At 39.6% G+C, this 142,881-nt stretch overlaps 5 protein-coding genes, 1 non-coding gene and 1 pseudogene across 11 annotated transcripts; 4 read left to right on the top strand and 3 right to left on the bottom strand.

Moving 5' to 3' along the window:
* Positions 1-5,884: 5,884 nt before the first annotated feature.
* On the top strand, positions 5,885-6,424 carry LOC108435535 (claudin-4-like). The gene has a single exon (XM_017711438.2). It carries the CDS (start codon positions 5,885-5,887, stop codon positions 6,422-6,424), a length of 540 nt encoding a protein of 179 aa, XP_017566927.2.
* Positions 6,425-12,429: 6,005 nt separating this feature from the next.
* Positions 12,430-31,717, bottom strand: LOC108435576 (transmembrane protein 184C-like). The gene is made up of 10 exons (XM_017711515.2): positions 31,453-31,717; positions 31,131-31,261; positions 26,987-27,023; positions 26,431-26,636; positions 22,846-22,920; positions 22,386-22,479; positions 21,373-21,485; positions 14,832-14,931; positions 14,537-14,708; positions 12,430-13,196 (listed from the first exon to the last, which is right to left on the bottom strand). Exons 1-10 carry the CDS (start codon positions 31,567-31,569, stop codon positions 12,916-12,918), a joined length of 1,326 nt encoding a protein of 441 aa, XP_017567004.1. The 5' UTR covers positions 31,570-31,717; the 3' UTR covers positions 12,430-12,915.
* Positions 16,709-17,387, top strand: LOC119264001 (annotated as a pseudogene).
* A 1,308-nt stretch (positions 31,718-33,025) lies between the features above and the next one.
* ednrab (endothelin receptor type Ab) lies at positions 33,026-45,411 on the bottom strand. Of its 2 annotated transcripts, XR_005130694.1 has the most exons (9): positions 45,303-45,411; positions 41,674-42,234; positions 39,306-39,433; positions 38,063-38,261; positions 36,612-36,764; positions 36,325-36,458; positions 35,487-35,595; positions 35,013-35,143; positions 34,744-34,835 (listed from the first exon to the last, which is right to left on the bottom strand). XR_005130694.1 is itself a non-coding variant. In XM_017711513.2 (8 exons), exons 2-8 carry the CDS (start codon positions 42,169-42,171, stop codon positions 34,704-34,706), a joined length of 1,353 nt encoding a protein of 450 aa, XP_017567002.1. In that variant the 5' UTR covers positions 42,172-42,234; positions 45,303-45,411; the 3' UTR covers positions 33,026-34,703. The 2 variants fall into 2 exon arrangements, 1 of the variants encoding a protein (XP_017567002.1); XM_017711513.2 differs by lacking the exon at positions 35,013-35,143 and having other exon boundaries at positions 33,026-34,835.
* Positions 45,412-67,069: 21,658 nt separating this feature from the next.
* On the top strand, positions 67,070-75,613 carry ttc29 (tetratricopeptide repeat domain 29). 4 transcript variants are annotated; one of them, XM_017711453.2, is made up of 11 exons: positions 67,070-67,149; positions 67,344-67,463; positions 68,271-68,360; positions 69,561-69,784; positions 69,899-70,084; positions 70,804-71,016; positions 71,490-71,575; positions 71,658-71,749; positions 73,052-73,175; positions 74,114-74,336; positions 74,932-75,613. In XM_017711453.2, the coding sequence occupies exons 2-11, from the start codon at positions 67,366-67,368 to the stop codon at positions 74,943-74,945; spliced, it is 1,350 nt and encodes a 449-aa protein (XP_017566942.1). In that variant the 5' UTR covers positions 67,070-67,149; positions 67,344-67,365; the 3' UTR covers positions 74,946-75,613. The 4 variants fall into 4 exon arrangements, with proteins under 4 accessions (XP_017566942.1, XP_017566941.1, XP_017566940.1 ...); XM_017711452.2 differs by having other exon boundaries at positions 71,493-71,575; positions 74,114-75,613; XM_017711451.2 differs by having other exon boundaries at positions 74,114-75,613.
* A 1,269-nt stretch (positions 75,614-76,882) lies between these two features.
* Positions 76,883-123,210, top strand: calcrl2 (calcitonin receptor-like 2). 2 transcript variants are annotated; one of them, XM_017711512.2, is made up of 14 exons: positions 76,883-77,129; positions 101,578-101,637; positions 103,063-103,213; positions 106,989-107,096; positions 108,485-108,597; positions 109,677-109,768; positions 111,707-111,833; positions 112,699-112,731; positions 112,922-113,075; positions 113,388-113,448; positions 114,803-114,866; positions 117,411-117,629; positions 118,149-118,190; positions 122,023-123,210. In XM_017711512.2, the coding sequence occupies exons 2-14, from the start codon at positions 101,584-101,586 to the stop codon at positions 122,281-122,283; spliced, it is 1,479 nt and encodes a 492-aa protein (XP_017567001.1). In that variant the 5' UTR covers positions 76,883-77,129; positions 101,578-101,583; the 3' UTR covers positions 122,284-123,210. The 2 variants fall into 2 exon arrangements, with proteins under 2 accessions (XP_017567001.1, XP_017567000.1); XM_017711511.2 differs by having other exon boundaries at positions 76,885-77,129; positions 101,535-101,637; positions 122,023-123,209.
* A 4,713-nt stretch (positions 123,211-127,923) lies between these two features.
* Positions 127,924-127,995, bottom strand: trnaq-uug. Its single transcript has one exon. It is a non-coding gene; the product is annotated as a tRNA-Gln (tRNA).
* Between the last annotated feature and the right edge of the window lie 14,886 nt (positions 127,996-142,881).

The following is a 142,881-nucleotide window of genomic DNA, read 5'->3' as shown; positions in this document are numbered from 1 at the left end:
GTTTCTGTTGGTCCATTCATCATGACATTTCATAGAATGTTAAAGGGCAGCTGATTTTCTCAAATTATGTCAAAAAAAAAACAAAAATGGAGATATCTGTCTGTTTTGGACAGCAACAACTTAAAGGTCAGTTTAACTGAACACAACCTACAATTATGCTAAATAAAAAAGACTCCTAATCATGTGAAAATGCTAACTAAGCTGTTGACCAGATGCCACTGGCACATCATAAATATAAATCAGTTAAGTTAAGCATCGCAATCGTATGTTTGATCATACTCTTGAATTATTTTTCAGGAAAGCTTTTCAATGCAAACGGTTTAAGGCCTTGTTTTTGGTAAATATTTGCACAGCCAGTGTTGAAATTAAAGAAAACAAACTTTTTTTAATGAAACTGGTCTGTAGTTTACACCATGGCTGCTCTTGATGTTGTTAGTATGCTGGTAACAGTAGTGTTTTTAATCTTATATGATTATACTGCCCCCTTGTTCTGATGAATAAAACAACAGTGTTTAATGTATATTTCGCTTTATATGAAGTGTTAAGACCTTGTTCTTGTTTGCACAGCCAGCAATAAAACCTTGCACAACAATCAGTTTTTAAAATGTGATTGATATGGAATGACAGCATTGCTATAAATAATATCAATAGCACATGGTTACTGGCGGTATTTTTAATCTGAGTGGTCGCTGATGGGATTATGCTGCCCCCTACTGTGTACTTTTTTGTGTCCACTCATTGCTTTTACTACAGTCTCCATTCATTGCAAGGGCTCTACTTTAAGTTTTTAAAGAAATCTGCAGGGAAATTTTTCCACAACTCCAAAGTTCAGTCTTAGAAGTTGGTTGTATTTTCTGCTTCATGATCCAAGCAAACCCAGGCACATTTAATAAGGTTGAGGTCTGGACTTTGGGGGACCAGTCCATCGTTCAGTGAACACCAGCAGCTTCTTTGTTTGATTTGCAGGCTGGAGAATGTTCTCCTTTGCGCTACGTTGTCTTCTCAAAGTGGGAGGATGGACAAAAGTACCTGAGGATGTTTTCAGATCTGAAGCTTTAAGTGCTGTTTATCTGATGGGGACAGTTTTTGTGGTCTGCCAGGCCTTGCAGGGCTGTTTAGAGTCACATTTTCTCTGTAGCTTTTAATCAATGTTTTGAACTTCTGTTTTTTCACTTATTTTCCTTTTACTTTTACTTATGTGTGTAAAAATTACAGCATTAAAAAGCAAAACACATGCTCAGTTTGCTCTGTCTGTTCTTTAAGAAAACAGTTCTTTTCATCATTTACGCAGGACTGATATTGTTGATGTGTCTTCTTTTGTTTGATAGGTTGTGGACTTGTGTTTTGCAAGATGTATTTTTTTTATTGGTAATCATATTTGCATTTCACAAAAATGAGACAAGCAGGCTAACTTCAACCTAGCAGTTGACCTCAAATTAACTCTCTCTCTCTCTCTCTCTCTCTCTCTCTCTCATATATATATAAAGCAGAATTTAACACGTTATTTGTCTTCCATTTCCATTGCCGGTGAAAAGTCTTCAGTGTTTTGGTGCTGAATTTATTAGTCACATCTGAATACAAGCCAACATTTTGAACTTTAGGATATCAGGGCTGTATTACAGAAAGTTCTTATCTTTTTGTCTTAACTTAAGATCTGACAGCTCAAGATAAGATTTCTACAAATTCGTATTACAGAAGCAAATCTTATCTTAATTTAAGAATCTAATCTAATCTTAACGTTGGCTACCCTTACTGGTGTAAAGTAAGTCAAACAAATCTAAGGCGATAAATAGAGTTAAGCATGTTTTGTCAGCGCTTCGTGCTGTTTATCAGAGCATCGCCACTCTCCAGTTATTCCTCCTAATAAACACACAGGTTCAGCTCTGTCTCTTCATTATTTACTACCATCACTGTAATATTTATTCTTACGAGTTTTTATCAACAATAATACATGAAGGTAATAAGAGGGGACAGTGGAGATCGTGAAATGTAGCGTCACTATGCTACTTATAATGAACTGTGCTGCCTATCACTGCATAAAACAACAGAAACAGGCAGTTAAACAAATGTTAAGACACTCTGGGGTTGTCAAAGTTAAGAAAATATTTAGGATATTTTAGCAAACAATGTTTCTGTAGTACTGTTTTCTTATCTGGTAATAATATAAGATTAGAGCTGTCCTTCTTTAATGATTTCTGTCCTAAATTCAGTCTTAAGTGAAGTTGCAATGACAACAATGCAGATCTCAGACTTAAGAATAGTCTGTAATGCGGCCCCAGATGAATAACCATATTGAATAGCATACGTTATGTCGAACGCTGGGAAAGAGCTTGAGCTTCCAAAACGGAGGGGTTGGGGTCAAATTTTACCACTCCTCCCATCTTGTAATTTAACTGGACTAAATGTACTCCTGTGTAATATTGTGAATTTAATGTGAGAAATTCTGAATATTCTCTTTAAGCTTATGAACAACGGCTCATTTTGGGTTTTGTGTGGGCAAAACCAAAATGCATATTACCCAAATGAAACCCACACTGGACCTTTAGGTCATAAAGTGGTGCTGACTCAATTTGGGGCAAACCCACAGTGGCCCAGGTTGGGATTTGTGTGGGTGTGTCAAAGCGTGGGCTGCCCAGATAAAATCCACACTTGACCTACATGATAACGTGGTGCTGGCTCAGTTTGGGCAAACCCACTTGGGATTTGTATGGGTACACCAAAGTGCAGCCTGCCCACATACAACCCACAGTAGGCCTACAAAGAAAGAGTAGTGTTGGCCCAACATGGGCTAACCCATTGTGAAAGAAGAGAGACATTTGGATGGTTTAACAAAAGACAATATACGAAAGGAATATAATCAAAGTTAAGCATCTGTCTACATAAAAGAAGAATTCTCATTATGCACACATTGCAAATTAAACAAACAATCTGTGACAAATAAATTCAAACTAACTTAGGTCTTTGGTAAAGATATATATATATATATATATATATATATATATATATATATATATATATATATATGAAACATTTTAATTTAATATTATATACATTAATAAACACAGAGAGAACCTTCATTTGAGTCAGAATAAATATGCTGTCTGTATGATTATGCAGTCAAATCATATTGTTTACTAAAATGGAAAATGTGAAACAGTTCAACATTATTTGAGGACAGGATAACATTTCAAAATACTCAAAAACATTTAAAAATTCAAAAATCTGCTACCAGCAAACACACACACACACACACACCCACACAAACACACACACACACACACACACACACACACACACACACACACACACACCCACACAAACACACACACACACACACACACACACACACACACACACACACACACACACACACACACACATTGGCATTTTTTAATAATAACAGTTCAATACATGGAACTGACACCATGAACCTCAAACACCATTGTCTCTCATTCAAATCCAAACCCTGCATTTGCAAAAGAGGGCAGTAAAATGGGCCAATTCCAAAATCCTTAACTTTTAAACAATAGCAATGAAAAGGGCAGATTGTGTGCAGAAATGTATCATTCCAGACTGTGAAGGGGAGCACTTTTCATATCCTTCCTGAGGAAATGAGCTGTCAACAGGCATGACTGATGTTCATCCTTAAACGAGGCTGGAGTTGGCTTCCTACTCCCCAGCTTCTAATGTTCTGTTCCACCTTAAATTCTACAGCGTTTACAGGTGTAATTATGCCACCATTTAAGGTATAACGGAAAAGTTGCAAAACAAGCTGGTGAATAGGAATCCACCTTCACCTCCCATGTCTTCAACAAGATCCTGGACAACTTCAGTTAAGCATTGTTAGTTTGCTCACATTTCAATTCAGTTTCTCAAACCTTGCACAATATCAAGGAGAGACTGAAGGAGGGATAATCCCAACAGCAACTTAGGAGCAGAAGCCTGCCATCCTTTTTGAGGTTGACACCAGATCATCTGAAATTGAGTTTCAGAGTGAGAAACAGCTGTATAATTTTCGCCATGTTGTTTTTAAGATCGAAAGCAAGTAACTAGCATAGCTAAGTAAATAGTATGAGGACCTATCTTATTTACACGGAGGTTCGTTTTATCTTCCTGTCCAGGTTTCATTACATGTTGCTGCTCTGTGAGCCATCAAAGAACCTTACTGTAAGTTAGCCAAACTGTAAACTAGGAGCAGGGCTCATCTAAATATTCAAGACACCGCCAAAAAAACTGTTTGTTTGATTCTAGGGCCAAACCACTGGGCTGTAAATGGGCCTACATTTTACACCCCAACTAAAGTAATGTACTGTCTATGCAGATATCAGAAAACAATTTAAAATGTTTATATATGGTTATATATGTAAGCTTTTTGAGTGCTATATAGAACCAAATACAACACAATATCCTTCAATCTGAAGAACCATGCAGATGGATCTTTGAGTGTTCATGGTTCTATATAGAGCCATTGTTTTTAGTAAACAACCCTTAAAGAATCATCTTTTTAAAGAGTGTATTGATTACCTGCACCAGGAGGTTGTGAGTTTGAACCCCATAACTGTACTTTTAAGCTGAGCTAACTAGCATTTTAAGACTTCACAGTATATCTGTATAATTATACATGTTGTGCACCATTAGTTGCTTAGTTGTCAGCGATGTCTTTAGTATTTACAGCAATTTTCTTGGACAGTTTAATTAATTCATTCATTTTTTTAATTCATTAAGGTGTGCTGGAGGATTTTTTAAAACCTGTTATTTACATTTGACAGAGCACCACACGCCATTGCTCCTAACTTCTCCTAAGGCCTCTGCCCACCCTGCAGTTTCTCCTGATGCCTGTCCCCAAGGATGTCAGTTCAGGGCCGCTGGCTTCTAAACCTGATGATTCTGGGCCACCAGGGCTGTGGACCTGCCCATTTTTTGCTAATGAACCAGTGCTGCTCCTTTCCTGGAGGACACCATGATGCTGGTGCCCAACCTTACATGGTCACACAGTGTCTTGAAAGGCATTGCAGAACCACACTGCAGTCCAATGTACTGGAGGTGCTCAGCTCACCAGCGCCCCTCCAGCGTCCTACTTGGCCAGCCACCCATTTTCATATGTCTGTACCTTCACATGCTCCAGATCCAGCTCGCTCCTCAGTCCTTGATCCTGTGCCGACTTCCCAAGTTACTCCAGAGCTCCCTTTCTGCTACCTGAACATTTATAAAGTCTTGTTCCAGCAAACATCAGTACATTTTCTGGTAATTGGCTAAAGCAGCCAAGCAGCATGCCTACTCAAATTAGCCTTGATAAATGCTAATGTAGGTTTGTTGTCAGTAGTCATGCAGCCTTACGAATAATGTTACTAAATATTCACACAGAACCAAATGCTTTTTCTTTAGTACTTCTCAAATCCGGCCCTGATTTAGCCGCACACCAGATAGAAAGAGAAACAGTTGAGTCATTAACTTGATATAACTCGTTAATGTATCATTTAATTTATTTTGTGTATATTCCACATTTTGAGGAACACTACACGTCTGCTCATTTGGGGTGCTTAACATGCTTTCAAAAAAGCTCGAAGACCAGCTAATGGGCATTTTCACACGCTTTGGTTTCCTACAAGGTTTTTTAAAGAGGAAGTTCTTATCATACCACATCCCCTGTTTTAAATTAGTAGCGTTTTAGCTTTACCTGTGCTGGTCCTAGAAGGCCAATAATAGACTGGTTGATTCTCTCCGCCTCATTTCTGCACTGGAGTGTAAACCTGCTGTGGCATAACCACATCATACAGAGTGCAGATTGCAATCATCTGATCAAAAGAAGAAAAGTCTCACTGTCAGTTGATTATGGATTTCTCTGGGTTTTTTATCCTCAGGGTCAAAGCATCCACAAGACACCATGTCAAGGGGAAAGGAGATTGTGGCCATTGCCCTGGTTCTGATAGGCTGGATCTCTGCTGTTGTTGCCTGTGTTCTGCCTATGTGGAAGGTCTCATCTGTAACTGAAGCTGGTACTGGCAGAGCCCAAACAATCTTGGAGGGCCTCTGGATGAGCTGTGCTATGAAGAGCTCTGAAAAGATGCAGTGCACAGCCTACAATTCCACACAGACCATAACTTCAGACCTGCAGGCAGCCCGAGACATGACTGCCATCACCATCATCACGGCTCTACTGCCTTTGTCGCTCTCCTTCATGGGTGCAAAGTGCACCAACTGCATTAAGGACGAAACACTGCAGGCAAAAGTTCTGATTATCTCTGGGGTCTTCTTTGTTATTGCTGGTTGCCTGGTGATCATCCCTGTGTCCTGGATAAAGAACAGCATTGTCCAGGAAAGACCACCTAGAGTATCACTCTACTTTTGCTTTGCAGCTGCTGCCCTGCTCATCACTGGAGGAGTCCTGCTTTGCTGCACATGCCCCCCATGGAACATGAGGTAATATACATCAAGAAGCACCATGTCTGATATTATGACCTTCTTTTTTATAAAGTGAAGATGTTGCTGAGAGGGCTCTGCAAAGCTTTGCTTATTTGATTTGTGCTGTATTTGCTAAGGGTTTTAGATTTGTGTTTAAGGGTATATATTGGGCTGGGGATACTCCTGTCACCATTGCAGTCATATAAAGAGAATTCAGCTCAGGGGATGTTTCCTTATAGCTAGAAGCTAAAATATACACTGCTGAGACGTCCGGATACCTTCAGGAATTTAGTAACAGGCCTCCTCACACTGATTTTATCTCTTAGACATTTTATGTACAAGCTGAAGAAAGTGTTTTGCCCTCTCTGTAGGTTTGGGACCCCTAGATAACTTTTAAGCCTGAAGAAACTACCAGCCCTTGTGTGCACATGGTGACAAACAGTGGTTTCCTTTGAGGTTCCACAGAGATGCAGTTCATTTACAGAGAAGAAAAAAAAAACACACCCAGGGATCGGTAGGAGAATATAATCTCAGACTAGTTAAAAATATTGTGAACATTAATGTGAACATTGACTTGAGTAGAAATAAAACAGCACAGTATTTTGAAACTTCATTAATAAATCATGATTATATGAGGGTGTATTATGTCTGTTTAACTGTATGAGTAGCTGAAGTTTGGTAGGGATCTCATTTTATAACATATTTTAAAGTATGCGTTTTCAACGATCAGTGAGGACCAATAAGCAACAAAGAAAGAGAGAGTTAAAAGGAGCAAAACCATTGTAATACTGTAAGCAATGTTTAGTATAAGTTCATGCATATGGATTTCAACTGAAAAAAATGGCTAAACAAATAATTAAATGATTTACTAAATACAATTACAGGGACAATTTATGGAAAATAAGTATCATTTCATGGAAGAATGCAGAGACATGAAATGAACAAATGAAAGGAAAAGTATATAACAATTATGGTTTAATAAAGAAGCACTGGGGGGGCACATAAAGACAAAGTTGATAGTTGGTATAATACACATTTTTGACAATTAGTTAACTTATAATGTGATGTTGGTCACTTTTCTGAAATATGGAAAATAAGTCTTGAGTTATGACCTTGCACAACACAACATACAGTATGTAGCTCTAACTACCCCCTGATTGTTTGCACACATATGCACACATCTGCACTTTACATAAACATGTAGTTGTGTCTTATTACATCTCTATATTTTATATTATATATTCTTCTTCTCTTTTTATATTCATATGTTTTTCTAATGTATATATATACCTTTCATGGTAATGGGCAGCATATAAGCATTTCACTGTACATTGTATTGTCTATGCTTGTGTGTGCGTGACCAATTAAGGTTGACTTTATTCGATTTGTTAAATGGCAATCACTGGATAAAAAGATGGTAAAACCCTTCATTGTTATTGGTTCTCAACTTTTCTGCTTTTTGCATCTTCAGAGCCAGAGCATCCTCAAACAGCGACCTTTCAAAAAAATTGAAGATTGGTGGCTTGGCACTGGGTCTGATAGGATGGATCTTGGCTATTCTCACTTGTGCTCTGCCTATGTGGGTAGTCACATCTCAAACCTACTTCGAGGGCCTCTGGATGAGCTGCGTCATGCAGACTGGACAGTTCAAGTGTAACCTTGTTCAATCTTCAGGCCTTGAGAATGTTCGTAGCATAATGCTTGTCTCCATCGGCTTGGTTCTGCAGGCTTTAATAAACTTCATTAGGAACACAAGGGGTTATATTCATGTTGTATTGTGCATTAAAGTCAAGGCATCAAAGGCAAATGTCACTATCATCTCTGGGGTCTTGTTCATTATTGCTGGTATTGTACTGGTCATCCCTGTGTCCTTGACAAGTTACAACATCATCCAGGGCTCCTTCAAGTCCTCACGGAACACAGCTAAGACTCAGAGTGAACTTGGCGCAGCACTCTACACTGGCTTTGCAGCTGCTGCTCTGCTCATCATTGGAGGAGTCCTGCAGTGCTGCTCCTATTTCACATGGGAAAGAAAGTAAATATCTGTAAATATCTCTGTGCTCTATCAGCAGCTTATAGCTAGAAGGTCTATCTTTGAAATGCTTGAAAAGAAAAATGAAAATGTTTCTGAGACGGCTGGCTTTCTGTAAAGCTCAGTATTTGCTTAGTGCTATATTTGCTGTTTGCATCCATGAGATGCTTTAAGGGTGTATCTGTTAAGAACGGTTGCAGTGTGACGTATAAAAGCTGTCATCTGTGTAAAAAAGTGTGATTTAAAATAATTTCCTTGCATAAATTGCGCTGAATTATTTTCATTGTTCCATTTATATGCCTGTCTTTCTTTAAGTGTATCATTAAAATCATTTCTTGTGTATGGATAAATTGTGCTGTGCTATAATTAATACATCGCTCAGCAGTACATAGAGAAAAGTGAAACAGAAATATGTTAAAATATCTGATTTCTTTGCTGAGTCAACACATTTTGTTAATATGATTTCTAATAAACTGCTTGACTCCTTAAGTTGGTGTGGCTTCACTAAATGCCAGCAACTTGAAGTGTGTATCATTAGAGGTATAATCTGTGAAATACAGATATATGTGAAAATTCAAAACCCAGTTATGAGAAGTCAAATATAACACTTTGTCAGGCTGAAAGGGTAGTCGATCAGCTAACATGTTTGATCTCTCAAACTGGCTTCTTTAACTTTTCATGGAGCAACAAGGCAAATGTATTAGAAATCCTGGTCACTCAAAAAGACTTTGACAGTCTTCCTTTACTTTTGAGTTCCATTAGCCTGGAGTAAACGGAAAAGTAACTCTTGACTGTTTGCCTGCGTTTGGCCTGCGATGAAAGTTAATGAAAAATTAAGTGAAAATACTAAATAGTGTCATACTAAATGAAAATAAAAATAATGTAATTAATGAAGGGACATTAGCTGTCTTAATGTTCAGTTACATTACTTTGTCCTATCTTGGCAAATCTTATTAAATATGGTGTTCGTAAAAAGAATCACGCTGGTACTGGATGTTAAGAGAATTTACTAAACATTCTCGGCTGGCATGGCTCACACATGGACTGTTCTCAATATCACTTACTCTGGCTTGTTGTAGAACACATGTCCAAACTACAGGACCTCCTTGTGCTGAAATCAAGCGAGGACACAACATATTCCCTTAAAAACTCAATTAAAAGAATAAATTCTGTTATAGACTGATATATGAAACATGGGCAGCTACATACTTCAATAAATCATCATACAACCAGAAGTTGATAAGCACCAGAGGATGCTAAAGAAAAGAAAGTTAAATAAGAACATAGGGAGTGTAATGAACCACCAACCATCATGTGATTGCGTGGCACCAGTTGCCATTTACTGTAATAGTCTGTCAGGGTCAGTGTATCGATGGTGTCATGTAGCAGACTCAAACAGACCTACAATGTCCACTGCCAGCCTTTTCCATGGTCCAGAAGAATAGGTTAAAAGAGAGGGACGACTGAGGGCTTGGCACTCTTCAGCTAGCGGGTACTAGCCTTTCTTTGACAAGATCATCAATGTTAGGGCCCCAGTACAAATCACAGAAGTGTGGCTCTGTTCTTACGCATTGGTGGCTTTCATGACCTCTCATGCATTTCTGTAGGGACCACCAGACAGGAACCTCTGAAGACAAAGACCTTCTGCACACTAAGCTCATGTCATACACTACAATAACAGCACAGGTCTGGGTCCAGAACACAAGAGGTCAGCCACATACAACCTGTGCACACAGTGCAAGAAGATCAGGGCAGCCAACAGAAGCAGCAGCAATCTCATTGCAAGGTACGGTGGTCAGCACAGTGGACAGCAGGGCAGCGGACTTGTGTTCTGTGTCAGAGGTAGTAGGCGGTGACAATCATGAGCAACAATCAATTCTGTGATCCAGAGATATTGTAGTATGTAATCAAAACAAAGTAAATGAGTGGTCCATTAAGCTATTTGCATGCAAGCATGATTTGTCCCTTTTGTGGTCAGCAGTGTAGTTAAGGCCTAGTAGTCTGCATGGATTCGTGAAAACGCAGCACCCAGTCTATAATCTGACACACCTGTAAAAATTATAGTAGGCGGGTCTGGATCAAAAAATGGAAAAGGTGGGTCCGTTTATCAACAACTGTTTAGTGAAGCTCTCCTGAGCCTCTTCAGACCAAGCCCATCCAATCTCTGCTTGCAGGCATGCATTTAACTGCTCAACCACTGTGGCAAACTTAGGAATTAATTTATGGTATCATGATAGGAGCCCCAGGAAAGAATGGAACTGAACAGCATGAATTCCGTTTGCTGTTATTGTGTGGCCAAGAAAGTGCAGGCTGCGTTGCCTGAAACTGCATTTGTTTAGCTGCAGATCAGCATCTTTGAGACACTGAAGTAAAGCCTCCAGTGCTTGATTAGGTTCTTCCAGTGAACAACCCCAGACAATGATGTCATCAAAGTAGTTAGCCACATTTGGGCAGAGAGTAGATTTCCATTATGACTGCTTTATTTGGCTCATGCAGATGAACACATATATGGATCCCCTCTGACTTCGTTTGATCCACCATAATTGGATTGGTGTGCAAATCATTTGAACCATATTTTTTCATTCAAAATAGTACAGAGACAACACATCAAATATTGAAACTGAGACATTTTTATTGTTTTTTGAAAACTATGTGCCCATTTTGAATTTTTTGCCATCAATACATTTCAAAAAAGTTGTGACAGGGAAAAGCTGTGCAATGCTAAGCAAACACCTGGTGGGACATCTTGTATCTAATTAGGTTAATTGTCAACAGGTACATAACTAGGTATAAAAAGGATCATCCCAGAGAGGCTGTGAGTTGCAGAAGTGAAGATGGGGAGGGGATCACCACTCTGTGACAGACTGTGTGAGCAAATAGTGCAACAATTCAAGAATAAAGAGTTGCAACTTACAATAGCAAAGAGCTTGAGGATTTTATCTATGGTTAATAAAAGAATCAGAGAATCCAGAGAAACTTCTGTATGTGAAGGTTTCCAAAAAACAATATTTAAAGGCTGTGATGTCCGGGCCCTTAGCTGCATTAAAACAGATACTAATTCTGTAGTGGAAAACATTGCATGGGCTTCTGATAACCATCGCCTGAGAACACATTTCATCACTGCATCCACAAATGCAAGTTAAAACTCCATGTAAAGAAAGGAACCATGAAGGAAACAGGATTCAGAAATGTTGCCGCCCTCTTCAGGCCCAAGTTCATTTAACATGGACGGAGGCAAAGTGGAAAAGTGTCTTGTGGTCCAGTGAATCACAATTTTAAATTCTTTTTGAAAATAGTGGATGCCCAATTCTCCTGGCTAAAAAGGAGAAGGGGCCATTTGGTTTGTTGTCAGCACACAGCTCAAAAGCCAGCATTTATGATGGTTTGAGGGTGCCTTAGTGCATGCAGCATGGGTGACGCACATCTGTAAAGGCACCATTAATGCTACACGATATATGGATATGGAGCAACATATGCTGCCATCCAGATGACGTCTTTTTCAGCAAAGGCCTTGCTTACTTCAGCAAGACGATGCAATACCACATTTTGCACATATTACAACATGGCTCTATAATAAAAGAGTCCAGGGGCCAAATTTCTCCAGCCTGCAGTCCAGACATGTCACATACTGAAAACATTCAGTACATTATGAAAAGAAATATATGACAAATGAGACCCTCATCCCAAAACTGTTGAATTAACATAAAAAAGTGGTGTCAGGTCCGGCCGGTCTATAATTTAGAAAGAGTAAGAGTAATAGCACAGTGCGTGCTTTATTTTGAAATGTTGCAAAATCCACAGCAAAGGACTTAAACTTTACAAACAAATAAATAAATAAAAGTCTGATATATAATAAATTATATATATATATATATATATATATATATATATATATATAATAAATTATATATATATATATATATATATATATATATAATATTATATAATATATATATTATATATATATTAATATATATATATAAATATATTGTGATTCTCTGTATGATTATGCAGCCATGTGATACTGTTTATTGAAATACAAAATAGAAGTAAAACAGTACAGTATATTATGTATTATATAATTGTGGATACAGTATATTAGAATATAAGTGGTACCAACTCTACTCAGTCTGTTAGGAAACACACACACACACACACACACACACACACACACACACACACACACACACATACAATATCACATTTCAGAAATATCATGGCATATTTTTCAAAGCTTACAATAACCCTGTCATGTTATAACTCACAAAGCAAACATTATCACATAATACTGAACCTGCATTACTGCCAATTCAGCTGTTTCACAACTATTAATGTTCAAAAAAACAGCATTAAAAAAACACACACACACAAATATGCTCAGTTTGATGTATCCTTCACCTCTTTAACAATAAGTCTGATATTGTTTATGTGTAACTCAAACTTGCTGTTTTTGCATTTTCATTATGTGAGTGATCAGTGCTCTAAGACTTCACTCCTGTATTCTGACAGGTGGACGTGGGCACTGGGCAACTGTCACTCTTCCAGGAGGAGGGGTTAAAGCCGGCAGGGGCAGAGCGTGAGCGAGGCGTGTCTGTTTGTCCCAGTCCCTGGTACTGACCCTTTGGGGAGGCGGGGACAGAGAGGGGATCTACACCCAGGCGTTCATGAGATGACCCTGAGAGGAGGCCAGTGTGTTCGCCCTGAACGATGTCCGCTTCGGAACCAAAGAACAGTTTACGGGGACGTCCAAACACAGTACGACCTGCAGCAAAAACACACATACTTTAAAAACACCTTATACACACAATCAACAGATTTTAACTGCAACCAAGGTATGAAATACAGGGGGTCGTGAGGGAATACAGAATTCCTAATTAACCTCTTGGACCTCTTGAATGTCTTAAAATCAAAAATTCTGAGGGGGTTGCTGAAATCAAACTTATTGTGTTCTCCTTTAGGGAAACTTAGATGCTTAAGTATAAATTCAAGGAAACGTCATTGTTTAGCTGCTTCAGCCACAATCAGTGAGCTTCTGTCCTTGGTATTCCTAACTAACTAAAGACGCAGCACTGGTCAGCCTCAGGGTGGTGCTGTAGCGAATTGGTTCACCCATTTGGTTTTTATTGTCCTAGCAACTGTAACTATGCGTGGGATTCATCTGAAAAAAAATTTACAATATGCCTCAGTATATTTGTGAATCTGAAAACTTGATTTGGTGGAAAGAGTGAAATATTACTCATTTTTCAAACCAAAGAGAAAAGAGATGTTTAAGATCTCAATTAATGTGTGGAAAATTACACAGAACTAGAAAAAAGCTTTTCCAAAAGAAGAATCATTAAACCAAACATTTTGCTGCCATCGAAGCACTGCTATAGTGAGGGAGTTAGCAGCCAGCAAATACTGGAGTAGCCAACCAACATGGCACCCGCAGAATACCAGGGGGTATTTTGCACACTGACTACAACCTGACATTATATGTCCTGAATTACATATGAACATGCTTTTAAGGGCCTACCTTCTACACTTTCCAAGCACAAGAAACATAATTAAATTTAACAACACCATGAGCTGTATTACGTTTATGTCAAAAATGAAAGAGATTTTCATAAAACTAACTTGATACATTTTTGTTCTATGCAATTTCTTTCCACTGTCACTGAATTCTCTGAATTATGAGATTGTTTAGGAGCCAAAATATGTATTTTTCTATAGCTTTTGCAAGCTAGTACTGCTATGCTATGAAATGACAGACAAGTACATAAAATACCCCAAATAAACTAGCAAGATTTGTCAAGTGTGGCTGTTAAGTTGCATTGGTAGTAGTAAAGTACATTTTTGTGTAATTAAGGGTTAGGGTTACAGTAATTTCTGAAAACCCCATCTTTTTATCTTAAATCCAACTTAGACCCAGAGTTGCTAATATTGGCATGACACCAATTACAGAATGATACCCAACTTTTACCAGATGAATAACAATGTACAATGTACTCCAACCTACAACATGAATGAATGTATAGTCACTTAGAAATAGCCAAAACAAACTGCTTTAATTTTGATTTGGATGAGTGTGCATGATATGAAAAGAAGAAGGGAGATATGTACCCATGTTGCGAACTTGTTCTGAGATGTCAGCACGTATATCTGAGACATCCAACATGGCGAGGAAGGAGTCGAAACAGGAGCCTTCTTCATCCTCACGTACATACGGACGATAGCTGAAGCTGTAGTGATGCGCAATTGCAGCTAGGAACATCTCTATGCAGATAACAAAGTCCTACACACACACACACACACACACACACACACACACACACACACACACACACACACAGGACCATCAATACACTACAAGCACATGATACACTAATGTTGTGTTTCTCTAGTTTAATGTGTGTACCTGTAATCCTGTGGCAACAGCTTCCACACTTTCCCATTCCCATGTGTGCTTCTCAGAGATTACTCCAACCTTCACAAGAAAGGCAATGAGCACAGCCTGCCTGCAGAGGGCGATAGAGATACAATAATTATTTACAGTTTCCATCTTAGTGCATTTACACTTGGGCTTTTAGTGCAGGCTACTGAGGTATTTCACTACATCATATAAAAATACATCTATAAATACATGCCATTCATGCTAACTATATATAAGCACACTCACTGGTCACTTCGTCATAAAATCTGCCTTGTGCCTCCATGTTTTTGTACATTGTTTTGAATGTAATGAGATGACATTTCTCAAATTAGCATAAAAGGGGGGTTGTGGTGTGAAGAAGACAGCTGTACACTACTGTTCAAACTGTCCCAAAATGACAGAGAAATATGTAAAACATCAAGAATGTTATAATAACATGATCACGAATGACTCATATTTCAAAAGTGGAGATCTAATTTTATCTAATAAATAACTAAAACAGAAATTCACAAAATATCTTATTAATTAATAATGTCTTGCTATTCCAGAAACACAATATTGGATAATATTGTTCCTATAATATAAATTCATACTATTTAATCTGTACTGCATCTGTTATTATTGTATATACATCAACTAATTAAGGACAACTCATTCTAATCTTTTGAGCAGTATTGTATGTGTGAGCGTCAAGTTTACCGGGACAAATTCAAGTGTAATAATCCAAAACAGTGAGTAATATCACAGGTCATTCGTATTTGAAATCACAAAACAGGCTGGTCTAATTTTAATCTAATTGTAATCTAACTGTCTTTATCTATTTTCCCTTCTTGTTTACCTTCCTCATTGGCTCTGGCCATGTGTTTTCGCTTGTTTTGGTTTTCCCACTCTACCTTAGCCCTTGTGTGTAACTCCACCCTTTAATAGTTGCCTGAGCTCACTTGATCCTAGCTTCACCTGAGGCCTTCACCTAGCCTAAAGCCTCACCTGAGGCCTCCGCCCAGCCCAAGCCTCACCACAGGCCTCTGCCCCACCATGCTTGTGCTCAACTACACAGCACCACGCAGTGTCCTGGAGAGCACTCAACTCCAAATTGCAGCTCAGTGTTGTCAGTTGTAATAAACAGCTAACTTTGGCATCATGTAGCCTCTGAAGTGCTGTTGCACCAACTTTATTGCATACACGAGAAGCTGACGCTCACCAACTGTAGTACTTCTCAAATCAAGCAATAATTTAGCAGTACAACAAACGGAAAAAAACGGCACTATTTACACAAGTATTTTGCCCTATTCAGCTTCTGGCTTGTTGATCTGCCAATTAAATAATTCTATATATGTTGTGGTGGCTGCCATATGCTCCATTTAGACAGAGAGGGATCTTTGGGTGGTGTGTACAGTCTGCATCATATTTGTGCTAAATAAAGGAGCATTTTTCAGTCTAATTATGGCCTCTTCTGACTCTTCTTCTACACAATGTCATATTTTACAAGGAACATGTTTACATGTTTTAGTGTCTGCTTAATTGGGGTACTTAGTGTTTTTAAGAAGCTTGAAGACCAGTTAACGCATGGACACTTTGTCAAGCAGTGGTTTCTTCTAGTGCTCTGTAAAAAGGAAGTGACTCACTGTAGCACATCCATTGTGCTTTTAAGTTAGTAGTGTTTTAGCTTCACCTGTGCTGGTCCTAACAGACCAATGATAGACTGCCTCATTTCTCCACTGGAGTATTTCACTACTGTATGACCAAATCATACACAGTGTAGACTGCAATCATCTGATGAAAAGAAAGAAAACATATCATGTTGATCCCTCATTTCTCTGCTTTTTTTTTATCCTCAGGGCCAACAGCGTCCACAAGACACCATGTCAAGGGGAAAGGAGATTGTGGCCATTTCTCTGGCTCTGACAGGCTGAATTACTGCTGTTATTGCCTGTGTTCTGCCTATGTGGAAGGTCTCAGCTGTAAGTGATGCTGGTACTGGCAGAGCCCCAATCTGGGAGGGCCTCTGGATGATCTGTGTTGTGCAGAGCACTGGACAGATACAGTGTACGGTCTACAACTCCATGCAGGCTCTACCTTCAGACCTGCAGGTAGCCAGAGACATGAATGTCGTCGCCATCATCACAGCTCTGCTGCCTTTGACGCTCTCCTTTATGGGTGCAAACTGCACTGACTGTGTTAAGGACAAAGCAAATGTCATGATAATCTCTGGGGTCTTCTTCATTATTGCTGGTTGTCTGGTGCTCATTTCTACATCCTGGACAAGGAACACCACCATCCAGGATTCACGGCACAGTGATGTTGGAGCATCACTCCACTTTGACTTTGTAGCTGCTGTTCTGCTCATCACTGGAGGGCTCGTGCTACGTTGCACTGGCTTTCCATGAGATAGGAGGTAAAAGGATTTGACAGGAAGCAGTATGTTGAGCACTTAGATGCTCAGTATTTGTTTCGTGATGTATTTCCTGCAAGCTTTTAGAGTTGCATAATGTGCCATTCTGGATTTTCATTTTAGCCTATTTTAATGACTGTTCTAAAATATGTTTAATATGGACTTATAATTCAGGTCGGCTAGCCAGTGTGGTGATTTAAGCATACAGATCAGTGATTTTTTAATTTTTAAAATCATTATTATTATTATTGTTATTTTTCTGTCATGTTGATTCCTATGCGGAGGTGAGGGGACTTTAATCTGCTTAATAAGTGTCTTTTGTTCATCCGATTTCTATTGATTTCTACTAATTGCCACTAGTTTGATATGCTAAAATCAAACTAACAATGATGCACATGCCTGTTTTATCGCAGCTTCTAAACTAGCAAAAGCATTTAAGCTCGTAACAGCCATTTAAGTTTTTTTTTTTCCATTTTTCTGCACAACATTTTACATTAAAAAGCCTGTATAACTATGCTGTATTTATGTTTACTTAATTTACTTTATTTTAAACACATCACACAATGCCATATACTGCATATATGATTTTTACAAAAAAAAAAGTCACATATGCTGTTTTTATTTGTCAGGTCTCAAAAAACTTGTATTTATTTTTGGTTATAATAGTCATTATAAAATCTTTATAAGCCATTAGACTTACTAAAAGCCTAAAAGGCCCTACACATTCTCCTCTGCATATATTAAATCAATATTTTCAGATTGTGGACCAAGTAACCAAAACCCCAAAATTCTTATTTTTGCAAAAAAGCCTGCCTTAAAAAATATTCTTAGAGCTGTTAATGACTTTTCATGGCTCAAAATCTCATTTTCTTTAATGCAGCACTGTGCAGTGGACTTGGGAAACTTGAATCTGACTCTGAGGACACTTCTGTCACTAGTGCAGTACAACAAAAATAATTCAGCACAGTGGATGCTTCCTTATAGCTACAAACTGCTGAGCTGTCCTTTCTTCAGGAATCTTTCAGTATCAGCCATCCTCACACTGATTTCTCTTCTTAAGCTTTTTAGGCTCAAGTTAGGAGAGTGTTTGGCTATTTCTAAAAGTTTGGGGCCCCTTGACAACATGTTTTTAAAAAACGTGAAGTAAAGACAGCCCAGTGTGCTCATTTTGTCAACCAGTGGTTTTCTCTGGGGTTCCATGAGGCAGTACATCAACACATAAAAAACACCTAGAGGTGGGTAGACTGGTCTAAAATTGACGGTTGATGTGATATATATCATTGGCAGTATGGCAGGTCTGGCTTATTTAGTATAATGTGGTGTGCCTATTTCTAAACTTTTGGGGCCCCTTCACAACATGTTTTTAAAACTTTAAAGTAAAGACCAGCCCATGTGTGCATTTTCACAAACAGTGGTTTCCTTTGGGGTTTCAATGAAGAGGCAGTACATTTACAGCGAAAACACACACACACACACACACACACACACACACACACACACACACACACACACACACGTGGGTAGAAGAGTCTAATCCCACACTATTTTTAAAACTTTAAAATATTGTTACTTCAGAAAACAGTGGCTTAATTAGAAATAAAATAGCATAGAATCTTGTAAAGTGATTTAGAAATGATCAGATACAGTATTAGGCTGGATTATGCCTGGTTTACTGTATAAGTATCCTTTCTTCCTGTTAGCTGGAGTATAATTGGTACAGTAAGCACAAAACCACAAGCTGGTTTAGTATACTCAGGTTTCAACATGCACTTTCAGCTGAAACATTTTGGGTAAAACCTAATTAAACAATTAACAAATAAAGTTACAGGGTATCCGTTTATAGAACTTAAATATGATTTCAAAGGAAGGCATGCTATTTTATATATATAGAGATAGTGAATAAATAGGGAAGTTATGGATGTTTGTTTTTATGTTTATTTGAATTATGAATGACTATTCTAATGTATATTGTGATAAACTCACTGCTGAGGTTAATTGTTTAAAATACTGCCTAAAACTTTCACACAGTACTGTAAACTGTCCCTTCATTATGCTAGTTATGCTTTATTGTGCTGCCTGTCACTATAGCTTAAAAACGATAGAAACAGAAACGTAAATCAGAAGTCAGGACATCACTGGGGTTGTCTTAAAGTTAGGACGGCATTTAGGAAATTCTGTCTAGTTAGGGCAGGGTGTATACTGCCTTCCGCCCAATGACAGATGGGACCCCCCGTGACCCTGAGGGAGAAGCGGCTTAGAAAATGTGCGTGTCAACTTGGGGTGCTTCTGTAACACCATTCTCTTATCTGGAGGTAGGAACTTAGGAAATACTGTCCTGTAACGTCTAAATTAAGCAGTAACTGAAGTTGTCATTGTGACTATTCAGATAAGATTTCAGAGTTAGGATGTTTCTGTAATACGGCCCCAGATGAGATGTTGATGTGAAGTAATTTAGGGTTCTGTGAGAAGTTCATCTCCAGAGAAAGACCATAACACAACCCCTGTGCTTTTAATATATTAGTGGTTTTCTCAGTCGTGTTTCTCTCTGCCTTTCTGCCCACATAGACACAGTTCATAAATGACTGGATGCATGCTTCTGAAACCTTTTCTCCTTTTTTTTAACACCACTTTCCAATATGCTAACATTCTCACTCAAATAGTCAAATAGTTTGAGGAAACTGATTGCATGGCACCATTTAAGTTCAATAACTTGACCATAAATAATTCAGCTAAGTAGTACTAACAAAACACATTTCATTGCTGTATACATTTAAGTAAATAAAGTGAATTGTGCTGTTCATCTATGGTGTCGTAATACACTACACAGCCAAGAGTATGACTGATTTCAGACGTTTTATGCCCATTGCTAACAGGTGTATAAAATCAAGCACATAGCCTTGCATTCTCCATAAACAAACACTGGCAATAACGTTGGCCTTACTGCCAAGTGAAATTTACATCCTGCTAGAGCTGCCCTTGTCTACTATAAGCACTGTAATTGTGAGGAGCTTCATGAAAAGAGTTTCCATTGTCGAGCAGCTGCACACAAGCCTAAGATCACTATGTGCAATAACAAGCATCGGCTGGAGTGGTGTAAAGCACACCAACACTGGACACTGGAGCAGTGAAAATGTGTATTCTGAAGTGATGAACCACATTTCACTATCTGGCAGTCTGAATACAATCTAGGTTTGATGGATGCCAGGAGAACACTACCGGCACGTTAGACAATTTATGCTTCCTTTGGGGCAACGGTTCAGAGAAGACCCTTTCCTGCTCCATGGTGTGAAGATGTCCAACAAGCTCATATAGATGTGATGGTAAGGTATACATACGTTTGGCCATATAGTGTAGCAGTAACAACCCGTTCAACTCATCCACTAATTAGTGAAGCCTTCATGATGCAAGGAAGGCTCTCCAGACTGATTAGAATCCATAACCCCAAAAACCAGTCAAAAACAGTCCAAAGGCCAAAACACTAGAAAAATCCAAAACACTAGAAAAATCCAAAACCAGCAAAAACACCAAAGGGAGATGCAAAGCAGAGTCAAAGAGTACAGAAAAGGGTCAAAGCAATCCAAAACCATAAACAATGAGAAGGCAAGGCTTGGTATGTAGGTAAACTGACAATACTTCACACTGAGTGCATGTACTGAAGGTCCTTAAATAGTCAGGTGAAATGAGCTGCAGGTGAGGGGTCAGGGTGCAACGAGGGAGAATGTCAGTATTCAGGAGAGGCTGACCTCTGGTGGTGAGGACGAGTATTACACCTGACACGTGAGCTGAATTTAGCGTTAGGTCGGGAAAATGCTAAACTTTGTAGAGCTCTATAGAACACCAGGAACTGAGTTTAACACCTATAAAATAGGTAGGTGGACCTCACAAAATGGCCAGTGAGTGGAAGTAAACAGAAGGTTTTGCCAGTGAGTGGAAGTAAACAGGTTTTGCCAACAAAGTGAACACAGCTCAATGAATACATGCTGTCCATCAATTCAAATGGGCAAGTTAGCAGCTGACAAAAAAGAGCTGGTGACTCAAGCTGGTCCTGAACTGAAATCCAGTCATATTTTAAAGAAAAGCTCAAAAAGCACAAACAACCAACCACAACACGTGTGAAATGAGCATGTAACATACCAGAAGGAGGCAAACACCACCATTTTAACACAGAGGAATTTCCCAACAGGCCTCAGAGGGCTCAGCTCTTCTCTCAGAGTGCGGTAGAACAGCAGCAGACAGTACATGGCAAACTAAAACACACACACACACACACACACAAACACAGTATTGCATTACTTGTAAAGACCTTCTTCTCAAGTGATATTGAAACAAAATAACTGTAACTTTGTAAGTTGTAAGTTAAAGCTGAACAGATCATTGCTGCCTTCAAGTTCTGTAAGAAATATTGTAATTACAATACAAGTGCACATCAACGCCACCTCAGTGCTATAATCACTGGTAGGATTTTCTATAAGCAAGAACTTTTCAAGTAAAGTGTGTGTTATTGAAACAGTCATAGTAGCTGCTGATATTCGTACTGTGAACTTGTTGCATTCAATTATTTAGCAGTCACACATGAACACGGACGAATAAAGTCTTTTTACTATCAACCACGTACAAAAAACAAAGGTACGAGCATATCGCTGCTGTCGGAACAAAATGGTAAAACATGCTTTACTTTTAATGTAATGTCACTGGAACAAGACATTTTTCCAAGTAACTTTAGGTGATTGTTTTTTGTCCGTTCATCATGAAATTTACACACAATGTGAAAGGCAACAGAAATTTTCAAACTATGTCAAAAACTGAAAAAAATGGAGATGCGAGTTTTTGTTCCGACAGCAGCGATATGCTATGCAGATCAACGCTTCTAATAATAAAAAACACACTGAGCATACTCTATTTATCATTTAGTTCCTTTAACACAACTGTTTAATAATAGAAAAAAAAAAATGTGTTTTTATATATAAAGCAGTTAGACAGCTATGAGGCCCTGCACAAAAGAACTGCATATGTCCTGTTTTGACTCAAGGAGGAGAAAGTACAATAGGTCCATAGTAGGGAATCCAGCTAACTATTTATATGAAAGACATGCTTCATGAATAATTCACATTCACATGTGCAGACGCATAAAAAGGCAGAATGAGTACCAGCTGCGAGGCATTGTTGATGATGACGAGGTAAGTCCAGGCGTTACTGAAGCTGAAGTTTGCTTCATCATAGACACCACACAACTGACACACACTATAAAAAGAGAATAAACACTGTCACAAGTGTGTACATGACTTTCTGTACGTCCAGTGTGCACTAGTGCAACATGTATATGTGTACTGACAAAACTGGAATCAGCACATTTTTGCTCCAAACACACAATTAACAACTGGCAATCTGGCAACCTATTATTGGTTTTGTTCGGCCTGTTTTCTGGTGTATGATGTACATAGGCCAAAGCATGTATATGTGAATGCTGCTGCAACATGTATCAAAATGTTGTAGCATGATTGTACATTTTATTTAGATGGATGCAATGGATTTTTCATTCACTGCTGAGTGAATTAGCTAATCGATGCTAAATTACTAACTACGCCAACATGTAAGATCTTCTCTTACAGCGCTACGACTGTAGTGACAGGTCTGACAGCGGTGTACTGCAGAACTCCCAGCTTGCACCTGAATAGAAGAACCCTGTAGATAGAAAGAACATACAGGTCATTTCATGTGGCACTGCTGTAGGAGAACTGCTCTGTTCCTCACTGCATCTCATCTCATACACAAACTGAAAGCAACTTTTACCCCTGACCTCACATATCTGGCAGCTAAAACATCTACAGCAATCACAGCAGAGAATTACTTTGACGAGAACCAATCAGTCCTGAACTCTCATAATTTAGTCCTTTTATGGGTATGTTGTCTTGGAACCGTTACACTACACTTGTCTGTGGTAGAGCTTGAAATATCTGTCTAAACATAACAGGACTATTCGTACTGGGTCTGGTCAGGAGTTTCTCACAGCCTGTTTATTTTTCCTCCTTATTTTACTACCTTAAAGCTGTCCATTCAGGGATTTGGAGACCTCTATGGAACTGTGTGATTGCACAAAACATACAGGAGAACAATCTGTAATGTCGGCTCAGAGGAAGAAGGTTGTGTCTTCCCAGGATGTGAGTGAATTATTATTCCCAGGATGTGAGTGATTATCAATCATCATGTCTTCCTCACTATAATGTTGTATTTGAGACAGAAACTTTGAGATGGATATTCCTTTTGAGCCTGACAGTTTGACGTTAATATTAAAAAATGTATGACATGATCTGAAAAACTTTCACAAAATCTGACTCGACACCTCTGACTTTTTAATTATTATTTCAGGCTTTACAGGCCGACTTGCAGCAGAACACAGCCACCATATTTTTTCCTCCTGACTCAATAATGCTATATCTGTCTGATATAACCAAAAAATGTTCATAGCGCAGCCTCAAACAGTTTGTTATTATTTTTTCCCTCCGGTTTCCTCCAATTTAGCTGGTCAATTTCCTCTCAATAGTACTATCTCACACAATGCTAACAACCTAGGTGGGTAAAGGCTAGCATGTGAAGGCAGGCATTCAGGGATTCCCATGTTGGAATACTGGCTACTCCAGTGGCTACTCTAACTCACTTGCTATAGCAGCGCTCATGCAGCTTCAGTGGCAACAAAATGTTCGGTTTAACGATTCTTCTTTTGGAAATGCTCTCTTCTAGTTTGGTAATGCCGTCTTCCACACATTAATTGAGCATACATATCTCCTCTTTTTCCGTCGGTTTGAGAAATGAGTAACACCATTTCCACCTCTCTGAAAATTGGGAAATTGAGTTCTCAGATTTACAAAAATGCAGCAGCACATTGTAGAGTTTGTCAGAGGTGTTCTGGGAGTTGCTAGACTATCAACTGAGTGAACGAATATACTACAGCACCACCTTGAGGCAGACCAGTGCTGCAGCTCTAGGTAGTGTAAGAATATCAAGGACAAAAGCTTGCCGATTGTAGGCGAAGTGGCTAGGTGAAGAGATTGTATCTGAGGGTCTATTTTTCCTGTAACAAACAGCATAAAGTTTATTTTCAGGGACCCCCAGATTTTTGATTGTGAGACATTCTGGGGGTCCCAGAAACCTCCAGAATGTCCTGTATTTAATACCAGAGTGGAACCCTCAGGGCCTTCTAGACTTTTAAGGAATGGTCAAAGTTTTCTGTGAAATGGAACGCCGTCTGTGATTTGTCTATAACCCCGATTCCAATGAAGTTGGGACGTTGTGTAAAACATAAATAAAAACCGAATACGATGATTTGCAAATCCTTTTCAACCTATATTCAATTGAATACACTACAAAGACAAGATATTTAATGTTCAAATGGATAAACTTTATTTGTACTTTTTTGTAAATATTCACTCATTTTGAATTCCAAAAAAGTTGGGACAGGGGCGTGTTTACCACTGTGTTACATCAGCTTTCCTTTTAACAACACTCAATAAGCGTTTGGGAACTGAGGACACTAATTGTTGAAGCTTTGTAGGTGGAATTCTTTCCCATTCTTGCTTGATGTACAACTTCAGCTGCTCAACAGTCCGGGGTCTCCGTTGTCATATTTTGCGCTTCATAATGTGCCACACATTTTCAATGGGAGACGGGTCTGGACTGCAGGCAGGCCAGTCTAGTACCCGTACTCTTTTACTACGAAGTCACGCTGTTGTAACACGTGAACTTGCTGAAATAAGCAGGACATCCCTGAAAAAGACGCTGCTTGGATGGCAGCATATGTTGCTCCAAAACCTGTATGTACCTTTCAGCATTAATGGTGCCTTCACAGATGTGCAAGTTACCCCTGCCATGGGCACTAACACCCCCCCACACCATCAGAGATGCTGGCTTTTGAACTTTGTGCTGAAAACAATCCAGACAGTCCTTTTCCTCTTTGGCCCAGAGGACACGACGTGGGGACTCATCAGACCACAGGACACTTTTCCACTTTGCGTCAGTCCATCTCAGATGAGCTCGGGCCCAGAGAAGCCGGCGGCGTTTCTGGGTGGTGTTGATATGTGGCTTCGCTTTGCATGGCGGAGTTTTAACTTGCACTTGTAGATGGAGCGACGAACTGTGTTCACTGACAGTGGTTTTCTGAAGTGTTCCTGAGCCCATGTGATAATATCCGTTACAGAATGATATGGGTTTTTAATGCAGTGCTGCCTGAGGGATCGAAGGTCACGGGCATCCAATGTTAATTTTCTACCTTGCTGCTTACTTGCAGAGATTTCTCCAGATTCTCTGAATCTTTTGATGATATTATGGACTGTAGATGATGAAATCCCTAAATTCCTTGCAATTGCACGTTGAGAAAAGTTGCTCTTAAACTGTTGGACTATTTGCTCACGCAGTTGTTCACAAAGTGGATGCTAACTTTCAGGGATGCTCACTTTATACCCAATCATGACACTCACCTCTTTCTAATTAACCTGTTCACCTGTGGAATGTTCAAAACAGGTGTTTTTTTGAGCATTCCTCAACTTTCCCAGTCTTTTGTTGCCCCTGTCCCAACCTTATTGGAACGTGTTGCAGGCATCAAATTCAAAATGCGTGAACATTTGCAAAAAACAATAATAAAAAATAATAAAAGTTCATCCTTTTGAACATTAAATATATTGTCTTTGTAGTGTATTCAATTGAATATAGGTTGAAAAGGATTTGCAAATCATTGTATTCTGTTTTTATTTGTTTTACACAACGTCCCAACTTCATAGGAATTGGGGTTGTAGAACGTCCAAGAATGTTAATGTAAATCCCTGTTATCTTAGTGTTAACAATTTTTCTGTGTGAAATCTAATCTAAAAATATGCATAGATCTACACTAGCTTCTGACCTGATGCATAATGATGTGTAATGGCAGTAAAAGCGTATTTCACGCACTAGAGCACATGATTTTTGAACAGTGTTTTTATAAACCATGCATAAACAAATGCTGAGAACTACAGAGCTAATTCAGAAAGAAATTTATAAATAAATAAAATGTATAAATCTCCAGTTTTGTTTGGTCTCATTTGGCAGTGGACAGAATTTTTTCAGCAGGTTACAGTCAGGATTTGGCAGAATGTTCTAGGGTTCAGTTATAAACTTCTGGCTCAATTAAAGCTCTAGCATGTTTATTTGTGTGCATTTACTCACTCTCCCATGGCCCATGGTGGGCAGCAGCAGAAAGGGGGCAGTAGTGAGCGCTGCTCTTGCACCTCTAAAATAAGTGGCAGGCTCGGGTACTGTGTCTCCAAGAAGTTCAGCAGGAACATCAGGAAGTTGTAGATGACGTATGCTTCATAGCACTCACGACATGTGTCCACATAGATGGCTATGGTGGGATACTTCAGAGCAATCCACTGCAAGATATTGGAATTATATCAGTATTGCTGGACTACTATGCTAAAAAGTCTGTATTTTATTCATTTCACTACATTTCTAACCCTCTACAAATAGGTATGTTACATTTCAATGCTAATCCAGGAAATTTCAGTCCCAATTTCTAAATTTTATAAATATTTATCAAAATAGGCAGTTATGTACATGAAAAATACTGGATATCAGCATCATCCCAGATGAATTCAGATCATCCTGGTGCATCCCTACTACTTTTCATATGGCCTATAATGGTCTGCTTCAACATACTTCAAAAGTAGATGTATATGCAGAAACAAAAGAGTGAGGAAAAGTAGCTGACTAGGTTACTTACACTGTCTAAGCTGTAAATTGGCACCATCCATAATATTCTTAAAAGAAAAAGAAAACATAGATATGCATTATTTGACAGGAGTGCACATTATATAATTTCTTAACTGTTATTGCAATATTGGCCTTTGGTATACTGAGAGCTTATTCATGGGAATCTGAATTATTATGGAGAAAATTTATTCTGTACATTTCACAAAGCAAAAATTAAAATTAAAATCTTTAACATGCTGCTTCTGTTTGTTTAACCAGTTAAAATGGTAAATTATTCCAATCATTTTAGAAATATTATTATAGATATTTTAATGTGCTCGCTCAAGAAGCATGTTTCCGGATCATTAAAGCCCAAGCCCACATCAGAAAGATTTTGGATATAGTTATGCTCTTATGCTCAGGTGCATAGCTGAGTGTCTTCTGCATAGCTATGGAAGTTGACTCCATTATCATTGATGATGTGGCTGAGTGGCAGCATACATAATTTAAAAAAGGACTGGCCCAAGGATGGAGCCTTGTGGTACACCACAGCTAATGTCATGCTTTCTGGATACAAATTCAACAAAGGTAACAACAGATATGTGTGAAAGTTTTATATACACAACAAGTTTTCAATTCAGTGTAAAAGTAAATAGGGATCTACAGGGGCAAATGTAGCACTCAAAAAGGTCCAAAAAGGACCGTGAATCATACTTTAGTCTCGTTAGTATTCAGTCTGATGTAATTAACTACTTTTACCAAGGCTGTTTATGTACCATGAACTGATGTATAGCTTGACTGAAATTTTTCATAGATGATGTAATTTTTGAGAAGAAAAACATTAAGATGTTTATGTACCACTTCCTCTATTATTTTCTCCAATTAAGGACAGATCTAAAATGTTATTATGTATATTGTACGTCATTATTCATGATACAAGAGTTGCACATTCTAAAATGGTTCTTTGATGGTTCTTTAGTAAAGGTAGCGGTTCTATATAGAACCACGAAGACTCAAAGAACCATATGAATGCATAAGTAGTTCCTTACATGGTTAAACAGTTCTGATGTGTGATGGAAAACTAGATGTATATGGTTCTTTAAGGAACCCTTTTAAAAATGATTCTGTATAGCACGAAAAGGGGAGTTAATGAACCCATTTTCAGTGCTATATAGAACACTTTTTGCTAAGAGTGTATATTTAAAACTATGCTACAGAGGCCATCAAATACCTGTTTAAAAACAGTCCAATGCCCATGTAATGGACTTTATCTGAGAAATAACAGAATGGAGTTTGACTTAAATTTTAATAAAAGCTCCCTGGTCAGTAGACTGTTAGCCCTAATACACCACTAACCACAAAATGAATGCTAGATCAAATGTCAATTATTTTATTTAAAAAAAAAAGAATTCCTCACATTTTGCCGAGGTTTCTTTGGTGGTTTCAGGGTTAAATGTGTCAGTAATTTGTCCGGAGAAGTACTGTTGTCTCTCATTGTGCACTGCCTTGTTATACAAATCTGTGGAGGTTTCAGGATTTCATAGTGTACTGTCAGTTTAGTCTTATTTAGTCACTTATTTCTACAACAACCTCTTTAAAGTCCCTATGACAGTTCAGTTAATCAATCCACCATTAAATTAAACCCATGCAATGGCTGGAGCACAGCGAGTCAGGAACCAAACCCATGCTCTTCTGACTGTATTCTGCAAATCAATGAGCTATGATCTACTGATGAGCTACTGATCATGCAAAACCAAGGACATCAGGCAGGAAAGGAAGCTTCATTCGACTATTCAGATACGACCAAAGACACGGCCCATTCTGCTAATCAAAGCTGAATGACAACTCACAGCTGAAACTCTATACAGCTGGCGCTTTAAGTGTGATTGAATCTGAGACTCTGCTTCAGCTCGGAGCAAACAAACCGCCAGCAACCTTGAGCTCGAATGTGAAAGACGACATTAATGTTTCTTTTCAAAAAGGTCAAATACAACCATCTACTGCACACAGATACCATAAATACCTTCAGATTGACGGGACCCTTTAACAATGAAGAAGAACCCTTTAATCATGCAAAGGGTTCTTTGAGTGTTCATGCTTCTATATAAAACCATTTTCTCTAAGATGTTTTCTCTAAGATTCAAAGAACCCTTGAAGGACCTTCCTTTTTAAGTGTCTAGTTGTACACATGTGCCTTCAATCACTGTATTTTTTACTGTGCGCTGGGAACATCATGATCATCCTCAGATATTCCTGGCGGGTTCTTTTGGGTATTCTGATGGTCCATAAGTATTTGGACATATTATTATTTTAGCTGTTTACCACAGCACATTGGAGTTTATATTACCTTAATTACAAAAACACCTAAAGAATATAGCTTGAGGTGTAGACTTTCAGCTTAGTTTCATGGTATTTGCCTCCAAATCCAAACAGTGTCTGAATTACAAACATTTTCATACCTAGATGTCAGCTGTTCCATAAATAAAGATGGTAGATGATGTAATCCACTGAAAAGCCTCAAATAAATACAAAAAAATATCTTATAAGCCTATACAGTTCTGGAACAACGTTTTAGGGACAGATTAAAGATCAACTAGTACCTTAAATGATGGGAAGAGAAGAGAATGGAGAAGGTAAAGAACTGCTCATGATCCAAAGCATACCACCTCAGCTGTCAAGCATGGTGGAGGTAGTCTAGTGACATGGGTGTGTATGGCTGATGGTGGAGGTAGTGTAAAGGCATGGGTGTGTATGGCTGATGGTGGAGGCAGTGTAAAGGCACTGGTGTGTATGGCTGATGGTGGAGGTAGTGTAAAGGCACGGGTGCGTATGGCTGATGGTGGAGGTAGTGTAAAGGCATGGGTGTGTATGGCTGATGGTGGAGGTAGTGTAAAGGCATGGGTGTGTATGGCTGGTGGTGGAGGTAGTGTAGTGACATGGGTGTGTATGGCTGACGGTGGAGGTAGTGTAAAGGCATGGGTGTGTATGGCTGATGGTGGAGGTAGTGTAAAGGCATGGGTGTGTATGGCTGATGGTGGAGGTTGTGTAAAGGCATGGGTGTGTATGGCTGATGGTGGAGGTTGCGTAAAGGCATGGGTGCGTATGGCTGATGGTGGAGGTAGTGTAAAGGCATGGGTGTGTATGGCTGATGGTGGAGGTTGCGTAAAGGCATGGGTGCGTATGGCTGATGGTGGAGGTAGTGTAAAGGCACGGGTGCGTATGGCTGATGGTGGAGGTTGCGTAAAGGCATGGGTGCGTATGGCTGCCAATGGAGAACTTGTTCTCTTGTATATGATGTGACTGCTGACATAATGAGCAGGCTGAATTCTGTGGATAGGGCTATAGCCTCTGCTGATTCAGCCAAATAGACAGATGGACAGAGGGACAATGACCCAACACATACTGCACAAGCAATGCAAGATGATTCAAGGCAAAGAAGTGGAACGTTCCGCACCGAGCAAATCAGTTACCTGACCTCAAGTGAGGATACACTTACTGAAGGCAAAACTGAAGATGAAACTGAAGATATCTGAAGATTTCAGTCATCGACTGCAAACGATATGCAATCAAAAATGGGTGGCTATGTTTGAGAATGGCTGTAATTTCTACCCTGCTGACCTGATTTGGATGTAAATAACCGCAAATTAAAGCTAACAATGTGCATTTTGGGATCGTTTCAACTCCAATATGCTGCTGTAGACAGCTAAAATAACAATAACATCCAAATGTTCATGGATCTGACTGTCAAAATAATCCAGTGCAATCTTGAACATTGTTGCATTAGTAGTTCACTAATTATATAAGTTATAATATATTGCATATCACAGTAATACGGTATATTATAGCAGTAGCCTTTACTAACATACTGGTCAGCCCTATCTGAGGCAACACTGTGAAAGAAAAATTCTCTGGACTGTCTTCCTCACTATCATGTCTCTGTTGGGCAAACACATCACTCCAGCAGCTCCAGCGGGATCTAATTCCGTTCACAGCTGAGCCTCAGTTTACTCAGCCGATTCAGCACAGCCACCCACATCTACACACACCATGCCCAGTTTTCTAAACATAGGATGCTCATACTGTCTCTAGAACAGACTCCACTACCCAGAGGCACCTGCTGTGAGAAGAGAGCTGGTTCAGAAACATGAATGAACATGAATGTGTGAGAGCTGCACCTGATGATAGGCTTCTGTAGCTCAGGCTGTGTGTAGTGCACCAGGTGCTGGAGGATGCCCCACAGCGAGATGGGAATGGTCAGGAACACAAACACACCCGCGATGAACCACGCCTTAGTGTGTGTGCCAACCTGCAACACACACACACACACCCACACCCACACACACACACACACACACACACACACAGATCAATGACAGTAAACCAGAGAAATGAGGCTTCAGTGTTGCTCCCACAGCCACAGTGTGTATATTCAGGGTTCTGCTCGCGGGTTTCTCTCTAATAATCTGCATATTCACGACCCCCCGTTCTGAGACACACCTCCGCCCTGTGGAGCTCCCACGCGCCCAGGGGCAAGGCCACGGCCACGAGCAGCGCATACACGAGCACGACGAGCGGCCGGATCCAGCGTCGCCAGTTTCCGCACGCGCACGGCATCTTGTCCCGACGATGAAAACAGACGCGCGCGCGCGCACGCGTTACCGCCCTTCTCCGGTCATCCTGCGCGAGCGGTCCGCTTTTGCGCTGAAGCTCCGAGCGGAAGCGCTGCTGACGTATGGCGCGCGGAGAGCAGCGGAGGGGGGCGGGGCGCGAGCTCCGTGCGCGCTGGGGGAAACGGCGCGGGAGCGCGCGAGAATCTCCGCTCCGGTCACGGCAGATGAACAGACGGATTTAGGCGTTATGTAACACAGACGATCGCACACAGGAGTCCGTTCTTACTCGGTTCTACTGTGATTTGAATCTAGAGCCCGTGTTCAGGTGTTTTCTGTGCTCGTCTGTTTTGGCAGGGTCTCCTCTTTTCCTCCCGCTTTATTCTGTTCTTTTCTCTTTTAATCTATTTCATCTGTTTTTTATCTGTTTTAATCCGCTCGGTTCTGTCCCACTGTACCGTGTTCCTTTCAGTTCTAGGTAGAGAGAGGGGGCTGGTGTATAATAAAGGGGGGGGGGGGCGCACAGTGGAAGAGCATAAGAGCGAAAGTGAGAGACAGAAATAAGGAGTCAGTGAGAGAAACATGGAGAGAGAGAGAGAGAGAGAGAGAGAGAGAGAGAGAGAGAGAGAGAGAGAGAGAGAAATGAGTGAGAGAAACATGGAGACAGCGAGAGAGAGAAAAGGAGACAGAGACAGAGAGAGAGATGGAGAGAGAGAGAGGAATAAAGTGAGAAAACATGGAGATAGATAGAAAGAGCGAGAGGGGGGCAGATAGACAGTGAGGAGAGTAAGAGAGAGAGAGAGAGAGAGAGAGAGAGAGACAGTGAGGAGAGGGTGGTAGGCAGTAAGTGAGTGAAAGAGAGATGCAGACAGTCAGAGAGATAGAAATAAACAAAGTGAGGGGGGAAGAGACAGTGAGTGAGTGAGTGAGTGAGTGAGTGAGTGAGTGAGCAAGCGAGCGAGTGAGTCAAAGAAAAAGGCAGACAGAGAGAGATAGAGACAGAGAGAGACAGACAGAGAGAGACTGAGGAGAAGGAAGAGAGGCAGAAATTTAGTGAGTGAGTGATTTCGTGAGTGAGCGAAAGAGAGGCAGACAGTGAGTGAATGAGTGAAAGACAGTGACAGACAGACAGGGTGAGGAGAGAAAGGCAGACAGAGAGAGGGAGAGGGGGGGGGTGGTGATAGAGGCAGTGGGATTTAGCAGGGAGATAAGCATATAACTGCTAACATGTGTAACTACATGTGCTCAAAACCACGACTTTGATTAGTTATAACTACATGAAAGCTCTGCTCATGGTGGCTCTTTAACTGCACTCTTTATTCTCCACAGGAGGCTCACAGATGCCGGAACACAGTTTACTGCACACTAGATTAACTTTCCATTGCTCTAGTAGAAACACATACGCGCTGACAGTCGTGCATCTTAATATTCAGCACAGATCTCATTCATTAAAGACAAAACGCTTTACTCCAGCTTGTTTTAATAAAGAGCTTTAAATGAACCACCAGACACAGTAAAACACAGTACAATACTGACTGGCTAACAGTTTTTATGGATACAAGACACATATTTTCCTTTTAACAAGCATTACACAACACTGATGCAAAAACGAACAAAAAAATGAACAAACAATGATGGTATTTAACAGCAGTAGGTGTTGCACGGTACATTACAGAGTGGTGAGGACAGCTTACTGTAGTCCTATATTAACCCTAATATGCAGGCACATTGAAATGCCTGCAGGAGCCAAAACAACAGGCTTGCAACATGTAACACTATCGTATAGGATACCTGTAAACACCAACTCAAAAAATTGCCCAACACAAACATGAATAATGTAATATACATAGACAAATGTTGTGCATCATGTGTAGATTTTGGTCATTTGAATATATATTGTTGCTGTCAGGGAAAACCACGCGCGTCTCCAAATGGTAACTTCACCAATTGTTTTTAAATTTCAGGTTGATTACATTTTTGAGAGGTAAACAAACTATTCAAAGTCGGACGTCTGGTTCCTATCACTACCAAGTGTCTCTAGAATACATCATTTCACATAAAGTCACTCTGACTTTGTTTACATCTTCACAATTTAACAGAAATTTTGGAAATTAGGTGGAGTTCCCCTTCAATGTTTAGTGTAAGTTAATGCAACGAGATTGTATTCTAAGTCTTTTTTGAGCATTTTTGATCATTACATTTTCACATAATATAAAGGTCAGTTAGTGCTTTCAAATGATGTAAAAATAATAATAATTAATTAATAAATCAAAGGGAGATAGAAGACTTTGTCCCAAAGGTGATGATATGTCGTTTTTCTTCGTGGTTCACTGTTATGGTTATGCATTAGAACAAACGGAATTACATAGTTATATAGTTAATCACATTGTTAATAAAATAATGAATGGCATTTACATTATATACTTACAGGTGGCATTGAGAGCACTTCTGACTTTTTCCTTCATTCCATGTCAACATGGCAAAAAATATATGGAATGTTTTTACTTTGTTTCTGCAAAACAAAACGGCAGCAACTTTTCTTCAAATTTAAATCATATTCAAAACCTCAGATTCATTTTTTTTTTTCGATGGAACGTTTAATATCTGTACTTTGAACAGGATTTCCCTGCTTGTTTTAATGAGCTGTAAGTGAAAATAAGTGATACTGAGTTGCCCTTTGCTTTTGTTAGCGCTGACAGTAACTATGACATTACAAGAGTTAAAGTTATCTTTCCAAAGACCCCTTTAGGACTAAATTAATAAATACAAAAAACAATATTAATACAGCTGACAAAAATACAGTCATTTTCTATATGATTATAGTGTGAGTCAATGTTGATCAACGTCATCAATGAAGTGTGGTTTGTATTAACAGTCAGTGAAGATTTTAAGTGACAGACAATTAATCAAAGAAGCTCGGTAACCTTCAGAGAAAGGATGAAGGAAATGGTCAGAGTGGAACATCTGCTTTACAGTCACAGTGCAGTGCAGTCCAAAGACCCATTCCTTGTAGTGACCCATTCAGTGTCAGGCCATAGCTTCTTTACATAAACCTCACGCGTGTCCATAGCCAGTGCTCATCAGTGTAATCACTTTCTTTTGCAGCATTAGCAAAAAGGCATGTTATAAAATGTATCAGGATCAGTTGTAGCTGGCTTTGCGTAGTGCTGTGCGATCTGTAGGGACGTTATGGAGGTCAGGGTTTTTGTACAGGTTACTGGTTCCCGTGCTGCTCAACAGTGAACCCGAATAAAACCAACAGCACAAACATGACTGGGGGAGAGAGAGAGAGAGAGAGAGAGAGAGAGAGAGAGATTCAAAACGAGGAAAACTGCTGCTGCCCGCAGTGAACAGTTACTTTATATATTCATATATATATACTTTATATTTGTGCATAGATATGCGTACATTTATATTTACATTTATATATTTATTTACAAAACCTCGTACCTCCAAAATGGAAACTTGAAGTAAAAACTGTTCTCAACTTTAAATGGAAGTTAATGGAACATGATTTTCTTGTTTTCTTGGTTTTCTATAGGTCCCTTCTTCACAAAATTTTGCCATGCATGTTTTTGAATCTTGTAAAAAAAAAAAAAGTACAAGATGACAAAAATGGAGATATGAGGTTTTATTCTAACAGCAGTGATTTTTGAATCATCACTTCTGATGTTTATATATAAATCTATAAATATTTAATGTTCTTTCTAAACAAAACTGAACAGACAACATCCTTTCATCATAGTCAAACCATAATCAAATATCTCCTCTACCACGTTCAAAGAAATGTGGAATCAATTTAACAATTACATTTTCTACATGACTTCTTCACTTATTGAGCAATTAACTATGCATAATAATTACAAGTATTTAATAAGTGGAAAGAGGGTGAGAGATGAAGGAGTAAAGAAGCAGTATCTGTACCTTGAAGCAATTTTTGAACTTCTTGCTGACAAAACAGAGTATGATGGGATTAATGCAGGAGTTTATGGTTGCCAGATTGATGCCAAAGTAATCAAATACCAGCAGGAAACTAACACACACAAACACAGAGAGAGAGAGAGACACAGAGAGAGAGAGAGATACATTACATCAACACTGGGATTCATGGAAGAAATAAAACATTCCAAATTCATGGCACTTGGGGGAAATCCATTAATTGTTCACAGTAGTGGTGATAGGAACCAGACGGCCAAAAAGCTTAATGCCTCTAAAAGCTCCCTCACAGAAAGCTAGTACGTGAAACTGCTTGATGTCTAAGATGTTTTTATGACTTTTGAGATACAAATTTGACCTGAAATGTATTTTTTGACATTCGTGATGGAGACGTACATGCAGGGTGCTGTTATGAAAACAAATGTGCAAGAGAAAACATAGTTTTTCACATTTAGCACAATTTTACCATCACCAACATTACAGATAAATAACTCATGTATGTTCAGTGGTCATTTTAGTGTTGTAGACATCACTAGACATCATTTCAGTCCTATAGTCAAGCACCATGGATAAAAATAGAAATGTAGTAAAGAAGAGAAAGCCCTTTGGTTTCAAATGAGCTTTTAATAGAAGCAGCTGCCAACTGTCTTCTATTTTAAGTGGGTTTGGAGTCTAAGATTGTCTGTTCTTTGGTCAAAATGAAGGTATGTAGTAATAAACTGAATGATATAGATGTAGATTAGGCTGAAAATTGCTGAAGAATCTTATTAGTGTATGTGTGTGTGTGTGTGTGTGTGTGTGTGTGTGTGTGTGTGTATGCTCTTACTTGAGCAGATCACAGCGTCCAGTATCCTCTGCACTGTATACCATTTTCTTCAGAATGCGGCTCAGGTGCAGAGGGAACCAGCACAGAGCAAAGATCAGCACCAGAGAAAACACTACCTTCGCTACCTCACGCCTCTGCCAACACACACACACACACACAACTCATTTACAAATGATTCATCTCAATGCAGGAAATCCCTGAATCATCTCTAAGTTATTAACTTCTCTAAGTGATTCATTTCTTTGAGATATTTTAAAAAAAAGCTGAATCATCCCTGAAAGACTCACCTGTTTGAGGTGTTCACTCAAAGCAATTCTCAGGCTTCCTTTCCTGTGATTCAGCATCTCGCAGGTCATCAGCGTGTAGAAGAAGGCCGTACATAACAGCGGCATGCAGAAATAAAAGCCAAACAACCACCAGTCCTTTATATTTCTGTAAAACTGCGGAAACACACAAACACACACTTATGTAGGAATGGTGTATGGTTTTTAAGCAGTGGTTTCACCAAGCATTGCAATATTGTGCCTAGGTGAAGTCGGGGAGGATGTAGTGATTCTGGGGCTCCAGGCAAAAGACAATACGCTTTTTAAAATCCTTAAACAAGTGACACAATCATGTACACTGAAGAAAATGATATTATACTTAATTATAAATCTAATATTTCTTGTTTTGAGATCATTATTACATTATTTTACTTATTTCTAGACATTTTCTACTTGAAAAACTTTACTAGGTGAAATTGTCTCACTATATTGGCTGATCATTTTTCTTGCTGTCCAAAGTACTAGGAATAGTCTAAATTAACTCACTTCCATGGTGGTTTTAATGCCCGCGCTGTTAGGATTTGCTGTGATGTGGGGCTAATGGATGGTGGACCACTGTAGAAGCTAGACATGACAAAATCTGATGCACAGGTCTTAATCTCTATTCAGTGCAATTTGTTTAATGTGGTACTACTCACAATTGCAGTTGTTTGCAAAAGTTTGAGCACGTCGCCAAATGACATTTTTGGATTTTCAAAGTAAAAATAAATGAGCATGTTCTCTACAAGGAACACAATTATTTCTCAAGGAAATTTTAGTGTACAATCCATATTTATTTGCTGAGTTTCCTATATGTTTAATTCAGTGAATGAACAGTAAATGTGTCCTAAAGTTTTATTAAGCGCTTCTATAACCTAAGAACAGCATTAAAGACCCTGTAGTTAGTGAATAATAAGCATTAGTATGTAATGAGCCTAGGATTTAAAATGGATAAATAGGGTTTGAAAATGTAAATGCAAGCATAAAGCAGGTAAGGTAAAGTAAATAAAGTACACTGACAGTTTATACACTGAGGAATTTATCTGTCCAAGAATAGAGAGAGTGAGTGAGATGAATGGCCTACTCACATTGTTAGGTATTTCAGTCTTTAATATGCAAGGACTGTCTAGACGTGGATAGCTTACTTTGGTCAAAAGTCATAAGTAACACAGAATCTGCCAAACTCCATCAAATTTGAATACAGATTTGCATTTTTGGGAAGAAAAAAATGGATGTCTGTTTAACCGCTTAAGATTCCAGGCCTGTTTAATACAACGGCTTATTCTTCAGTGACTACAAGGACATCAATATAAATGAATGTAGTTATTCCTAGGTTATAGAAGTGTGTAATAAAATGCCGGCTTGTTAAGAGGTTGATTCATCACCTCCAGACAGATGCATTATGATGCCTCAGTGCAGATTTTTACAGTACTTACAATTATAAACGTTGTATCTGCTTTGAGCATGCAGGTATGCGCAGTCACATTGTTGCGCTCGAAACTGATTATGTCGAAGGCCATAGCTTCTGGAATGGCCAACAAAATGGACAGCAACCAGATACACACGATCTCCACTGCAGTTGAAGAAGGGATGCCCACACCCTGCACACGGTTCCACGAGGCCACAGCACGGTACCTGAACACACACACACACACACACACACACACACACATCAATAATACCATTCACACAGAACGTCTAAGGGCTTGGGTGTTCCTCTTTGCACATTTTTAGGACGAAAAAGCCTAAAATCAGGAAACCCAGAGGAAAAACAGGACTGACTGAAAGTGATCCAAGAAGAAAGTCTAGTCACAAAGGACAAAGTGGGTTTTACAAAAGCTCCATGAGTCATAATTTAAATGGAAGGGGGCAAAAACATTTTATTTTGGTTAGTGAGTTTAAGGTTAATGTGAGTTTTAGAAAATTTGTACTATGCATAGATTCTTATAAATATATCACGCATACAGGATAAAAGATTGTTGCATATAAAGTCCTACATAAGTATGAGGCTACCCTTTTGTTTAGAATGTCAAAACGTTATTTTATATAATTACTAATGATTTATTTCAAAATACCAAACTCTAAATATAATATCAAACTGATCAATATTTAAATGATCTATTCTTTACTTTTGTGCAAGTGCCACTTTAACTCTTACATCCTTCCAATATTAAACCAGCAAGTTACAGTTGTGTCCTTCCAGCAAAAACTGCTCTCAAAGCTGACAATGACATTGTGTTCCTCTTCAGAGAGACACTGATATTCACACAAGCAACTACTAGATATCTATATAATGGCTGTTTTTACTGGAAACTAAATAAAGGAGAAATGGTCTCTGACTTTTCGCACAGCACTGTACATATAATACTTTTGGGGCATATTGTTATATTATTATTATATATACACAACTTTGCATAACTGTTGCTAGGCTGTAAGTATATTAGCCTAGGTGGTTGCCAAAAGTGTTACTAAACTATTGCTTTAGTATTCCAGGTGGTTGCTAAATTGTTGCTAGGTCATTCCTATGCTGTCCTAAGTGGTTGCTAATGTTCTGCTAGACCTTTGCTATGATATCCAATGACATTGCTAAGTTGTTGCTAGACTGTTGCTATGGTATTCTAAGTTGTGGCTAAGGTGCTGCTAGACTGTTGCATTGGTGTGTTAGTCTGTGTGTTTTACCTGTCCACGCTCAGGGCGCACAGGTTGAGCACAGTTATCCCGACAGAAGCCTTTTGAAGGAATGGAAACAGCTTACACAGGAACAGGCCAAATGGCTGATCGGCAAATGGCCACTGCATCGCCAACAACTGCACAGAAGCACATCCACAAAATACACCTATTTAAAATTCTATCTCTGTTTCAGTGACATGTTATAACACCAGCACGTTCAGAGACACACTCTCAATCTCTATTCAAGTGGGAACATACTGTCATATGCCAAAGGTAACCCCTGGTCAAATTACATGTTTTGTTGATTTCTTAAGTGTACATATGTCCACCCCCCTCCAGAGAACACAGTTTTTCTCCTTTTCTTTTTTGCAATATTTTTTTATTTGCAGATTTTAATATGTAAAAATATTGCACACTCCACATTTGATGTTTTATTACTTTTTTTAATATACTAAATTCAGCGTATAAACAGTAATTGTGCATTAAAATGTGCAGAAGCGTGTTCTCTGGGGATGTGTTATCATTTTCACTTCAGAAATCAACAGAACGTGTCATTTTCCCAGGGCGCCCACAAGTTTGCATATGACTGTACTAGACTTGCAATAGAGGTGTCAAACTGAGTTCCATCTGGGCCACAGCTCTGCAGAGTTTATCAGTCTGCCTCAGCAAATAAACCTGATTCAGCATTCAGCTCATCATCATCTAATCAGGCCTTCATGAGTTGAACTGGGAGTTTTAGCAGAGGGAAAATGCTAATCTCTGTAGAACTATGGCCCAGAAAAAATAACAAGTTTCACATCCTTGACCTGGACAAACGAGGCTCCATTTAAGGAGCATGAACTGATGCGTATGTATGTGTTTGTGTGTGTGTGTTGGGGGGGGAGGGGGGTTATGTTGTGGTATGTGTCACAGTGTATGTGCTGAGTGGTGCATTGATAGATGTTCCAAAATAACAATGTCAGGCTGACCTACTACTGAGACAACGTCTTTATCAGTAGCAGTGAGTGATGGTTAAAAAGCACAGACAGTTAGAGAGGGTGATGTAATACCAGCTTTGCCTCATTAGGCCTTTCTGTCCCTTTATGTGCATAGTGAAGTTTGTCAGTACTCTTGAGTTTGTATCTGTCTGTGTGTGTGTGTGTGTGTGTGTGTGTGTGTGTGTGTGTGTGTGTGTGTGTCGATAGAATGTATAATTTGTTAACCTTTTGATATTGGCCTTGTAAAACTGATATTGCTGAAGGCTAAGGCTGCAACAAGTGTTTTAGACTCAAGGTATTATATATAGTCATGTCACATCATTAATTACCCACACACATCACTGTCGCGGTACAAAACTGTGCAAAAGATCAAAAACCACCCTTCATTATTTTGATTCCCAGTCAAGATGGTCAATAAGTACAAGTTAGCTCTTTGAGGAGAAGCAAGATAATCCACATGTATATAAAAACAAACAAACAAATAAATGAATAAAACTTTTTTTTTTCTTTTGAAAAACGGAAGTTCAAAAAAGGTTATCAGAGAAAGATTCAGAGAAAGGTGACCTCCTAACAACCACACGAGACCTGATAGACCACCACGTCTGTTATCATCAGATAAACAGCACTAAGGCATTCAACTTCGCGAGAGAGGAGAAAACTGAGCACCACTCTTGCTTCATTTCGAGAAGTCAGAGAAAGTATAAAGACCCATAACTTGGCGAAATGCCAAGTTTAGTGTTTTATCAGGACTGTAAAATGTGGGAAATTCACTCACATTTGTGAGCAAAGCCCTAATGAAGCAGGTTCAAATTAGACGCCAGAGTTTCAGGTTACCTTGCTTTTCAACTTGCTCTGTTAATCCAGGTTTGGATGCACAGGCTGTGATTAATCTTCATGTGTGTGAACATGAATGCATGGTGTTTTTGACAAACTGCCAGTGACTTGAAACATGGACTCACCGATATAATGAAAAAACAATCAAACTACCTGAATATGTAGAAAGAAAAACATTTACAATGGTAAAAAAGTGAAAAGGTTGTCTCCACAGCCATCAGTGCTACACGGAATTAAGCTTAATGTTAGCTGGATAAGCAAGAAATACTGCATGGTGAGACAGACCCCAGGATCCAGAATGCTAAATTTTAACGTATTATCCATCCAGTCATCAACAATACACAATTAGCCAGTTAAACATTTATATCATTTAGAAAACTTGTGGTGGTCAGTGTAATTAGCCTATAATTTAAGCTAGCAAGATGGGCGTCCAAAAAAATTCTGTTTAGGGCCCCCAAAACACTAGCTGGCCCTGATGTTTCAGCTTCCACTTCATGCCCTTTTCTTGCATAACTCTAACCTTGAGTCAGCTTGCTTGAATAATCATAAAATGCCACATATCCTACTTTATATACGATGATGGGGATATCGATGGCGATGTAGATGAGGTCCCCCAGGGCCAAGCTGGCGATGAGGGCGTTGGGCCCATTCCTCATGATCTTGTTCTGGCAGATGATGCTCAGAAGGGTGGCATTGCCCACCATGCCCACCACAAAGATAATGCAGGACAACACTGTGTTCACATACTTTAACACTGGTTTCATGGCCGTTTCCCGCGAGCAGGAGGGCGGCGGAGGAGACCGGGTGAGAGCTGAATCATTCCCAAGAGTGAAGGATGAAGAAGGGGAAGAGGAGTGTGAGGAGGCATGAAGAGTGTGTTCAGGCTTGTGGGTCATGTCCTCTGACCTCTCCAGCTCCAAGAGTAGGGGCAGGGGTGAGAGGGTAGCGTGGATGGCCGCGGGGTCTTTGGAGAACAGGAAGTCGTTGGAGGAGTTTGATTGGCAGTAGCCCCGGCTCATCAGCAGGCAGGATATGGCTGTTATTAACGCCGTGACCCAGGCCATGGTGGGACACCTCACATTAATGGCAGCCCAGGAGTGCCAGAGGAGATGTTTACCAAACTTCAGCTAGAAGAGAGTGAGAAAATCATGGTCAGTCAATCAAGTATAGGTCAATCAGGCAACTTTCCTCTGTTGTTATATTACAGTGAGCCTGTTGAGTTCAATCGCAGCTCAGATTATTAGATTTGATTTGAACATAATCATTATATTGAAAATATTCTTATATCTGAGAGAATTCTTCTAATATGTCAAAGTTTTCTAATTGGTCATGATCATTATTTCTGAAACTAAAACAAATTCTTCGAAAGTCTTTAACGAAGTTCCGTCCATTTTCTACATAATCACAGTCACATGCAAAAGCTTGAACCAACCCGGTCAAATTAGCCTACAAGTTTTGATTGTTCTGTAAGAGCAAGTTAGCACATCTTTTAAAGGAAACAAACTTAAAAACAAGCTTTTTTCTGCAAATGTTGAGATTAAAAAAATGTTTTTGAACAGGCAACATTTTTCCCCAAGGGGCTCAGCAAGTAAACAGTAAATATACATTCAACTCAAGAAAAGCCATATAATCAGTTATGATATAATCTTGAGATAAGCTGACCTCTCATTTGTAACGGTGCATGCTTAGCCCTTTAAATGTGTAAGAAATTGTTGTTTTAAAAAAGCTATGTAGTGCAGCGGCCCAATGATTCATTCTAGTATTAGGAGATTGTGAGTTTTCCATCGATGTGTGAATGTGCACATCTAGAAGCCCAAGAAGAGAAGATGCCCTGTGAGTCTGTGTAATAGAAAGAGCCTCAGCTAGTCAGGAAACAGATTGTAAATTGTAAATTGAGAAACTAGAAATGAGCAATTGGTGTAAAGCTGAGAATCAGTTGCCTTACAATTTGGTAAACAAAATGGCTATGTTTGTGGGCATCGTGACACCTGGTTCCTACCACCACCACTGTAAAGAAATCAGAGTCAGTAAGTGTGTCTACAATTAATCATTTCACACCAAACCATTCAAACCAATTTTGAACTGAATCATGAATTTTGGCGGAATTCCCCTTTAAGAATCCACAATGTGGGTTAATATGAACGTATTTTAAGCTTTTGACTATATTCCAGAAGATAGTCATCTTTTGGAACATGGTTCTTTTTTAGTTTAATGTTGAACGCAAACCCACAAATGATCTGTATCTCTGAGGCTAAAACAGATTACACACTATAAAACAATGTAAACATCGAGCTACACTGCAGACATTTTCACTCAGATTCCACGAGTTACAATCACAGCACACAGCAAAGTGAAAGAGTTCGCATTGGGTCAGCGGTGCAGAAACACCACATGGTTTCTCTTCAGAGGAAATAACAGTCATTTTGTAGCAGTTAGTGAGAGAGAGATGGGGAGATACGGAGTGGAAAGATGGACAATTAATAGAGGAATAAACATCGTTCTGCTTTAATCTGCGTCAGAGGGCGAGAGAGAGAAGAGAGAGAGAGGAGAAAACAGATAAGGAGAGGCTGGCAAAGAGAAAGAAAGAATTCCTACAGTAGTTTACTACTTCTGCAGTCGTTTACTATTTGTAGATGTAACATTATGTTCTACGTGTCTGAGCATTAACTCACTGACGAACTAGTATTTATTAGAAACAGTGTTGCCGAAGCACGTCAGGCAAAAATGTGTATTTCCATTTTTGCCATTATATAATTTGCAAACACCAGCTGTCCTTCACGCTGGGTGAAAGCTTCTTAAAGAACAGATGGACCGAAATGATTATAATTACTTGAAGAAACATTTTTGATGTTAACTTTAATTATGTTTTTTTTTCCTTCACCTGTTTGGAGATATGACGTTTTGTTCCAACAGCGACAATATTACACAAATATACACTCAGATTTTTCTGTTCCTATAACAAACCAAATTATGCAGATACATACATGAAATGGCGGGAATAAGGTTCAAATAAGTTTAACACTCACGATGCCTCGTATATCAAAAGTATGTTCAGTAAGAAATACTGCATTAACCATCTAAAAATGCTCTGGCTGTCTAACATATTTTGTATTTTTACTGAGTAACTTTACAAGTATTTAAGCAAAAGTAAGCATTTTTATCTATACAACCAACCTTCCACCTACAGAACTTTGGGTCACACTTTATTTGCATGATCTTTTATAGATGATCGACATGATGATCTACCAGAGATATTTATTTTACTTGCAAACTTTCTGGTGATACTCGGTTGATTGTCAACAACATTAATGTTAGGATTAGGTCTAGGAGTAGGTTTTGCCTTGAGTAAGTGAGGGAGGTTAGGGTTAGGTTTATGGATACGGTTAGATTTAATAGAAACTTTCACACACAACTTCAAGTTCGGTTGCATTTAATAGATATTTAGTGGAATGTTAGTTAAAGATAGACTGAGCATCGACTGTGGACCATCCAAATAAAGTGTTACCAAGCTTTGTTTCAGACACCTACCGATTGTGAACCGGCCTAAAGCAGACTGTATACAAATGTTACAGCTTACCCCATCGGCAGGTTCCACTCTATCAGATGGACTGAGTAAGGTAAAACTGATGCAGGTTCTTTAATACAGTTCTATGCTCCCTGAAATTTTCCAAATGAAATACACACAAATACAGTCATCAGAAAAAATATGATGACATGTGTAATATGTTGTTTTAATGAATAGATTGAAAATCAAACTATGTTGAGCTTTTACTGGGGGGGGGGGCTTAGTGTTAAAACTAACTCCGCCATGTGGAGGCTGTACTGTGAATTTACATACATGAAAATAGTGCTATGTTATAGCCATATGGTATTAATATATTACAGGCATGAATTCTGTGACTTACAGTCAATTCAGTAATTAAAACATATAGTGAATAAAGTTACATTTATGGTGCAAAAACAATGAATCTGGAGCAAAATCTATCCAACTCGATCAAAACTCACTGGCATGGTTGTTATGGGAATAAGAGAAGCTCTTTCTACTTAAATCTGTTTACATGTATAAACTATCTACGTTGCGTTCACTCTCCACTACATCCCGTACAAGTTACTCTTGTATACATCAATTAGCAAAAAGGTTTAAGATGACAAGTGATCCCAAACTTTTGAAGAGTTAGTCTTGTCTTTCACTCACCTTATAGAAGTTTCAGGCCAGCGTCTTTCGGCTATAGTGAATGAAATATGTCGCCCTTGGTCCACGCTGTGGAGCAAAATGTGCTTCTGTGTCTGTACACGAGTGTGTGTTGACAGTTGAAGCAGAAGTTAAACTGCATGACGCCCCTTATAGGACCCTCCCTCCCTCTCTCTCTCTCTCTCTCTCTCTCTCTCTCTTATCTGTGGGATGTGGTTTTCCTGGCATGTTCCTATTTCACATTTAACATACTGGAAGACCCCCCCACCCCCAACTACACAGACACACAATACTATACTCTAAGTCTCTTCATAACTGCGCTCTCCACAGTTAAATATGAACCAGAAACCGTTTAAAGCTCATTGCATTTCAAGTTCAGTACAACCGCACGCAGAGTAAAGTGAGACTTAATGCACATTTCATTAAGTCGAAAACCTTCAAGCTCACAGTAAAACACAACAAAGAATCTTTGAGACAGACAGATCTCACTTCACAAGAGATTAGATTAAGATTAGCTAATTAGTTAGTCATTTAGAAGTTGTGAGTGCTTTTTTGCTATGTTATTTACATGTAATTACACACGTAATTATATTGTAGTTATGCAATGTATTACATTTACATTCACATTACATGCTTTATCAACAACTTTGAGTCTGAACTTCTCACTTTTCAACATGAGGGAATGACAAGAACTTGACAAAAGGAATCTTTCTTCTGACAAAACAAGACAATAACATTCCATCAAATTAATTATGATAAAATAACTCTTTTTCAGTTTATATACTCAAATATAGCATTGATTGAAAGTGCACTTTGCCAAAACTGCTTATCTCAGTGAGCTATGAGTGAGAAATGATTACCATGAAACTACAAAGGCTTTTGCGATCGCTGGTGATAACAAAATTCTAAAGAACAGAGTACGCCAACCGGATGCGTTTGGTTGTTGAAAGACTCTAGATAGTTCTTTTCCTCTTCACTATGGTTCCTTTGGCTTGTCAGTTCTTTTTCTAAAGAATGGCAACTGCAAACCCTCCAATGTTCACATATGTCACGTCAATGTGTTCTGGCCTCAAGTGCTAAACTAGCCATTTTTATAAGGTGTTTTTTTCTTTTTCTCTGAAATCTCAGGTTTCTTATGAAATTCTCTGAACTTTTCTTCACATCTCCCTGCTCCTCTGTGAGCTACAGTGCCCGGACGCTTTCACAAACCCTGCTATCTATATTATTTATATTCGTATTCCTGTTTTTCCTTTAGTAATCCCCCATCCCTTCCGCAAGTTTAAAAGAACCAATTGATGAATGTTGCAAATATTAGAACAAGAACCAGCCAAAAGCATCCTGAATATTCACCAAGATCACTCAGCAGGCCGCGCATGAGGGTGGAGGTCAGCAGAAGGACACCCTGCCCAGAGGCTGTATTGGGAAGGTCCCTAGAGACGGAATGCTCTGACGGGAATCTATTTCAGCAGGCTGTGTACACTGGAATATGCCCGTGTACGTGCATGTTTACTGTAACTAATACAATGCAGTGTGTGTGTGTGTGTGTGTGTGTGTGTGTGTGTGTGTGTGTGTGTGTGTGTGTGTGTGTGTGAATATACTCATAATGGTAATTTGCACACATTGACACTTTATTACACATTTCAATTAGTATCAAGTTTTACAGAGGCTCTGAACATGGCTCAGCCAATCAGATTTCAGATTCTGAACTATTTCTAAACTTGATTTTACTCTTGCTGGTTAACATTTAGGCCCAATCTCATTTTACCCATTGCCCCTACCACTTAGCCCTTAGCCCTCTGTTTTGCACATTCATAGGGGTGTTCTGATTTTTGTTTAGATAAACAGGTAGAGCGAAGTGTCAGGGCTTCATGGCCCTCCAAACAGAGGTTTTTCAGAGATACACTCCAAACAGATTGTTATGAGAAAAAAGAAATACTGTCAAGATGGCTGCCCAAGCGACCAAAGCAAACCCACAAATGTATTTTCTTTATTAAAAATTACGATAACCATTGTATCATCTTAGTTTAATGTCGTTACAGTGTATTACGATCATTTTCTGCATCACAAACATAAAAAATCGTTAATAGCATGCTAATGTCTCGGAGACTTGCCAGCTAAATTTCTCATTCCGCCTTAAATAGTCCAGCAGTCCTGAAGCCTGAAGTGCCAGAATGTAAGTGCTGCTCCATTTAAGATGGAACAGAAAAATCTGAACAAGAAGCTGGAAAGTAGCTAACTTCAGCTTTATAGCACTGAGGAATTAGAGGTGGACGATACTAAACAATTATGCAACCACCCCCCCCAACCCCCCCAACCCCCCCCCCCCCCCCCCCCCCCCCCCCCCCCCCCAACCGTCTTTGAAAGCATATGATTCCCTAAATTGAACTAAAGCCCAGCAATAAGGTTGCTGAAAGTTACCCTCCTCTGCTGTCACTGCAGACTGGCAGGGTTGCCAACAGAGCAGCACTAATAGCCGTCAATAAACTAATGCCCTTTTTTATTTGAGGGATTTTCCATTTTGCAGGGAAAGATTTCAACCACTACCCCCAGTAACTTAGTTCCAAGGAGCAAGATGACTGGAAAACAAGAAATGGGTTTTAATTCAGTCAGCTTTCAGTCAAAAGAATTGCAAAATTCAAAATTAAATGCATTTCAAGTCAGTGAGCTTTATGATCTTTGGAAAATCTTCTTTAAAATATATTATAGAAATAATAGAAATGCACAGAACCCAAACTCAGGCATACAGAACACAAATGTTATTGGTAGAGCTTGTACTTTGCTTAGTTCAGTATCAGCATGTTCTCAGAATCTACTGCACACTCCAACATCTGCAGCAAAACTGTGGTCAACCTTTGATGCTCGACCTTGTCTCTAGAGAGCTGGAGAGAGAGAGAGTGAGAGAGAGAGAGTTATTAGCTAGTGAATCTGATTCACTGCCATTGTGGTTGAAAAGCGACAGCATGTTCTTATTTATTTTAAGATGAATATGCTTGTGGACCACACACATGGAGATGCACACATACACATACACACGCACACAAACACACACACACTGTTTGTTCCTTTCATTCTATTTACCATGGTACGTGGATGGATGCATGGATGAATGGAGGGCTGGATGATGGATACATTCTCAAACCTCTGCATAGTAACAATAATTCAACAGATTCTACAATGAATGAATCATGAGCACATTTCTTTCAGAGCGGATCAAACGTTGTCTTGTGCCCAGAGGCAAACTGCTGGGAGCAATTACTGTCATGACCTCATGAACCTTGACCTCTGGGCAGCATTATGATTGCCACCACCTTAAGTCCAAATCTTAAGATTCAAAATTTCGCTTTCCAACAGATATCTTCATTCATAAACATTCTTATGATTAGGAAAGCGCGCAAGGCTGTTAGACAAACAAGCATTGTCTTTATTTCAGATGGTTCATATCTATCCCCAAAGCGTTCTCACAGAACACGAGCAGTCCACTTTATTTGGATCTGTTTTGGAATCACAGACTAAAACTGACACATATCACTTCAGACCAGTCCTGTTTCATTAACTTCTACTAGTTTATTCTGTTTGCATGTATCTTTCTGGATCCACATCACTGCAATAAAGTTTTCATCTGTGAATGCTCCAGTTACAGACATCTGCCACTGATGGGCCAAACCTCAGAGTTAATAGGCCTGTAGCTCAGGGCTCTTAGGAAGCTAAGCAGCTGTTTCAACAGCTCAGCAAGACAGATGTTGATCCAATCAGCCGTATGTGGACACTTTTCAGTGGAAATCAATTTTAAAATGTTTGTAGTTGTGTCATGAATGAATTTCTACAATAATGAAATGATGCTCCTGTCTTGGACATTCATGCAGCAGACCGCAGCTATCACCACTGTGCCATCACAATACAGACCGCATTCATTACCGCTATTATATTTGATTGTGCAAATAAACACTAAACAACCAGCAACAAACAAAAGCTGCAGTTTTTTCTTCAACAACACTGAACATCATGTGCTTATACGGCATGTTTCACATATTAAGCGTTCCTTAATTGTATCCTTAATAACTAATTGTATCCTAAATAACCTTAATCCTAAATAAACATTAGTATAGTAATTATTATTAACGCTTGAAGAGTTTTAACTACATACAGTTAGAAAAAGGTTTGGGAAGGACAGAACAGACAACTATGTTCGAATCTTGTTCATAGACTTTCAATACAATCGTACCGCAGCAACTGTGCTGAGCTAGCTGGGCCTGAACACCTCAATGTGAAACCGGTTCCTGGACTTCCAGACTAGGAGATCTTAGCTACAGCTCAAGTCTGGACTGGCAAGACCACCTCCAACATTATGAACAACCCATCCAACCCTTCTCTTAGACTCTTCACTCTCCTGCCATTTGGCAGAAGGTAGAGCAGCATGCATTCCACCACTTCCAGACTCTGCAACAGCTTCTTCCCTGAGGCGATCAATATCCACTTGAACTAATCTAGACCCATTCCTACATCCACCATAGACTGACCGCACACTCCTTTACCATCATTGCACACCTGCACTTTCATTCTTTAATTATTTGAATGCTGTGGTATGACCTTAGTCTTTCTATACAGTTTACAGTTGACAATGTTTGCACTCACATGCTCCTTTGATGCCAATCCATGCGAACACAAAGCGATCAGCCACAACATTAAAGCCACTTCCTTGTTTCGACACTCATTGTCCATTTTATCAGCTCCACTTACTATATAGGAGCATTTTATATTTCTACAATTACGACCAGTAGTCCATCTTTTTCTCTGCATACTTTCTTAGCGCTCTTTCACCCTGTTCTTCTGGTGTTTACATTGTGTATTCTGTACTTTAGTAGAATTTATAAGTTTACATCAGGGTGTGCAGTCGTTTCATGCAAAGCCCCTCAGCTTTGGCATAACCGTCCAGTCACTGTTCAGAGTTTAAATCTAGACTAAAACCTACTTGTTTTGTCAAGCCTTTTGTAATTCATTTTTCTCATTAAATAAAAGATGCAGATCTGTGGGTTCATTTACAGAGTATTATGTTAAACCAAGAATGTTGGTGCTGTTTCACGCACTCACTCGAGTTTGTTGACAATGGAGCGGAGGGGTGCTGACATCACATAGAGCCCTGGTGTCTTTGCTACCTTTTGGCTCTACCTTTTTAGCAGGCTGTAATAGCCAGACCTGCTAGAATCACTGCTTGTACTTGGTCAACGTTATATATTGTTCTTAGTCACCCCAAACAGAACTAACCATATGTGTTCATGGATTTATGGCTTGTTTGGTTCCTTTCAAAGTTTCTTCCTATTGATGTTAGGAAGTTTTTCCTTGTCACTGTCACTCTTGGCTTGCTCACCAAGGCTTGGAATCAGTTTTCTGGGAAGTTGCTTTGCAAAAACAGCAGTTGTAAAAACAACTATATGAATAAATAAACTATGAATCAGTAATGAAGTCATATTTGGGATGGCTTTAAATGCAACAATTCTTTCAGCCAAATTGACATGGTGATGCGTGCAGTCAGGAGAGCTTATTTGTTTTCCATGCACTTCATTATGCCAACAGTTGGAAATGTTGTTGTACTACCCCAGAGGATATTACACATTTTATAGTAGTCTGTTGCGGTTTCTATTACAGTGATTTAATGCCAGTGAATAAACGTGAAATTGCTGTTTCCTTTGACAGAATGTGCTGGTCTCATAAAACTGCTATAGCTGCATGCTTTGTTCTGTAATCCCTGCAAGTTGGCTTTGTACATTTAGGCTAAATCATCCTAATAACCTTATAACCAGGATTAGAGTTATGAAGAAGTCTAGTCTTGAGGCAATTTGTCTAGTTTTATAGGGTCATTAAAAGAAAACCATTTTCAGTTTCATATTTTTTACTGTGGTAAAGAAGCAACCCATCAAACATAACCAAATTACTGCCTAGAACTATAGATGGAGATTACATATGACTCTTCATAGATTCCACATCTTCTGCCTCCCAAAGAATGAAGCCCTGTTAAGTGGCAAATGTCTACCCAACTTTTTTTTCCACATAAAAATCACTGCCCACCAACAGAAGGTGACAGTCTGGCTCTAAAAACAAATGGCGCAGTTGCTTCTGTTGTGGCCTGTTTGTAAACTAATGGGTTCCCAAAGCTTGGAAAGCTTGGCCATCAGTCAGACTGACAAACTATAGGGCTGCCAAACTGGTCAAGGAGCAACACTCGTTCATTTGGAATGGGAAGCCTCAACCAGCATTTTGGAAAATGTGTCAGTCGTACAGGTCTCCTGGTGATATAGGAATTCTGGAGAAGTTAGATAACAGTAAACAGCAATCTGAACTCTAAAGAAGGTCACTACTTTCACAGGCTGTAGAGTGCTAGTTGGTTTGTCTATATTTTACTGTATACAAACAGTAGCTAATGGAGTACAAAACCCTGCAATCCATGGATGAGAAAAATTCTCTAATGGTCAAAGGCTGCAGTAACTACAAGCTCAGACAAAAAGTGTTCTGCTGTTAACCATTTAAAAGTCTACCAGTTATTTGTAGTATTGCTCAAAGCAATGGCGAAGATCTATAAGACTCAAGGCTGTCCAAAGTGGGGTCTGAGGACCAACCATGAGGGTTGGTCATGGTTGGTCATGGTTGGTCATTTTGCCTCTGAATATAAAGGAAAAGCTGCATGCTTCACCATAAATAAAGACCTTGGATATTTGAAGAATACAACATTATGAAAGCGGGCAGCACGGTGGCATGGTGGGTAGCGCTGTCGCCTCACAGCAAGCAGGGCCTGGGTTCGATTCCCCGGCCGGGCGGTCCTCTCTGTGTGGAGTTTGCATGTTCTCCCTGTGTCTGCGTGGGTTTCCTCCGGGTTCTCCGGTTTCCTCCCACAGTCCAAAGACATGCAGTCAGGCCAATTGGACGTGCTAAATTGCCCCTAGGTGTGAGTGTGTGAGTGACTGTCTGTGTCTGTCTGTCTGTCTGCCCTGCGATGGACTGGCGACCTGTCCAGGGTGTATCATGCCTTCCGCCCGAAGACTGCTGGGATAGGCTCCAGCATCCCTCTGCGACCCTGACGGAGAAGCGGCTTAGATAATGGATGGATGGATGGAACATTATGAAAGCAAATACACTGACATTTCTCCACCTATAGTGGCGTAAGGTTAACGAGTTACTAGTCTTCATGTTCACTAGGGAGCTCTTCTTAGCGTTACACAGCAAAACTTTCATGCAACTAGTTGCATGCGATGAGTTGCCTGCAACATCGTTCCCATGAAACTTGGCAGTTACACAAAGCAATTCAAAAACAGCAAAACTGCAATGCATTCAGTTGTACCACTTGCACAGTTAGCCAAATTAGCAGATCATGTATTTTGATACGCTGTATCTTAGCCATCAACCACATGAAATTTACATATTTATATTTAAAATTTTTATCATCTTTGTATATTTTTTCTAGTCATTGCCATTCACTTTTTTCTACATATATATCACTGCAGTCTATATATCTGAGGGTATTAAACTGCATTTTATATCTTTTGTGTAGGTTAAGCAATTTCAATGGTGAAATCTTGAACTGTACCATAAGCCCTTCGAGCTTCGAGTACAGCTCGGCTTGACCCGCCATCCTTCAAGGTGCATGGAAGACAAGCGTCGAGAATGTTCTCTGTACTGGCACCCAGGTGGTGGAATGAACTCCCACTGGCTGTCCGAACAGCAGAGTCTCTTGCTGTCTTCAAACGCAGACTGAAGACTCGTCTCTTTACACAGCACTTAAATGAGCACCTAATTATAAGCTGCACTTATTTTATTGTTCTTCACTGTGTATTGTAGTTTATTGTATTGTAGTTTATTGTATTGTATCTTATTGTTATTGTATTGCATTGAATGGCAGTTCTGCGTTCAACTCCGTTTCTTTTTCTCTTGGTGTCTGCAGTGACATTGTTTCTAGCAGTATCTGAGCTCAGGACTGTCTTTTTCTCTAACCTATTGGTAACTAGCAAAGACACTTTCTCTAGATTGACAAAGCACTTCTTGTAAGTCGCTCTGGATAAGAGCGTCTGCTAAATGCTGTAAATGTAAATGTAAATGTTAAGCCTTTGAAAATGAATGCTTAAGTAGCCATTACAGGTATATAATTCATGTCTCACTCATCCTGTACTACAAGCACAACATTACAAGTTCATTACAGACTCCTTTTCAACCGTCCAATAAACCACAAAGATGAAAAATGCTGGAAAAGAGCTTTGAATGTTAAAAATACCTAAAAAGAATTGCCTGGTGAAGCAACCAGTACGGCACAGAACTCCTTACTGACACCTATCAGCATCATCACATATGTAGAACGACAGTCTACAGTTGTGTTATGAGTGTCAGTGTGGGAGTCAGAGGTTAATTACTGGTAACTGCTAGAAATGTTTATTATTGGATTCTGTGCAGTCAATAACTGGCATGGTTGTCATAACTAACTTAGTAACAGTTATCTGTTCAAGGAACACACGACAGCTACCAAACACATTCAGAGATCAAACGATTTCTGACTATAACTTGCAGTTGAAGCTGATGTTACTGAGAAAGAGTCAGACTGACAGCAGAGCAGCTTAGCGAATTATTTACTCAAGCACTGCAAAATGCAAACTTAAGTCATGTGGATGACCTATATTAGAATGATCAAAGCATTTGATGTACACTGATGCCAAAATACTGTTATACTTAGATGTGTATTTATACTTTTGGAAAAATAAACAGGGTAACTTTTGGCGACAGTGGTTGACAGCAAATAAAGTTTTTGACTCTCCCTTTCCAGCAGAAAGCGTGGCCTAATGTCATGCTGCTAATGCCCTGTCACTCAGGGAGTCCTGATGATTCTCCATGATTATTTTTTTCATTCAATATTCAGAAAACAAACCCGTCAGTACTGCATTTAATAACCTGTGGAGAAGTGACTTGCATAGCATTAGCAGCTTTAAACAATGAGCTTGCAATTCTTATTCCTTGTTCAGTGTGTTTGTCAACCTGTTGTCACATGATCTAAACACAGCATAAGCCTTGTGTGGTTCACGTTCCCTTATGATAAATTCGTTCAAACAAGCCTATGAAGTAATATGAGTTTTTGTCTCCCTGATAGGAAGAGCATAGTGGATCACTGATGGCAAAGTTGGCGGTCCACTGTCGTTTTGATCGGTATTTTATGGGCGGACCACCAGTGGTTAAGCAGAGTATTAGACAAAATTCCATTTATCATTGCTCCTTTTCTACTCACAGGCCAATTTACGGATTTTTGCTTCCTTCCTTTCTTTAGTCCTACTTTTCACATTAGTTTAATGTATAATTTTGATTTAGCTCAGTGTCAGCAACAACATCTTCTATAAAAGCATTTTGTATCAGGCCTAGTCATTATTTCTTTTTCTCTCAGTTGTTTGTTTCCCATACTTTATTTTCCAAAATAAAAGTCTCTGTGGATTTACAATCTGTTTGATGAGATTAAAAACCAGTTAGAGCTTGTATGCAGGACAGTAATCTGGGTGGTCTGAGGACAGACAAGCAGTAGCAAACATTCGGCGGGGTGCCGACCTTGTCAAGCCAGCAGACCGATATATCTTCGCTAGCTGGGCTCAGGAAAGTCTACATTCTGAAAGGAACACAAAAACAATGACAAATTATTTTCATACCTAGCATTATAAACATCACTTACTTCTCCTTTCTGTATCTAATAATCCTTGTTATGTTGTTTTTAAAAAATTGGACTTTTTAATGATCATTTCAGGTTTTACAGGGTGACTCACGGCAGCGCTCACACCATATTTTAGCATGTTTTTTTACCTCCTGACTCAGTAATGCTACTACTTTCAGTGTTAATAGCAAAATCCTACACAGTGCTGATGTAAAACAGCTTAGTTAGCCGGCTAAGTTATTTGTTGGCTTTGTTGAGTATAAGGTATCCACAGCTGGTATAACTCATTTTATCCAGTGTAGATCAACATCTCCTTAGCTAACATTAAGGTACAGCTCCATAAATGACACAGACTATTCCGAAATAGTTGGAATAAAACCTCATCCACTCAATGTCACAGCCAAAACTGAAAGACAAACTATGTTGAACAGTTTCAAAGAGTTCTTTTAGCTCAGATTACACCTTTTTTGTTGCATTCACAGCTGTTGTAAGGGAGGCACTTTCAGAGGCGCACACTCACGTCTGTTTTCTTTTCTTTTGCTTCAAAAGGGCTAAAAGCTGTACTGTGTGGCCGGAGAACTTGTAGAGAGGTGAATGACCACTCTGTCATGTAATCCAGGTTTCTGAAACACTAGAGGGCGCTCCTGAGAGAGTCCGAAATGAATGGGTTAATATGGAACATTTGAGGAAAATCATATTTTATAAATGCTCAAACTTTTTTAGTATAAAGTATGCATTCATTCTGTAAACACACAGAACAGCATCATATACGTTCATGACATCAGTGAATACTAACAGCCAATGAGCTGATCCGCTCGCCAACCAATCAGCACTCAGTGGCAGTAACCTTAGCGCCCTGCCGCCCCAAAACCTGCTTGCAGTAGAAAAAAAAGGAAATACATGGGTATGTTTTCTTTGAAATACATCCTGCTACTTTTTGAAATGAAAATTCAAATAAAGTTCTGGGCAAGTGATTAGACACTATTTTAACTTTTAGTTTTTTGCTCCATTTACTCTCATTCACTGAGGACTCACTCCCGGGCGCCCTCTGTAGTCCTGTTTTTGAGGTAACGAGAGAAAAAGGAAGAGGCCAGGCTTCTCAAAAAAACAGCTCTGACTTCCGCTGCTTGCTGTTATACTCTATTATAAATATCCACAATGTCAAATAATTAGGAGACTCTCAGGAAATTATATTCTAGGATCTGATGAAGAAGATATATGGAAAAAGTGTGCAGTGTAAAAACCTAAACCTAAACCGTGAGCCCAAACAACAGGTAACAGCTCTGACGATCTCAACATGTTTTAAAAAGTTTGAGGAATGAACTGAATCAGTTTTATTGAACGATCGTACAACATGTTCATATTTCTCCTGTACTTGAGTCTCAGTGTAAGAACCTGCAGTCTCTCAGCTTCTCCTGAGAAAGAAAAAAGCCCAACCACCTCAGTCACAAAGGATGACACAGTGAGGTCAGTAGCTAATGTGATCTGTGTGATCAAGTGGGGACTGCATCAACAGAAAAGCTTTCAGAGTAAACAACACTGCATAATCAGTGCTTAACCAAGCTCTTAAGTAAAGCCCGTCACTCTTCACGCCTGCAGGTGGCGGTGTAGACTAACACAATCAGTTCCACCAGAGATTCACTCTGACCTGCAGGTTGTTCCACATGGAAATCTGATATATGGCAATCTATGCACATCTATCATAAAGGCTCAGGTATATATTTAAAAATACATGTACATAAATGTAAGTATCAAATATTGGACAGGTGGGTGAAACACATATGTGCATTATTTGTGGATCATGTATAGCTGCCCAATCTGTGCGTCTGACGCTGTTGCCTCTTCTGCCTTGATCAGGTGCCACTGCTCACCAGCCTTCTGGACTGGCTTGACCACCATTGGGCTTCTTGCTGTGCAACCCTGTGCAGTCCTCACCCTCAGATGCTGCTGCTGCTGCTGCAAATCATAAACTAATCAAATTAACCACAGCCTGCCTGTTTTTCCCACTTCATACTATAATACTTTATACTAACAATGTCTGCTGTCCAGTGTCGACCAGAGGAGGATGGGTTCCCCTTCTGAGTCTTGGTTCCTCTCAAGGTTTCTTCCTCTTTAGGGAGTTTTTTCTTGCCACTGTCGCCCCTGGCTTGCTCATGGGGGCTTGGACCTGGATTTTCTTTCTTCTTTTCTCTTCTCTCTGTAACACTGATTATTCTGTAAAGCTGCTTTGTGACAACACCTGTTGTAAAAAGCTTCATGTAAATAAACTTTTCTTGCTTGCTTCCTTGCATGTCTGATGCAGGTTTTATGAAAGCAAACAAATCAGAATGAAATACAAAAAAGAAATGAATATAACATGAAGCTAATATATACAATAATACAGTTATATATTCCATCCATATATGAATATTGTTTTCTATCACATAGGTCTAAATATACATGTTGTACATTTTTGTATTATATGTATGGCTGTAATATACATCCCATGTTAGAAAAACACACATTACAGAATTTGGATGCATATTTAAACTTCACACATTGCCATATACCAGATTTCTATATGAGGGGGCTTCATCATGACCACCTTAAACTCATGAAGGGCTTATTAATGAGCTGATGAGCTGGTTCAGTGTGTTGGAAGCAGAGAAAACACTAAACTGTGTAAATGTGCAGGCAGTGAAACTCCAGTAGTGTCACTGAGATACAAAGACAGGTCTGTCCAGTTTTCTTTACTATTGATGAGACATTTTACATTTTAATTAATCAGTTAAGTCTATTATTATTATTATTATATAATCATCATCATCATCATCATTATTATTATTGTTGTTGTTGTTGTTGTTATTATTATCATATAGCATTAGTAGTAGTAGTGTGTGTGTGTGTGTGTGTGTGTGTGTGTGTGTGCGTGTGTGTGTGTGCGTGTGTGTGTGTGTGTGTGTGTGTGTGTGTGTGTGTGTGTGTGTGTGTGTGTGTTTATTTGCACAAATGAAATTCAGCCAGCGCAGAATCGGGCTTGGTTGTGACGCCATCATGAGACCACGCCCCATTATTACAGCCCTCATTCTCGTCGTAGTGGTTTACTTCGCCGCTGCTGCAGATCAAAAGGTCAGTTCCTTATTTCTTAATGTTGTAATATTGATATAAGTGATAGTTGTGTATAACAGCCGTATAATCATATACTGTCTGTAGGTAAATCGTGCTGAGAGACTCAGTGTGGTGGAGATGGCATTGTCTATTGGAGAAGTTGGGGCGATATGCAAATTGCAGTGGGTCCAGTAAAGGAAGAAGCTAGTCTTTAATGTACCTCATGACAAGCCTCTCGAAGCACTTCATGAGACTTCTTCGGCACAGGGATGATGATGGTGGATTTGAAGCACGTTGGAACGACTGCAGTGCTCAGAGAGATGTTGAATATGTCAGTGAGAACATCAGCCAGCTGTTCAGCGCATTCTCTGAGCGCTCTGCCTGGTATGCTGTCGGATCCTGGTGCTTTTCATGGGTTGACTCTGTGTAGAGTTATCTGCTCATCAGCAGTGGACAGACACAGTAGCTGTTCACTTGGAGGAGATGTGGTTTTCCTTACCATCATGCCGTTCTGTGCCTCAAACCGAGCACAGAAGTTATTAAGCATGTCTGGAAGGGAGGCATCACTGTCACAAGCAGGTGGAGGTGACTTGTAGTTGGTGATGGCCTGGATGACTGATTTCTCAGCTGTAGCAGGCTCTGGTGATGGTAGATGATGGTGCTGGTTGAAACAGTCATGATATTTAGTTTTGGTCGGGTTACTCGACAGACAGTAAACAAAAATAGCAAAAAAACACCATTTTGCTATTCCTGAAGTGGCTGCTGCAGCTACTCATCACGCCGCTGGAAGCTTTCAAACTTTTGTAGCAAACAGAGTGCAGAAAATCCATCATGGTACAAGTCCCAAACAGTGGTTTTATGTCTCAACAGATGAAAATCCAGCTGACAATGCCTCGAGAGGGAGATCAGTAAATGAATTGCTTTCATCTAATTGGTTAACTGGTCCCAGGTTTCTGTGGGAAAAGGAAATAGAAACCCCATTGGAGGTGGATCAAGATCTGCCAGTTGAAGATCCAGAAGTAAGAAAGGCACAAACTTTAGACAAAGACTACAGAACACTCAGGCCTGATAGACAGACTGTCTAAGTTTTCATCCAAGCAGTAGCACATCTCTTACGACGCATTAAGGGAGACAATTTAAATGCCCTCTCAACAGTAAGTGAGAAAGAGAATGCTGAGCGATTTATCATCAGAGATTTACAAAGTCAAGCATACTAAGAAGAGATAAAGATATTGAGCAAAAGTGCTCACCTACCAAGCCACAACAAATTGCACCATCTTGATGCATTTCTGGACACAGATGGTGAGCTCAAGGTGGGAGGAAGACTCAGTCACTCATCATTTCCTAACTCATTCAAGCACTGCACAGTCATTGCCAAGGAACATCATATTGCTGTTCTGATCATTGCTCACTACCATGCAACGGTAAAACATCATCGTAACGGCTTTACCATCAATGAAATCAGGTACAATCGTTATTGGATATCTGGAATAAGCAGAGCGGTTTCAACTTACATTCATCAAAGCTCAGAAAGTCCGTCAAAGGTCAAAGAACAAGTGATCTATCAAAAGAACGGACAGAACCCATGACACCATTCACACATTGTTTTGGTCCATTTTTGACTAAACAAGGCAGAAAACAACATAAAAGGTAAGGCTTGTTTTTACCATTTTCTGCTCACAAGCCATTCATATTGAGATGTTAGAAGACATGTCAACTGATGCATTCATAGATGGCTTGCGATGCTTTATTGCAATATGTCCAATGTGGTAGACATTTGGCACATGAAGAGATTTTGAAAAATTAACATGTTTATAATCACCAACATAAAAAGACACTAAACAAGCACTGAACTTTTTCTGTGTTTGCTGTATGTACACACACACACACACACACACACACACACACACACACACACACACACACACCTACCTTCTAAGCCGCTTTACCTTGTGGGTCGCGGGAGTGAGCTGGAGCCTATCCCAGCAGTCACCGGGCGGAATGCAGAATACACCCTGGACAGGTCACCAGTCCATCACAGGGCAGACAGACAGACAGACAGACAGACACATTCACTCACACCTAGGGGCAATGTAGCATGTCCATTTGGCCTGACTGCATGTCTTTGGACTGTGGGGGGAAACCGGGCTGCTGTATGTACATTTGCATGAAAAAGTTTCTTAACTCTTGGAACCACCTGGTGGTTATTAAACAATTAAAAATTAAATATTAAACAATTGTCACTGATATTACAGATTTGTTATGATAAAGTGTGCTTTTTGATAGAAATTAATTAATTCATCAATTAAACAATTGACTGTATTAAGAGTATCTTACATGAAATGTAAAATAATACATTTTTACTCTGATTTTTATCGCAGTAGTTCAATTTCCATGTTTATAATACAACAACTTAATATTTTTCTTACATAATAGTATCTGGAGGTATATTTTGTATTTTTTGGTGCATGTGTATAAAAGCTGTAATATCCATCCATCCATCCATTTTCCAAGCCGCTTTTCCGTCAGGGTCATGGGGGGGTGCTGGAGCTTATCCTAGCAGTGATCGGGCGGAAGGCAGGATACACCCTGGACAGGTCACCAGTCCATCGCAGGGCAGATAGACAGACACAGACAGTCACTCACACACTCACACCTAGGGGCAATTTAGCATGTCCAATTGGCCTGACTGCATGTCTTTGGACTGTGGGAGGAAACACACAGAGAGTTTGCACGTTCTCCCCGTGTCTGTGTGGGCTTTTGTAATAAGATTATTCTAATTAAGTTTCTTCAATAAATACAGTCAAAATAAATACATTTTTGGCAAAAAGAATGCCTTATTAAAGGGTAACACCAGTGACAAATTGACAAAAACTTTGCATTTTATAATAAAATGCTTTAAAACATGTTTGGAATTAAGCTCTTCTTTTTGCATGTAAGATAATGAGAGATGTCAATGGAAATATTAAGATTTTTAGTTTTGGGGTGGCAGATACTAACTTTCACTGTATTCACCTGAATTCCTACTTCAAATGGAAACCAATCCATTTGGAATAAAACAACTCCATTTCCAAAACGGTGGGGATGCTGTGCTAAATGTAGATGAAAAGAAAAGGCAATGATATGTAAAATTTGTATCCCCTTTGTTTAACTGAAAATAGCACAAAGACAATATATCAAATGTTGAAACTGAGAAATGTTATTGCTTTTTGAAAAATATATGCCTGTTTTGTTTGCCAGCAACATGTTACAAAAATAGTTGGGTTCTATAGAGAATGCATGGCTGAAAATCAAACCATTGCCTTTACTTAAGAAATGTGTACAAGAACGAACAGTCAAAGAACTTTTTCCCATTTTAATCTTTAAATGTGCTACTAGCTGTACTTCATGGGTATTGCCACTTGTATCCGAGTTATACTCTGTTGTAAATATCCACAATGTCAAACAAGTAGAAGACTCTCAGGAAATGACATTGTGATCTGATAAAGATGGTGAAGTGTAAAATTAGCCACCTGTCATATTTTTGTCCATTTTTATTTGTCCATTATTTTTTTTTCATGAGCCCTGTCGCTTTAATTTGACTCGGATGGCATATTAATTTATTACATTAACACAAATAATAATAAAATATTAAAAGGATACAATATTATTATCACAAAAGCACCATGTGGTGTAATAGCTTTCAACAGAAGCAGAATAAAGACTGACTTAAAGCTGCAAACCTAAACCATTTTGCTAAGCCCAATCACCTCAGTCACATAGGATGACACAGTGAGGTCAGTAGCTAATGTGATCTGTGTGATCAAGTGGGGACTGCATCAACAGAAAAGCTTTCAGAATAATCAACACTGCATGATCAGTGCTTAACCAAGTTCTTAAATAAAGCCCTCACTCTTTACGTCAGCACTAGGCTAAGACGATCCCTTCCACCAGAGATTCACTCTGACCTGCAGGTTGTTCCACATGGAAATCTGATATATGGCCATATAGCCACATTTATCATGAGGTATATATTTTAAAATATGTGTACATATATGTAGTGTACTTATGTGTAAATATCAAATATTGGGCAGGTGGGTGATCACATACATTAATTATTTGTGGATCATACATACAGGGTATGTCTGATAAATGTCTGATACACTTTTTAAAATTTTTTAAAGCAAATAACTCAAAATGAAACCCAAAAACATTTATAACATGAAGCTTCTTCAATTAGCTCTGGCCCAGAGATGGTGGCAGCGTTTCTTAATCCTGTTTATATATGGTTTGCATTTTATAGTTTTAACTTGCATTTGTGGCTGCAGCGGTGAACTGTTTTCATAGACAGTGTTTTTCAGAAATGTTCCTGAGCCCATGCAGTGATTTCCACTGCAGAATCATGTCTGATTTTATTGTAGTGCTGCCTGAGGGCCCAAAGATCGCAGCCAGCAAATACTGGTTGTTGGCCTTGTTTCTTGCATACAGAGATTTCTCCAGATTCTGTGAATCTTTTAATGTTATTATGTACCATAGAAGCGAAAGTTCTTTGCTATTTTACGATGAGAAATGTTGCTCAAGAATTGTTGCACTATTTGCCCATGCAGTCTTCCACAGAGTGGTGAGCCCCTCCCCATCTTTACCTCTGAAAGGCTCAGCCTTTGGGATGCTCTTTTTATATTCAATCATGTTACTGACCTGTTGCCAACTAACCACTAGGTGTTTTTTAGCATTGCTAACTTTACTAACCTTTTGCTGTCCCTGTCCCAACTTTTTTGAAACATGTTGGCATTAAATCCATTATGGGTACATATTTTTTTCAAAACAATAAAGTTTCTCAGTTTCAACATTTGAAATGAATTGAAAGGTTGAATTGTTTGTTACTACATGCAATTTTTAGTTAGATGAGCCATTTTTACAGTGTAAGTTTTTTTTCTGCATATTTTAAGTTAAGGTACCTTTATTTCAATGTGGTTTTTTTTCATTATTTGTATCTAAGTTGACTTCACACACAAAATACAGGTCAACAATATGATATTAAAAACAATATGTTAAATTTAGTGTGGCTTGATTGTTTTCCCCTTTTCTATCAACATATGCACATTTTAAATAAATGACAGACTGTTTACTCCATGTATAAGTCCATGTTTTATCCTATTCAGAATTACCTACATAAAAATGGATGGTTGCTAAGCACATGAAATTGTTTACATTTAAATTATTTGGACTTTTCAAGTCTCATTACTTTTTTGATGATTTCAGACATTCAAATGGCATCTTTGAGGGGAATCAACTTATTGCAATTTAGTTTAGGCTTTAAGTGATACATTCTCTCCATCCTACCTTCCCTTGGGTGTCTACTCGTTTTCTAGATTTTTGTACCTCATTCCAGTTAGTGCTGATTGAAAATCAGTGTTGAGGGAGCTGGCAAAGAGCCATTCCTTCTTCTGTTCTAAGCGGTATTGCCTACTGTCACATTTTCTTTGAAAGCTACAAAAATCCCTGCTGATTGAACCCAGGTCCTTGCTGTGAGGCGACAGCGCTACCCACTGAGCCACCAAATTTTGTTTGCAAAATGTGGCTAAAAATAAAATGCAATAATGTGAAAATTATTTAAACACTATATTTATTTGAGAATAGTATGTAGTGAAGGTGGACATGGAGATGGTTGGTGTGAAAGTAGAGGAGGCAGTGGGTAGGGCAAGATGGAGGCAGATGATCCGCTGTGGCGACCCCTAAAGGGAGCAGCCGAAAGAAGAAGAAGAATTATTTGAGAATAGTACAAAGAAAACATTTAAAATCTTCAAACAGAAACTGCATTGTTTTTTTGAAAATATATGAGCATTTTGAATATGATGCCAGCAACACGTATCAAAAAAGTTGGGATAGGAGCAGCAAAAGATGGGTAAATTTAAGTGATACTTTTTAAATCCCACAAACGGGGAAATTCCACCTCTGCATTTAACCCATCTGTGAAGTGAAACACCACATACACTAGGGGGCAGTGAGCACACTTGCCCGGAGCGGTGGGCAGCCCTATCCATGGCGCCCGAGGAGCAATTGGGGGTTATGTGTCTTGCTCAAGGACACCTCAGTCATGGACTGTCGGCACTGGGGATTAAACCAGCAACCTTCTGGTTACAGGGCCAGTTCCCTAACCTCCAGCCCACAACTGCCCCAATTTGTGTGATGCTAAAAAAAACCTGGTGGTTAATTAGCAACAGGTCAGTAACATGACCTGGGTATAGAAAGTACATCCACAAAAGCAAGAACTCTAGCACGCAAAGAAGAAACCATATTCAAACAAGATCCAGTAACGCCACTGACTTCTCTGTGCTCATTTAAGATAAAACTAAAGTGGAAAAGTGTCCTGTGGTCCAAGAAATCAAAATTTGAAGTTCTTTTTGGAAATCATAGATGTCATATCCTCTGAGCTAAAGACCATCCAGCTTGTGACCATCCGTGGTGGTTTGGGTGAGCATCAGTACACATGGCAGATTTGCACATCTGTGAAGGCTCGATTAATGCTGAACAATATGGATTTGGCAACATATGCTACCATACTGCTTCATAAATTGTAACAAAACTAGAAGAATGATGTTTGGCAAATCACTAATATAGCTGGCCAGCTAGCTTTCAGGTGTGCTACTCATATGAAGCTGATATTCCTTAAACTGTTAACGGCAGGTTGGCTAATTAACACCTGTATCCTGGTAGCCTAAAGACATTAAATGAGGTCTGTCAAGTCAGCTGTACATGTAAAAGGCTTGTTTTGCTTTTATAATGTTAGGATTGGGTTGCTAAGTTCTTAAGCTACAGGTTGGCCACAAGTTAAACATGACTTTAGCTACAAACACAAACTGCTTTGTGTATCTTGAGGGAGAACTAGCACAGAACATTTAGATGGTATAGATGAAGGAGAGCTCAGATGATCCTTCTGGAGGACACTTTCACAGGACGAAGCTTTCATTGCTCAGATAAAGGAGCAGACACTTCATGCAGAGTTCAAAGGATGGAGCAGTTTCTGGAGTGGTGGTGGGGCTAGGATGGTGGGAGTCAGATGCGGTCATCCACAGAATCTTCCTTTGCACCTCCTCACTGGACTGAAAACAGAAGAAAAAAACATTTCAGTATCTCAGTCTGAGCATCAGAAACTCGGGATCTCCTGTGTTCTCTGTAAAACCTGTTACTGTATTATATCACATGAATGATTCTGATAAAGTGTCCTCACCTCTCATGTTGCTTTAAGGCTTCTGGCTGCATTAATAAACTTGTCCATCCACCCACGGACAGTTTTCTGGAAGCTCTTCTTCTCCCTTTCTGGCTCTTTTTTTTTCCTCTTTCTTTTTCAGTTGTTGAATTTGTTTTTCCATCTTTTTCAGTCTTTTCTCCATCTGCTTCCTCCTTTTCTGATGTTGTCTCTCCCTCTCTTTCATAATTTCTCTCATTGTCGTCCAAACCTGCTCTCTCTCCACAAACTCCATTGTCCTGTTCCTCTGTTTCTCTAAGAACTCTAGCTCTATCTTCTTCTGTTGTTCCCACACTCTCTCTCTTTCTGCCTGTCTCTCCATCTCCCTTTCGTTATCTATTTCCCTTTCTCTCTTCTTTCTCTCCTTCAATCTTTCCTTTACCTTCTTCAGTCTGTCTGTCAGTCTCCCTATCTCTAGGAGAAGCTTGTCCTCTCTCCTAGAACTCAGAGTTTCAGTCTGGAAATCAGACGGAAATTGATTACTTTAATCAGGTTGACTGACAACTTCAGTCAGTTCATCATTAGGTTTGCAGTAGCTCAATACCTGACGATCACTGTGGCCTGACCAGTTATGGCATATAGAGTGGAGAGGTACAAATATTTAAAAAATATGACCCAGGTTTTGGGGGTAGAAGACAATTTACAGTCAGTGGTCAGGAGGTGTGAATTTAATCTATTATGTTAAAGGTGCAATGTGCAAGATTTAGTGGCATCTAGTGGTAATGCAGTAATGCAGATTGCAACTAAATACCCCTCCCTCACCCCTCCCTTTCCAAGGGTGTAGTAGAACCTACAGTTTTCACTTCTTTGACATGACGGAATCACACTTCCTTGCTTTTTCTTCTAAATACTCAGTATCCTCCATTTGTAAAAAAATTTGAGTTCTCAAACTTCTCACAACACCGAATGGTTATCCAGCACTGGCAGCAACCACTGATTATTCTTCTTTCTATGTCTTTCAACAGGTGCTACAGCACCACCAAATTCAAGCTGATGCTTGAAAAGACATTCTCTAGAACCGGTCTTTGGTTTGTCTGTTTTGAGCTACTACAGAATCAGAGTGGTGCAATATGGCGACCTCTGATAGAAGAGGACCTTCTCCCTATACAGACATGTCGTGCTATATTCCAAACTAACAGTAAGTCAACAATCATAGTTACAAATGATTATACTAATGAAAAAAATGGTTTTGTACAGTGTTTTGACTGTATCTCCCCAAATTTTACACACTGCACCTTTAAAACTGCTTAAAAATATATTAAACATAAACAGCACACACCGACTGGCCACTTCATTGAAACCACCTTCTTGTTTCTACGCTCAGTGTCCATTTTATCAGCTCCAATTCTGCTGGTACGAGTGGATCAGACACAGCAGTGCTGCGAGATGTTTTTAAACACGGTGTCCACTCACTGTCCACTCTATTAGACACTCCTATCTTGCTGGGCCACCTTGTAGATGTAAAGTCAGAGACAGTAGTTCATCTGTTGCTGAACTGTTTGTGTTATTCATCCTCTAGTCCTTCATCAGTGGTCACAGGACGCTGCCCACAGGACGCTGTTGGCTGGATATTTTTGGTTGGTGGACAATTCTCAGTCCAGCAGCGACACTGGGGGATTTAAAGACTCCAGCAGCACTGCTGTGTCTGATCCACTCATAAAAACATGCATTATAAACTACCGTCAAAGACTCGCTAAAGCTCGTGCTCTTGATCGCGTTCTCATGCCAGAGAGTGTTTATTGGACCTCGATGCTCTGCTGTGCGGTTGCCAGGGCGACGCGTGGTCATGTGGGCCACACAGACGTGAATACAAGTCTGCTAGTTTAAAAGATTCAGCCGTCGGACAAAGTTTGCGAAATATTTTTGATGTAAGTAGTTCTTCTGCTTTAAACATGTTAAAGGCTACTTGTTCAACTCTGTGAACGTTCACAGGATCTTTTACTCGAAGACGCTCATGTTAGGTTATATTAGCGGTCTTGCTAACTTGATTAAAAGTTACCCGTTTTCGTTCTGAGTGCTAAGATCTCCTCAGCTGTGCTGTTTGGCTCTCTTTGCCTCCCAGCTGAATCACTAATCGAGTCAGAATGGCCTCGGCTGTGCTGCCCAGGCAGAAAACTCGGTTTCTTCCGGCCATCGACCAGCGCGCCGCTCCCAACAACAACAAACTCCTTCACAAGAGCCGGTGAGAGCAAAGAGTGGGGGCTGGAGTCAAACACTGCCGTTTACTGGAGCAGCGTTTAAAACCGACAGCCATGTAGCCCATCTGCACTGCACAGCTTCAAAAGCTTCAGGTTTTTTTCGTGTAGCTCACTTTAACATCAGAAAAGAATACAGCCATATATTTACACTTCATTAAGTCCACCTCCTATACAATTACATCAAAACCTCCTTGTTTCTACACTCATTCTTCGTTTTGTAGTCCATCTGTTTCTCTGCATACTTTGTTAGCCCCCTTTCACCCCTTTTTGCAGTGATCAGGAGTTTTAAACACCTCATTGTCACCGCTGGACTGAGAATAGTCCACCAGACAAAACTATCCAGCCAACAGCGTCTTGTGGGCTGCATCCTCTGACCGCTGATTAAGGACTAGAGGATGACCAACACAATCTGTGCAGCAGCAGATGAGCTTCTGTCTCACTGAGGTGTTTAAAACTCCAGCAGCACTGCTGTGTCTGATCCACTCGTACCAGCACAACACACACTAACACACCACCACCACATCAGTGGCAATGCAGTGCTGAGAATGATCCACCAGCCGTATAGTACCTGCTCTGTGATGGTCCATGGGGGTCCTGACCACTGAAGAACAGGGTAAAGTATGCGGAGAAACAGATGGACTACAGTTTGTAATTGTAGATGTACAGAGTGGACAAAATGGGCGTAAACAAGGAAGCGCACTGAATGAAGTAGCCAGTCAGTGCATGTGTGAACAGTATTCTCTCTTTTTCTCAGTATTTGGTTCAACTTTCATTCCGTGTGTATTTTGTAGACTGAAGGAAAAATCCGAACTTCCCGACCCAGACTTCCCTGAAAACGAGAAAAGCCAAACCACCACAATCACAGAAGATGACATAGCGAGGTAAGTAGCTAATGTCATCTGTGTATATTAGGTTGGAATAGTTCCAAAAAACCTTCACGAATAACAGCACACAATGTGTTTCTTAGGCAATGCCCTTGTTCTTTGTGCCAACAGATGGTGCTGTGAGTTTAGTCAAATCACTTTCACCAGTGGATGTCTTGCTATGAGTGGAGTGAACTGTGCTGGTCATTTAGCTCATGTTTTTAGTACTATTCATCTTTTATTAATTATTTTGTAGAGGATGGCAGATGTTGGAATATGATAATACGTCATATACCGACCCCTTTAAATCCCAGGCTTATTACATACTAAGGCTTATTATTCAGTAACTGCTGGGACTTCAGTGGCTGACCTACTCTTAGATTATAGAAGTGCGTAATAACTTTGGGCCCTGGACATTTAAGGGGTTAATTTCCAGTCAAGCTACTAATTTTTTAACATCAGGATTTTTTTTCCTGATGTTAAAAAATTAGTAACTTTACTGGAAATCATATTTAACAGAAAATTTTAGGCCTCAACGATTAAATATAATATCAAAATGTATTATTTAGTGTGTCCACTATTTGCCTTTATTACAGCTTTCAGTTTTTCCCACCAATTCGTTTTTAGAATAAGTTAAAATCTTCTCAGCAGTGTGCTTGGGGTCTTCATGTTTCTGTAGCATGAATTTCCAGTGCATACGTATCAGCGTTTATGATGCATCACAATCTAGATGTTATTATATTTACACTGATCTTCTACCAGATCTGCTCTCTGTCACTTCTACCAGATCAACTAACCTCTGTCAGGTTTAGATGAATCAGTTTCTGTTCAAGTGCAAATGTTCTTTTTTTATCTATTTCCTTTTTCTCAGTAAAGGCTCCTTAACAGTTACACATCCTATCAGACTCATAGTGTTGCGTGTCTTTTCACAGTGGAAGGATGGACAGAAACACCTGTGGATTTTTTCAGATCTGAAGCAAGAGTGGAGCTTGATTTGCTCCTCTCTCTCAAAGATGAAAGCTTTAAGGTTTAAGCTGTTTATCTGATGGGGACAGTTTGTTCAGGTTGTACTTGTACTTAATGGCCAATTTTGACTGGAAATTAAATAAACAAAAGGGTGGTCTCTGACTTTTACACAGTAGTGTGGTCAGATGCTGTTTGATTTAACAGAAGTCCAGTGTTGACTTATTTCTTGAATCTATTTTTGCATCTCCTCAGGTTCCAGAAGCCTGTACATCAAAACCTTTGTGTGTCCATGTTGCGGGAGGGCTTTCATCGTTCCTTTGAAGAGTTCTTTTCTTTGCTCCAGCGCTGGAAGGCGTCCCGGCTGGTGGCTGGAGAAGACAGCGCACTGTGGCAGCAGCGTCCACTGGAGGAACAGCCACACAAACTAGAGACACTGAAGGAGCTCCTCACTCGTGCCGAGTCTGCGGAAAGATCTAGTAATGTTACAGCTAGTGAAGTTACAGTTAGTGATATTGTGATGTAATGGCAATGCAGATGACACCCCCCTCCTCTCTCTCTCTCTCTCTCTCTCTCTCTCTCTCTCTCTATAGATCAGTATGTGGAAGTGTATGAGAATTATTTGGCTCTGGCAAAGTTTTTCTCAGAGCCAGATGACAGGTGGCTCCAGCATCACTTCTACAAGCTCAGCCTTCTGTCTGCCCGCAAAGTTAAGATGGACTCTGGCAAGAGAGAAGCCGAGGCCAATGCACATATAGGCCAGCTGTACTTAGAGCAAGGTAGCACACATACATTCTTGCACTAAAGACAAAAACATCTATGGGCTGATTCCTGCATGTTTATGTATATACGGTGCTTTATTAGTAACTTATTTTGACCCTAAAAATGTAAAGGCATACAAACTATGTGAGTTCACAAGATACTAAGCTTGTCTAGATATTGCTTTGTGTGTCCATCCATTACTAATTACATGTAACGCCTACCAAGACCCAAAGGTAGATACTTTAAAAATGATGTGTTCGCTGTCACCTACTGTTTGTTCTGGATAGTGCCAGCATAGAGTAAAAGATATTCTCTCCTCTTCATCCATCCATCCATTTACCAAGCCGCTTCTCCATCAGGGTCGCGGGGTCTCTCCTCTACACTGACAGGGAAAAGTATATGTAAGGATCATTTGCAATCCAGAACATGTTTATACTGGCACTGTGTATTGCAAGTTAGTTTGCTCTTGCTTTTACTGAATACAGATGCAGAAAGTCTTAATAAAACTTTGTATCTCAACAATGACTTTACTTTAAAAAGAAAAAAGAACATTCTCAACTTCTAACTGAGATTTTATTCTGTTTTGGATCATTTATATTGACATTGTTCACACAATGTAATGAAAAAAATAGAACTGCAACTAAGTGGTTTTGATTATACCTTTTTGCATATACATTTATGTGTGTGTTTGTGTGTTTGTATATATATATATATATATATATATATATATATTCAGGTGATTTGGAATTGGCTCAGGAGCACTATGAGATGTTTCACCACCTGGCGGTGGGGCGATCATGGCAGGACGAGAGCGGATGTCCACTTCTTTCTCGTGCGTGCGAGGGGCTCTGGAGGGTCTACACACTGCAGGCACAGAGACATCTGCAGAATAAAGACTACAGTCCAGCCATTCAGATCCTTACCAAGGCCTATGATATGGCTAAACAGGGTAACCCAGCACACATCACACATTCTGAGTCAACACACACAAACATTTCCTACTTCTTTTGATCTCCAGTTAGATTTACAGTGACTTTAGGCAAGTGATAAATTAAGTACATGTTAAGAAATATTTGTGATTTTTAATCATATCAGTGTTGATGGGTATCACTGTTGGTCTGATTAAGCAGAAAATGCTGGATCAGATATGGGGGGCCACACACTCTAAGCATACACTCAAACTGTATGATGTGTTGTTGGGTAGTAGTGTATTTGAGTAGTTTGAGCATGTTGGAATACTTTTAGATGCTCTTCCCAGGGTGAAATGCTCCAATTTTTAAAAAAGGTTATTGTTCAGATTGGTATAAATATAGGCCGATATTCAAGGTTTCATTATCGGTATCAGAAAACAAAATCTATCACGCCATTTTTACAGCTTACTTTCTCTTTCTTTATCTATATATCTCCCTCTCTTTCCTTTAGCAGGTGATAAGAAAATAGAGGGAGAGGCAGCATATAGAGTGGCTCTGGCCTATCAGAGCTTGGGCGATCATAGAACTGCTAAACAGGTCAGTCACTTCACACATACGCACATATTAATACATGAACACACTTACATGTTCACTTACATTGTTTCTGTGTTTGTTTCAGTTTCTGAACACGTTTGTGGAGATCTCCACAGCTCTGGAGGACACAGCCAGTGTGGGAAGAGCATATAAAGCCATTGCCCAGTCTCTGGAGAGGTACTCGCACACACTCACACCACACACTCACTCACATAGAATGAGGCAATGCTGGTTATAACATACTTTTTAAAGTCAACCTGAAATTAAAATGGACAATTTTCACATTGTTAGTTCATTTCCATGCTTATATTAAAGGTTCATATCCTACATTGGTTGCATTTTCTCTTTTCGCCTGAGCTCTGCTGATAAAAAAGGAGAAACTATCCAATGTATGTGTCAGTTCCTGGTGCTTTTATACTGTGTTTTGTTTTGGCTTTTCTTGATGGGTTGATATCGCAGTGTAAAAGATCCTAATGGTTTAATAGGTGACCTAAAAGGTGTGTGCTGATACTAAACAACTATTGATTCTAAACAAATTTGACAGTTTTCTCATAGGATCTAAAAGAGTTCTATGGGAAATAAGTGGCCTTTAATGGTAACCAAAACAAGCAGATATTAATCCTAATGGTTCTAATAGTCTGTTTTCATAGAATATTAAAAAAATCATAATTATTTGTTACAGGATCATTTTCTATCCTTTCTTTATCTTAGAATTAATAAGGCTGTTGTTACATATATACTGTATGTTAGTAGCTCTGTCCTGATTGGCTGCCCTGTGTGTCTCATTCAAAAAGCAGTCCTGTCTCAATTTTTTTTTCTACATCATTTAAGCAAAGCAGATGCCCTTTACATTGCATCAGATTTTCATGATGAATGTACAGGTAGAGGTGGTCCAAAATCATTTGGATTAAAATCTCTTTACATCAACTTATATTAAAAGTAAAGAACATTTTTGCCTCCTCCTGAAAAGATTCCGTTTTGGACATAGACAATATGTGTCTGGTTTTCATGACCAAAACAATAAACTCATAACAAGCTGTTTGTACAGCTTTGTTTCCATGTGTGGACTAGATGCCATAGAGAGTGAATGGAACATTTTGAGACTTTAACAACATTGAAATAACACAACAGACTCTTTTGTGAGAAGTCATGGGCCATTTCCAAGCATAATCCTTTGTGTCATATCATTCAAAAGAGAAAATTCTTGCGGTGCTGCAGGAGACAACTAGCCCTGTAGACTAGAGTCCAGGTCTGACTTGATGTCATTTCAGTACCCCCGCTTGACAATCCAGTCAAATCCCAATGGATGAAATCATGTCCCACCTAATGATATCCGAGCTGAATAGGCTGTGTCACTCAGAAGTGCATCATGTCAAAGAAGAAAAAAGCATTCCAGTTTCTGATTCACGTTGACTTTAAAACTTATGTGAGCTTTCATGAAATGTAATGTTATTTCATGTGTATTTCTGTGTCTTGTAGTGAGGGTAAATTGAATGAGACCATCCAGTACCTGCAGAAATATGCTGAAATTTCTGAGGAAATCAATCAGGACCAGGGTCTACAGGATGCTTGCATGTGCCTTGGCTCCATACAGAGCTCTAGGGTAAGAAAAAAAAAGAGATAAAGTGTTAGGGATGAGCGGGAGTAACTTTTTATGTAACCATCGATTCAACTAGTCGATTCAAATAGTTACTTGAAAGTTGACTTTGTGTTCTGCCAAATAATAAGCTATAAGAAATTAACTAATTAAGATATAGTATAGTCTAAAATTGTGTTTAAAACAAGAAAATGATAGCCAGTATGGATTGATTCTTATGCCAGAGTGGGTAGCTGGGAGAATTCCCAGCAGGCTACTAGGTTTTTGAGCTGGTAACTGTGAGCTAATGCACAAACTCACTTATATAAGCACAGCAATTCTCAGACAAACTACACATATTACATCCAAGTGTTTATCTGTAGTAATTTAGGGGTTAAACCAGCGACCCCCAACTCAAGTGATGCAGCCCCTGTTTGCTGAATACAACTGAGCCTCGTACAGTGGATAACCTGTACACTAACATGTAACTGCTGAATTATTTAAGGTGGAACAGGAGTTAAAATGAGAAGCTAAAATCAGCCTTGAAACATCATATAGTGTATAAAATTTACAAATTTAGGCAGTGCACTAAAGACTTCATTACTTTTATTTGGAGAACCAATGCAGCAATTTTCATATATAAACCATGTGAAGATGGACAGCAGCAGCAAAAACAGCAAAAAAACAAAGTGGCACCTGAAAGACAAGAATGAAAAAGCTACTTAACCCCTTAAATCCCAGGCTTGTTACAACTAAGCCTTGTTATTTAGTGACCACAGGGACATCAGTGCATCGGCTTGAGCTATTCCTAGATAATAGAAGCGTGTAATAAAACTTTGACATTTTATTTTGCACAAAGTTAATGCAGTGAATTTGGGGTGCGCCTGGTCTAAAAACATGTCTCACTCCGGTCAGATGTATTACATCATGCAGAACTAGTTGTGTGTGTGTGTGTGTGTGTGTAGGGCGAGTATGTTAGTGCGTGTGAGTATTTTATCAGGGCCTATGCGATTGCATGTGACCTGGGCTCAGTGCCACTGCTGCAGAAAGCTCAAGTGAGCCTGGGCATCACGCGGGCACACAGCATGCTGCGGACGTACAGCTCCCTTGTGGCGAATAATGAGCCGCAGAGCCTCCTCACACTCATCCGCTGGAAGGAGACCCGAGAGGAGTTCCACAAGCCGCCATGTGCGTGTGTTACACACACATACCACACTCACACACACAAGACCTCTCTCAGCCAGTGGTAAAGCAGGCACACTGACACTTGTGTGTTTTGGTCTGATTTAGTAAATTCAGTACTGCAGCTGTCAGTAATGCATCTATAATGTGATTTTAAATGAAAACTTAAGAGCAGGGGATGGTGGGTCTCAGCTGGAGGCCTATACCCACCATGTAGATAAGAAGGAAATAAGCCAAATGAAACAAATGATGAGGGAAAAAAGTCACAGTTCTAAAAAGAACCATTATGGGCTCATGTTTGCTTCCCCTTGCTTAAAACTGGGGGTGCATATGTTCCACTTACTCCCTTGCTCATGAGTCAAAATAAAAATAGGGACCAGTTCCTGACTGCTACGTCAAATCCCATTTAACCCAACATAGTGAGAAGAGTTAAAGAGAGGGGTGGATTCAAGGGCCGCCTTTCAGACACAGGGTCAGTCTAAGCTCTTGACTAAAGAAACATTCGCAGTGGTCAATTTCTCTTTACAGCTCAGTTCCTTTCTAGACAAGTTTGGTTTGAGCTTAGAAAACCCTCAAACCAGCATTCTCCCTTTCTCCACAGACGAGAAGAAATGATGGGATCATAAAAGAAAAGAAATGGGAGAGGTGTGAGATAGAAGAAGAGGAGAGGGGGTGGGCTTGACTGAATTCTGGGTTCACAGTGAATAAACATCTTTCAAAGCAATGGATTCTAGCTTTTTTTTATTAAAACATCCTTGATGACTAATGAAACATTATTAATGAAACTTCCATCATCAGATAAATATGCTGTGGTAAATTAACCCTCATATCTAACAGCCTTATGTGTGTACACTGATTGTCTATTGTACTATTAAAAGCAACACTATATTGTTGCCTTAAGATTGGATTACTGTTATTCATTATTCAGCATGCACTGTGCTCACTGATGTTTTAAAGTAGTACAGACTTTTTTAACAGCAATAAGCGCAATTAAGTAATATTTTAATGGATTTGTATATTTACATGCATCTCAAATGGTGCCCTAATTGTATGTTATATAGGCCAGTACTCTGCTATATTTATGAGAAAACAAATCTACTTTTTACAGTGTTATTCATTCACATTTGGTCACTACTTGTTTTTTTTTTTGTTTTTTTTACTTCATTCTGTTCTGATGGTTTAACACATGGAAAGCTTCTTTGAAGCGTTGGTTTTGGGTTTCGCTAGAAGAAGATGACCAAAACCAGCATATCGTCACTGTCCAAATTGTTGACTTTACAGAAGAGGAGGAAAAATGTTCTTTACTTTCAATGTAAATTAATTTAAAATTAAAGGAGATTTTATTCCAAAACAGTGTGGAGCATTTCTATTGGTCGTTATGAAGTATTCACATAATGTACAGGACAGGTGCCATGCTCAAATGATGTGAAAAAATTTAAAAAAAAATGGAGACGAATGTTTTTCTTTGGACAGCGATGATATGTGTTTTGCTGCTGGTATGATGGTCAGTCAGTATGCCCATGCTGGGTGACCAGCCCAACCAGCATCAGACCAGCATAAGCCAGCTTAGGTCTGTGTTTTTTTTTCTGCACTCGGGTGTTCCTCAGTTCCGTTTTTAGTCATTCACATTTGGTCCTTATTGCTTTTTTGTGTTTAATTTCATTCTGTTCTGATGGTTCAGCGTCTGGACTACCCAGAAAAGGGCGGCCGAGTTGCTCAGGCCTCTCAATTTGGAGCTTCACATGAATAATGACCTCCATTAGACATTGATTTTTAATGCTGATGAAGATGCAGCTTACTAGGAATTTACACAGCAGATCTAAGGGAAATAACTGAGGAGTTCTTGGCCTCCCTGCTGGAAAGAAGAGCATAGACCAGTATTGCTGGTCACCAGCAAAACCAGCCCTGTGTTTTGGATGCTGGTGTGCTGGTCAGCAGCAATGAAAACTGATAAGCTAATTAACATCAAAGCCTGCGTAAGTTGTTTTTTGACATACTGGGTGTCCAGCCAAACCAGCACCAGAGCAATATAAACCAGTTTAAACCAGCTTAGACACGCATGAAATGCATGCTGGTCTTTGCTGTTTTTCAGCAGGGATGACCCTCTCTAGTCAAATGAACTCTTGGTGGCTAATTCTGCTGGAAGTATTGTTCCACTGAAGCAACCCGTGTGTGTCTTAGGCTTCCAACCCGTGATAATGTCACATTTGGAACGTATAACGAGACGTTTTTGCTCTCAGTTTTAGGTTTTAGTAGCTTTCCTGTAGGCATAGTGAGCTTAGAGCACTTAAATATTCTTCACCTAGATTTAACCTCGTCTCAATCGGTCATTAAATGATTAATAGGTTTGTTTAATTGGCCAGCAGGGGGCCACACTCTATCAGAATTGCTGTGTGCTCCCGAGCACTTTATTGCACGTTAACCTTAGCATAGAGGCTAACTAGAGTGAAACCTGAGAAACGAGTAAAGTATGTGCTGCTACGTCAAAGCGGGGGAACCTCAGGTAGAAAATGTATTAATCCCGAAGGACATTGAACTGTATGGAGACATTCATGAGAAATTGCCATTATTTTGAATTTAAAAACCGCCTCGGTGAAACTCGTATGTGTAACGTTACTCTGGCTTCAGCTGCAGCTTGGGGGAATGTCAATGCTGTGAAGTCTCATCTCTCAGTCAGCCAGCCCCCCTGCTGCTGGACCACCTTCTGCAGCTCTCACGCTCTGACCGCGGCACAGACCAACATGGGCAGGCGGAGAGATAACAGGAGAGGCTGCTGAACACCCTGACGGTTTTTTTACGGTATGTAGGCTGTCGAATTGTATCTCTTTTCTATGTGCGGGTCTTCGGAGATGTTTTTCGGATCTGTGCGAGCCGCGTTAGACCAGTGAATGTGGACATTGGACTTCTCCCCTAGACTGAAAGACTGGATAAGTTAGAGGTCTTATATATAAGATATGAATATTTCTACTGTTGAGGTTCTCAGGTTCTTTTGTGATGTGTGAGTGATGGATTGCAACGTGCACAGTGTAGAATGGGCTTTGTAAAAGGACCTTGTAGCCTAAGACTTGACTGTTCATTTACTTCAGTGTCTGACTGAAAGTAAAGGGAATGGCTCCGTGTAGTAAGTTCTATATAGACCTAGTTCATGCTAAGAAGAAAAATGGTTTCTTGCTTTTTGAAAATGCACCAAAAAGTGCTACAGTGTGAAGCTTGTATCAAGAGCAGAACCCTTTTTGGTCTTGTATAAAACCATTTTCAAAAGGACTGTACAGAGAACCACATACAACACATACTCCATCAATCAGAAGAACTTTTTCACCATGCAGGGATCCATCTAAGCATGAAATGGTTCTATATAGAACCATTCCCTTTACTAAAGAACCCTTGAAGAACCGTCTTTTTTACAGTGAAGTAATGGACGTCTGCATCCAAAACCGCAGACTACCACAATAAACAATATGCAAAATAGTGCATCACTATTAGAAGTGCGTTGTTAGTAGCAGTTACATGTGGTTTCCTTACAGGTACAGTAAAAACTAAAGAAGCACTAAGCGTGTCTTTGGTGAGACATCCCTTTAAGCTTCCTGCAGCAAATATTATTTTGGCCTGTGCCTTCACCTAAAAGGCTTTTTCTTAAAGAGGTTCTGACTTTAGTGCTGTTTCCACTAGAACACTTTCCTTTAGCTGAAAATTGGACTAGCTTTGAATCCTCCTGAAGCTCACCACTGAAGAAACATGAGTTTGACAGTGAAAGGACCAGCACTGAATTGTGACCACCTTTTGGTACAGCTCATGTCTACATATCGCTGTTGTCAGAAGAAAACCTTGTATCTCCAAATTAGTAACTTTACAGGAGAAGGAAAAAACATACTTCACTTTCAATGTAAGTCAATGGAACCAGAATTTTTCCCATGTCATTTTGGGTCATTTCTTTAAGGCTATTCATCATAAAATTTACAAACAATGTAAAGAGTAACAGATACTTTCAAATTATGTCAAAAAACTGAAAAATGCCAAAAATGGAGATACAAGGTTTTCTTCCAACAGCAACGATATGCGTGTGCTGGGGCAGTGAGAATGAATACCACACCTCACTTGATGACCTCAGCAAGCGTGGATAACTGTACAGTACTGACGGCTGTTTGACGTCCATTGGTGTCAAGGACATTGCGGAGAGAAACCACAGGTGTCCTGGGGCCCTTTGCCCAGGCTGTGCCGTGGGGACATACTGGTCCTGCCAGGCAGCTGTTTGGGGTATAAATAGGCGTTGTGTGCTGCCTGCTACTTCAGGGTGCTGACTTTCGCAAAGTTGCATAAGAGCCCCTCAGCACTGATCACTGACATGCATTCTTTCAGCCTTTTCAGTCCTTCCTGTCTTTCTGAGTCGTTTAATTTGGGCTTACCTATTTGGAATTGGACCAGCGATGGGTATTACAAAAAAACATGAGCTATTGGTTTATAACCCCAATTCCGATGAAGTTGGGACGTTGTATAAAACATAAATTGAAACAGAATATGATGATTTGCAATTCCTTTCCAGCCTATATTCAATTGAATACACTACAAAGACGAGATATTTAATGTTCAAACGGATAAACTTTATTGTTTTTTGCAAATGTTCACTCATTTTGAATTTGCTGCCTGCAACACGTTCCAAAGAAGTTGGGACAGGGGCAACAAAAGACTGGGAAAGTTGAGGAATGCTCAAAGAACACCTGTTTGGAACATTCCACAGGTGAACAGGTTAATTGGAAACAGGTGAGTGTCATGATTGGGTATAAAAGGAGCATCCCTGAAAGGCTCAGTCATTCACAAGCAAGGATGGGGCGAGGTTCACCACTTTGTGAACAACTGCGTGAGCAAATAGTCCAACAGTTTAAGAGCAACTTTTCTCAACATGCAATTGCAAGGAATTTAGGGATGTCATCATCTACAGTCCATAATATCATCAAAAGATTCAGAGAATCGGGAGAAATCTCTGCAAGTAAGCAGCAAGGCAGAAAACCAACATTGGATGCCCGTGACCTTCGATCCCTCAGGCGGCACTACATTAAAAACCAATATCATTCTGTAATGGATATTCCCACATGGGCTCAGGAACACTTCAGAAAACCACTGTCAGTGAACGCAGTTTGTCGCTCCATCTACAAGTGCAAGTTAAAACTCTGCCATGCAAAGTGAAAGCCATAAATCAACAACACCAAGAAACGCCGCCGGCTTCTCTGGGCCCGAGCTCATCTGAGATGGACTGACGCAACGTGGAAAAGTGTCCTGTGGTCTGATGAGTCCCCACGTCATGTCCTCTGGGCCAAAGAGGAAAAGGACTGTCCAGATTGTTATCAGTGCAAAGTTCAAAAGCCAGCATCTCTGATGGTGTGGGGGGGTGTTAGTGCCCATGGCATGGGTAACTTGCACATCTGTGAAGGCACCATTAATGCTGAAAGGTACATACAGTTTTTGGAGCAACATATGCTGCCATCCAAGCAGCGTCTTTTTCAGGGACGTCCTGCTTATTTCAGCAAGTTCACGTGTTACAACAGCGTGGCTTCATAATAAAAGAGTGTGGGTACTAGACTGGCCTGCCTGCAGTCCAGACCCGTCTCCCATTGAAAATGTGTGGCACATTATGAAGTGCAAAATATCACAATGCAGATCCCGGACTGTTGAGCAACTGAAGTTGTACATCAAGCGAGAATGGGAAAGAATTCCACCTTCAAAGCTTCAACAATTAGTGTCCTCAGTTCCCAAACGCTTACTGAGTGTTGTTAAAAGGAAAGGTGATGTAACACAGTGGTAAACATGCCCCTGTCCCAACTTCTTTGGAACGTGTTGCAGGCATCAAATTCAAAAAGATTGAATATTTGCAAAAAACAATAAAGTTATCCATTTGAACATTAAATATCTTGTCTTTGTAGTGTATTCAATTGAATATAGGTTGAAAAGGATTTGCAAATCATCGTATTCTGTTTTTATTTGTTTTACACAACGTCCCAACTTCATTGGAATTGGGGTTGTAGATGCTCATGAGTCAGAGGAGAATTGGCTGCTTCTCTGCCACAGCACACACAGAATATCTTATGGCACTTGTTACATAATGGCATTACAGCCAAAGATGGCAGGTTTGTGAAGGAGGTATGGTAGAATGAAACCTTTAGGGTTGTGCTTTAGAGTGCTGTGCTTTATTATGTAGTTGGTTAGTGCTGAGCTCAGCTGGACTCATATGTAATAACCAAATTAACATGGACTAATCAATAGGTATTATGAGAACAGGGTATGTCACTTCAGTGCCCAACATTATGTCAATATTTTTCATCATCATTAGAGAAATTACATTACACATTGCTTTTCTGAGCATTCCATGGACATCATCAGTACTTAAAGGCAACCAGCTCCATAGTTCATTACAAAAAGAGCATAATTAATCCTGTTTAACTGGATTTATTGCAGCGCAGTATGTGAACATTTTTGTGCTTTAGCCCTCTGGAATTACTGGTACCACTGCTAAAAATGCAAAAATGCTATAGAAAAAGTATCTTCATATTTTATGTAATGTGAACTTGCAATGAAAATATGAGAAAAACACAACATTTCAATGTGGTATAGGTCAATATGGGAATTATTAAAATATGAATTATGGTGTGGTTAGAATTAGATTCCAGCAGGCATGGCCTGACCAGGAGAGGTGGGTATTTAGGCATGGGTGTGACCACGAGAGTGTGCGGTATGTAGCTAAGGGTTATTTACTTTAGTATTTAATTTAATTAATTTATTTATTTATTAAGTTTTTATTAATTTCTATGTCCTAGTTACACATTGATCCCATCAGCACAAACGTTCTACTTGTTATGCTGTTCTGGTGGCGCATTTTGTTACCAGTTATGAATGAAATTACATGGAAATGTTTAACACAGATACTTTTAATTCACTTTCCATGTCATTAATGAGAGCCGTTTGGATCCACAACAATCGTTTTTTAAGGAATGCAGACACGTATTATTTTCCAGCTGTTGAAACTCCATCTCAAGCATTTCTAAATAGATGCATCAGCAGCAGATTTTAATCCCCACTTCAACACTACATGCAAAATTAAATCAATATTTTTAAGTAAAATATGTAAACAAATATGATTTTTGCATGATTTGCTCATTTACATGATAAAATAATGTATAATGATAAACCCTACTGTGTCAGCAATCAAGCCTTGAGAGGAGTACAGTTCTGCTTTAGTCCAGTATTGATCATCTCTGTCCTGGTCAGCCTACCCTAATCCGGACAGACACAGTCCTTGTGCAGAGAATATAGAGTACAGACAATGCATAAAGTGTGTGTTATTGATAGCCAGAAGTCTAATTCCTCACCTGGTAGACTTGATAAGCACAGATTTCAAAGCTAACAGCTAAACAGTGAAATGGGTATGAATAGTCTGTCTTTAGCTGTTAGGCTAAAACTGTTAAGCTTATTTATAAGGTAGAACTGTGTTTATACTGCAATGTAATCTGTGCTGCTGTGTGTAGTCTCGAACGCTGCTCTTGTCGTTTTGTATAAATCTCTGTTTATTAACCATGTTTCGTTTACTAACCAAGTCTTGTTATTTACCTTCTCATTTTCCTTCAGTTGGCGTCTGTTTGCTGTTTGGTTAATGAAGGTTTTCTGTGCTCTCTGACAGTCAATTGTGCTACATTCAGTTCACGTATCGCGCAATTCTAGTTATGCGGTTACGCGTAACTTTTTCATTGCTTTACTGTTGCTATGGATACTGGCTCCTCCACTGATGTGAAGCACACTTGGACCATCAGCAGCTGATTAGGTAGCATATTCTCTGTCACTGGAATTAAATTAAACCGCCGCTGGTCGTTGAGAGCGTTTCTAATCAGTGAAAGCCAGAGCACTGAGCAAAAGTAGGAAACCTTATGGGGTCGTTTTGAAGAGAGACATAAAAATGTGTGAGAAAGGTCAAGTGTGAGATTAAATCTAAATGCATGAGTCTCATGGCCAGTGCATGATAAGCCTTCACTGATATGATCCTTTGTATGACGTTTTGCTCCACAACCCACAACAGGAATGCAAATTCATTGCACAGAGAGATGATTTGCATTTCTCATATCTTTTTTATCATGGAAATTGAATTTTATTGTGATGCAGACTTTCAGTTGGTCCATGATCCAGTCTGTCAGACTCTTATGTGGGTTCTAATGTGAATTATAGTGAAAAAGTTTAGTTCCTTCGTCTTGCTTCTTTTGTCTCTCTGTAATCCCTGCTGGGGATGGTTCGCTTTATCACAGTGATGAATGGTGGGGTTATGATATCGAGGCACACAGCTTACGGTTTGGTTTAAATTAATGGTGCTGTTGGGATTTTAAACACTTTTGGAACTTCAGCAGTTCTTCAAGCTAATAAAAGTAGGCCTTTTGTGCCTTGTTTTGTGCTTTGGAATGAATTATTGATCGCTTTGCGGGACAGTATCCAAAAACTCTATGTACTACAAAGTATTCATTTATTTATTTGTCTTGTCTCTGGGAACATTGTCTCTCAGGAGACGTTTTTCTAAAGTGAAAACATTAAAAACGAAATCTGGATGAAAGATTTTCAGAGAATTCCAGGCCAGATGTATGTGTCTGGAGATTTATCCTCATCCCTCTTTTTTCCACTTTTATTGCTTTTTTGGACCTCCACCGGAAGAGAGGAATGGTTGTAAGGTTTTGTCACATCATGAGTAGTCAACTAAGTAGTGCTGCACAAAAGATGAGGTAGAACAGAGGCCTGTCAGTAATGAGCCATTATTACAGAATCACCTGACTGCAGTTATTTGAGATGATGGGGATTATTTAAGCTGACCACAGTCATTTTCCACAGCTGGTAATGTTTATTTGATCTCAAGCTTTGTCATGACCACTAAATGCACCAGAGGGTAAACTAGAATGTTATATTAATGTGACAGTTGTTATTATCTGAATCATACATTTGTAAAGACATTTCTTAAGTAGTGCTAAGTAGCAGTGTCCCTACTAATACTGGCTTGTATGCAAGCACAGTGAGTGTTAATATTGTTCAATAAAATGATGCAATATTTGTTCATTAGTTTTTAGACTATGGCTTTTTGAAAATGAAACTGGCAGATAGTATTTCTAATTTGGCTAATTTTGGAATTCTTGGCCGATGCTGGTATCTCATATTTTACACATAAATATTGGCCGATGCCAATATTTTACATGTACGCATCTTTACATCTTCGGCATGCAAAACTGCCTTCCGTGAAGGCCATCGTACATTGGACGTGCCGCATTGCGCACCGTCCAAAAATTCATTCGAAAACATTGTTTGTATGTAGGTACACACAACACCATTACTTCAAGACTCCAAACACTGTTCAATTCACAGCACACCACCTAACATTTTGGCATTACTACATTAAATGATCAAGTGCACAGAAAGACACAGTAGATCTTGGCTTGAAATTTACACAGAGAAAGTACCTAACATTACTATCCTAGCTTTTTCCAGCTTGTATCTTTCAGCTCAAAAGCAGCCAGTTTGTGAAGAGGTAGTAAACTGATTCTGAGCGTGATAAGTGATGCTGAACACTTTATGTCGTTGAATACAGTGGGGTAAAAAAGTATTTAGTCAGCCACTGATTGTGCAAGTTCTCCTACTTAGAAAGATGAGAGGGGTCTGTATTGTTCATCATAGGTACACTTCAACTATGAGAGATAATATGAGAAAAAAAAAATCCAGGAAATCACATTGTAGGATTTTTAAAGAATTTATTTGTAAATTATGGTGGAAAATAATTATTTGGCCACCCACAAACAAGCAAGATTTCTGGCTCTCACAGACCTGTAACTTCTTCTTTAAGAAGCTCTTCTGTCCTCCACACGTTACCTGTATTAATGTCACCTGTTTGACCTCGTTATCTGTATAAAAGACACCTGTCCACAGCCTCAAACAGTCAGACTCCAAACTCAACCATGTACAAGTCCAAAGAGCTGTTGAAGGACACCAGTAAGAAAATTGCAGACCTGCACCAGGCTGGGAAGAGTGAATCTACAATAGGCAAGCAGGTTGCTGTGAATAAATCAACTGTGGGAGCAATTGTAAGAAAATGGAACACATACAAGACCACTGATAATCTCCCTCGATCTGGGGTCCACGCAAGATCTCATCCCGTAATGATCATGAGAACGGTGGACAAAAATCCCAGAACTAAACAGAGGGACCTGATGAATGACCTGCAGAGAGCTGGGACCAAAGTAACAAAGGCTACCCTCAGTAACACACGACGCCGAGAGGGACTCAAATCCTGCAGTGCCAGGCGTGTCCCCCTACTTAAGCCAGTACATGTCCAGGCCCGTCTGAAGTTTGCCAGAGAGCATATGGATGATCCAGAAGAGGATTGGGAGAACATCACGTCGTCAGATGAAATCAAAATAGAACTTTTTGGTAAAAACTAAACTCGTCGTGTTTGGAGGAAGAAGAATGCTGAGGTGCATCCTAAGAACACCATACCTACTGTGAAGCATGGAGGTGGAAACATCAGGCTTTGGAGCTGTTTTTCTGCAAAAGGGACAGGACGACTGATCCGTGTAAAGGGAAGATTGAACGGGGCCATGTATCGTGAGATTTTACGGCAAAACCTCCTTCCATCAGTGAGAGCATTGAAGATGGAACGTGGCTGGGTCTTCCAGCATGACAATGATCCCAAACACACCGCTCGGGCAACGAAGGAGTGGCTCCGTAAAAAGCATTTCTAGGTCCTGGAGTGGCCTAGCCAGTCTCCAGACCTCAACCCCATAGAAAATTTGTGGAGGGAGTTGAAAGTCCATGTTGCCCAGCGATGGCCCCAAAACATCACTGCTCTAGAGGAGGTTTGCAGGAGGAATGGGCCAAAATACCAGCTATAGTGTGTGCAAACCTGGTGAAGACTTACAGGAAACGTTTGACCACTGTCATTGCCAACAAAGGTTATGTTACAAAGCATTGAGTTGAACTTCTGTTATTGACCAAATACTTATTTTCCTCCATAATTTACAAATAAATTCTTTAAAAATCCTACAATGTGATTTCCTGGATTTTTTTTCTCATTGTCTCTCATAGTTGAAGTGAACCTATGATGAAAATTACAGAGCTCTCTCATCTTTCTAAGTAGGAGAACTTGCACAATCAGTGGCTAACTAAATACTTTTTTGCCCCACTGTACAAGTAGAATGTAAAAATGAACTTGAATCTAGCTTTTAGCAGCTCCTCCTGCCAGTGTTTCAGTGGCATGTACATATCATTAGTACAGCAACTCAATGTTTAAAATGTTTTTTTTGTGGTTTTAATTTGAACCCAACACAAACTCAGCTTAATATTACTCTTTACCTCTGATAAGCTGATTCAGGCTATCAAAATCCTAATGGTATCATTTTCTGATAAGGACTTTAATTTAAAGCTTAATGTTTGACTTTTCCCATTTCACCTTAAATATTATAGCAATATACCTGCAGCACTATTTAAGGTGGAATGGCCAACTTCAGCTTCATAGTTTTTATGCTGGTAATGTTGCAAAACATCCTACCTGGAGTTTTTTGTATGGAGCTACCTATAAATGCTATATGGTAGGAAATTTTGCTGAGTAACTGCAGGTTTTGCTGGTGTGGATAGTGTTGTGGGAGTCATTTTAGCTGCACTGCTGGTGTGCAGCCAGTATCGCTTAAACGTTAACAATATTCGTCCAGCATACAATAAATGCACCATCAAATATCGGTTTGAAATAACCAACAAATCTAAGCATCATTTTGATGCCAATAATGTTTAAAAAAGCAAATATTGATACCAACATGATTCTGATATCATTGTGTATCCCTAATGAAGAGCTGTTTTGGAAAGGAACAGCCTGCATACAAACTACACAGAAAGCATTTTCCCCTCTCAATGCAATGAAAACAAACAGTGCATTCTGGAGATTTTTCTGTTATATAAAAGGGCTGCTTAAATGTCTGTTGTTTTGTTTCATGTTCATTTTGGTATCCTGTTTAAATGCCAGTGTGCAAAATCAACATCCTTGGCTTTAATTTAATGGGTCCACTGATCGTTGTACTTCAAATATGTAGCTGAGCCTGGTATCGGCTGTTTCTGTGATGCCCCTGCACAGCGTAGAGTAAAACAGGTTTTTAACCCATTAGATTTAGATTCCCTTCCGTGAGACCACAACAAAGGTAAAAGACTTGAGTCTTACAGTAAATAATGCTTCTTGTGATATGTGCAATCAGCCAATAGGCTTATTTTCTCATCATCCCCTGAATAATAGTTGCATTTGAGGCCAGAGGAACACATCATTGGAAAAATCCACACGTTTGTGTTCACCCGTAATGAATAGGCATAATGGTGGGCTGTTTGAGCCAAATTCTGTGCTCCTAAATCATAATTCTCGTCTCATTTAGAAAAAAAGAGCAATTGTGAGCGTTTTGGTTGTACTTGAGAACCCTTCCATGAGTAACATGGTGTAGCACCAGAGGCTTGAGGCTCATGTTGGACACATTGAGCTGATATTTGGCCCAAAGGAAACACACGAACTGGCATAAACTTTCACGCACAAAATATGAGCTTGTATTATTATTACAAGTCACCTAAGGAAGCAAAAAATGAATAATTCATTCATGCTGTATTTACATCAGTCACTTTAACACGTTCATGATCATTTATGGTATCTGATGGGGCTCAGTGATTAGTGGACTACATATTCAGTCTATGAACATAAGTTTATAAACTTTGAGCTCATTTGGAGGTGTTATGTGGACCAGGGGTCACAACTCCTGTACTGGAGGGCTGGTGTCCTGCACAGTTTGGTGGTTGACCTACTCACACACACTGACTAAACCTGACAGTTAACAGAGGAGTTGAATTAGGTGTGTATGTGCTGTGAAGTCGCTAAACTCTGCTGGACACTGGCCCTTAAGGTAAGAGTTAAGAGATGTGCATCCCTGAACTGGACTGTTGTTTGATGCTGACCACTAACGTGTGCGTGAGCAGCTGGACAGCTCTTTTGGTGAGCGTGTGTTGGCCATGCTTTCCACATCCACAAAGTGGGTCTCCAAGCACACTGGGCTATTTCTGGAGACCGTATTGGGAAAATAAGCAAACTCGTAATTACTCTCCCAGAAAACATCATCATGAAATCCATGAGCCAAATCAGCACACACAGTGCTCTCACACAGTTGAGTGAGTTATTTCCTTTGTAGCTGAGATCTTACCCAGATTACTTTACAAAGTAGGAAATATACAGACCGCCCCCGTCGTTAAAACTACCTCCTTGTATTTACACTCTGTGTCTATTTAATTAACTCCATTCACCAAATAGGAGCACTTTGTAGTTCTATAATTACAGACTATAGTCCATCTCTTTCTTTGCATACTTATATGTTAGCCCCCTTTTACCCTGTTCTTCAGTGGTCAGCACCCACACAGGACCACCACCACAGATCATGTATTATTAGGGTGGTGGGTCATTCTCAGCACTAATGACACTAATGATAATGAACTGGCTGGTTAGTGTATATCCTAAGGGTGCTGTGGTCTGTAGTTCAACACGTACAGTGCACTTTTATGATCTTTATGATGTTGATACCTTGCTTGTCTAATTGTGGGCTAGCCACTATGCTACTATCACACTAAGCACATGGTGATGTTATGTCTCTCTTACTTATTATTAATCATTCAGCATTAAATATAGCTACTTTTAATCAAAACACTTCACTTATCATGGTCAAAATATGGTCAAAGGAAGAAATGCACAGTTCACATCACACAATGACTGCTGTTTCAAACTTGGTTTGTTACTTTAGATCCAATACATTTTTTTTCCCTCCAATATCTGATGCAGTATTTTCTGCTGATATCCGGCTGATACCTGTTTGATACCAGTGAGATGCTCTGTTATGTACATTGTGCCTGTTCTGAAAATGTATACCATGTATTAGGGATCTAGCAATGTACTGTATCTGGCCTTAGTGTGTGCATATGTTCAAACCGAGGGGAGACATTTAACACAGCACATGTGAAATAGCAACAAAACACTTTTGGAGCAATGCTGAAACCAACTACATGCTTGGCAGAATGAAGAATGTGAATATTTATATTTTCAGGTAAAGTGGTAAAAAGGAAGCCCTTCTTCTTCTGTGAGTTCATAGCAATTCGATTTTTGAGTTTAGCCATTATTTGATTACCCAAGTGAATGTAAACGAGTTGAACAAATTACTGACAAAATCTGATTTTCTGCCATTATTGGATTATTAAATGTTTGTGAACACTCTCTCTGACTCTGTGACAGCTTCAAATACAGCTTCATACTCTCTTGATAAAAGAGGCTGTGCCATGTATTAGTTTATCATTGAAGTATGTTGAGTCTGTCATGTATCACTTACAAGCAGAACTCACTGATGCCATCAGTATCAGTAATATTATGTTACAATGGAGATGGTCATCGGTAGACTACTCTGGACTCTGCTAGCGGGAGAAATTTAGGTTATTCAACAACCCCCAAACGAAAACAACAAGAGCAAAGTGGAAGACTCCATTTCCTCTTGAAACAAGACGTAACATGGTAGTATGACAGCTGGAGGTGACGGACATGCAGAGTTTGAACATATAGCTGCTTTCATGGAATATCAGTTATGAAAATTGGAAAGTGGGTTCACCTTATTTTCATTTTCAGTCTGCAGTCACACGATTTTTCAGTTTAAAGTAGCACTGTCTAGTATTTTTTGCAAAAACTGAACAAAGTTTTATGGGGTTGTAGGAAAAAAAACAGAGAATGTGGTATGTGTGTGCTCCTGCAAATCAGCCTGTAAATCCTGAAATAATTATATAAAAAAAATTAGTGGGGGAATCAAATTATGCAGGAGATTTTACATCACACACAGGCTCAAAAAGAAGGTTTGGCTCAATCTTTAGTTTTGAAATGCAGAATCAACATTACGCTGATGCAGATATGATGACAGTAGTAGATAATTGCTGTACAAAGAAAAACACTGTCACTGTCCAAAGAAAACAAGTATCTCCAAAATACAAATTTTACAGGAGAACCTAGTATCTCCATAATAGTAACTTCACAGAAGAATTAAATATCTCCAAAATAGTAACTTTACAGATATAAATCAGAAGAAGTTTTATTGCCATTGTCAATGAACAGGATTCACAGACTAGGAATTTGCTTCGGCATGAAGGTGCAACATAAAAACAAGTAGTAATAGGCATGCAAAATTAAGTCCACATAAATAAATACTCTATGCAAATATAAAATATAGATAGAATGAATAAAAATAAAAATACAAAAGGCATGTACAACAGTACTATATACAACAGTGCACGTGGAGTAGTGCAATTCAAGTAAAGTGACCAAGGCAGGGTTATAAAGAGGTAAGTGACGTGATTATATATTGTTCTTGAGTCCAATGGCAGAGGGGAAGAAACTGTTCCTGTGGCGGGAGGTTCTGGTCCGAATGGACCGAAGCCTCCTGGCCGAGGGGAGTGGATCAAATAGTCCGTGTGCGGGGTGAGAAGGGTCTGCTATAATCCGATCCGCTCTCCCCACAGTCCTGGAGACGTACAGGTCTTGGAGAGATGGGAGGCTGCAGCCTATCACCTTCTCAGCGGAGCGCACAATGCGCTGCAGCCTTTGTCTGTCCCTGGCAGTGGCCCCGGTATACCACACTGTGATGGAGGAGCTGAGGATGGACTTGATGATGGCCGTGTAGAACTGTACCATCAGCTGGGCCGGCAGTTTGGCTTTCCTCAGCTGCCGCAGAAAGTACATCCTCTGCTGAGCCTTCTTGATGAGGCAACTGATGTTCAGCTCCCATTTGAGGTCCTGGGTGATGGTGGTGCCAAGGAACCGGTAACAGTCCACAGTGGTGATGGGGGTGTCTGTAAGGATAAGGGGGGCAGGGGGCTTGTGGCTTTCCTGAAGTCCACAGTCATCTCCACTGTCTTCTGGGCATTGAGCACCAAGTTGCTGTTGCTGCACCAGGTCACCAGCCGGTCCACCTCCTTCCTGTAGGCAGACTCATCACCGTCCGAGATGAGTCCAATGAGGGTGGTGTCGTCCGCAAACTTAATCAGTTTGACAGAGTCATGGATGGAGGTGCAGCAGTTGGTGTACAGAGAGAAGAGCAGAGGGGAAAGTACACAGCCCTGAGGAGATCCTGTGTTTAAAGTCTGCGTGTCCGAGACAATCTTCCCCAGCCATACTCGCTGACTGAGGTCCGTGAGGAAGTCTGTGATCCACCTGCAGGTGGAGTCGGGCACATGGAGCAGAGAGAGCTTGTCCTGGAGCAGAGTGCGAAGGATAGTATTGAATGCAGAGCTGAAGTCCACAAACAGGATCCTAGCGTAGGTTCTTGGGGAGTCCAGATGCTGCAGAATGAAGTGGAGGGCCAGGTTTATGGCATCATCTACGGACCTGTTGGCTCTGTAGGCAAACTGCAGGGGGTCCAGAAGGGGGTTGGTGATGGACTTGAGGTGGGATAAAACCAGACGTTCAAAAGGTCTTCATGACAATGGACGTCAGGGCCACAGGCCTGTAGTCATTAAGTCCTGTGGCGCGTGGTTTCTTGGGGACAGGGACAATGATGGAGGACTTGAAACAGGCTGGGACATGGTATGACTCCAGGGAAGAGTTGAAGATTCCCGTGAAGACTGGGGCCAGCTCATCAGCACAGTGTCTCAAGGTGGCAAAGGACACGGAGTCAGGGCCCGAAGCCTTGTGTGGATTTAGCCTCTTAAACAGCCTGTTCACATCCTCCTCCTGGACTGAGAGGGCAGAGGGGGCAGGTGGGCAATCCAAAGTGGTTGAGTGTATTGTGGTGTGGGGGGTGGAGGATGGGGGGTGTGAGTCCATGACTTCAATACGTGAATAGAAGTCGTTAAGGTCGATAGCCAGTTTGAAATCTTCTGAACAATGAGGTGCTCTGGGCCTATAGTTGGTGATCTCTTTCAGCCCCCTCCATACAGTGGCAGAGTCGTTAGCATAGAACCGCTGCTTCAGAAGAGCATTGTACTTGGATTTAGCCTTTAACACCTCCCTGCTAAATTCATACTTTGCACCTCTGTAGCTGACTCTGTCTCCCTCTCTGAAAGCAACCTCTTTCTGCTGGCGAAGCTGTCTGAGTTTTGGTGTGAACCAGGGTTTATCATTATTAAAAGTGATTCTGGAGCGTGATGGGATGATGCTCTCTTCACAGAAATGTATATATGACGTCACGGTATCTGTGTATTCATCTAAGCTGTCTGTAGAAGCCTTGAACATGTCCCAGACTGTGGTGTCCAAACACGTGCGTAGCTCCTCCACAGCTTCACTGGTCCACTTTTTATATGACCTCACGACAGGTTTAGAGAGCTTTAGTCTCTGTCTGTACGCAGGGATCAGGTGAACCATGACATGATCTGAGAGTCCTAAAGCCGCACGGGGCACAGCACGGTAAGCACCACTCACTGTAGTGTAACAGTGATCCAACGTGTTCCCCTCTCTGGTCGGGCATGTGACAAACTGTTTGTATTTCGGTAGTTCATGACTAAGTTTCCCTTTGTTAAAATCTCCGAGGATTATAACAAGGGAGTCCGGTAAAAACCGCTCCACGTTCATAATCTGGTCCGCCAGAGCACGCTCAGCTTCGTGCACATCGGCGCTCGGTGGAATGTAAATAGCGGCCAGAATAAATGAGGAAAACTCACGTGGAGAGTAGAACGGTTTACAGTTAATGAAAATGTATTCCAGAGAAGGAGAGCAGTGTTGGGAAATCACTGTCACATCGGAGCACCAGGCGTTGTTGATATAGAAACAGACTCCTCCACCTTTCGTTTTACCTCCGGCAAGTTCCCGTTGTCTGTCCGCGCGGAGGAGCTGGAATCCCTCAAGATGGAGAGCACAGTCTGGGGTCTGTGTGTTCAACCAGGTCTCGGTGAAGCACAACACACTAGAGGAGGAAAAGTCGCTATTTCTTCTCATCAGCAGCGCTATCTCGTCCATTTTATTGGAGAGTGAGCGGACGTTGGCGAGGAAAATCCCAGGTAGGGTCGTGCGCGTCTCCGAAGGCGCACGAGTACACCAGCTCGCTTCCCTCTTCGACGGCGTCTCACTTTTTGTTTATAAAGTGCACTAATAATGCAGCAGGCACTAGAAAAACTGGTGAAATGTCTGTAGGGGTTGTTGTTCTGATGTTTAGTAGCTCCTCGCGGGTGTAGGAACACGAAGACACACGAATAACGCACAAAAACAAACAAAACAAAGAGCACCCGAACGCCAGGGCAGCCGTACGTGGCGCCATCTTGGAAAAGTATCTTACAGGAGAAATAAGTGTCTCCATAACAGTAACTTTACAGAAGAAAGAAGTTCCTCCATAACAGTAACTTTACAGAAGAAAGAAGTTCCTCCATAATAGTAACTTTACAGAAGAAAGAAGTTCCTCCATAATAGTAACTTTACAGGAGAAAGAAGTTCCTCCATAATAGTAACTTTACAGGAGAAAGAAGTTCCTCCATAATAGTAACTTTACAGGAGAAAGAAGTAGCTCCATAACTTAACAGGAGAACCAAGAATCTCCAAAATAGTACCTTTACAGGAGAACCAAGTACCACCATAATAGTAACTTTACAGGAGAACCAAGTACCACCATAATAGTACCTTTACAGGAGAAACAAGTATCTCCATAATAGTACCTTTACAGGAGAACCAAGTACCACCATAATAGTACCTTTACAGGAGAAACAAGTATCTCCAAAATAGTACCTTTACAGGAGAACCAAGTACCGCCATAATAGTTACTTTACAGGAGAACCAAGTACTGCCATAATAGTTACTTTACAGGAGAACCAAGTACCGCCATAATAGTTACTTTACAGGAGAACCAAGTACCACCATAATAGTAACTTTACAGGAGAAACAAGCATCTCCATAATAGTAACATTATAGAAGACCAGAGTATCTCCAAACTAGTCACTGTACAAGACAGGAGAAATGTTATTCCAAGCAGTTTTGGAGCATTTCTGATGGATGATCTGTCATGCTACAATGATGCAGAAAAGTAAATTAGAAAAATTAGAAAAAAAAGAGATACATGTTTTCTATGTATGCATGTGCATTATATATATATATATATGCTTGAGACACAGGATATTTCAGACATGAGTCCTACATTAGTCACTGTTTACTCTTAAGTGTGTTGTTTATACAGCTGCTGGAGTCCTTCCCTTTAAGCACACATGGCAGGCTGAAATGAATATCTTTTAACTCAAATGAAAAAATACTTTGTAATCACCCTGAGCTGGCAGGTCACCATGTGTTTCCACCAGACTGAGTGAGCTTCTTATGAATTCTTCTCATGAATGATATTTCTCTCCTCATTGTGTATCATTTGGATGTAATATAAAGTGGGTGTTTATCATTCAGTGTGAATCACACAGGCTGTTGCCTTGGTTTCCAGAAAATTCCACTTTCATTATGGTAGAACTGGAATCAAGTCACTTGTTGAATAAGAATAGGAAAACATAAAGACTCCCGCACAAACCCACGCATGCGCATAGACACTCTTTCCTTTTTTTCTGTCTCACTCACACATACACACCTCTGCTTTCTCTTATTCTCACTCTTGGCTGAGCAGCTGCGGATGCTGAGGTATTTGTTGACTTTTGTATAGGTGTAACAATGGCTTATTTTTAACCTGAATGTTGCCAGGCAAGAAGGCCAGAAAACATGGGGCCCTTCTTCTCTTTTTCTTCTTCTTCTCCTTTATCCTTCCTGGCTTTAGAAGCTGCTGTTGCTCTTCAGAGTAAAAATAACCCCTTCTCGCCCCCTGTGTCTCAAAGCAAGTGGCACTAACACTGACGCAGACCAGAGGGAGGGGAAACAATAACGGCTATCACAGCACACAATCAGTGCTGACCTATAAGCCGGATATTATAAGGGTTATTTTTTCTTTAGTCTGTAAATAAACAATACTCATTTGATTAAAAAAAGAACAGCCACCCCAAGATAGTTTCATTATCCACAGTCTTTCGTATGTGGTAAACAGTAATATAACATTTTCTCATAATAAGTACAGTATTATACTGACTAGATCTGACATAACAGATTTGTGTGATTGAGCTGCCCATTGCATTCCTGGCAGCTTTAGATACAGTGGCACTTCACATGACTCAGAGAACATACTAGCCTAGCTTGATAGTATTGTGTGATAGGGGAATCCTAGCTAATTGTCTGCGACTAAATATATGACTATATATTAGTAGTAGTAGTAGTAGTAGTAATAATAATCATCATCATAATAATAATAATGCAACCATGTCATTTTTAATAGATTACAAGGCCTACCACAATATGTAGGAGTATATTTGGATACAATTGTTGTGTCTATTTACTGCAATCCTACTGCTTTACTGTTTCATAGAGTTGCTTTTAGATTTTACTTGTTTTTTTTAGAGCTATCAGTAATGGCTGCTTTCCCTTGAGGCAGGTGTTTCTCAGTTGTCTGTTGGAGACTAATTGCACTATTTTTATATACTTTTTTGTGTGTGTGTTCCTCAGATGAACCCAAGGCCTTTTAGAAATATCCCATTGTTTTCATATGAGCTAAATCTTTGGACCACTGCAGGATCCATTTGTATACTCACCAGGCTATTCGTTAAACACAAGCAAATTCTGGAGAACTGTGCAAGTCAGGGGTCTAAGCTTTGTTTACACTCAGTCTGCAATGTAAGCATTTTCTGCTGAGATTGATGTGGCATAAGCCATGCTCTGTTTACCATGGACAGAGCAGCTATCTGAATTGTGCCTTAAGTTTAAGGCAAGGCTGTCTTCAGCTTGGGATGTTTCCCATGTTGAAAGAGGGTCTCTGGTTCCAATCCCACGTTCTTGACCTTTGACCTCCCCTACTGTACAGCCCACGCAAGGCCTCCTGGGATGTGCCGAGGTCATGTGATCCTGCAACGTTTCCTTTCCTTGATGTCGACACAACTGACCCCAGCACGCAATGCTCACTGCACTCTAGCAGACAGGACACACATTGCTCACTCCAGCCCGCCGTGGTCGTGGTTTTTTGCTCTCTGGGGAAATTGTTAATGATGCTGAGGGTCCTATAAGCATTTCCAGAACCCTGAATGAACTGGATTGAATGATATATCACAGGCAAAATGAATGCTGGTCATGAATGAACTATCTGACTGATTTCTTTGCAATGATGTGGACAGCACATTTTAGGCCAAAGATCTTCTCAAAACTCATGTATTCATGAACATTTCTTGTCTTAACGTTCTGTGATGGAGCTTTTAGAGGTATTAAACACTAAGTGACTTTTTTAAATGACTGCTTATGTCTTGGCCATTCAAATTGGGAAAATGTGATAAAGTTCCTCTTTAAGCTATTACAATAGTAACATAAAAGGATATATAAATAAAAACATACATTTCATCTCCACAACTGTTCCTTGCTCCCTAATGTAAGCTAGATTGAAATGTGGCTAGCTACATTCTTTGCACATGCATGTTTCAGCAAAGTGGCTGAATCAGTCAGTCAGTCAGTCAGTGAAATGCCTTACAGAGAGATCACTACATAGAGAGGGATATTATAGTAGGGTTGCAGTTCATAATCCTCTAATTACAAAGACAAATGGGCATTTGAGAGGTCACTGGTGTAAAAAGACACAGACACTGGTCAGCAGAGATGTGGAAAAAAAGTGATCTGGTTAGATGAATCATCGTATTCACTACAAGTGGTGGTTCATGTGTGACATACACAAAGTACAGAGCTGAATGCTTGACACCTACAGGATGGGTCACGTTTTTGGGGGCATTTTCCTGGTATGGTTTGTGTCTACATGTGCTCTTAGAGGCTGTCACTGCAAACCAGTACAAGGTTATTCTGACTGATCACTTTATTCCTGTAATGAAACTATTCTGAGAAGAGCGGTCTCTTTCGGGATGACAATGCCTGCATTCACTGTATGCAGGCTCACCGAATGATTTAATAAGTATGATAATGTGATCACATCAGTATGAGTTTTTAGAGAGAAAAGTTAAACAGCACTCATCTCTCGTGTTTCGTTCCTTCAGTACAGTTCCAGAGACTTTTTAAATCCATGCCAAGGTACATTGAAGCTATTCTGGTGCCTTGTTGTGGTCCAGTGCCTTTGTTTGTCCTTTGTCAGCTGTCTGACATTAAATTTTAATAGTATAACAAAATAACAGTAATAACTGTAGACGTTTAAGAGTTAGAGGCCAGAGATTTGAAGTGCAACCAAGAAGCACATTTCCTCCTAATGAAAGGAGCAGTCGTTCTTGCTTAAATAGCATAATTTACCCCTGTGTCATGTCTCATGCAAACAGAAACAAGCATTGAAGCTTTGGTGCAAAGATGATTTATATATCATATTTTTTTAAATTAAGGTCTATGTCTTATTTTGGTCAAGTAGACCAGATTATCCACTGTGTCAAGCTTGAGGCTTGAACACAGCTTGCAAGACTGCCAGTTAGTTCTGATTGTGTTGTGCATGTGCGGCACATGGGTGTTTGGTAGCTTTTGATTGGTCTACCTTATCTACTGGGGCTTCACAACCTCAATGTCTTTACCTTTAATTTCCCCACTTTATACTTGGCAATAATGTAGAATATAATAAAAAAATTGCAGTCTTTCAGTTGCAAATTTGATGTCAAAACTATTAATCTTTCAGGCCTGAGCACAGCACATTACATAGTATGGAACGTACAGCTCTACAGGTCTAATTAACATGTTTCCAGCTAATCCATAGTCTCAGTCATGTTCACATAACAGTGTATTACCCTTCACCACACACAAATACTGGCCACCAAGTGCGGTGCTTCAGTATGTCACTGAAATCACTGACAGTCATAAAAATAAATAAATAAATAAATAAATAACTAAATAACACAAAAGCAGACATTTAGTCTGAAAAGCTGAATGCAGACAGTGCCACCGCAGAGGAAAACAGTTTGATGCAAATTTCTCCATTATGCCTGTTAGCCAGTTTGCCTGGCTGTCTGAATATAATAAGCAAAATTGCGAAAAGCTTTTAAGAGACCAATTACCAATGTTATTTTAAGGCCAAACCATGGTTGAGAGCTTAATGTCATTTTGTAGGATGACTGAGAGTCAATAGGATATTTTTGACTTTCAGTTGCTAACAGAATCGCTCTCAGCAGTGAAGGTCGAGTCTGAATACAGGCTGACAAAGAATTGTTCCTGTGACTTTATGTCCTTGGTGCTGCTGGAATAGCATTTCTATGCTTTAGAAATAATTGAAAGGAAAGAATGGCCTTTTAAAGATTGCAGCTATAGAAATAGAAGTCATTTTTTCATGGGCTTTTTGTTGATCAGTTCTGTAGTGCCTCGGCCTGCAGTTCATGGACATCTTGCAATATCCTCCTTTAGACAAAAACAAGCATGTTGTGCTTGTGTGTCATTGGGTCAGGCTAGAGTTCACTGACATTCTATGCAATGCAGAACAGCACTTTGTTTAATCTGGGGATTTTGTGAAGGTTAGCTTGACTTTAATGTTTAAAAAAAATCTGAAATCTTGTATGTTAAATCTCATTGACTCTAGTTCATTTTCTTGAAACCAATATGGATTAAGTGATATTTTCAAGTAATGAACAAGCTTACCCACTCAGCTGGTTAAACCATTTTTTGGCATGTTTTGACCTGTTTGGATGGAGCATCATGGTAAACCTTCTAAATGCTATTAGACTTGCTTGAGCAGGATTTCAGATCAGCAGATTTAACTGGCACTATAATTACAGCAGCCTTTTCTTTCTGCCACAAATTGTTTGGCAAATCTCCCTTTTGTGCATAGAAAGTAGGTCTAGCATCTAATCCAAATAAATAAGAATAATTTGACATGTAGAGATTTGAATTACATGTTTAAATTGATTTTATTGCATAAAATTTTCACTTTTAGTTCCATTTTTTTATTTAAAATGGATTTTTACAAGTTTACAGTTTATGTGAGAAAATGACATTTACTAGTATGAAATAATTTCTCACAAGTCAAAATGTACTGTTTACTAGTAGAAATTTTATTTAAATTCCTGAGATGAAGAAAAATGGGAAAAAAAAGGTTAAACTGCTGGCTGTAGTAATTCATGTCAGCATTTAATTTTTAATTTCAATAAAAATCCCACATCTTAAGCTTTAATTCATAGTAGGAAAAATTATTGCCACTATTATAATGAATTGAAAATAGACTTGTATTTTTCCTAATGAGAAATGAAATTTTGCATGCTAAAATAAAATTCCTACAATTAAAAGTTTTTTTAGATGTTATTAGCTTTTTGTACATGTATTTTTCTGGTATAAACTAAATTTTCTTTTACTCTTGCCTAGTGGTGATAACTTTATGCCTTGACTTTATAAACAGCGCTTAACATTTCTCACATTTTTGCATGCCATAGCTCTGCTTCCGCCGAGTTTTATGGATCTGGCCCTTAGTGTGTGAAGTTTGCATTCTTATAAGTTTTCACTGGAGATACAAGGCTAATGTACCTAACAAATAGAGTTTAATTCAGGCTGGCAATTTTGCTCTGAACTGGAATACAGGTTGGTACATTTTTTAAAAATAAAATGGTGCTTTTAATTATATGTCCACATGTACAGCAATTAGCCTCTTACAAACTGCATGCCTGAATCTTCACACTCTCAATTGTGACTCAAACCATGCCACGCAGTGTCATATAGACTTGCCTGGTTTCTGACACTGTGTGACATGCTGTTATCTATAAAAATAGACAATACTCCAGATAAAATTCAAGTTTCAAGATGGCCATATACATTCAGTTTCTTAGTGTAAACTGTGTGAAATTCAACCATGTGTTTAATACTATGAAAAAAAACATTAGTAGAACCCATCCATCCATCCATCCATCCATCCATGCATCCTCAACTGCTTATCTGAATCCGGGTCGCGGGGGCAGCAGCCTAAGCAAAGAGGCCCAGGCTTCCCTCTCCCCCGCCACCTCCTCCAGTTCTTCCGGAGGGATACCGAGGCGTTCCCAAGACAGTCGAGAGATATAATCCCCCCAACTTCCCTGGGGTTTCCTCCCCGTCAGACATGTCTGAAATACCTCCCTAGGGAGGCATCCAGAGGTCATCCTTACCAGATGCCTGAATCACCACAACTGGCTTCTCTCAACGTGAAGGAGCAGTGGTTGTACTCTGAGCCTCTCCGAATCGCTGAGCTTCTCACCCTATCTGTAAGGGACAGCTCTCTCTTCACCATGACGGACCGGTATAGGGTCCGCATTACTGCAGACGCTGCACCAATCCACCTGTCAACCTCTCGCTCCATCCTTCCGTCACTCGTCAACAAAATCCTAAAATATTTAAAATCCTCCCCTTGGGGCAAGAATTCACTCCCAACCTGGACAGAGCATTCCACCCTTTTCCGACTGAGAACCATGGTCTCAGATTTAGAGGTGCTGATTTTCATCCCAGCCACTTCACACTCAGCTGCAAACTGGTCCAGAGAGAGGTCCCGGCCTGATGACGCCAACAGGACCACATCATCCGCAAAAAGCAGATGTGAAATCCTGAGGCCACCATACTGGACACCCTCCACCACTTGGCTGTTCAGAGAAATTCTGTCCATGAAAGTTATGAACAGAATCGGTGACAATGGACAATCCAACCTTGACTGGGAACTTACTGCCGGCTATACAAACCAGGCTCCTGCTCTGTTTGTACAGGGACTGAATGACCCATAACAACGAGCCCCTCACCCCGTACTCCCAGAGCACGCCCCACAGGATCCCCCGAGGGACATGGTCGAATGCCTTCTCCAAATCCACAAAACACATGTAGACTGGTTGGGTGAACTCCCTCTTCTCCAGTACCCCTGCATAGGCCTTACCGGGGAGGCTGAGAAATGTGATCCCCCAATAGTTGGAACACACCCTCCGGTCTCCTTTCTTAAAAAGCGGGACCACCACCCCAGTCTGCCATTCCAAGGGGACTGCCCCAAATGTCCACGTGATGTTGCAGAGGCGTGTGAACATCCAGAGCCCTCAGGAATTCTGTGCGGATCTCATCCGACCCCGGTGCTCTGCCGCCGTTTTCCAACCACCTTGGCTACCTCAGCTTAGGATCATTGGTGGGATTGAGAAGATCCTTGAAGTATTCCTTCCACTGTTCAATGACGTCCCCTGTCGAAGTCAGCAGCCCCCCAGGCCCACTGTATACAGTGTTGGTTGGAAATTGCTTTCCTCTCCTGAGGTGCCTGATGGTTTCCCAGAACCTTTATGGTGACTGTCGATAATCTTTCTCCATGGCCTCACCAAACTCCTCCCACACCCGAGTTTTTGCCTCAGCAGCCGCCGAAGCCACGACCCGGTTGGCCCTGCGTTACCCATCTTTTGCCTCCAGAGTCCCACAAGCCAACCAGGCCCAATAGGACTCTTTCTTCAGCTTGACGGCTTCCCTTACCTGAGGTGTCCACCCACGGGTTCGGGCATTGCTGCCACGACAAGCACCTATGACCTTGTGGCCACAGCTCCAATCTGCTGCATCGACAATGGAGGCACAATAGAGGTTCAATTAGTTGAACCCATGAATTTGAATTTAGAAATTTAGTGCGTTTACATATAGCTCACCAGAAAATCACTAGAATCTTTCATGTATATACATTTATTTAATGAAATGTTTCTTAACAGAATGATCTGTTTGCCTAAAAAAGGTTGTAATTAGTTTTTTAAAGATGAACTGATAGCTTTTCTGAGATTATCTAGCTCTACACTTAGCTCTAACAAGCTTAGCCTCTGAGCTCAGTTAATTTTCTTGGCAGTAAAATCCTTTGAAAACATGCATTGAAAACATTCTTGACTGGTCTGAATACATCTATTGCTCCATACAACTCAGTGGAGGGCAGAGTGGTTTGATTATATTGCATGTGGAGGGCAGCATGTCAGGATAGCTTTGAGTAGTTGATAAATAACAGCATTGGCTCGCAGCATAACCAACGACAATTTCAGGTTCAAGACGATTTTCAATTTTCATCAAGATACAATTAAATTTTTGATGTTTACTGTGTTGAAACGTCTTAATTCTACAGAGCTCTGATTATGTAGTGCTGGATTGGTTCAGACTTTTGAATATTAATTTTCAAAATTTTTTGATGTTGTATTTAAATCATTATATTCTTACTATCTAAAAAATGCATCTAATTTCTGCAGGGTACTGATGTTCTCAGATGCCCCATTTCTTTGCCTCCTCTAGTGCACCATGGGAAAACACCCGTCCTTCCAGTTGTTGCTCCTTTCACTGCTGACCACTGAGGTGAGAAGTATGTCTGTATTTTATGTGTACACATGAAATACATTATAAAGGCTGTTACACATAGACACACACATATTATGCACTGCACTGTGTACAGTTTTTTAATCAATGCTACATTTAAGTAGCATTAATGCTACATTAAACTTACATAGTGTAGCTTTGATCTTTTCAGTAATATAATAGAACTTTTGAATGGCATCGTAAGTGCCTATATGTCTAAATACCCTCTAAAATGCTTAAAAGCATGGAGGTTCTGAATGCAACAGTTTAAAGCTCACTTTGTCTGCTAGATGGATCCTTATATGTCTTTGCAGTGAGGAAAACGTAATAATGACACAGCTACCATTTTTTGGTAAAGTTCAGAGAACTCTTAAGAGATAAACATATATGTATGGGGGGGTGCTAATGTATATGTTTTGTTTGGCACAAGCAGATTTTTGTAAATGCATAATGGGGATTGTGTGGGGTTTTTGGTTTGTTCCCTTGTATTTTTGTATTTGGTTTGTCAACTTGGGAGAAAACAACAAAATCTAAAGCAAGGACTGGAATATGTTATCAATGTTACCATCTTATTTTTATTGTGATTGCTGCTCCTGCTTTGAAAAAAAGAAAAAAAAAGAGATAAACATATCCATTTTAAGTGGGCTACTTTACGGAGCATGTGAGAAAGATAGGTTCTACATGATACCAAAATAGGTTCTCTATTATGAGGTCTGCTTGAATCATGAGAGTCCAAAAAGTAACGAAAACCAGCAGAATACTCCTGACTTTAAAACGTCCTTTTTGGAAATAATATATAATACGTATGGATATTTACATATTGTCACTGTTGGAACAAAATGTCTTATATCCAAATGAGTAACTTTACAAGAGAAGGAATAAGTTGAACAGAATAGTGTAGATACACTGTCTATGTCTACATCATATCTATGTCAATATGATGTGCACTTAACCCTCAGGGGTCAACGAACCCACCCATGCATCAAATTAAAAATTTTCTGTTATGTTATTCTGTCTTTGTGATAATGCATGCGGAAAGGCGGTTCAAACATCTCCTGAACCTGTAGCTTCTGCCCTTTTGATTTCATCTTATTGCGGCCAGTGGGCACTCAGGAAATCACTACGGACTTACCCATCATGTCAGAAAGCCTTCATACTTCATTCATTTGACATTGGAGACACATGCAAAATGGTGCAAAAGGTTTGTAGCTGCTGCAGCAGTTTTGGAAAGTAGCGGTGAAGATAGCGGAGCATTTGATATGAAACATATGGGTATTGTCTTACATGCAAGGCATATTTAAGAAATTGTACAAAAATTGAAACGAAGTGGCTGTTTGGTTCATATATAATGCATATGAATCATGTTTGACCAAACATCCTGATATAGTATAAAAGCAAACCAGTGTGTATATTTCTTTGCTGCAGGTATGTCAGGGTGAGGATATGACAGCTACAATGATGTCACTGGTGGAAGTGACTTCACCCCCCCCACTTATGAAGTCCAGACGGAGTATCCTGGCTGCTCAATTTGAGTGTTATCTCCGAATACTGCATGACCCACCACATACAGATTCAGGTCAGGAAACACGGACAAGCACACGCCACTGCTTCCTTCTCTCTCTTAGACTAACTGTCAGTCATGATTTGTTACTGTGTGCTATGAGCGTCCTGACCCATCACAGTCCTGGATGTTTTTCTGTCAACATATTGTAAGCCTCTACATCCACTGAAGAACATCAGAATAACTGAGACACTCACATGAGCATGCCAGGCCGACAGGGAGAGATAATACACCATAAAAGTTTCTCTCGCACACCACGAAGAGCATTTTGAACGTGCGCAAAATGTAGAGTGTGCTGCAAAGATCAAGCAGCAATTTTCTAACAGTGCGTCACCGGTTTGTATTTCACACAGATTTAAAGTCTATTTTCTGGTGTTTTCACGTGAGTTTAATGAAAAAATAAAGCAAAATAAAATTTGAACTCCAAAATCACCCCAATGTTGCTGAGCATATAGAAACGACCCAGTCATCAGTCATTCAGGCAGTTCTCCATACTAATTGAAAACAGTTACAAACATGTGCAAGTTATTATTATTATTATTATTATTATTGTATATAGGTACTTATACTACTTATATTTAGTTGATAACTTATTTTTAATACAAATGCAACATATTATTACATATAGACACTAAAATATTATTATTATCGGAAAAGAATCTCTTACCTCCAAAAAAGCTACAGAAGCTGGTAGAGCTGTGTGATGGTAGTGTTGTCATGTCCACATGAAACCATAGAGCTTTCAAAAATCTCCATGCTGGAGAGCATTTTCAGAAACCTCTGTTTTCAGTGAACAGAGGTTCAGTGAACGGGAGGCCAAGACGCAGAGAAAAAAAATGTTTTCTATCTTGTTGGATACATGTCGAAGGGCCAGTAGCCCCACCAGGGATTTTGGATCCCATTAAATAATAGCGTATTGGGTCCTGCCTCGATATGTGGCCACTGACAAAAGTAGCTAGGAACTTGCAGCACCTTGTAACTCTCATAATTCTGCCAAAATATTCAAGACAAACACATAACTGTGGTAAATATTTAGATGGCACACCTCACTAATGATGTTTGACAGCAGCAGCATAAAACTTAGTACTAGCTTAGTAGATGTAAAACAGACACTTGTTAACATAAAATCGCAAATATGATGCCATGTGTGACTCTTTACTACAAAAAAATAAACACAGCACCACACGAGTTTTGAAAAAACACTTGTACAAGTATACAATGTCTAAAAATTTATTGTGGAAAAATAATTAAATATTTAAAATAATAGGATTTATCGATGAAGAGGATAAAATCATTTTTCTTTTTTTCATAATAATAAAAAAATTCAATAGTGCCATGGTATGACATGTCATTCACAAAAAATGCCGCTCACCTCCTTCTTCAGTTGGGGGTGTGAGGATGGTACAGTATGAATAGCTTTAGACTAAGCTAACAGGATCATTTCCACCACTCAAGGACTATACCAGTTTTGTACATTGTAAGTAAATATTCTGTGTATGCTGATTAATAGTTTCATATTTGGGGGAAAAAAACTATTGTTCTAATCATTTTTAGGGCACTGTCAGACACAGGCTCTTGGATTCGCCCAAACTCTTCCCTGCCGGCATACGGCACCCCTGGGAAGGGACTTTAGTTTTACTAGAGAAGGTTAAATAATGTACTTTGCAGGGTATTTGACTGATTGATTCATACTACTAATACTGTACTAATATCTAAGGCTACATTCACATTACCAGGTTAAAGTGGATTTTTTGACCTAATGTGACTCAGATCTGATGTTTTCAGGGCTGTCTGGACACACAAATCTGATCCTTTCAAATCCAACCTGTGCCACAATCATATGTGGTCCTAGATCAGATTCATGTGCGCATGCGGGTCATTTCAGGATGCCAGTTTGTTCACATTAATGACAGATTTCAGTTACTTACCTAAACAAGTTTGAACCATCGCGTCAGAGAGATTGGATTTGAGCAAAAAATCTGATTTGTGTAATGAGGCTTGTAATGTGAACGTAATTTCACCAAATCACTTTAGCCAGACATGACTGAAAGGTCTTAGACCGCATTGTCACATCAGCGCTAGGATTAAAATTAAAAGCAGATTAAAACACCAAAAACTTTCAAGAAAGAGACATCCTCCTTGTAATTAGGTCTTCAGATGTGATGCAAATGTTGGTTCACTTGAGCTGTATTTCTAATTTTAGTATAAAGGAAATCGCATTGTCGGGTTTAGTTTCCTATTCACTGAAACGCAGAGGTGCCTTTGTCTGTTATTAGATTACATTTTATTACATGACTATTAAGTATTTTTAATGAAAGACCTGACATGGTGTTCAAAAGAGAGAGCAACCAGGCTGAGATCATTGTGAGAGAGAGCGCAGGAGTGAGGGGGAAGACTGTTCTCTCTCCTGAAAGAAAGGAAGTGAAGTTTATCTGTGTCACTCTTACCCAGTGCCTGGCTGTCTTTGAGTTTCTTCCCCGTCTGTGTGCGTCAGGCTTCCTTAGATTGTGTACGAGGCTGCAGTTTGAGGAAGCACATGCTCTCGCCTTTTGTTTTCTGCTACTTGACGCACTCCTCCGGTCTCCTTTTCTATGAAGCTAATATAAACAGTGCGTCCGTCATGCCAGCTCTTATGAGGTTCTCACTGGCACCAATTATTTTTCTTGCGATGTGGAAACTTAAAGGAACAGTTTGCCTAAACAGTTTTCCTCATATCCCAATTGCAGTTGATCACCTAAGATATTAAGTTTAGACTTTAGACTTGCAATGGAGCTGTAAGGCTAATGTGGCTAATAAGTAATAGAAGATTGTGGGCTCCAAGTAGGATTGTGGCTAAATCATTGAACATTGGCCTCAAACCGCGTTGAGTTGCCTTTTCCTGCCACTGTATAGCATTCTGCTGTCTCCAAGATGGAGAAGAAGTTGCAGAATTGCATATAGCCCCTTTTTTCCGTTCTTTGATCCATTTTTATAGATAACAATATTTTTAACAGCGTCTGGAACCACATAAGCAGTGTATTTCAAATTACTTCACATCACTACACAGCTTGGGGCAAATTGGTGATGATTTGGCCATGAGGTTTGATGCTAATGGGCAGAATCTGAGTTTTCATGATATATTTGCTACATTAGCTGTAGTCATCTGTCTCCTGAACCATTTCACCATGCACAGAACACTAATCATGAAGGGGTTCTAAGAGTAGACCATTTTCTGTACTAAAGAACTCTTGAAGAAGCAACTTTTTAAAAAGAGAAGCTGCTCAATAATACAACGCGTGTATTACAACACAACACATGCAAGGGTTCATCTGTTACTACTGCTACAATGTTATTGCAGTACAATAAAATAATTGTAATAATTTACATTACTTAAAATCATCTGTATTATTCATCTTCTTGTTTATTTTAGAATGGTCAGTGTTATGATACATGTTTTGCTGTAGCTGTTTTCACTTGTCCTTCTCATTTCGATTTTGCACAAAGAGCATTATGCTTTGAAAAAGCTCTTTTGCTCTAAATGGTTTTGATGATTTGTGTTGCTGCCCAGCAGTCTGAAGCTCTTGCAAGCAGTCTGGTCATTTGCACCACATTCTTTAGATTGTCATTTAGGTGCCTGCGCAGTCTCATGGGTTCCTGGTGTCTACCACACAAGAAGCCAGTCAGGAAGTGGCACGATTGACCTCACCTTGTCCCCTTTGAAAACAGTGGGACGAGTGGGTTTAGTTTATATTTACTGCCGATGACGTAGAGCTGTGAAGCTAAAGCCCTGTCTCACTGCTGCCGCCTTTAGGACCCTACTGTAACCGCACGTGGGACGGCTGGCTGTGTTGGGACGACACGTCTCCAGGCGTTACTGTGCAACAGTGTCCCGCCTACTTCACAGACTTCGATCCATCTGGTGAGCGACTTGAAAATTTTCAGCTTTTTCATTTCAGAATGTATCCATACAGTCGAATGCAAATGTCATGCACTGTTGATCTTTTTGTAAAAATAAGTTAACACATCTATTTTTAGCTAATTTTAGTGCACAATTTGTATTTATTTGAGTTCAACACATTGGGAAAAATAAAATGATTTTATACATATACATATTTATATATGTGTATATACACACATACACTGCTAGAAATAAAGGTCCTGTGCTGGTACGTTTTTTGTTCAACAAGGTAAAAACAATGTAAATGTTCCCTCAGCGGTACAGCAGTGGTTTTAGGGCCCAATTGTGCACCTTAAATAACTTTTTCCATGTGAAAAGTGTGTATTTGTATCTTTTCATAACCTAATATTTTAAAACAGAACAATAACAATAAAATAAAAAGCCAGGAGACGAGATGGGGTGTGTGGAGTCAGTACAGCTTAGAAAATTTAAAGGATTATGGTACAGTTATGTTCCCTGACTAAAGGTATTGAGAAGTTCCCCTGAGGGTACCACCCCAGTGACAAAACGGGTACTGCCCCAGAAACAGTTTACTACCTTTTTTCTGAGAGTGTATATACACACACATATAGTGGTGTCAGTGCAGGAGGTGATGTGGAAAACATTGCGCATTCATGGGTGAATGTGTTTTTTTATTGAACAACAACGGAGAAAGTCTTTCTGAAACAGCCAAGATAGCAGGAAGGTTACTTTTCACAGGTAAACTTTCTCCTGTTGGTTGGCACTAACACTGGACTAACTGTCCCACAGGAAAACACAGAATAGCACGCATAACACATGCACATCATCAAGCTAACAGCAACAACTCGCCACTGTGAATGGCCGCTCCTCCCGCTGTCCCATGGCAGTGTCACCGGTAACAGGACCCTCCAGTATATACATTTATAATATAAAATGTGCCATAACTTTCATACAGGCCACATTTTTTCTTTTCATTTCTGTTTCTTTTTTTTCAAAATTTGTTAAATTCTGCAAATAAACAGTAATTGTGTATTAAAACTCGCAGAAGTGTGTTCTCTGTAGAGGATGTTCAACAAAATCAACTAAATTGGCCAGAGGTGCCCAAACTTTTGCATACGACTGTAGGAACAGAGTTGATAGGTGCATAAATTAAATTTGAAATGTCTGATATTTGTGTTCATTTAACCCAGCAATGTGAATGTAGCAGTATTAAGAGTAAGTATTAGCATTAAGAATTAAGAGTGTTAGTGATCTACACGAACGTTTCAGAATGTTTTTAAGTCTTTAAAAGCTTAACGAAAACATACCACAGCAAGGTTTTTCAGCCTTGTCATGTGTTTGGTTATTGCTGCTGCAATCGTCTTCTTTGGTATTGACTGCTCTCCCAGAAATAGTGACCAAAGTGTGCAACTCAGATGGTCAGTGGTTCCATCACCCAGACAGCAACCGTCTGTGGACCAATTACACCCTGTGCACTGCGTACACCAGAAAAAAAGTTGAGGTAGGAGCATTTTATTGGTTTGTTAGCCAAAACATGGTGTTCAAAGTTAGCTTCTTTTTTTTTCTCGTCTTGCACTGGAGCAACGAGGTTAAGAAGTAAGCCCTGTTCAGACTACACACCTAAATCACGCCTCACTATTCACTGTGTTCAGTTAAGTAATATAATATCTGGTCTCTGACACTGTGTGACATACGCTACAGGCAAAGTTCAGACTTCATGATGGGTGCTACTACTTTTTTTATCTAGGCAACATGCCTGCCTTTGTCCTTTCTTGATGTTGTACAATCACTTTAGGTGCACTAGCCATTAGAATGATCAGAACATACACCAATACACAAAGCATGCTTCAGATACGAGTCAGGTACTTTCCTCCCATCAGTGCAATAAGTACACTGAAATAAGGGAAGATTACATGATTTGATGCTTGCAAAGAATTATTTTTGCAGCCTTCATGGAAATCTCCTCAGGGAAGGCTGTCACAATAGTGAAATTTTAGCTGGTGATTAATGATGATATGTATAATTGCGATTAAAAATGTAATTAACACAGTGTGAGTGGTAATCCAGGACCATTCCATGACCCTTGCTATTTCACACCAGGTTTTTTGTTTGCCTTGCATTTTCATGCAATACAAATGTCTGTATTATGTGTTTATTGCTTAAACAAACAATGTAGATGATATAATTAATGTTGTGACTGTTGCTAGCTCTCTCACCATGTGATGTATAGCTATATGAGGAGGGGAGATAACAAGATGCATATGGGTTCAAAACATTAGGGATTGTGTAGAGAGAATGATTGTGTCATATTATATCATAACACATTATAAACACTGCATCTCTTTATGGTTTCTGGTAGCGTGCAGTGCACGGCATGGGTCAAAATAGTTCCAAAGCGTATTTTTGCGTTCCACTGCTGTTGTAAATGGGTATATTGATTAAAGTAGGAGCATATTGAGCGTGACAGGTGTGACGCATTATGCGGTGCGGCTGCCACGTCTGGTGTGAAATGGGCTTGGGAGTTCTGCAGTTGCAGAAATTGGTGAATGAATTGTCTTTTTTCTTATCCTCTGTCCATAGGTTGCATTAACATCGTATTATCTGGCAGTGGTTGGTCACACACTCTCAGTGGTCTCTCTACTCATATCCATTTTTATCTTCTCCTACTTTAAGTGAGTAAAGAACACCAGATAAACATACATTACTTTGTTATTATACAGTGGCAAGAAAAAGTATGTGAACCCTGCAAAACGACCCGCATTTGTTTATAAAGTCGTGTTAAAATATGGCCTCATCTTCATCTAAGTTATACTAAGGAGCAATCTGTTTAACCTATAGCCGAAAAAAAGCAATGTTCTTGTCCATATTGAATGAATCATTCATTTACGGTGTAGTTTGGAAAAAGTATGTGAACCCCTGGGCTAATGACTTTAACAAGAACTAACTGGAGTTAAGAGTTGGTAAATCTGGAGACCAATCAGTGAAAGCAGACTGGAGGAGATTCTCACCGTTTTGAGATTGCTTTTTGCAAGAATCAACTGCTGATGTGAACCATACCTCTCAATAAACAGATCTCAGAAGACCTAGGACCAGTAATTGTTGATTTGCTTAAACATTTGCAAAGTAAGATATTCGTCAGTATACATTTAGACAAATTGTCTTTAAAAGGCACTGATTTAGCACTGAGTTTACTCTCCATATAAGTGGGTACCCAGCCAAGATCACTCCAAAGGCACAACTCAGAATGTTAAATAAAGTAAAAAAGAGACCTAAAGTAACAGTTAAAGGCTTGAAAGAATCATTGGGACTGGTTAACAATTCTGTTTATGAGTCTTTTTTATATGAAAAACATTGAACAGACATTGAGTAGGACACCACGGAGGAAGCTGCTGCTCTCCAAAAAAAAATAGCTGCACCCCTAAAGCACGTTGACACGACTAAACACTACTTGGAAAATGTTCTGTGGACTGATAAAACTAAGGTTAAGTTGTTGAAGAACATACAGCACTACATGTGGCATGAAATGGGCACTGCATACCAACATGAAAACGTCATCCCAGCAGTAGAGTGTGGTGCAGGGAGCATCTTGATTTTGGGCTGGTTTTGTGGCCTCTGGACCTGGACCAAATTCCATAATTTATGGAAAAATTAATTCCGAAGTTTATCAAGGTATCCTACAGAATCATGTCAGATTAGCTGTGAAGCTCAGTAGAAGCTTGGTAATGCAGCAGGACAGTGACCCTACACATTGAAGTAAAACTACAGACCTCAACCCAGTGGAGATGCTGTGGAATAACCTCAAAAGAGCCATTCACACCAGACATCCCAAAAAATATGGCTGAGCTGAAGCAATTCTGTGATGAAGGCCTTCTGTAAGGATGGCCCAGTATTCCTCTTGAGCATTGTGCAGGTCTGATCAATGGCTACTGGTTTGACCACTTATTAAATCCCAGGACTCGCTTACTTTTTCCACCAACACTGTGAATGTGTACTTGACTTGCACAGTTATGCCATGGCAGTGGTGTAGTATGTGCTGGTATGAGGGTATTAGACAGAGTATACCCAGCCAAAAGCGCTTCTCTGGTTAGAAACTGATGACTGTTGATGGGGCAGAGGACGACTAACACAAATTATGCATGAACAAACAAGCTACAGTCTCTAAGTGTATACCAGCAAAACAGAGCTACAAAGGAAGGTTTTTGATAAAGTGGTCACTGAGAAGAATAAAGAGCTGTGCTTTGTTTTAAACCAGGTCAAATGAAGTAAATGAAAGCTTTATCTCTCTTACACTATGGGTCTGTTTTGAGGGTTCTGTTCTAGCAGCTTATAAAAGGATTATGAGTGTTTATAACAGCTTATGTATGCCGACATTTTCAACCCCTTACAGAAAAATTGCACATATCTTACATGTGAAGTGTGCAAAAACAACACTTTTACCAGTGATCATACATTTTTCACATGGGAATGCATATTTTTCATTATCACATTTTTTCATGTGTGATTTACATTTTTAACATGTATATTGTGCAAAAAACAGTGAAACTCATGACTTTTTTGTAGGGGTATATATTGTGACCATGTTCTGAGTATTTAGTGTATTTTTTGTTTAGGTGTTTAAGCTGCCAGAGGATTTCCCTCCATAAGAACATGTTTATGTCCTTCCTCCTAAACTCTGTGCTGATGATTATCTGGTTCTCCAAGGTCATCCTAAAGGAGAAAGAGGATGCTTACTACTTGGTGAGCTCACAACTATTTTTATTACTGAGATAACGCTCCTGTGTTTTATTTTTCTTTTGCTGTTATTTTTTTTCACTGCTCCTATAATCTAGTCTAATGCACAGTACATGTTGTGCTGTACTGATAGACACCATCGCGTCAGTTTTTAGAAAGCCCAGCCATCTCATGTGTTAAACCTTCGTATATGTGGTATAGAATTCAGATTGTAGATCTGTCTTGTTACCGTTAATAATTGTCTGTCTATCTATCTATCTATCTATCTATCTATCTATCTAGTTCAGATGTAGAGATTGTATGTTTTGGTTGAATTTGCAGTACTGTATTTTAGCTGATTTCAGATTAATATTTTGTTGATTTTCTTATTGAAAAAAAAGTGAACGCATCCTCTGCAGTGGAACACTTAAAAAATTAAGGCAATAAGGCAATATAGTATGTCATGACAACGAGAAAGTTTCTGATAATTATGGCATGGTTATTTATTGTTATGACATACTCAGTCATAATTATGAGATCACAAGTCAAATTTTGGAGAATATTTCTCCATAGTATGAGATCTCATTATCATAAAAGAGTAAGTCATAATTATAAGGTACAAAATCACAATTATGACATATTCTCTCATTATTTTCTCATAATTGAGATAGTAAGTTGTAATTATAATATATTATCTCATTATTTTGAGATAGCAAGTTATAATTATGACATACTAAGTAGTAAATATTATATATTATCTCATTATTATGACATAGTGAGATACTATGCTATTGCAATGGCAGAAATGGGCTTCATAAAGGCATGTGTAGTATGACGGTTATAGGCTTGCATTCCTGTTATATAGTCATATATTTCAAATATTTATTCACAGGATTCAGAAGCTGCTCCGTGGCATGTGTCAGAGGTGAGTTCTGGATCGGCACATTTTCTTTTCTGAGGTGAAAGGATCAAAATGGTGGTACATGGCAGGTGACAGTGGGATACAGATGCAGCTAGATAGATATTAGGTTTAAAACCTCTTTAAAGAACATTAGTATGTTCTCTGTGTTCCTTGTATTGATGTTCTATATCTGTGCTGAATGTACATTTATCAGATTGGCTGTAAGCTCTTGTCCAGTCTGATTCATTACACATCCTGCTCGAACTACTTCTGGATGCTGTGTGAGGGGATTTACCTGCACACACTCATCATTGTGGCCGTGTTTGTTGGGGAGCAGCAGCTGGGCTGGTACTACCTGCTCGGCTGGGGTGAGGAACAAAATCTATCTGATTAATGTAATAGTCTGATTTCAGTTTGATTACTGCTTTATGGGCTTGGGGAGGTGAGGAGTTAAACCCTGCTGATTCAAGCACTGCTGGCTTGAGTCCAATAATACAATACCGCAAAAGCTGTTTATTTTACTGATACGGCTTCTGTTTAAAACTGATTGATGTCATTTGAATTCAGTTTTTCTCTTTCCATTACCTCCTCTCTCCTGTTCCCATTGGATTATACTGTAAGACTTATTATACTGTATACTTCAAAATAGAATCATATTAATGCATCATTTTCTATTACAGGATTCCCAATTATACCAGCCGTGATTCATGCCGTGGCTCGACTGTTGTTCCATGACGACAAGTAAATAAACAGTTCCACTTTTTTTTTTTTTTTTTTTTTTTTTGTGTTTGCGTTTTTTACATAAGGACGTTTTGACTATTTTACGACTTTGACCACTACATTGCCACTACATTGAGTAAAAAATTACCTTATAAGAGCATTTGTTTGCTGAGTGCAGCTGTCATAAGTGGAGATCCATACCCAGTCTTTATTTAATGTGTGTATCACAGTCATAGATAATCTACAGAGCAGTAACTTGCACTGGACATATGCATTCTTTTTATTTTAAATATGTCTATTTATAGCTCTGCTTAGTGTCCTATAAGTACAGTATAGGTTTTGAGGATTGCATACAACGTGCAGAAGAACATTTACTAATGTTGGCTGTGCTTCAGACCCCCCCCCCACAAGCGGATGAATCTAATGATTGCGAGCGTGTTGAAAGACTGAAAAAACTTCCACAAAATCACACCTGACTCCTAACTTATTATTTATTTATTATTGTTTGCACCTAATTTACAGCTAGCTCAAATTATTATTGTTTTACAGGATGACTCGCAGCAGCACATGCACACCTGATTTTTGCATGTTTTTTTTTTTTTGTTCTGACTCAGTAAAAAGTACTTTTTTTCAGTTTCAGCGGTAAAATCTTTAGCAATACAGGATGGTCCAGTATTAATGTACCATAAAAATTATAATACATATCTCAGGTCATTCTTAAGATAATTAAATCTCTGAAAACATCTTACTTTTTTAATATTAGAGGTATTCAGTTTTAGAAAGAGCGTGTCGAAAAGTCTATTTCCGAACACTTTGCCAAAAAGAAGTCTGAGCACTGATGATGGTCTAGAAGATGGCAGAAGTAAGAACAAAGTCAAATACACTGTCATTTTGGAAACCTCCTCACTTCATTTTAAGATGGCAATGGATTCTAACTGTGCTTCATATTGTTCTTTTGTTCTTATGCAGCTGTGTAATTGGACATTTTCTTTTATGCATTGTTCTAAGTGCCCTGGCTGGGGTGTTGGAGTGAGGATGTTGTGTGATTTAATGATAACATACACCAACTTATATGCCAAAAGACAATAAAACAATCATTGACATTAGGGATGCATTGATAGCAATGCTGGTATCGGGTGTCGGGTAAAGTTCACCAATGCCAACGTTCTGATACCCGTTGATACCATGTGCTGTAAGCTGAGTGTACACTGCTACACTGTTTTACTGTTTATTTCAGTCTTGAAAATGTTTTAAAAAGCGTTGAATTTACAGTTAATAATTCTGCAGCAGTATGTGGTTTTTACATTTTTTTGTGTGTTTTTATTTTTTATTTCAAATTTACATTTCAAATATGAAATGTGTGCTTGTTTCTCAGGTGCTGGATAGTGAACAGTACTCTGCTTTACATCGTCCATGGCCCCATCCAGGTTGCCTTAGTGGTGAGTTCCCTTACCTCTTCAGGTGTCTGGGGATTTCGGCTGCCCGAATAATGGAGGCAAGCTGGGATTTGACCCAACATGCTTCAAAATGCCACTTTTTTGACTTAAAGCAGCTTATTTTTAAAAAAAATCTCCAGTCTTCACTCCCTAACTGAGCAGACAACTGACCTATAGTCACAATTTATTAATTAAAAATGAATAAATTATAGATGTGTCCAGAATGATGAATTGGGGTGTTTCCCAAAAGCATAGTTGGAATGTACCTAGTTGGAAACGTGCTCTTGTGATGCATTTCCCAAAACTTTAGTTGAAAATATCAAGGTTACTATGTTGGTAAGTTACATAGTACAAACCATCGTTAAGCAACCAAGGTGTTTTCCAAAACCATCATTTGACTAAATGTTCGCAAACACTGGCTGTGTTTGAAACAGCATACTGTGTACTGCATACCGCATCAGTATATACTGCATACTGCATACGTCTCTTCATCAGTGTATGCTGTGTACTATCCAATATACCACAAAAACCATGTACTGTACTATTGTAAAGGGGTGCGACTAGACTGCCAACATAAAGGACTGAGCTATTCAGACCATTTTAAGACTCGTCCCATTTTCCTCAGCCCTTGAATCACTGTTTAGCAACTGTTGCTAGCTGCTTTTCAGCATGTGCATTTATATTTTGGTGAAGAGATGGCCCTGCGTGACTTTAAAAATACACTACATACCAAATGAGAAGATGCTGTTTTTACCCGTCTCCAAAGCTAAAAAAAGCTTTAAAAAACATCAGTGCATGGGTTCTTCTGCATGGTAAACCTGTGATTTCTGAACGCATCTGTTTCCTACGTTTGTTAAAAGGTATTATATTTTCATTATTCTTTTTATTACATTTGTAGTTGGTAATATGAGCTATTTTGACTGAATCATAGTACAGACTCTATATAGGATCCTGAAAAGCTGATGGTGAATGGGTTGTTCAGCTGAGACCAACTTCAGTAAGTTACTGTTTTAACCGAGTTATCAATGCTGTGAGTTGATTTTATTAAGTAGACTGAGTCTATTAAGACACAGAGGTGGTGTGTATATTGTGTTATGGTTGTTGCGAGTAGACACCCAAACAAACCAAATCCTGAAGGTCAAATTTGAACCTGAATCCTGTTTTGCAGCATTAACACAATATTGTGGTTTAACCCATTGAGCTACAGACACAATGTTTATGCTGCATTTCTGGACATTATTTTGAATACAATAAAAATGACATTATTTAAATTTGAAACAATATTTTTGGATGTAGGACTTTTTTTTAAAGTTAAAGTATATTAAGTTATTTAACCAAGAATAAAACAGATGTAGCCCAACCAATGGCTACTAAACATAAGTAGCCATAACCTAGACTGACATAGGTATTTTGTTTAATATTACTTTTCATGGACTTTATTAAAGTGTAATTTTCACTTTTTACATAAGTTACACTTACTATCTACAGAAATTAGGCTACTGTTCAGTGGAATTTTGGTAGCTTAAAATTCCATTAAAAATGCAAGTCAATCCACTGAAGTTCAAACTAAGATGCTTCCGACTAAAGTGGTCCGACAGAGCTGCCATGGTTTTATTGGTTAGTTTAACGTTCAAAGTTCTTCTGTGCTACGTTCAGAGGTGACTCGTGTTCTCATTCATCAAACACACCCTAGAGCCGTTCAAGATACATACAAAGATGAATGTTAATAGATAAATATAGTATATTATTCATCATTATGTTCATGTCTTGCTCATATAATTGTTGAAATACTGAATAAAACATCTAAAAATACCTTTCAGTGAGTTGTTTGTAATATTTAATTAACCACACTGTATTAGTCATTATTGTATATAAAATAACCAAAATTATTAATGTGGCAAATCATTCCTCACTTTAAAATGGTAGTGTAGACACACTTATTTAAGCAGTTCTTGAGATTTGAGATTAGAGATTAAATACATGAGTGTTTAATAAACATGTTTAGTGTTCAGTTGAGGGACAGGTGAAATCAGGGGCGGAGTTACAAAACCAAAACACGAACACATGGACAGGACTGGGAGGGGCCAACCGTGACACTATGATGCAGGTCTTGGCTCAACTATACACTGATTGATTCACCAAGTGTACAAACTGTACCAAATCCATACTAAAAGCAATGCATATATAAAAATGTTTAATAATTCACTAATATATAATCACTGTCCAGCAAAAAGACTTTTTTGCTTAATGCAATAAGTCTAGGTACCCTTTGCATTTTGTTAAAATTCCATAATGAATGAAATAAAAACCATCTTATTACACTTCAGCTTCCATTGAAAGTTTGTTTTTTGTTCTTCTGCTTAATATCTTAATATCTTAATATGGGAGATATGTAGTTTTATACCAACAGCAGTGATATGTGTGGTGATACACTTTTGTACCTATAATATTTAGCTTAATTTAGATTAATTGTGTGTTTAGCTTTTTTATTATTGAGAAGTTACTTATTAGCCACATGTCTGTCTCTCTCTGTTCCGCTCCCTGCAGGTAAACCTGTTTTTTCTTCTGAATATAGTGCGTGTGTTGGTCACTAAGCTGAAAGTGACGCACAAGTCAGAGTCTAGTGTCTACATGAAGGCTGTGCGAGCCACTCTCATCCTGGTGCCACTAATGGGAGCTCATTTCATCTTGGTGCCGATGCAGCCCAAGGACAGGCTGCCTCTGGCCATCTACGAGTTTGTCATGAACATATGTACGAATTTTCAGGTAGGCAAAGAAATAAGAAGCTCAAACCTTCATCATATAAATTGTAGAAGAAAAAAAAACATCCAGGAGTCAATTAGTCATAATATTTGTTCATTTATTTCAATAAAATTGATTCTTTCTTCTTTTCTTTTCACTCATCTTCTCATTTTTCTTCTCTTCAGTTTTCTTTCTCATCCTTTTTATTACAAATGTTTTTGATTCCAAGTCTTTCATGTTTTTGTAGGGTGTGGGAAACATTTCTTTAATGGATTCCTGCTTTAGCTGGATTTGTCATTTTAATATGTTCATCTTTAAGAAATGATAAAACATGTAAGGCACTTTCATCACATAAATCAAGCCTCATGTTGGCCTACAGTGCTCAGTCAAAGGGGAAATAGATTTTTTTTTTGTTTAATTCTTAAAAGCTGTCTCTCAGCCTTCTTGTTGTGCGATTTGTCTTGTTCTTGTTTTGAAAAAGCAAAATTGAAAAATCATAAAACAGCATTCCTAACATGTTCTCATCTGTTCCTCACTCTGTAGGGGCTTCTGGTCGCCATCATATTCTGCTTCGGCAATGGAGAGGTATGTGCTAATGCCTCCATATGCAGTGCTTAAAATGTACAGCTGAACTGAGAAACACTGTAGTAAATATGTCAAAAAGACCACTGTACATTCATACAGCAGCAAAATGCAGATTTAGTGAAAATATTATTTCAATTATTACTAACATCAGGTGTTTAAGGAGTTATCTTGTGACACACGTCTTTCAAGAAAACCGAGTGTAAAAGCTGCACCAAACCCATACTAAAACTAAGACCTTTGAATTTACCAACATGTTTATGGTCTTGTAAAGGCAAAGTGCAATGTCCACAAAGGTCCAGACTAATGACATGTAATACTTATTGTCAACATGTCAAATTGTAAATTTTACTTTACATATTGGTAACAAGGACATACTTTTACTTTCTACATACGTCACTTTTCTGAAGCTCAACTTTAATGAAGAACCAGCATTCATGATGCACAGATACTGGCCCAATAACTGATTTGTCATTGATTCCATTACTTAGATACAGTCACTCTAAAATGGAAAGTTGTCACTGCAAAACTTGATACACGTCAAGTTTTCTTTAATAAAAGAACTGAATGCGCTACATACAGGCAGTGATTATGAATGATCACATTACTGGCAAACTTGTTGATTAAGGAGGTGAAAGAAGTGGTTTCATGGCAAATATGAAATGTGAGGCAGCATATCAGAATAAGAGCCCCTTCAAACCATGCATGACAAAGTATGTCAGAATAAAAGCCTTTCGCAGGAGGCCTTTCCTAATTCTGTTCCTAATTCATAACCAGCTTTGTCAGCAAATGATTATTTTAGACTTTAAACTCTTCAATTGTAACAGCACATTATATGAGGTATACAGATTTTAAACTGAAGAATATGTTGAAGCAGTACTTGGTATCGGCCGATGTCCTGATTTCAGGTATTGAATTCTACATTGGGAGAGTTAAATCGGTGCATCCCTACATTGTGTGGAGAATCTTCAGCCTGGTAAATGTGATAGAGTGAGGGAATGAATTAAAGCCAGGTTCATTAAGAGCTTTGCATCTATAAATTGTTCCTTTTGTGCTAAAATATATTTCCTATTAGCATCTTAGTATCTAAATACTATTCCTGCTAGCAAATCTTCAGATATCTTGATGTTATATTTTTGCCATTTTGGCCACTTCTGCCTCCTCCCATTTAATTTTCTCAGTTATTTATCTTAATGTCTTCCTGGCTTTTATTCACATTCATGCCAATACGCATGCAAACATGCACTGTTTTGGATGGCCATGTTCCAGAGTTTATTTGCTTTTTTGGTGCTTTTGTTTTACAAATTTGTTTCCGTATGCTGGCAAACTCTCTGCACTGTGTCTGCTGACATTACAACATACAGTACAGTAAAAACAACAGAGGAAAAGAAAAGCACAAAAGAGAATTATGACAAAGTATACACACCATATAGTCCCTTTCACAGAAGACATATGAAAACGTTTGCGGGGAGGGGGGGGGGGGGGGGGTCAGATCACTTAAAGTTTAAGAGGATGCAGTGAGAGGATGAAATACTGAACCTGATCAGAGAAGCAAAATAAATAGGCTGTCTCTTCCTCCCTTTGTTGAGATCAGAGCATTGTTTGAACTGTCTTGGATATTTTCATGTGTTTCTATTATCTTTTTCTATCCGTTTCTAACAGTCTAGTGGCTCTAGAGTCCTCAAGAACAGCGCTTCTTTCTAGTCTTGGGAGATGAAGGCCGTTTTGCTGTAAATTTGCTTTGCATTGTGTAAATATTTAAATGTAGTTATGTAATTGTTTACTATATATTTATGTAATGAATAGCCTTTATTTGTTTTTGACAGATTAGAGTGTGCATTTCTGACATTTTAACTTTGTTTTTATGTCAAGAAATGATCAAAAACAGGGCAAATAATGTAAATGATGTGCTTTTTTCTGCAGAAAAAGGACTGTACACATCATAATACACAAGTAATAACAATAATATGCACTTAATACTCATTTTGCCCACACTTAACTGCAGCTTCCTTTTTTTTTGTTTAAAGAAATCTGCAGGTATTTTTCCACACCTCCAAAGTTCTTAGAAGTTGGGATGGCACTTCTCAGATCAGGAATAATGGGGCGCTTTCACACCTGCCTTGTTAGGTGTGGACTAAGCAAATATTTTCTTTGGTTTGGTTTGTTTGACACCTCATCTATACCTCCGTGCATACCAAGCAACTGAACCACTGCCTGCCAAAAATCACAGGTCTTGTTTCACAGGTGAATTCTGGATCAGTTTGCTGCTGGTGGGAACGCCTTTTTATTATGATCCATGCCAAACAACAGGATATTCAAACATGCCGTCCACACAATCTACCTGTTTTCAGTTTTGGTTCTTTATAGATGTTGCTGCAAAAATTGCAGTTGACAAATAAAAGCATTTGATTTTGCCACTGATCTGTGGACAGGTTGAGACAGGCAACGTAGATTCATCTAACTATAACTGAGCTGAGACATTTTTTAATCTCAGCACTCTTCCTAGCAGCTAAAGCAGCATTAACAAACTACAGCCAGCCTTCCTCAGTTCAGGGTTTCTGTTTCAGGCAAGTGTCAACAAAAAGACTTCTAGTCTGGATTTCATGCTGTTCAAAAGTCCGAACTATAATTTTTTCTTGAAAATGTTTTGAGCACAACTACATGTTTCTCAGTAGAATTGCAGGGATGTTTTGCTGATTATTTGTGGAAGCAACAACATTTTTTTAACTGTTTCACAGTGATAAATACTTTTTCATGCACACCATTCAACTGCATATGTTGTCTTATTGACTGGCCCTGAATAAACACTTTTGTTAATACCATAAAAGTTGTAAATCTTAAACAATTGCGGAGCTAAATGAATCACTGTAGATGAGTTTGTGTGGTTGTGCCAGGCGTTGCATGTATATCCATGACCCCCACCAGGTGTAACAGTCCAAAAGAACTCTGTGAGATGTAGGAATTAAGATTTATAGGTTCTCAAATAAAAAAAGCTCACCATCTTTAGACATAGAAATTTCATGATGCTTGTCCTGATTGTTTATTTAGATGGCTGGAAAATTGATTAAGAACAATTGACAGCACGACGTCTCTACTTAAATTCAGCACAATGGGTAGGATTATACATTTTACCAATAATATAACTGGGCTGTACATCTGGATCTTTGTACTATTATAGGTCAGTGAAAAATAGTTTTTTTATGGAGGCACTAATGGAGGCAAATGTAAAAGAGCCAGACTGCATGTATTTATGCACTTTAGCTGCTGCAGGTTTAAACCATTCAAACCAAATGGAAAAATGCAGAGTCACAAAAACCCAAACTCTGTTGTGAAAACAGCCCAAATCACATAAATGATAGAGGAGATCAAAGTTTACTTTCTTTAAGATCTAAATTATTTTAAGAGGCAACAATGAGAGATAGAATGCAAAGTGAGACCAAAGTCCTATAGCTGTTCTGTAACTTCCTATATTCATATATCTGTCAACTTATGACTGGGGGCAGTCGTGGGCTGGAGGTTAGGGAACCAGCCTTGTGACCGGAAGGTCATCGGTTTGATCCCCAGAGCCGACAGCCCTTGACTGAGGTGTCCTTGAGCAAGACATCCCCCAACTGCTCCCCGGGTGCTGCGGATTGGGCTGCCCACCGCTCCAGGCAAGTGTGTGTGGTGTTTCACTTCAGGGATGGGTTAAATGTGGAGGTGAAATTTCCCCATTGTGGGACTAATAAGGGTCACTTAACCTTAATTTTACTGTTTCTGGCAACTCAACACTTCAGGAAACTGTTTATGAACATGACTCATGTAATTACTAATGCTAAACCGTGTCTTCTTCCAGGTGCAGTCAGCTCTAAGACGTAAGTCTATACAGTACAGGGCTCAGTGGCGGAGACGCCTGGTCACCACCGACTCTCACTGCACCTACCACACTCAGTCCTCCATCACCGAGACCAGCAGGGTCATCATCAGCCTGGATAACACCCCGCCAAACTCAGAGGACGACAAAACACGCACCACCACACACTCAGTCAACGGCCAGAGCAACGGCAAACACTGCTCCAACGGAGACCAAGCGCCGCTGGAGACATCTGACATCTGACACTGTAGTGGAGATACAGAGACAGTGGTACAGTGGCAGACACTGAAGGTCTGGTTTAGTTGCTCTTAAAGAAATACTTCACCAAAAAACGCAAGCAGCAATTGAAAAGTTGCTCGTGTTCATTTGATATTAGCGTCATCAGCATTGAGTAGGCTTAGTTTGGAGGAAGAAAAATCTCATTTACACAGTTTGGTCAGCCAAGGCATGTTTGATCTATCAGCTTGATCAGTTTTACACAAGTGGCAACAGAAGCTCACACCTACCAGTTAGCATTAGTAGAAGTGGGATATCGCCTGTAACACCATGACTGTGATTCAGTCTAATGTTCTGTTGCTTTTAGATGCCATTTTTAAACTGCTTTTCCAACCCCAAACAAGTCTTGGCTGCTTGACTGCATTTGATGTAAGAGAGAAATTGTGAGCATTTTATTTTTTTGATAACTTTAAATGGCATGGCCTCCTCATCCATGTCACAAGCACTGTAATTTAGCAAGTATAGAGCGTAGAAAGCAAGTTGTTGACGTCGTCTACTGGTGTTAGTCATTTGGGGAGTTGACAGTACTGCCTCAGTTCTTTGTAGCACATACAGTCTCTCGTGTAGTAACACAGTCTCTCTTTTTAATTGACCAAAACAAAAAAGCACTGCCTGTAAAATGTTTGAGGACACCTTGCCTTCTTTTGAGTTTTAGATTTTCTAGCTGTTACTTTTCAATTCTGTAACAAAATACCCGAAACATTTTTTTATTCATATAAAATGGCTTTTTCTTTGTGCTTTAGGCATGAAGTACAGTGCAAAAATCAGAGCTATTAAATTTGCAGTCAAAATGAACATTAAGTATGAGTTAAATATATGAATTATTAATATATATGTTTAGCAAAACATTGCACAGAAACCTCAACAACTAAATAGAATATATAATCAATACATTTTAATATATGGAATACAAACACGCACACATACACATTTTCTAAGCCGCTTATCATGCTGGGTCACGGGGGGAGCTGTAGCCTATCCCAGCAGTCAGTGCGCGGTAGGCATATATACACTGCTCAAAAAAATAAAGGGAACACTCAAATAAGACATCCTAGATCTGAATGAATGAAATATTCTCATTGAATACTTCTGTACAAAGTTGAATGTGCGGACAACAAAATCACACAAAACTCCTGGACAGTCTGTGGTGCAACGTGCCGTTGGTGGATGGAGCGAGACATGATGTCCCAGATGTGCTCAATCGGATTCAGGTCTGGGGAACAGGCGGGCCAGTCCATAGCTTCAATGCCTTCATCTTGCAGGAACTGCTGACACACTCCAGCCACATGAGGTCTAGCATTGTCCTGCATTAGGAGGAACCCAGTGCGCCAGTGGTGAATTTGCCAATCCTGGTGTTCTCTGACAAATGGCAAGCGTCCTGCACGGTGTTGGGCTGTGAGCACAACCCCCATCTGTGGACGTCGGGCCCTCATACCGTCCTCATGGAGTCGGTTTCTAACCGTTTGTGCAGACACATGCACATTTGTGGCCTGCTGGAGGTCATTTTGCAGGGCTCTGGCACTGCTCCTCCTGCTCCTCCTTGCACAAAGGCAGAGGTAGCGGTCCTGCTACTGGGCTGTTGCCCTCCTACAGTCTCCTCCACATCTCCTGGTGTACTGGCCTGTCTCCTGGTAGCGCCTCCAGGCTCTGGACGCTACGCTGACAGACACAGCAAACCTTCTTGCCACAGCTCGCATTGATGTGCCATCCTGGATAAGCTGCACTACCTGAGCCACTTGTGTGGGTTGTAGAGTCCATCTCATGCTACCACGAGTGTGAAAGCACCACCAACATTCAAAATTGACCAAAACATAAGCCAGAAAGCAGAAAGGTACTGAGAAGTGGTCTGTGGTCCCCACCTGCAGAACCACTACTTTATTGAGTGTGTCTTGCTAATTGCCAATAATTTCCACCTGTTGTCTGTTCCATTTGCACAACAGCTGTGAAATTGATTGTCAATCACTGTTGCTTCCTAAGTGGACAGTTTGATTTCACAGAAGTTTGATTTACTTGGAGTTATATTGTGTTGTTTAAGTGTTCCCTTTATTTTTTTTAGCAGTGTATATATATATATGGAATATTTCTCACACCTCCAAAGTTCTTGCTTGATTTTTGAACTCTGCTTTTGAAAACCCATTTTCAAACTTTTTTTTTTCACTTTTCTCTTTCTTATTCTTTTTGATTATTATATACCTCATCTCCTCAGAAGTATCTCCTTTAGCCATTTCAGATGCACATGAGAAAGAACTTTTTAATATGTTTTATATAAATGTTAGGGGAACATAATGTTAGTGACAGCTTTTTGGAACAGATTTTCTTGGGAGGACAGAGCTGTAATTGTTAGGTTTTAAGATCATAAGGATGGAAGACGTGGTAGAGTGCTCAGAAATAAAGAGTGAACATATTAAATACTGATAGATATGATACAAGACTTGGGAGGTTTTTCTGTAATTTTCTATTAAATATGTGACACTGAAAAAAGAATACCATATTTCATGGTTGTTTTGGCTGGAAATAAAAAGAACAAAAGGGAGGTCTCTGAATTTTGCATAACCCTGTATTTTTTTTTTCAGCACTCAACTTCTTCGAAGTATCTACTTTGATATGAAGAGCAGGATTTGTTAGAATAATGATTTGACATTTGACATTGATTTTTTTCTTTTCCAAACTGTTGTCAGAAGCACAGATTGGCGTCGTACTGTCCCAAAGGTGGTTTAAGCAGCTGAAAGGTTTGAGGGCTGACATCACAACAAGGAGGTAAAATGTGTGGAGCAGCACTGTCACAAAAAGTTAAACATATCTTAAAACATTAAAACATTTTGTGAAAACTAAAGATCCCAAAACAGGACGTGTCTTAGCCTCATACAATATGTATCTGTATACAAGCATGGTTAAAAATTCAGTACTGCCGACACGTTCGGCTGGATCCTCTGGTGAATAACTCGAGAACAGGTCAGTTAGTTGTAGGAAAATGAAAACATAAACAAGCTCATTCTCCAGAAACTAAACTGTTGTTATTAGGTTGGATTTCCACAGTAGGTTTATTTTATATTTATACCACAGTGATCAGAACAATCGGTGCTGCTTTGCTATTAACGAGCCCTCATAAATCACAGTTTAAAAAGGGAAATTTCACAGTTTTGAAATGTATTTGTACTATCTGAATCGTTCTGTCTGATAGGCCCGGACTGACAAAGAGTAACAATGAACGGAAGTGAAAATAATGGATTGTTTTTATGAGCACCGAAAACATTTCAAGTATGTAATTTGTATAATAAATATGTATTTCTTACATATGTGTATAAACACGTTTTGTTGTAAATAGTTCAAATAAGCACTTTGAGTGTTTTTCACTGACTGTCTTCTCTCATTGTTTGGGAAGGCTTTTTATGTTTTATGTTTTTTTTTTGTGGCTCTTGGAGAAATTATAAAAAAATAAAAAATAAAAAAACAACAAAAACATTCCTTTCGAACTGCTAAGCAACTTGTGAATAATTATGATTTCATTGTTTGTGTGATGATTGTTATAAGGAGCACAATAAAAGTTATTGCACTGGATGTTTGAAGATCTCTGTTGGTCATGATGTAATGTAGCAGTTCTGAAGATCAGTCTACTGGGGTAATTGTAACATGCTATATGATGTACTGTTCAATCATTAATATTGTCAGATTAATAACATATAAGTTATAATAGCAATAATATCTTACATAATGTAGATTGAAATACCACAAGGCGAAGGTTTTTTGGGTACTACAACTTACTGAATCATAAATAACACACTTTCTATGTACAGTCATTCCAAGTGATCTTGCTAAAACTTGACCACCACTTTTGACATATTAGGCATTCTTTATGTTTCTTTTATTAGAACTTCATCCTCAATACGCAGTTTTCATTTTTCAGTTCTGTACAGGCTAAAATGAAGTTGTAGAGCCGTAACATCTAAACAGAATCATGTTGAACATCTTCAACAAAACTGGTTTTACGTGAATGAATGGAAACGTTTGAGAGGTATATACTTATCAAAAAGGGTTCTAGATAGTACAGAAAAGATATTTGGTTTGTAACAAGTGGAAGTCTGTAGAACCAATTTTTGGGATCATTCTTTGAGGGTCTATATATCATGGGGAAGAACCACTCAAGCAGTCTAATGGGTCTTTAAGTTCTATACACAGTCAGGTCTATAAAGATTTGGATGTTGACAAAGTTACTGTTTTAGCTTTCTAGGGCAGCATATTGAAAATAAGTTCCAAGTGCAGACTTTCAGCTGTAATTAGACAATATTTACATCCAAATTGCATGAACGATGTAGAAATTACAACTATTCTCATGCACAGCTCACCCCACCCCTCCATCTTTAGGGGCTCAAAAGTAAAAGGACAAACAAAAGTAATTGGACAAACCCTGACGTTGCTCTGCTAGGCCTTTACTCCAGGTGTGTTTAGTTCCTCCTTGTTTTTGGGCCGTGTTTACCTGCAGCTTTGCCTTCAGTAAATGACCTGCATTCTCAAATATGGATCGGGGTCGAGTGACTGACTTGGCGTTCAGGGCTTTCCAGTTCTGTGCCTTAAAAAAGTCTTGCGTTGCTTTCAAATTATGCTTTGGGTCACAGTTCACCTGCACTGTGAAGCGCTGTCCATCATTATAGCCCTACTGAACTAACAGTTTGTATGTGATGTTAAATACACAGTCAAACTTTGATTCCATTCCTGTTTCTGTGAACAAAACCACTTTACACTAATGCGTTTTCTGAGTAAGGCCTATGTGCCTTTTCCTGTGTATTAACAACAATTTTTCAGCTTGTTATATTAAATGAATTCTGCTTTTATAAAGTGTGGCCACAAAGGAAAGATACCAAACCTAAATAAATAAGAAATAATGTGTTTAGAAAGAAGATAATATTTATATATATATATATACATATACATACACTTACAGTTAATATTCTATTAATTTTATTTATTCAAATATTAACTTTTCTCAGTAAATAAACACAAACAACATAAATAAATAAATTTTGAATATGTATCTTGGGCATACATTTTATATATATATATATATATATATATATATATATATATATATATATATATATATGTATATATATATATATATTTATTTTATTTATTTATTTTTTTTCAAGATTTACCAAGGACAGAAAGTGTATTTTGGTCGTTTGTTTAAGGGCTCTCGAGAAAACTTGATGTTTCTGTAAGAGAATGGAAATGAAAAGAGTATTTCCTTCTAAAGCCATTTGAATCCCTTCCTCTGTTGTTACCATGTTTTTACCTTATGGGCGACCTGCTGGTTCTCACAGTCTCTGTTATAGCTCCCTCTGGTACCTTTGGAATGAGTTAGAGTGGAATTTGTGATCCAGAACTAACATCAGCTATATGCAATCAAATCCTCACAGCAATGTTACAACATCTAGTGTAGCCTTCTTAGAAGAGTAGAAGCTGTTTCTGCAGCAAAGGGAGGACCAACCTCCTGCTAATACCCAACCTGAGCAGGGTGTCTAGATCCTTTCGGTCATACAGTGCAGGGTTCCTCGCTTGTTCTTCATCAGATCCATCACAGCTCTTGGTGTGAAGCTTCTGAAAAGGACGAGGTCCCACCGAGATTTGAACTCGGATCGCTGGATTCAAAGTCCAGAGTGCTAACCATTACACCATGGGACCGGCGTTTAGCCAGCCTCCAATCTGCGGGCACAAACCTTCTGTTTTACAGCGCAGCTGCACATTTTTCTGTGATATTTAGATAAAATGTTTAAATCCTTGAAAATGATACAGCGATTCGGTTTACTATTTGGTCTGGTAACCAAATACGCGGTGACGAAGCTGAAATTGGCTTCGTGTTTGAATTTTCCGTTCCACCTTAACTCTTGCAGCAGTTGCACGCGGACGAGATATGGATAGAGTCGCTAACCGGCACCATTTAAGGTGGAACGGAAAATTCGAAGACGAAGCCGTCGAATAACAAGCCTCGTTTTGCGCTGTTTTAGTTCCTCACTTGTAAATGTTGTCATGAAAAGCCAGGCACGCTAACACCATGCACTGACCCACACTGAGGTCATTAATAAACAACAATGAATATTAACTCAGAACAACCTGGTTGTTGTTGACATTTTGCCACACAACCTCGCCATTTAAACTTCCTACATTAGCCTATTGCGCTTGTCGCCACCTAGTGGCCGCGTGCTGCAGTACAGCGTTAATACGTAATTCTCCCATTAAACGCGCACTTCTATCTTTCAATAAATAAATAAACTCATGAATAGAAACATCAGTAACATTTTCGATTATCATGTAATAAATAATTCTACAGAGTCTTCGTCAGATCTATGAAATAAACATGTATTTTTGCATTTTTGAAGTTATTTAATTATATATTACGTTATACATTGGCTTTATTTATTAACGTGGCTCTGCATCCTGCATGATAGGTTGCAGTAATGGAAGCATTGCTTTGTGCACTCTCACAAGAGAAATACATATACAGTGGAATTGCAGCAATGTCACACGGTGGAGTCTGACCTGCTGCAGGACTCATCCATATTTCAAGCATTTTGTCACTTGCTACAGGCCAAGCTAACCTGAAAATGCTGCATGAATGCTGACGACACTTCCCCAGTTAGCCACACACATGCATAATAAAACAAAAAGACATAATCAACAACCTCAAACACACACACATTTTTCAAGCTGCTTCTCCCTCAGGGTCGCGGGGGGGGGGGGGGGGGGTGCTGGAGCCTATCCCAGCGGTCATCGGGCGGAAGGCCAACCTCAAACAGCAACTCAATAATTAAAGTCAATATGCAATTCATCTGAAATAACAGAGCCCCTCATATGAACTTGCATAATTCATTTACATTGAATCAGTGTTGTCCTATCTGGAGCTTTCAGGGTGAATTGACTTGATTGCTTGTTTTCCCTCATTTATATTTTTTATCTTTTCAGCTTTTTGAAAAAAAAAAGTAATCATTTCAACATGTAACACATTCTGAGAAAAGAAGTCAACATTATAAATCAAACATCCAAGGAAATGCCATTACTACAACATAAGTCGGATTGACTTAAGATAATACAGACTGTAGTTGATGCTGCTGTTGCTGCTGACCTACAAGCCTTTCCTGATGTGAGTTGAGTCAGAATACTTCACTTTAAGCAGGCCGTTCACTGTCTACAGAGGTCATGAGGTCAATGCTGATTTACAGTCAACACTGATCTCACCGCATCTGTTATTCATCATAATGTAAAAAAGGAAAAACTCACTGTGGATCACCTCTGAGATCTACAATGCAATAGATTTACTGTCCTAAATGCATAAGAGCCTCATGATGGCTGATGAGATGAGCCGCATGAGATCAAGACAGCCAACACCAGCAAGCTGCTTCATACAGAAAGACAGGGCTCACCAGACGTTTACCCAAAAGCCTTAGTGATCATTTCTACAGCTTTCATCGTGGAAACAAAGACTGGACTCAGTTCAGTTCATTGTTCAGAGAAGTGGAGAAAGAACAAGAAGGAAACGAGGCCAAATAAGTTCCACCCAATTAGGCCTCTGTGGTTATTTAATTTGCTTGGAAAAAATGACTTACATTTGAAACACACATCTCTTTTCCCAAAGGGAGGGCCGATTTCATCTGCTGTCCAGGAGATATTGTCATCTGGAAATTGAGGTTAGGCTATATGTAGATGGATGTAATGGAGACACTCTCTATTTAAAAATCCTGACCTTTAACTCAGCATTCTCTGGGATGGCCACAGCACTGCCCAGTTAACTGCTAATACACCTGAGTACATTTGAATATGGGCTGAGTCGGCTGCCTGGAGGAGACAAAGCAGTAAAATGACTGCCGCTTACTGAAGCTCAAGAAGAGGAATTCGAATGACTGCCGATTACAACTGTTCAGGTGTTAATCAAGTCGTTCAGGGTGGTTTGGAGTGAAATGGTTCATTGTAGAGAAACTCAGATTTCTTTACATGGTGCTGATGGGAGCCAGCAGTCACAACGTTTACAACACAAATACAGGCATTTTGGTTTTACACAGTTCACAATTAACCAGAACTGGGATCTCCCTGTGGGCACTACTGAGGCGCCGCTGTCGGAGAAGAGCAGGTATGTTCACTGCAGATGTGGCGTTGGTCAGTTTGGTAAGAGTGCTCCTTTAAAGGGCCAAATCGCACAGTCTGTGTATCCACATCTGGAAACCAAGCTAACTGTTTTTGTGACGTCATGAAAAACAAGACATTTACATACACCAACCTACTCAGCCACCAAATTAGCACCCGCCCCTACACGCTGAAGGTTTAATAGTGCTTTTGTGTTTGTTTGTTTGTTTGTTGGGGGTCAGCGCCAAAAAAACAGGCTGTTAAACTGAAAGGTGTGAAGAGAAGTTGGGGAAAGGTTTCTGACTGATTTTTGGCGCCTCAGAGGGAGAAACAGAAATAAAACGCAGGATAATAAAGGCCCTGAGCTTTCTTATTCCTTTACTAATAACCACAGAAAGGCAACACCTTCTGTTGCCACTAGATGGCGCTTTTTGATTTTACATTGATTTTACATTGGCTGAACGCAGCGCCAGCAACAAGCTGCCCAGCGACTCAGACCCAGACAGGCTGGTCCACTAACGGTGTTTCACACGAGCATCACAACACACCCAAAGCACACCTTCCGAGTGCAGCCTGTAAACGTCTGTGAAGTCATTATTTTCTATTTATGAAATGCTCTTGACCTTCTCAACCAAATAATAAAAATTCAAATTATTTACATTTACGCCATTTGGCTGACGCTCTGGATCGACTTACAATTGTTTTACACAGGTAGTGTTAGGAGTCTTGCCCAAGGACTCTTATAGGTACAGTGTAGGGTGCTTACCCAGGCGGGGGATTGAACCCTGGTCTACAGCGTAGAAGGCAGAGGTGTTAACCACCACACTAACCAACCACAAATTATTGCTTCATATATTTAAATGACTTCAAAGCCTTCAGTGTAAATTTAACACTTGCAAGTGCAAATTTAACACTTCTGTTAAAGGCTAAATTAAAGGCTTAGGACTATTTTCACCAGGGTGTCTGAATAACAGGGTTACAGTGACTGACATGGTTGAACACAGCGATCATATTCTCCATTAAGATGATATTGATGCTGTAAAAACAACTGCGAAGTATAAAACAAAGAGCAGAAAAAGTTGAGAAATTGTAGGACTGAGAATTTGGCCTAAAGTAAGCAGCATTCAGGAGTAGTGAACCAGTAGTCATGGTACATGTTAATTACTAATAACCATATAGTTTGCATAAAAAAATTCTCTATATATTTATGTTCTTTTTTGCTAACAGGGCTGACTGCTGTAGCTTTACTCATGCAGCCAAATTAACCTGTGTGAACACTGAGGAAACACAATGAGAACACTGACCTGCCTCTGGGTCACTCTGCATAAAACAAGGTGATGCAGCTTCCTGTATATATTCATGATCAACGTAACATTCCGTTTTTCACAGGTTCGTAAAATGTGGGACGTGGTAAAATGACTTTTAAACATTAAACATTAACATTACGTTCTTTGAAAATGAACCAGATAACATTGCAGTGATAGTGTTACTGAAAGATCTTAACGAATAGATTTGCTAGAGAAGCTGCGGCAGCCCAAAATCTCCGTTTTAAAGGTGGATCATTTACATGCTCGTTTTAATGTTTTAGTTAAAGTACAGAATCCTTCACATTGGGCCCAGTAACCGCATGCACAGCTGGCAAATTCACACCAACCATCCTCTCTCACTTCCTGTGTTTTTTGAAAACGGTTGTTGTTGGCAGTGAAAGACATTTAATACGAAAGAGGATTTGCTTTATTTGCACAAAGGCTTCAAGGCTTATGATCATCAAGACCTCATCCAACTTAAGGATGTGTGTTTGTGCTCTTTTGAGCTCTTCTGAGCTGAGTTTTGCTATGGTTCTGCTTTCCTTCACAGAGTTTGGGTCAGTGTGAGCTGGCCCTGCCTCGGTCAGAACACAGAAAGCGCCCTATAGGCTGATCCAGTTCACCCAGCGCTGTGACGTGATAGGTTGATTCAGCACACCCATGTGAAGTGAGTGAAGCGACGGGTCAGTGCAGGACCACTGCTGTATAAGTCTGTCAGTAATCTGTAATTCTGCATGCTCCTGCCCTGTAATTTGTATGTTCATGGTTATTTATAGTATTTATTAATGTGTTTTTGTGCAGCCATTCGTCTCCGTGGCAAGCCGCTAATCCCACTCTGTCTAATTTAGGTTGAGATACTTACTAGAGCTAATCTCAACTTTTGCCTAATTGGGACACACTAGACCCCCCACTAAGATGGATTTCTAGTCCACTCAGCTTTAGTACTCTTTGTATGTGTGTGTGTTGTGTATAGACTGATGCTGGTCACCCAGACTGAAAGCGTGATGTCCTGATGTAACCTGCCTCTTTATCCAGAAGCCTAATTCCAACCTTAAGCCTTGTTCTCAGGCCTGCTACCTTACATTATGCTAACCACCCAAATCACTGTTCTCCCTCACATTTTTATTTAGTCCTTCAAAGTGCTCATTAGAAATCTCAAAAGCTAGAATTTTCTCTTTCCTCTTACAAATCAGTTGAGTTGCTGTGTATTTGAATCTATTCTTTCTATTAAAACATCCAAACAAATGCATGTCAATGTAAAATTGAAACTGCCCACAGCTATGCTAATGTATTTTGCAAGCACTACTACTGACGATTAACAGCCACATCAACAATATTACAGTTTTCAGTATTTAACGCGTCACTCTTTGCCTTTATTACAGCTTCCATTCTTTTCAGGAGACTCACTTTCAGGTTTTCAAAGAAATCTGCAGAGATATTTTTAAACACCTCCAAAGCCTTAGAAGTTGTCATTTTCTGCATCTCACGACCAAAGTAGTCCCAAATACATTCAGTAATGAAGTCTGGACTCTGCGCGGACAGTCCACTGTTCTAAGAACCCGGCAAGTCAGGAGTAATTATTTTCAACAAAGCAGTTTGATATAAAATGTTGTAATAAGAATAAGAAACAAAAGCGAAGCAGCACATGAAATCATGTCATGAACACACCTGGTGCCTAAGATATTGTTTTATGAGAGTTCTGAGATAATATGTTTGCCTAAAATATTATTTTAAAGATAATGGTGTCGAGGTGCATGCAGGCAAAACAATACCCCCCTATGTTACCGTGATCAACGTTCCATGTAAAATCAGAAGACACGTGTAGGTTCATTGGTGGGTTTGTATAGTAAATAAAGTGGTTATATTTTGTGTTGTAGACCTCTGGTTCCTATCAACCCCACTGTAAAGAAATCGGAGTTGGTAAGTTTCTCTACAATGAACCATTTCACATCAAACCACTCTGATTTCGTTCGCTCAGTGACTGAATTATGCAAAACATTTGAAAAATCAATGGAATTCCCCTTTAACAAGCCGTTCTATGGGGGAACCGGTGAGTTTTTCACCAAATAGGATTTCTCAGTAAGCTGGATATTTTCATCCAAACTGAGGGATATCCAACATAAATGGTTCTTAGTTCTTCTCTTGTTTGATAGACTTGACTTTGGGCGTATGTTACGTGGCTGGCTAAGCAAATCCTGCTTTGTGAAAGTGTTCCTGTTCTAATAAAGAGTGGGTTTTTTGCATTTGCCTTCCATCAGCCATGCCAAGGTAGGAAAACAACTGGTTATAATGATGTGACATGCTGATGATAACTTGATATTTAGAGCTTCCTCTCTCCTGGCTTATTATATAATCTTTAAATGGGCATTCTCCTAGATGCCTCTGTAGAGCCTTACTTAGAACAAGTGACGTTTACTGTCCTTTTCACTCAATGTCTTTTTAAAAGCTATTTCAATAATTCACTTCCCACTGAAAACGTACCATCAAACAAGTCCTTCAAAGAACCCATTCTTTTTGAGGGATCATTTCATCCAGACCTTTTTAGCCAGCCTGTAATTCCACCCATAACCTTTTCCAGAGCGTTCTTCATAACGCCAGCAAGGCCCACCCTAAATCCACCAATTAGACTTCCAAAAAACCCCCTTGCATTCCAGCGTTGACAGTTGGCTTAGGCATGTGACAAGACAAACACGTCCAGAGGACGGATCAGGAGCAAAAATCCCAAAGATCACAAGGACGTTTGAATTAGCTATAGCGGCTAGCCTGACTGGACAACTACACTACAGATGACACTGTAGGCTATTTATGTGCACTTAAATCCAAGCAAACCCTTCTTCCTTTAAAACACATAAGCCTTTGGTCTAAAAATCACCCCCAGCAGCAGCAGCCTATGGGCAAACAAATAAATTCCCCTGGCCGGCGTTTTGGTACAGTGTGCCGACTGTCTGCGCAGAATCCGAGTACTGTCCAGCTGAATGCAATGCAAACAGACCGGCATTACTGGTCCCAGTGTGGCTTCAGTTTCTGGCGGAGCAGTATGTCTGACATTTTCGACAACATCTTCAACATTCTCCGGCCACATGCAGCAGACCATGGCCACGTCCAGCCGTTTGGCCTTGTAGTCTCCAGCCATGGAGCAGTCACATGCGTTAATGTCACAGCATCACCTAAATACTATCACTGGTCAGTTTAAAATCCAGGATTCTGCATTGTCCAGGACAGAATTAGGTAATTATTTAATTAACAGACAAATGAATTGATGGGTGCAAATATAGAGTATTTTACTACAGTTTCAAGTCTCCACCAATCAGATTTTAGAACTAGGACTATCTTTTTTAACATTGCGATATTAGCCTCCAGAATCTGTTATTGCTGGTGAAAACAAAAGCATGATTCGATATTAGTGATTTCTTATTTGTAGCTAGGGCTGGGTATCAAAAATTAGAGCCCAAAAGGCACAGATTAAAAACAAAATGCAAAACTCTAAAAATAAATGTAAAAATACTTTGGATGAAAACCACATCACAAACGATTATTAGAATGTTTTTTTAAAGAAAAAGAAGAAAATAAAAGAGAAAATAAACTATTATGCACATTCACAGAGGCCCAAGTTCTGGCTGTGTTTTGCAAAAGTGCATACCCATTAAAGACAAACAGTTCCTTGTGCAGTAAATACTTTAACCTACTTTAAAGTCACCAAGTCAAGAAATACATCAAATCTGGTGAAACATTTGCACAAAAATGGGAAAGTGCATGAAGACCAGCACAAGTCTATCATCACTAGAGAACTTGGGCAAAACACACCCCAACCATAAATATCACAGGGAAGTATGTATATTTATGGTTAGCAGTGATTACAGTCTTTTCTGACTGTTTAAACCCTGGTTCTGGTTTAGGTAGAGTAACTAGCTGGAGGGGTGTTTTTTCCTCCTGTGACAAGTCAACAGAAACCAGACAGTTGCGGATGTAAAGACAATGGCGGATAAACAAAGCAGTGGTCTAAAAACACAGAATACAGGCAACCAGAATAACAACGCTCAGTAGGTTTCAGGGAAACCTTGTAAAGAAGCTAACTAGAGCCTGGGCTTATATACTAACTGCTCATGTCATATGACAACACACACAGGTGAAACCAGTTAGTATTCTGGGGAATGTGAGCGCTGATAGGAGCACAAGCGAGAGTCAGAGTCACATGAGCTTCCTTTGAACTATGGGCAATGGAGTCTCTGTCGGAGTCTGAGTCTGAGTGAGGCTGCTCAGTCACATGATCTCCCATGGGATTCTGGGATGTGAAGTCCGTCTCTTTTTGAGAGCTTGCCGGATGTGTGACACCTCCATTGCATGACTATATTTAGTGGTTAAGTCTTTATCAGATTCTACAGTCAGTTATTACCAAAAGGGCCAAAAAGAGGGGAGGATAATAATAGTAATCACAATAGTTATCATTTTTTCATACACACATTGTTTGACACAACTGGAAAAAAGTACCCCAAAAAGTAGTTTTGGTATTGGTATTGATTCCAAGGTATCAGATTGGTATGAAAAATTCCAATAAACCCCAGCCTCACAGCCCTAATCACTGAAACAGGCAGAGAGAAATTTCAGGTTCTAAATTTTCAATTCATCCTACGTTCGTGTACATGAGTAGAAGGGACATTTGATATGTTCACTTACTAATGAATGTTAAAAATAAAATGCAGCACCATAACAAATCTCTCCTGAAATAGCACTCAGTCACACAGTGTGATGTGATATTAGCTGTGTAGTTCCTCCTGTTGGCTAAGAGAGTGTTTAAGCAGTTTCAGCAGGATAGCTTACATTTGGACGCTTATCTTAAGTGAAGTACTTCTACTAAAAATAAATTACTGTAAAGTTTAGCAGCTTTTAAAGAAAAATGAGAAGATCTGTACTGGCCGATATTCAAGAAATCAGAAAAGAAAATGTGGTATTGTGCCATCTCTGGTGCACATCACCAATTTGTTCACAGAGTTTAAATAACATGTCAATAGAGGCTATTTTGCTGAAAACTTATATTTAAATAGTATAACAAACTAAAAATACCAGAGATAGTCCAGTGTTTCATTCATCACAGCGTGACCCCTTGGCAGGCAGCTTTTTGCAGGTAGCGCTGAGAAGCTGAGCTGTTTTCTCTGAGGAGCTTGCAGCGTGGTGGTCCACTGACAGCTCTATAGGCTGCTTTGCTGTGTGGATGATCTGCTGTCACACTTCATCTCTTATCTCTGTTTCAGCTCTCCCCGAGAACTGCAGCCTTCTGGTGCTGGACAAGAGACCTGCTGTTAACCACACACAGACTGCAGAGATGTGGTAGGACGTACGTGACATTCAGTGAGAAGAGGGAGAGTGGAGAAAGGGAGTGAAGAGAGAGAGAGGGGAAGTGAGAGAGTGAGAGGTAAGATAAAGGCTGTGTCTGAAACTGAAGGCAGCGGCCTCAGAAGCTAGCATACTTAACTTATCATAATCAAAATAAAAAGTATTTGGACGCCAACCAGTTTCACTGCCCTCCCCTGTGCGCGTGCTGGTGTTTTCTGCTATTTTTCCTGATTGCATTTGGTGCTGACCCACAGGATTGTGGGACATGTAAGGCAGCTAAGGGTACATCTATGCTTCCTTCAGAAAATGTCCAAACGAAGAAACCTCAGCATTTCTTACAAACATTTGATTCAGACATGACTATGTGTCTCAGTGCCTCAGAGTACTGTCTGAGAAAGGCACAGCCATGAAGTGAGAGGACGAGACAGAGAGAGAGAGAGAGACAGAGAGAGAGAGAGAGAGAGAGGGAGAGAGAGAGATGGAGCAAAGACAGAGAGAGAGAGAGAGAGAGAGATGGAGCAAAGACAGAGAGGGAGTGGTAGAAAGAGAATAGAGAGAGGGACTGAGAGATGGAGCAAGTAGAGGGAGTGAGAGACTAAAAAGAGTAGGAGCGGGAATAGAGAAAGAGAGGGGAAATGGGAGAGATGGAGCGAGAAGAGAGAGATGCTCTGATAAAAAGTGAGATCTGAATGAAAGAGATGTAATGAAAAGAGAGAGGGAGGTGAAGCAAGAAGAAAGACTAAAAAGAGAGAGGGAGAGAGCTGGAAGAAAAGAGAGAGAGGGCGTGAGAGGGTGAGGCACTGAGAAGAAAGAGTGGGACTGATGTGAGAGAGAGAGAGAGAGAGAGAGAGAGAAAGGGGGCTGAGAAGAGGGAGAGAGATACAAAGAGAGTAGAGAGAGAGTTAATCTGAATATAGTGTTAATGGCGCTCTGGTGTTATGTAAGACACCACGCACACAGGTAGGTCGGATTCTAAGGCTGAGCTGCTTCTGATAGGCCCTGGTGCCATAAATAGCACAGCACAGTCAAACATTGACTCGTCTGGAGGTGAGGGGGCAGCCTCCGTCCCGAGAGAAAGAGCCAGAGACGCAGAGTGTTTTCACAGAGCTCTTCACCATGCCCCTTTTTAAAAATAGACATAGAGTCCACATTGCATCATGGGCCTGGCAAGCTCAGCTCAGCGCTTTAAACAGAGATGGCCGACAGGTGGTGACAGGAATGGGACCTTAGTGTTTAAAGGAATAGCTTGGCAAAAATCTAGTTATGTTTAATAATCCCCTCACCCTAAATGTAGTCAAGACATGTTTGGTGTCTTTGGTTTTACACTGCAGCTGCAAGGCTATTATAGCTAAGTAGTGCAAGTTTAGACCACACCAATTATTAGAGCTGTGAATTGATCCCAAAACCAGTCAATGTTCTGATTCCAGGCATTCAGGAATCGAGATCATGTGTCCTAGTGCTCTGCTGTAATCACAGGGAATAAGCCATAAATAATACATAGGCCATAAAGTTTTCTGTTTTAAACTGTCCATTTTAAACTATTCAAACCTTATAACTGAGTGAATTTACCATGAACACTACATTTCCCATAATGCCAAATTGCCATTTCTTTGAACGTTTCCATGAAGTCAGGCACCTGTTTTTTATACAGAGCTAGTATATGCAATTATGGAGCTAGCATAGGCATATGTGGACAAGTATTTACCATCCATGGAGCAGCAAGAGTAATGAATAAAAGAATAAATGCTTATTTTAAGACTAACCTGCAGCTCAGCTTGTACCAAAAACGCACATTAAATCAAAGGCGTCTGTTAACAACTTTTGTTACCTTGTGGAATTAAATTTAATAGTAATAAAAGTGAAGTCATAATTTTAAATAAAAAAAAATACATGCTAATGATCTTATTTATGCATCAGTAGTTCATTCTAGCTAGAAATAAATATAACTAAATGAAAAATAAATGAACTTTCTTACGTGATGAGAGCAGGCAGAGCATAAACAGGGAGCAGGAGTGAGAGGAGAAGCAGAGCAGGATGACAACATTTTCTGGTTATTCTTTAAAAAATAGTTTTTCATGTGGCTTGTTCTGCCCACAGTCATATGACTGGCAAGCAAAGAGGCTGGGCTGTGCCACCCTTAATTCTGCCTGAGTACAACCAGTAGTCTGGCAATGACCTTGTCATGTAATCAAACTGACAACTCGTGTCCCTGATGTCAAGATCCAGGAGCACTACTGTCTGCTGGCTCTATCGCCAGTAGATTGCGAGTTTGAACCCCTGCATTGACACAACCATCTGTGGTCACTGCCGTGGGCTGGTTAAAATGGCCCTCCCTCTCTCTCAATGCGAGCCAATTCAGGTGTCTGTTAGCTAAAGTAAACCAATCGGATAGTTAGTATTCTCTTCCAAACACGTTGATCTGTACAATTATACAGCAGTTTGGGTGATTTCACATAACTCTGAGCAATGTGCCAGCCTTCGCCCCCAAGCTAGCATCTTGGGATATCGGGGAGACCTAGTTGAAAGTGGCCATGACTAATTAAAGCTGAATCAAGATGTGGTTTGAGCAGGTTTGGTGAAGTGTTAAGCAAGTACTTGTGGAGACAGTTTGGGAGACTATTGACGTCCAGTGTTTGTTAGCAACATTAGCATTGTAGCTCCAGCTCAGAAGCAAAATTTAGAAGCACAAACACAGGCTGCTTGACTGCATTTGGGTGAAGTGGAAAATGATATAAATTTCATTTTTCACTGAATTATAGCTTTAATATTGTGTCAGATCTCCTTGTCTATGTATGAACCTCTGGAATCAAACAGTTCTACTTATTAGCAGCTATGAATTAGCATCAGGGTTAGTGCAGACTGCATACCTAAATCACTGCAGTCTTGCCTCAGACTTGCTTATGTGAAATCTAACGCTGTTATCTTTAAAAATGGACAAAATATGGATTCAAAATGACGGATACTCCTATTTTTAGCTATGCACTGAATTTTGTCCCCTTTTTTCTAGATAATACTCTCAAGCAGTGTCAGAGGAAGTCCACTCTGTGTGAGTGTGGGACGTTTTAGGCATGTAGCTTGATGTTAATTGGTGGGATATAAGATTCCATCACCTGTTAGCTGCATTAGCCTCGTAGCTCCACTGCAAAACTAAGCAAGCGAACTTCAGACACCAAACATGTCTTGGCTGATCATCTCCATCTGTGGTTAGGGGGGAATTTCTCGCTGAACCATTTCTTCAAGTCAGCATGTAGTCTTTCTTCTCCGCTTTATATGTGCGTGCATGCAATTCCCTCGTGGTTGTTTTCTACGGAGTCGTGCTTAGAGTTGAGGGGAGAATGCTGTAATTTTCTAAGTATAGCCCTGGCACCGCCGGCTGATTCCTCAGTCTGCTAGCTTGGACTTTGTGATTGTTTTATAATGGGAAGTTATTATAAGGACATAGGGCAGGAGCAATAGCATCCCCGTCTCCGCCCATGCCCGAGCATGATCATGCTGGTAGCCCTGATCGGCGTCCATGTGAACAAGCTGCTGTCTGTCTGCCATGTTGCTTATCTTAAAAAAATATTTATTCAAACATTTGGGGACGTTGTATTTTGTTCTACGTTTCAGTAAATAGTACACAGTGTTTTGGCGCTCAGAGCCACTGGTAGGAAAAAAATTACCAAAACGCAATGGCACGACACCCATTTGATAACATGGCCTACAAAAAGCTTTTTGCAGGCAGCATAACTCTCTTATAATGATTATATTCTGTTCCATTCTTCTTTTCAACTTCTTTTTGAGTTCTGTGTACTCAAAACCACTGGATGGACAAAAATGACCAAAATGTTTAGGGCATTGCACTGTGGTTTAGCATTTTTCAGACACTCTCTTATACCTCCTACTTTTAAGCCTATAAATGCAGAAGGAGGTACACTGAGCACAAACTTTGGCTCTAACCCTAACCCTAACCCTAACCCATTATATTTACAAAAGTGTCCAGACACCGCTTCTAATTAGTGAACTCGGCCACTTTAAGGTGCACCCACTGCAGACACCCCTGCATTCAATTGCATGCAGCAACTCCATAGAATAGCATTACTAATAGAATGGGAGGAGTGTAAAGCACTCTCGCTTTGGGCTGTGGTGCACATGAATGGTGTTCTCTGGAGCGATGGATCACCATCCAGTACCTTTGGCATGAGTTGGAATGATCCAGAACTATCACCCGACATCAGTAACTCAACTCTGTAATGCTCTTATTAATGCTGAACACAGTCAAGTCCTCACAGCAATGTTCCAACATCTAGTTAAGGGGTTTCTTTGAAAAGTAGTGGCTGTTACTGCAGCAAAGAGAAAAAAATCCCTAGTAATGTTTAGAAATATTGGTCTACAAACATTTTATGTGATGTACACCAAGAGAATGCACATCTAAAGTTATAATAAGGTCATGTCACATGTCTGTCACCATCTGTTCGATTACTTTTACCACCCCTTTGCTGTATGTTTAACAGGGGCAAAGCTACACATTTCAAATGGTTCCAAATAAAAAACAAAAATACTGAAAATGATTGATTTGAATGTGTTGTTCTGTTGCCAGTGCAAGGTGCACTCCTGTGCAAAATATTGAAACACATTAAGCTTTAAATGGCCGTGGCATTAGATCATTAAATAAATATATAAAGTAACTTAGCATGAGATTTCCTTTTGTTTTTGCTTTTCCTTTCGATTTCTTTTAGTGTTGAAGTCTTGTGGGAAAACTTGTAGGCCACCTTTTACAGAAAGAAAGGTCATATCCACTCAGTAATGATGGCTTCAAACAGTTGACAACAGTGGCAAGGTAGTTTTTGTTTGACGTGAGACAAAATATTCTCTACAGGCCTTAAATCTGGACCTGGACTGACCAGGCCAAAAACATCAACAAGAACCATCCTGTCTGTCTGTCTGTCTGTCTGTCTTTCTGTCTTTCTTTGCTTGCTTGGCTGGGAGTAGAACTTTGAATGGATCATGGATCTAAAGTTTGTTAAAATATAATTTCCCTCTTGCAGCTAGTGTGGCTGCTTAGTTGTTTCTCCAGATTGTGAGGACGAAGCTGTGCTAGTCCTAGCATACTACCTATAACAGTAGATGAGCTAGCATGCTAGCTGGCATGGTAGTTGAGCATGCTAATGCGAAGTAAACAATGTAGGTAAGCAATTAGTTTAAATAGTAAAGCTTAGAAAGGTTGTGTAGTTAAATTCTGGAAGGTCATTTTCTAATAAATTAGCTAGGATGAAGCATGGCTAGTTGTTACAATGTTTGCTAGCTAGCCCCTCTATCTTATAACTAGTCCCCCGGATCTGTAATCCTAGTGTGTGTATGTGCGTTCCAGACAGGCAGGAATCAGGTAGAGTGCATTAGGTCGGAGTGTGTACTCAGTTTGATTAGTAGTAGTGACCTTTCGTCTCAGTGTGCTGGCCGCAGCCCAAATCAAGCAAGTGAACGCAGCATGCTCTACATTTATAGATGTTACAGCACCGGTCCCCGTCTCACTGCAGGAGTGTGACTACAGGCAGTTAATTGAAACCTTAATTCAGTTTGTGAACCCACCTGTCAGCAGCACTGAGGTTGAATTCGACAAAATAATAATTTCACTCCATTAGGCAGCCCTCTATAGGAGTCCTTTTTTCTTTCTAAGTCCACCGTTGATTAAAGTTGCTTTGATCTGTCCTGTATAAGTTGAAGGTAAATGTAGCTCAGAAGTTCTCAGACTGAAGGATCATTCAGGGTAAATCCCATTCAAAACACAGGTGACTGGTTCATGAGAGAAAAGGGAGAGACACTGTTTAGTGTTCAC

The sequence above is a fragment of the Pygocentrus nattereri genome, chromosome 9, assembly GCF_015220715.1.
Source record: "Pygocentrus nattereri isolate fPygNat1 chromosome 9, fPygNat1.pri, whole genome shotgun sequence".
NCBI classification, from domain to species: Eukaryota; Metazoa; Chordata; class Actinopteri; order Characiformes; family Serrasalmidae; genus Pygocentrus; species Pygocentrus nattereri.
The sequence above is the reverse complement of the archived record's forward strand: the minus strand, read 5'-3'. Positions and strand labels throughout refer to the sequence as shown.

What these genes read in the sequence shown, in the direction of transcription:
- LOC108435535 (XM_017711438.2), top strand. Translation starts at nt 5,885, where the DNA reads ATGTCAAGGGGAAAGGAGATTGTGGCCATTGCCCTGGTTCTGATAGGC.
- LOC108435576 (XM_017711515.2), bottom strand. Translation starts at nt 31,569, where the DNA reads ATGCCGTGCGCGTGCGGAAACTGGCGACGCTGGATCCGGCCGCTCGTC. An exon ending in GGGAGCTCCACAGGGCGGAG is followed by an intron (nt 31,262 to 31,452) that starts GTGTGTCTCAGA and finishes TGTGTGTTGCAG; the next exon opens with GTTGGCACACACACTAAGGC. An exon ending in TCAACAATGCCTCGCAGCTG is followed by an intron (nt 21,486 to 22,385) that starts GTACTCATTCTG and finishes TGTGTGTTTTAG; the next exon opens with TTTGCCATGTACTGTCTGCT.
- ednrab (XM_017711513.2), bottom strand. Translation starts at nt 42,171, where the DNA reads ATGGCCTGGGTCACGGCGTTAATAACAGCCATATCCTGCCTGCTGATG. An exon ending in CAGATACAACGTTTATAATT is followed by an intron (nt 36,765 to 38,062) that starts GTAAGTACTGTA and finishes GTGTTTCCGCAG; the next exon opens with TTTTACAGAAATATAAAGGA. An exon ending in AGTTCAAAAATTGCTTCAAG is followed by an intron (nt 34,836 to 35,486) that starts GTACAGATACTG and finishes TCTCTCCCCCAG; the next exon opens with TCATGTTTGTGCTGTTGGTT.
- ttc29 (XM_017711451.2), top strand. Translation starts at nt 67,366, where the DNA reads ATGGCCTCGGCTGTGCTGCCCAGGCAGAAAACTCGGTTTCTTCCGGCC. An exon ending in AAACTCCTTCACAAGAGCCG is followed by an intron (nt 67,464 to 68,270) that starts GTGAGAGCAAAG and finishes TGTATTTTGTAG; the next exon opens with ACTGAAGGAAAAATCCGAAC. An exon ending in ATCATAGAACTGCTAAACAG is followed by an intron (nt 71,576 to 71,657) that starts GTCAGTCACTTC and finishes TGTTTGTTTCAG; the next exon opens with TTTCTGAACACGTTTGTGGA.
- calcrl2 (XM_017711512.2), top strand. Translation starts at nt 101,584, where the DNA reads ATGGGAAAACACCCGTCCTTCCAGTTGTTGCTCCTTTCACTGCTGACC. An exon ending in CACAGACTTCGATCCATCTG is followed by an intron (nt 107,097 to 108,484) that starts GTGAGCGACTTG and finishes CTGCTCTCCCAG; the next exon opens with AAATAGTGACCAAAGTGTGC. An exon ending in TCTGCTTCGGCAATGGAGAG is followed by an intron (nt 118,191 to 122,022) that starts GTATGTGCTAAT and finishes GTCTTCTTCCAG; the next exon opens with GTGCAGTCAGCTCTAAGACG.